The following is a 113,289-nucleotide window of genomic DNA, read 5'->3' as shown; positions in this document are numbered from 1 at the left end:
CTCCCCTTTGAGTTCATCTTCCTGTAACCATGCCAAGCCAGATGAGGTCCTGTTGGGGCTGGTCCTCCATGGCTTGTGTGCAATGTATTTGCTGTACCCTGTGCTGGGCTTGGCCTTCTCACAGCTGGGTCCTGCTGGGGACCTGCAGCTCACCTGCAGGCAAGGCTCCTGCTTCCTGGAGAGCCCAGGGTGCATCACTGCTCTCCTGGGATGCCCCTGAGCTCACAAACCAGAACGGGGAGATCCTGCAGCAGGCTGGGCTGAGGCACTAGTTGCTGTAGCCTAGCAACAGTCTCAATCATGGCATAATAAATTTAATCTAGAGCTGGCTCAGTCTGCTACTTAGAGACACAGGACACCAAGGACCAAGAGTAACTTGGAGATTTGCCTCCAAAAGAAGCTTTCAGCACCTGTCTCACGTGTTCCTGGCCCTAGGCTGGCTCCTGGTGAGTATCCAGACTTCCTCTCAACCACTTTGCAGGGAAGCTGCTGAGCAAAGGGATACAATCCCCTGGCACCTTCAGAGATGAAGGTGGTGGCTGAGCCTGGTAGGCTCAGGCAGACTTCGGTCAGGTGAGATATGACACAGGCAGGGCTGAAGCTGGATTCGACACAGAGCAGCCCTGGGGAAAGCCCAGCAGCAGCCCATGTGGAAGCAGGGGGTGGTGTCTGCTTGGAGCTGTGGGGCAGCGCCCAGCCTGTGAGCCCAGCCAGCTCCCAGTTCTGCCCAGCTCGTTGGCAGCCCTGCTAGCAGACAGCACAGAGGCCAAGCAGTGGGTGTCTCTGCCCCTGCCCTGAGCAGGGTGCAGTGACTCCCGGTGGCAGGAGACTCCTGATAGATGCCAGTCTCTCCTACATGCCTCTCCCTGCTCCAGGGTAGCTGTGTTGGCATGAGGGAGCTGTGCCCGCCGCCGCGGGTTGGCCTCGGCAGCCGCAGAGGGAGGCTGTGCTGGTGCCTGCAGCCTGGCTGCGGGAAGGAGCCAGCAGGATGGGAAAGGAACAGGCGTTCCCCTGGAGCTGGCAGGAGAAACTCCCTCCTGTGCCACCAGCAGGAAACGGCTGCGCAGAGGGCTGCGAGGTGCTGGGTACCCGCCCTGGCCTCATTGCCCAGCGCTGGAGGCATCGGCTCGGCGAGGAGGTCGCTTTGAGCATCGCTGCGGGGCGCTGGGGGCTTCAGGGGTCTCTAAGGGACGGATGCTGGTGTATGGCTGGAGAGATGCTGGGCAGCCCTGCCAGGGGCTGCTGCCCCTCATTCTGCCCAGGCTGCTGGGGCACAGCTCCCATTGCACACCAGGGCTGCATCCTGCTGCAAGGACAGCACCGAGATCCCTCCCCACAGTCACTGGGGGGGGTGAGGGCACCCCCAAGCAGGTAGCCTTCATACCTCCAGCACTGCTGTGGGGCAGCAGCTGCCTGGCCTGTGTGTAAGCTCAAGATTCATTGTCTGCTGGCCTTGGGGGGTCAGCCCAGCGTTCCCCGGGAGGGGTTACTCCCCTTTTACAGGCAGGAACCTCAAAGCCAGCAGCTCTTCATGGCCTTCATGCTCACCTTCTACCACAAGAGCTGCTGAGGGTGCAAGTCAAGCTCCAGCTCTCTCATCAGCCCCTGGAAAAGGCAACAGGACCTGGCTTCCCCCTGTTCCCATGCTGGGAGAAGGGAGATGATGTGAGGGAGAGAGCAGGGGAGTGGCTGTAAGGAGGGGAGAGCCTCCTTCCACCAGCCCAGCTGCCTGCTGAGGGACAAGGAGCATCACCCCCAGACAGGAGCTGCAGGGTACCTGGCAGGCAGGGCAGCAGCAAACATCCCATCCCATCCCACCCCACACCAACCCATTCCATGCCATCCCACCCCACCCCATCCCAATCCACTCCCAGCTGTTGGATCCCCTCGTTGCCTTGGAAACAGAGGGTTTCTCAGCAGCCTGCAGCAGCGCTGCCTGCAGCGGGATGGTGGGGGAGGGGATTTCTCCCTGTCATTGCCCTGTCCCCCCAGGCCTGCCCATGCTGCTCCCCACCTCGGCCCCTGCTGTGGGCAGGGGAGGGGCCCTGACAGTTGCCAGTCTGCAGTTCTGGCCACCCCAAAGCCATTGCACTGGCCCCGTCGGGGGAGCTCCGTTCCCCAGCAGGCTGTGGTGCAGCACCGGCACAACGAGGGCGGCAGCTGGGAAACGCCGAGCCCGGAGGAAAGGGAAGGTATCAAATATTGATCCCTGCTGTAAAATGAGCAGTGTGAGAGGGAGCTGGGCACTGACAGCACCGCCAGCAGCTTCCCGGTGCCATCCATATGGTACATGGGTCCCCAGATCGGCTCTGGGAGCGTGGCAAGGTGCTGGGTGCCCATCACCCCCATCCCCGTTTCGGGGTATCCCACAGCATTCCCCAGCGCTGGAGCCCTCACCTTGCTGAGCACTGCTTTGGTGGCTGCGGCGCCCATGGGGGTGACAGCCCCGCACTGAACCCAGGGCTGGCAGCCAGCCCCTGCCCACCCGGCCTGGCCAGCCCCTGCTGCCTCCCCTTCCTGCAGCAGTACAGGGCACGGATGGCATGGCATGGCATGGCACGGCACGGCATGGCACAGCACAGCATATCCTGGCACAGCCTGGCACAGCACGGCACAGCACGGCACGGCACAGCACTCGTTCTGCGTCACTGCTGCTGCTGCTTTGGGAAGCCAAGGGAGACGCAGAAGTCTTCTCCTCACCTTCCTCCCTCGTGCTGCCCAAGCTCCCGCCCCGGCCCCTGCGGAGCTGTCACCCGCAGCCGCAATTGCCCTGAGGGTGGCCCTGGGACCGGCCGGCACTGCCCGTCCAGAGCTGTCGCTTCCCACCGCAGCCCCGCGCTGAGCTGCAGCCGTGCTGGGGCTGCTCACCTCCACCTCCCCTCCTTTACTGAGGTCCTCTCAGCCCTTTGACAGCAAAACTAAGGCCCCTCGAGCCCTTGAGCACCCACGGGCTTGCCAGGGCACCCTGTGGGAAGACAGCTTGGTCCCTGTGTCCCCAGGCTGGGCATTTTCAGGACCTGCTAGCTGCTTGGCATCTGCCAGCCTGGCACATCTGACTGAGCTGGTCCCAGAACATGGCCAGCACTCGCCTGGCTGCCTGCTCCCCTGGGCTCAGACAGTGAGTTTGCAGCTCCAGCACAGGGCACCCCTCTGGGTAAGGAGGGACCATGCCACCTGTGCCAGAGCCGGCAGGGTTTCCTTCTGCCTGACCTCCCTCAAATGATTTTTCCCTAGTTTCTTTCTGAGCCTCTTTGAGGGATCAGCTCTTTTCAATCACTTGGAGGGGGCTATGCTGGGTTCCCTTGAAGCTACCACACCAGTGCCACAGTCTCACCATGAGACTGGTGCTGGGGGAGTCATGGCAAAGCCTCTTTATTAGAGGCCTTCCCTTGCTGCCCATCTCCTCCTGCCTCTGCCTGCTTTGGCCCTCTTGGCAGTCACACAGCATTTTGCAAATGCTCAGAAATGTCTTTGCAGCTTCAAAACTGCCCTGTGCTAGCACAGTCAGAGCTGTCCTCCTCTGGCCATGTCTGTATGGTCCCCACCAGCTTCCCCTGTCCCTTGCCACCCCACTCTGGCTCCATGAGTTCCCATTCGAGCATGAAGTGAGGGCTGGGGCCAGGACAGCTTGGCCCAGCAGGCACAGGGCCTGCCCTCTGCAGATGTGCCCAGCCCCACCTGCATCAGCATCCCTGGGTGGGATCCACGTGTGGGAGGACCCTGCTTTGGATGGTCCCTTCCTGCTCTGAGCTGCACTAAGTGGCATGGGGCACCGGTTCTCAGAAGATTCAGTATCCTGAGCCAAGCGGGCATTGAATCTCACCCATGGGGCAGGATGGCATCAGTGACAATGTGTGAGAGAGCCAGGGGCTCTTGGTGACAGCCCTGGCACTAGGGCTGGCAGAATGGCAGTAAGCAGGCACCCAGTCCCACTGCAGCCATGGCAGGACAGGTGGCCTGCAAGGACAAGGGCAGTGAGTAGCCCATGGGCACCATCCACATCATCCTTCAGCCCTGTGTTCCCAGCTCTCTGCATGGCCCCAGGTGCTCTGGTCCTTGGGTCCCTCCAGCCTTGCAGGCTGTATAGAAGAGGTGTGAGCCCCACGTGCCCCAGGCTGAGCTCTGTCTTGCTTTGGGGCTGACCCAGTGCCCAGAATCACCACGGACTGCCAGTGAGCCCTGTGCGCACATTGTTCCTCTGAGCCTCAGTTTCCTCAGGCAGGGCACGGCAGGACTGGTCCTGTCCCACAGAGACACAGCAAGCAGGGCTGCATTGTGTGGTGACAGGGAGGTGACAAACCAAGTCCTCAGCCCCAGCCTGTGCTGCCCAGCCTGGCCTCAGCCAAGCCAGGATGTGCCACTGCAATGTGTGCCAGCAGCCAGTGAACAAGTGTAGGCAGCTCCAGCAGGGCACGGGGGGGGCCTCTCACCAGCCACCAGCAGCAGAGGCTGTGGCAGGAGCTGGAGGGGAAACTGCATCATGGGGCTGCAGTACATGTCCTGTGTCTGCTTCCTGCTGGGCTTGGGGAAGAACTCAGCACCGAGCAGGCAAACACCCTGGAGGGTTGCCCCCCCTGCTCTGCCCAGCCCAGCCTGGCTGTTCCTTGCTCCAACGACAAGCCACAGCCTGGCAGCTGGGCCTGCACTTGGGGGCAGAAGCTGCTCCTGGCTGAGGTCTGGTCTCTCCTTTTCATTGCCGGGAATGAGCCCTGCTCGTGTTGTCCCTCTGTCCGTCTGCGTCCCCCACCAGCAGCAGAGGGGCCCCCAGTAGCTCAGCCAGGGACAAGCCCAGACCTGCACAGCCATGGCGAGGACCCAACACTGCTGTCCTCTGCACCAGGGTAGGGGACAGCCTGTCCATCCCCACCAAGCCCTGCAGTTCGTGTGGTGCTGCTGCCAGGAACTGTGCCAAGGAGGTCCTCTCCATCTGAGGGGCTGCCACCCCTGTGGGCAGTGGGCACGTCAAGGGACAGCCCCTCACCCCTGCCCAAGGGCTACTCTGGGGCTTCTCAGTGCCTGTGGGGCTGAGCCAAGGGCTACCTCCTCCCGAAGTGCCCCGGTCTGGGTGTCCCAGTCTGGGTGCCCCAGGGTGTCACAGCCCAAAGCAGCAGCATGCCCCAGTGTTTGGGGGAATGTGCCAGCTGCTGCCAGAGCTCCTCTGGCCATCTCCCAGCAAGCCCTGACCAGCCAGCATGGCCACAATCTTCAGCTCCATCATCCTCCTGTGGGATCTTCCCTTCTCCTCTTCCCAAGGCTGTCTCTGGCTCGAGGAGGAGGAAGAGGAAAGTATGTCCAGATTCCCAGTGACCTCCAGATGTGCCTTGGCAATGCCATCTCCAGTGACATGGAGGTGTGCCCTCAGTGCTTTCCAGCCTAAAATAGCAACTGCACAGGGGGAGCCAGTGGTGCCCACCACCTCTCTCCACGGGGCTCAGGGGGCACAGTTCAGATCACTCATCCCCTGCCTTCAGGCAGCCAGGGCCCTGCGGCAGAGCACTAGACAGGTGTCACCCAGGGCCACAACTGGAGGGACAGAGGGTGGCACTATGGGATGCCCTCAGGATAGGCAACCCTGTGCCCACCTGGCAGCACATTCTCCATGCCAGGAGTCCTGCATCATTTTGGCTGACCAGGTCCACGGGGGACACTGAGCTCTGGCACCCCCTGGGCTGGTCTGGGCAGTGCCTCCGCACGCATCAGCAGCCACGTTGTGAGCCATGCCAGTGCTCAGCCCAGCACGGGGCTGGCACAGGCAGGGAGCAGATGGAGCACCGCGGAGGGGGCCGCGGGGGCAGGAAGCTGAGGGCAGCGGGAGCAGCCAAACCGGCAGCCGAGCGCTGGATCCTGCAGGGAGGAAAATGGAAGTGCTGCGGGGTGGAGGGATGGGGCCCGATTGAGAGTAGCCTCGGAGGCTGCCCGGTCTGTGCGGCAGGGATGAGATGTCCCTGCAGTCCCTCTGCCGTCCCTGCAGTCCCTCTGCCCCTGCTGCCCAGAAGCTGTCCCTGCGCTGTGGCACCTCCTCATCTGCAAAATGAGTTCCTGGGGCTCAGCCTGGTGCCAGGCAGGAGCGTGCTGCTGGGCCTGGGGGGCATCCCTGAGATCATAGGAGGCATTTTGGGGCACAGTCCATCAGCTGGGACTGTATTCCTGAAGCAGTCACAGCCAAGACGGTGTCCTGCAGCCCTTGGGCTCACCTCAGCACTCCTCTGGCCACTGTGGGTACAGGAGACCAGGGAAGGATGCTCCCAGTGCCAAGGGCAGAGTCTTGGCTATGGAGGGTTTGAGATCGGGCAAACCCTGGTACTCAGCTGCTGGGCAGGGACGTGCAGCAGGCACAGACCTCCGTTCTGGACTCAGAGCCACCTGAGCTCCTGGAAGGTCCCCAGTGTCAAGGCTCCTTGCTGGGGCACCCAGAGGTACTGAGACATTCAACTGCCCCAGGCACCTTTGGGGCTGTGGGCAGCAGAGGCTGGCTCAGGGAGGTGGGAGCTAGGGAAACTGAGGCAGAGCTTGGGCTCTGGGGCCATTGTGTGCCAAGTTGCTGCCCTTGCCGGTCTTGGGCACGTTGCCAGGCACATTGCTGCGCATCCCCCGGTGGGGCTCTGACTGCCGCAGGCAGAGACGGCCCCAGGGCCTCTGGGAAAAGCAGGGCACTCCCCAGGCAGCTTATCAGGGGATTGCGCTGCCCGGTTGGCCACAGCTGGCAGGGCCACGATGATGTACCAAGGTCAGGCCAAGGCATGGGGCCTCGTTGGCTTGCGGCATCGGAGGGCTACTGGCATCAGGGAGCTGCTGGCATGAGGACAGGCACCCGTAAGGGCACAGCAGGTACAGTGGGCACATCGTGCAAGACCCAGAGCTGAGACCCCGGCACGTCTCCGGGAGATGCCGGTGCCTTGTCGGGGGTACCGGGAGTCCTGCGGTTGCAGGGGGACCTCCCCAAAGGATGGCTCCGGAGAGGGGCAGGGGGCGCGGGGGTCCTCCAGACCCTGCCCGCTGCTTCCCGCAGTGGGTAGGGGATGCTGCGTGGGGTGGGAATGGGGACCGGGGCCGAGCGGAGCCGGACGGGGGTTCAGGGAGCGGTGATGGGGACGGGGGCCGGGGGCGGCGCCGGTGGGTGGCTCCCGGTGCGGCCCCGGCCGGTAACTCCGCCTGCCGTATTTATGGGAAAACAAGCGGCGGCGGAGCCGGGCGGCCGCGGCGGAGCGTCGGGACGAGCCGAGCCGAGCGGAGCCGAGCCGGGCCGAGTGGAACTGGGCCGAGCCGGGCCATGACCACCGGGGCGGTGGCAGCCTGAGCCTAGCGCGGCGGCGGGGATGCGGCGTGGGGGCCGCCCCGGGCGCAGAGCAGGTAATAGGATCACCGGGCAAGGGGGCTGGGGCCTGTCATACTCCCGGGGACTCTGACCGGGTGATCCACCCGCGACCCCCCCGGAACATCACATCTCACCCCCCTCACTCCCCAATTTCATCTCCCCCTTATTCCACATCTCCGTCCCACCACCCCACCGCGAGACCCTCCCGAGCCCTCCTAAACCTCCCCAGGTTCCTATGCCCCCATACCTCCCCAGTTCCCCGCCCATCCCACCCCGCCATGCCCCACATTCCCAACCCCATCCTATCCCCTCGTTGCCCTCCCCATCCCATCCCTCCAGGCCCCCTAGGGCCGCCCCCATCCTGTTCCCCGGGCCCGAGTCATCCCAACCCACTGAGCCCTGTCCCCCCGCGTTCCCTATCCCCATCCTCATCTGCATCCCCATCCTCGTCTTCAGCCTCACTCCCATCCCATCCCTATCCCCACCCTATCCCCATCCTCTTCTTTCCCATCCCGCCGCAGTGCCCGATCCGGGCCATCTCTCCCCCGGTTCCTGACGATGCCGGAGGCCGAGCTCACCAGAGGGCCCGGAGCCGCCCGGTGCCGCTGCGCAGCGAGGAGGATCCGTGGGGCTCGGCCGCGGCAGCGCCCAGGGTAGTCCCGCAGTCTCCCCAAGCCGCCCACCCCGGGCCTCGTCCATTTGCGGGTTCCCCTCCAGAGCGGGGGATACTGGGGGGCAAGGGGAATTGGCTGGGGACGGGGCATCCCTTCCTGCCCCTGGGGTGCTGCCCACCCCTCACATGGATGCCAGCACGGGAGGTACCCGCCTGGGAGGGGGATGCTGCTCCCCCCAGCAGGATGAGCCCCTTCAGGGGTGCGGGCAGAACAGGAGGTGCTGAGGCACCCAGCGGGGCTGTGCCATGTGTGCAGAAATCCTGGATGGCTGAGCACAAGGGCAGGGGGGAATTGTGGGGGGTGCCAGGGGCACACAGGCTGGGAGGGGCAGGGCTGGGGGGACACAGGGGGTGTTGGAGGGGCAATGTGATGCAGGCACAGGGCACTGTGTGTGTTGAGGGGGTACCCAGAGCAGAAGTCTCTCTGCCACATATCCAGGGCAGGGGCCAGGGGGACAGTGGATTTGGTAGCAGCAGGCAATGCCATGTGCCAGCTCCCTGTGTAGGCAGTGCCCACGTAGTGTCAACCATGAATGCCCTCCCAGCATGCAGAGTCCCCAGGCCTGTGTGAGGTGGGGCTGTGGGCTGGCAGTGCCCATGGCACACCACATGCAGGCACTGCACAGACAGCACTGTGCCTCCAGCACCACCTGCACCAGCACAGCACTCACAACGCACAGGTGATGCTGCCCTGGCAGACGTGGGCACTGCCAGGGAGCTCGGGGCAGTGCAGGTGCTGGCAGTGTGCTGGCAGTGCCCGTGGGGCCACGCACAGGCTGTGAGCTCAGTGCAGCATGGCATGCACTGGCAGTGTGCTGGGGCTGGCAGCAGCATGCTCAGTGCACTGCATGTGTAGGCAGTGTGTTGGCAGCATGCCTGCTGCAGCGTGCCCAGGCAGTGTGTGGGCAGGCACTCCCCATCTGCTCCGTGGGAGGGGAGCAGGCGGCGTGCAGCCAGGGCATACAGTAGTGCCCAGGCAGCATGCACAGGGCAGTGCACTGGCAGTGTGCTTGCTGCACTGTGGGCACACAGCACTGTTGCTGTGTGCATGGGGCAGCAGCAAGCTTGCAGCACCCTGGCAGCGCTCAGTGCAGTGTGGGCAGTGTGCAATCAGTGGGGCAGGCTGGGGAGTGCTGCCCTGGCAGTGCTTAGTGCAGTGTGGACAGTGCCCTGGCAGTGCTGAGTGCGGTGTGTGTAATGCAGTGTATTGGCAATGCTCAGTGCAGCATGGGCAGTGTGTGGGCAGTACCCTGGCAGAGCTCAGCACAGAGTAAGCAGGCAGTGCCCTTCCCATGGGCCTGGGGCAGGCAGCAGGGCGGGCAGTGCACGGTCAGGGTGCTGCAGTGCCTGGACAGAGCAGAATGCAGTGGGAGGGCACTGCATAGCATCACTGCACAGCCCACATGCCACATGCTGGCAGTGACCTAGTTCTGCACAACCTTCACAGCCCCCCTCCAGCAGCTCTGAGATCACTCCTGGCCCCAGTATCCTCATGTTGAGTTGCCAGGGACTGGGTGCTCACACATGGCACAGCAGGAGCAGCGTGCCAGACAGTGTGGGGTGCCAGGCTGGGAGCAAAGTCAGCTCTGGCTGCAGGCAGGACCCCATGAGCAGTGGCAAGAGCAGGGCTGGATGCTGAGTTGGGCAGAATTGTGTGGGTAGCACCAGGCTCTGCAGTGCTACCAGGCTGAGTTGAGGGGTGGTCCTGTGGGCTGGCACAGGGGATGGCAACCTGCTGGGTGCTCCTCAGCAGCACCCTTGGTGTGCTGGAAGGGAACTGCTGTGTCAGGGGCAAACTGGGCAGAAGTGTCTGTGTGTCCTGCCCAACAGTGGGGGGTGGGGGGGATGTTCTACAACAACCACCTGGGCTCTCCCTGTGGTGGGCATGTGGCCAGGGGATGGCTTCCAGGCAGGGAGTTCAGTGAGCACCGGCAGCCCTGAAAGCGCTGCCAGGCAGTGTCAGCATGCCCGGGGTGACACAGCACAGATACCTTGGGCAGGGAGATAGAGCCTGCCCACAGTGGGCAGGGCGAGGGGTGAAGTGGGGTGGGCACCCAGTGCCCACCATCCAGGAGGTGGGAGAGCAAAGGGGATGAGAAATCCTCTCCCTGCAGAGGGGGCTTGGTGCTGGGGACAGATGCAGTGTGGGAATATGGTGGCACTGGGCACTGGCAGTGGCAGGGGGCTAGCCGGCACTGCTCCCATGACGGGCAGAGGGTGCCTGTTGCTTTGTGGGTGCTCTCCCTGTCGTGCTGCAAAGCCCTGGCTCCTGCGGCCCCCCGCAGCCTCCCCACGCACCCCCCACGCTGTCCTCACAGAGGAGGAATAATTTGGAGAAACCATGGCAACCCCGGGTGGTGCCAGCACCGCGCTGTCCCCGGGTCCCCCCGCAGCCACCGCATTCTTGGGGTGGGTGGGGGGGATGTGCCAGTGGGATGCACTGCCTGTGTGGTGCAGGGTTCGTGTCATGCAGTGCCAGTGGGGTGCCATCCCCGTGCGATGCTGTGCCCACGGCCCCAGGGCACAGGGCCATGCACGGTGGCCTCGCTGGGCCACAGTTCAGTTTGGCTCAGCAGGGCTGTTGTTACAGGGGTCTCTTGGGCGTTCTTGGTGTCTCCCTCAACGTACCCATGGTCCTCGCAGCTGCCCCTCTGTTGTGGCCAGGAGGTTCCCGGGCCCCTCATGTGGCTCTTTTATTTGCAGCTCTGGGATGGAGCCGCCGCGGGGCCCTCAGTCAGCTCAGCCCTCCCACCCCCTCCCTGCTGCCACCGAACCAGGTAGGACCCTGAGCTGCGGGTCCCTGCCCAGCAGCCCCATGACGCCATGGGGGTGGGCTTCCCAACGCTGCTGGTGGCATTCAGGGTGCTGCTGTTGGCACTCAGGGTGCTGCCATCCTGACTCCAGTCCAGCTCCCATTGTAACACTGAGCTGAGCCACTGCCATGGGGGCAAACCAGCTCCAGCAGCCCCAGAGGTGCTGGGATCCCCAGTCTCCTCCTGGCATCAAGCTCTTCTCTGCCCACCCCAGGGACAGACAGCCCAACCCCGCTGGTTTCATCTCAGCCCTGGCATCTGCACCCCCAGTTCTGGGCTTTATCTGGGTAGCAAGGGGGGGCCCCAAGTCCCCCTCCTCATCTCTGCCTGATTCATTCTGCTTCTTGCCAATAAAGTCCTTTCCTTCCAGAAGCACCTCCCCTGTCGTCCTCTGCTGCTCTTTAAAGCCAAATGGCTTTTGCTGACCCTTGCCATGCACCTTCAGTGTTTGGTGAAGCAGCGGTACCCACCTACATGGCAGGGGCCCCTGGCCAGGTGGCCAAAACAACCAAATACCCTTAGAGCATGATGAGCTTTAAAGCTGCCCAGGTGTCTCCAGCGTGGACAAAGCCAGTTGGGTGTCCACTGATGGCAGCCTGCAGCTGGCTCTCTAAGGGCTGTTGGTGAAGATCAGTGCCACAGCCCAGCAGATCTGAAGGGCAAAGCACCTCATCTGCTCCCCTGGACACTCTGGGGGCTGGTGTTGTTCTCCCTTGTCACATAGCTGTGTCACACTGCCCACCACGGCCACCCATGCAGCAGATGTTGTGCATAGTACTGGTGCACAGTGGGTACCAGGCCCCATGTCCCACAAAAGCTGGAGCCACCACCCCACTTTCTCTGCAGCCCAGCAGGTATGTCAGGACACTTGCAGGCACTGAGCCAGCACAGCCCCTCTGGTGTGAGTTTACTGTGGAGGGACCCTGGCCCTCCTGCTTGGAGCTGTGGGAAGTGATGGAGGAGCTGCTGGTGATATGCAGGGTTGGGGCACCTGCTGCAGCACCCCTCTGCCAGCCCCCAGTGCCACCTGTGCCAGTCCAGAGGAGCCCCAGGAGGCAATGAAGCTGCAAGCAGCTGGGACTTTCGGCACCCTGCAGGGATGTGTGTTGGCCATGGTGGTGCAGCCACCACGGAGAGGAGTTACAGCTCCTGCCCCCCAGGAGCCCCAGAGCTGTGGCAGATTTCCCAGACACCATGGTGGAAGCTCTTGCACCTATCCCTGTGTGATGCTCCTTTCTGCACTGCCTGCAGTGCTGGTGCTGGGCACAGCATGAATTGGCACATGGGCACACGGTCCCAGGAGCCCCCGCAGACCCTTGCACACTCACATCAGGGGGCTGGGTACACGTTCCCTGCCTGCTACGGAAACCCCTGGAGCTGAGCTCCACCCAGCCCTGTTCATAGATGCCATTCCAGCTGGTGATGCAAGAGTGTCCCTATGTCCTGCACTCCTGCTGCAGGGGCATAATGGGCAGTGGCCTCTTCCTGCAGGGAGCTGGCACCCCTCCCCTGCTATCCTCTGGCACTCCAGATCTGGAACAATTTCTCCAACTCCTTCCCCAAGTCAGGAAGCAACTAGAGAGAGCAGAAGCAGAGGCTGGGACGCCCCTGAACCCCCGTTTTGGAAGAGGTGACCAAGCCCCCCTGAGCCAGGAGCTGTGGGGATGTATCCTGCACTGCCACAGCTCCCCGAGGTCCCGGCCGGGATTCAGGGGCTCATCTCTTCTCTTGCAGGGCTGGCTGCCTTCTTCTGAGGCCATCTGAAGGGAAGCTGGCAGAGAAGAGTTGCTTTTAAGATGACACGAACGGACCCACCTGACATCCTGGTGTCTACGGTGTACCAAGACATAAAGGTGGCCACCGCAGCCCCCGGGGATTCTATCGTCTGCCAGCCTGTGGCACGATGTGATGCCTCCATGTCCTCGCCCATGCCCCGCGAGCCGCAGCCCTTCAACAAGCGCCATTGCAGGAGCTTTGACTTCATTGAGTCGCTGGACGAGCAGCTGGGCACCCCCCCGGCCATGGAGCGCTCCTGCCCACGCCCCAGCACCCCTGAGCCCACGCCGGGGCTGCCGGGCAGGAGGGCACCGCCAAAGCCGGACCCTCAGGCCGGCAAAGCGCCCCCGCCCCGTAGCGAGCCGAAGCGCCGTGCCCGCTCCAAGAGCGCGCCGCGAGTGAAGTCCACCTTCACCGCGGTGCCCATCGCCGTCTCGGCGTCGCCGCCGGCCCGGCGCGGGCGGGAGGCGCTGCGGGTGGCACGGGAGCCCTCCCGCGCCGAGCGCTCGCCGCGCCGGGAGAATCAAGCGCCGCTGCGGGCGCTGGCTAACGAGGTGCACCCCATCAAGCTGCAGCCGCAGCGCAGCAGCGGCAGCCGCATCTCCCCGCTCTGTGTGGGCAGCAACTGCTTCGAGGAGGGGCCGGGGGTCAAGGTGGGCGCCAGCCCCCACGTCAAGTGCCGGGTGGACATCAAGCCGGACGAGGCGGTGCTGGTGCATGCGGCGCGCAGCATGCGGGCGGCCCAGGCCCGGCAGGAAGCGCCACGCGTCCTCCGTGCCCCCGGGACTGCCCGCAGCCTGACCGTGCCCGGGAGCAGGCAGGCCTCCATGTCCCGCACGCCCACCCCCAGCGACTCCTACAGCGGGGAGCCCTCGCTCCTGCCTTACCCTGGTGAGTACTACGAGGCGGACCCCCGGGCACTGGCGTACCAGACGGTGCCGGTGCCAGCCTCACGGGAATTCAGAGAGTACCCGGAGAGGGGCTGCATGACCTTCTCAGCCCCTGGCGTCCCTGCCAAGTTCTACTACGCAGAGGAGCCGGGACGCTGCCCCAGCCCTGCTATGCCCCTCCGCAGCCCTGGCTATGCCAGCTACCCCTACCCCATCCGCCACAGCGTCCCCCAACACTATTACGCCGAGGACCCAGCCAAAGCTGCCATCCACACAATGCCACCACGGACACTGTACGTGGAGGAGACCCGCAGCTACCCGGTACAGGAGGCACCTGCCCGCGCCTTCTACGGGGAGGAGCCCCGCTTTTACCACCCCCGCAGTACCCCTGTCAAAACCCTCTACGCCGAGGATGCCCGGACGTACCCGGCCCTCGGTTCCTCTGCCAGGGTCTTCTACGGCGAGGACTATGGGAAGTACCGGGAGCGGGAGGTGCTGTCGCGGACGTGCCCCCCGCCCCGCAACACGCAGCCCTTGCACTTCAGCGACTGGTACTGCCCCGAGCGGAGCACGCTGCCCTACCAGAGCCTGCAAGTGTCACGCATGGCCCCGCAGCCGGCCGCACGTGAGGCCATGTTCTCCTCCTGGCACACCAGCTACGGCGTGACCCCGCCACGGCTGGCCCGGGAGAGCCAGCACTACTCCAAATCCTGGGATAATATCCTGGCGCCAGCAGCACGCAGGGAGGAGGTCCTGCAGCGCGGGCGCAGCTACGAGAACCTACTGGCCCAGGAGCAGCACCGTGCCTTATCCCCCGAGGAGCGGCGGCAGCCGGTGGTGATCAACCTGTCAAGCTCCCCCAAGCGCTACGCTGCCCTGTCCCTCTCAGAGAGCTCCATCCTCGAGAGGGTGCACGCCGACGGTGGCCGCGGTTCCCTGGGCCGCTCCTGGTACGTCACGCCGGAGATCACCATCACCGACAACGACATCCGCGCCGACGGGCTGGGCAGGAGCGAGAGGCGGTCGGCCAGCTGGGACATGCTGGACACGGGGCGGGAGCGCGGTCCCTACACCGTGCCCTGCGCCCCGCAGCCCGTGCTCAGGGAGAGCGGCTCAGGGCGCCAGCGCAGCCTGGAGCAGCTGGATGAGCTCATCACCGACCTCGTCATTGACTACAAGCCGGCGCCAGGCCACCGCGCCGGGGACAGGGACAGCCTTGCTGAGCAGCTCAAGCAGCTCCTGAGCAGCAACACCTCAGGACCGCCCCGGCAGGGCGAGGGCAGGAGGGTGCCGCTCAGAGTGCACGAAGGATCCCGGCCCACGAAGGAGCAGCCAGCTCCCAGCTCTCGTGCCACCACCCCGCGCTCCGTGCCCGCCCCGCTCTCCGTCAGCCCCTTCGAGAAGTCTCCGGAGAACTGCTCGCCCGAGCTGAGCGCGGAGGAGGACGACATGATGATGTGCTCCAACGCCAAGTGCCGGCGCACAGAGACCATGTTCAATGCCTGCCTCTACTTCAAGTCGTGCCACAGCTGCTACACCTACTACTGCTCGCGGCACTGCCGCCGCGAGGACTGGGACACGCACAAGGCAAGCTGTGTCTATGGGCGTGTGGGCAGCGTCTGCCGCCACGTGCTGCAGTTCTGCCGTGAGGACGCCGAGGTGCACAAGGCCTTCTCGCGCATCGCCAAGGTCGGATACCTCTCCCGTGGTCGCGGCGTCCTCTTCCTGGGCTTCCCCAATGCCGGCTCGGCTGAAAACTTCCTCCAGTTCGGGCTGGAGAGCCTGCTGATGTCCCCCACTTACCTGTCCCTGCGGGAGCTGGAGAGCTACTCAGACAACCTGGGGGACTATGCCCGTGAGCTGCGGGAGACAGGCAACCAGTATGACCCCAACGAATGTTTCCTCCTGAATGTAACTGTGGCCGTCACCCAGAAAGTGCCGGACAGGCCCTCGCCGAAGATGCAGGTGCCGACGGTCAGGAAATATGCCAAGGTGGCCTTAGCCTCCTCCAGCCCTGAGAAGAAGATCCTGAAGAAGGAGCGGGACATGGAGACGCTGATCCTGACGCCGCCGCCCGGCACAGCAGACATTGACAAGGAGGGGGAGGAGGGCCGCAAGGCGCGGGAGGTCTGCTTCATCAACATCCAGCGGGAGCTGCGCACCCGCGGCGTCTTCCTGCGGCATGAGTTCCCTGCCGTCTACGAGCAGCTCTGTGACTTCGTGGAAAGCAACAAGCGCTTCACCCCCACCACCATCTACCCCATTGACAAGAGGACCGGCAAGCAGTTCATGTGCATGATCATGGCAGCCTCCGAGCCCCGCACCCTCGACTGGGTGGCCAGCCCCAACCTCCTGGACGACATCATGTGAACATTGTGTGGGGACCTCCCTGGCACCCCTGGGTCACCCCCTCTTTGTAGACAGGTGTTACCCTGTCGGCATGGTGGGACAGAGACCCCCTCTCAGATGTGGCACCCCAGCGAGGAGGCCACAATGGGCTGTGGGCAGCCAGCATCAGCTGGGGGGCCACAGCCACAGCCAGAGCAGTGAGGACTGGGCTGGGGAATGCCATGGGGTGGTATGAGCACAAGATGAAGTTTGCTGTGGGGTGCAGGTCCCAGCCAGGGTCCTGGAAAGACCCTCCAGAGCCCTCTCAAGCCAAGCAGTGCATGGCCAGAGGAGGGACACCTGAGTCACTTCCCCCAGCCTGTGCACTCACTACCCCTGTAGGGGAGTCACACATTCTGCCTGTGCCCGGAGCCCTGCACAGCTCTCTTGGGCCATGTCCTCAACTCCTGGGCTCCCGTGGGGCACTGTAGCACCACTGAGGCTGTACCAAGCCTGTAGGCACTGCTCGCAGCTCTTCAGGGTCTGCAGCAGTGGCCCTGTACAGTCCACGATGGGAGCTGGGTTGCACAAGGTCTGTGTTCCTATAGTGTCTGTGTCCTGAGCATGTTACTGAGTGGTCTGTAAGTGCAGTGGGGATCCGGGAAGGGTGGCTGCAAGGTGCTCTTGGGCATCCCCAGAACCTCACAGGGCCCCTGGGTACAGGGGATGATTCCTGCGTGCAGAGCAGGGGCTTGGCGGGAGGGTGTCCCTGGGTGTTGATCCGCGTGCAGGGCTGCACCCAGCACTGGGTGCCAAGCCCAGGGAAGGGTATGGGGCAGCCACAGTGCCACCACGTAGCCGGGCTGCTTCCGTGGGCTGGGAGTGAAGGATCTGCACAGGGCTGGCACGGTGTGGCAGGGGGCAGGAAAGGGAAGGTTTCAATGGGGCAGTGAGGGGACCCGCGGAGCCAGGGGCAAGGGCTGCTTCATGCCCAGGGCCTTACGGTGGCTCCGGGGCTGCCCGACGGGGTGCTGGTCAAGGGCAAAGGCTGTCACCACGCCGGCTCTCCGCCATCCCCTGCTCACTGGGGCTGTCACAGAGCCCTGCCTAGTCCGGGCTCACGCAGCACTGCTCGCCCCGCCTGCTGCCCGCCCGCCTGCAGGCAGGTGCCGCTGCACGGCTCCACAGCCGAGTTCCCCCCTCCCTGCCGCCGATTCCGCCATTGGCAGACCGCAATCCCCTCAGAGGGCCAGCACCGTCCCCGGGCGCTGCTGAGGCGACACTCCCGGCTGTGCGCGGGCCGCGATCGCCGGGGCCAGGTACTGGTCGGCGGCGGCGCCGAAAGGGGTGGGACCAGGCGCCGGTAGGCAGTGGCGCCTGAAGGGGCGGGACCGGGCGCTGGTTGGCGGCAGCGCCGGAAGGGGCGGGCCCAGGGGCGGGCCTGGGCACTCGTTGGCGGTTTGGACGGCTGCTCCAGGAAGGTGCGGGCGCGATGGCGGAGGCCGAGGCTGGGGTTTTGTCGCGGGTGTCGGACGTTGAGATCGACGGCGACGGCGTCTTCAAGTACGTGCTGGTGCGCGTACGCGCGGCCGGCGGCCCTGGGAAGGATGTCGTGCGCGGCCACGGTTGGGCCGACTACCACGGTGAGGGGCGCGGGGCACCGGCACCGCCGGCCGGGCTGGGGGCGGCCCGGGAGCGACTGTGAGGGGAAGTTCGGAATTCCCGGTGCGGCAGCTCAAGGGTGCCTGTCTCGCCCTCTCGTTGGTCCCGCTGTTACCGAGGGGGGCGAGGGGTAGCCCCGGGGGAACCCGTCCGCGGGGTGCTGGCTGGGGGCTCAGGCGGAATCCCCCGGTGTCCCCTCCCGTGCCCCCACCCCACGGCTGCCTCCCCCCGCAGCCGACATTTACGAGCGGACGGCGCAGGAACTGGCGCAGCAGGGCCTGGACTGTGAGTGCCTGGGGGGAGGCCGCCTCTCCCACCGCCCCGATGAAAAGAAGATCCACGTCTACGGGTACTCGGTGGTAAGCAAAGACGGCAGTGGCGGGGACCCAGTGGGGGACGCTGCTTCACCTTGCCTCATCACAGCTGCCCGGTCCCGCAGCTCAGGGCCGGCCCCGCGTCCCCCCGGGAGCAGAAGGGCCGAGGTGGGCGGCAGCAGTGCCACCTAGGGGTGCCTGCGACCCCGCGAAAGTCCTATGGGTGATACTGGTGCTGGTTTTCCCAGCTCCAGGGTAGCACCATCCCCCTGCCTGGGTGCCAGGCTGAGCTGCCTGCGGTCTGAGCCGTTGCCACAGAGGAGTTGGAGCACGTCAGTCCTCTGCAAGTACAGTCTCAGTGATGTCTTGTGGCTGCTGCTGCAGTGAGCTGCCCTGAGGGTCTGCTGAGTTCTTCCTGGGGAGGTGACCACACCAGCTCTACTTTGAGACCTTCTCTCCTCTGCCAGGGCTTCGGGCGAGCAGACCACTCTGTGACTACGGAGAAGCTGAAAGCCAAGTACCCAGACTACGAGGTCACATGGGCGGATGAAGGCTACTGACTCGCTCTGGCCAGGCAGTGGCCTTGGCACCAGCCTGGAGCTGATGCAGCTGAATCTGGCATCAGGGTGGTGACAGCAGGCTCCCAGCACTTGGCAGCGCACTGGGCTCCTCTGGTTCCCCTTCCTGTTGAGCTCACCTGTTCTGCACTGTTGCCGGAATTCTGCACTCCACAGGCACTTCCCACTTCCCTGGCATGGCACAGCCTCAGTGAAGCTGGCAGGTGCCCTCCCCAGCCTTGCTGCTGGCAGGGGCTTTGTCCCCCAGGTGTATGTGAGAATTAAACATGTTGGGAAGCACAGTTGCTCACAGCTCCGGGGCTGGCCTCTATCCCCTTGCAGCAGGAGTGACCTCTGAGGTTTCCAGCCATGCATGGAGGGCCTGACGCCAGAGCTGGCAGGGGCTAGGGTGGGGACAGCAGAAGGGGTGTCAGGGTTAGCCTTGAGAATGACTGAGGCAGAGGAAGAGACAGTGATGTGTCCTCATGCCTGAGGGTGGGGCGGGAGAGGACACCTCCATCACCTGCTGGGAGGGAGCATGGTTTGGAAGAGCATGCCTGGTCATGCCTGGGGGTGGAGCCTCCTCCTTGACCTCAGCCCTCTGGACAGCCAGGGCTGGCTCCTGTCCCTCAGTACTTCTCAGGGAGATTTTACTTGTATTTCCAGTGAGGAGCACAGTGGGAATGCTGGGAAAAGCTTGCTGGAGCCTTCAGTGCAGGACAGCTTGAGGTGCATGTCCAGGTAGATCTCTCAAACACTGTCACAGACAAGCTGGGGTTGGTGAACCTCACTCGCCTAGTCCCAGCCCTGTTCCACATGGGGTGTGCCTGTTGCTGCCTCCCTGCCTTCCCCTCACCATCAGAGATGTGAGCAGCCTGGACCAGAGAGAGTCCTTTGTACCTAGAGCTGCACAGGTTTTGCAGCACCTGCTGAAGCTCAGCCCCTGTGCCCAGTGTTACAGAACCACAGAGTGCATCAGACTGGAAGGACCCTCTGAGGGCATCATGTCCAGCCCCCTGCAGTCAGCTGGGACATCTCCAACTAGAGCAGGTTGCTCAGTTGCATCAAGTGTGACCTTGAATGTCTCCAGGGATGGAGCCTCCACCGCCTTCCTGGGCAGCCTGTTCCAGTCTCTCCCCACCCTCACTGTGCAGAACTCCTTCCTGATGTCCAACCTAACTGCCCTTGCTCCAGCCTCAAACCATTGCTCCCCAACCTGTCACTCCAAGCCCTTCTGAACAGTCCCTCCCCAGCATTCCTGCAGGTCGCCTTCAGATACTGAAATGCAGCTCTAAGGTCTCCCTGGAACCTTCTCCAGACTGAACATGTCTGACTCATTCAGTCTGTCTTTGTAGAAGAGCTGCTCCAGCCCTCTGATTGTCTTTGTGGCTGCCTCGAGACCTGCTCCCTCAGGTCCATGTCCTTGTGTTGGGGGCTCCAGACCTGTACACAGCCCTGCAGGTGAGGTCTCCCCAGAGCAGAGCAGAGGGGCAGGATCCTCTCACTCCAGCTCTGGCCACACTGCTTTGGATGCAGCCCAGGCTGCCCTTGGCCTTCTGTGCTGCCAGTGCCCATTGCTGGCTCCTGTCCAGCTTCTCCTCTACCAGCACCCCCAAGTCCTTCTCTGCAGGGTTGCTCTCAATCTCTTCATCCTCTAGCCTGGATCAATATCAATGATTTCCCTGACCCAGCTGCAGGACCTGGCACTTCACCTCATGAGGTTCTCCTTAACCCATTCTCTAGCCTGTCTAGGTTCCTCTGGACCTAGTGTCCTCCATGACCCAGGTAGATCAGGATGGATGGGGATGAGCTTCATGGGCCAGACTGGGGTGCAGAGCCTGCTAGATGGCTGGTGGCTTGGGGCTGGAGCTGTGTCTGCTGTGGAGGATGGTGCCCACCAGCCTTGCAAGCTAGTGGGGGGGGCAAGAAAGCTGGAGGTGCCCAGGACATGGAACAGGTTACACTGAGCCCACTCTGGAGAAATAGCTCCTGCAATGTGCTGCTCATCTCCCCCACCTTGGGGTGATTGTCACCCAGCAGTCAGTTTGTGTACTGTATGCTGGTGGGGCTGAGTGCCTTGCAGCAGTCACACAGAGCACAGCTTCCCTTCCAGTCACCTCTGGAGATGCCCAGCATATTCCCCTCCCCCAGCAGGGCCAACTCCAACAGGTTGCTCAGGGCTGTGGCCAAGTGGGTTTAGGGCATCTCCATAGATGCAAACCCCTAGGAACTCACTGATGACTTTCATGGGAAGCAAAAAATTCTTAAGCCTGTGATATTTTGCTGCCCTGCTTTGTTCTCATTTCTCAGCCCTTCCTGGGCCACTCGGTGCTCAGCAGAGGCTGGCTCCTCTTTGCTCCCTCCTGCCAGCTCTCTGTACACCTTGGTGACATCTTCCTGCACCTTCTCCATGCTGTACAGCTCCAGCTCTCAGCCTCCTGGGTGTTTCAGTCCATCATCATAACAGTCCCGGGCTAGAGAGCTCCAGTATGCCCCCATCTTCCATACCAGGGGCCCAGTGTTGCCCTGTGTCTCCTTTGAGCACAGGGCAGGGCTGAGACCTGCCATGGGTACCCAGGAGGCTGCTTGGGGCCTGCCAGGTTTGTGGGCAGCAGGGGAGGGGCAGGGCTCCTGCTGCAGGCACTGCCAGCCCCAAGGTGCCTGGGCTGGGAGGGCATGGGGCTGCCTGCCCAGGCCCTCGCTGGGGAAGGAGCTGTGCCATGCAGTTTACTGCACCTGATGCAATTGAGCTGCAATCCACCAAGGGCAGCTGTTAGGAGGGGAGAAAACTCCACACCCAGCCTGTGGCAATGGGGACCAGTGTCCATGCACAGGGACTGCCAGCAGCAGAGGCTCCTCCTGGGCAGTGCCAACACTGGCAGCAGCTTTCCCTTCCAGGTGGAAGTGGTTGCCATCAGCAGGCAGCTCTGGTGGTGCCACGCAGGGGTCTCACTGCCAAGTCACATTGCTTCCAGTCTGAACAGCCCTTCCTGGGGCTCTGCCCAAGCTGCTCTGCTGCAGGAGTGACCTGGTTGTGGCCCTAGAGCTGTGTCCCTTCACCCTGTGGAAATCCTGAACTGGGTGCTGGTGGCACCTCTGGGCCCTCAGGAGCTGGGGAAGAGGGCAAGGGCTGGAGAGAGCCTGCAGAGAGCCTGGGGAAGGAGCACTGCAGGCAGCTTGCCAGGCTCTATGCAGGCCCTGGGTACCCTCCCGAAGTGGCTGCTGCACAGACCACATGTGGCAGTGGGAGGGCAGAAGGCTGCCAGCTTGCTCTGCCCACACTGGGCAGACGAGAGCCCCTTCTGCCTGCCCCTGTTGTGTGTCCGGGGCTGGGATGCACTGGAGCCCCAGTTTTTGGCAAGGCCAGCAATGCTGGGACAGGCTGCTCCTCCTGCACATCCTTGCCTGTCCCTGACTCCTCTCCCAGCCTGTCCCAAGGCTCCAGACTGTTTAGGTTTTGTTCTGAATTCAAAGCCCAAGCAGTCCTAAGCACCCTGCCTGCTGCAGCTCACCACTGCCTGGGGCCATCATGACCCCACTATGCCTTTCCTGCCTTGGGGTCGATCCTTGAACCCTGTTCCCACTGCTGCCCCACACAGCTACGCTCCCTGGCCAGGGCACTCCCCACTGCCAGCCCCTGCCCTGCACCCGAAGGCTCTCCCTCCTTGTGCTCTGAAGCTATTCCTCCCTGTGGTTAGACATGATGCAGCCCGGGCAGCTGACATGGCACAGCCCTCACACCCCTGGCAGAAGTGCCAGCTTCCTCCCAGGGCTGGCAGCACAGCTGGCTCAGCTGGAAGAACCAGCCTGGTCCCTCCTCGAGTTGGTGTGTGCCACACGGCTGTGCCAGCTGGCCCCAGCCTGGTCGGAACAGCACCCAGCACCTTGTCCTGGCTGGAAAAGGGTGGGTGAAGGAGAGGGCTGATGAAGAAAAGCTGCCAAAGGTGTCCTGGGGATGCAGAGCTGCCAGATCGCTGCGTGTGATGCTGGCAGTGGTGCCAGGCAGCAGGACCGAGGGTGACCTGTGCCGACATAGCAAACCTCCTCCCCACAACCTATCTGCTGGGCTGGGAAGCAGATAACGGCGGGGCTGAAGTCCAACCCGGAGCAGGTCCCGGGGGGCAGATTCCAGCGCTGGGCTCACGGGGTGGCTTCTCCCATCTCCCTTTTACTGCTCCAGTGCCCGAGGCTGAGATGGCCGTGCAGGAGGTGCTGCTGGCCGCGCTGCTGCTGGGTGAGCTCTGCCGGCTCGGGGGTCGTGCTGCGGGGAGGGAGGGAGCCGGCTTCTCCCCTCCGGCCTTCCCTGGCCTCGGCTCCCATGGGGATCGCTGCTTCTCCCAGCTCTGGGGGGAGCTGCATTGCTCGGCGGAGGGCAGAGGCAGCTCCAAACCCCTCCTCTGGGCTCCGCTGGCAAAGGTCAGTCCGGGAGGTACAGGGGTGAGTGGGCACAGGAGCCACCAGTGCTGGGCTGGGAATCACTGATGGCTTTGCCTGGAGTGGGGAGGAAACTGCCCAAATTTTCTTGTTTCCCCCAAAACTGCTGGACTCTGGCACCCAAAGGGCACGGGGGCTGCTGGTGGGACAAGGCAGATGTAGAGATTCGGGGTGCCAGGGCAGTGGTGGGGGGTGCCCTGTCCAAGGGATGGTGCCACAGAGAGGGCAGGGCTCGTCCCACCAGGGTGCCAGGCTAGGGAGCCCAGACACGTGTGCCTTCTGCCACCTGCCACGGGGACCGTGCCCAGACCCACGTGGCACTCTCAGCCCTGTTGTCTGTCCCACAGCTGGGACTGTCCTCCCGGGCAGGGCCATGGTCGTCAACAGCTGCAGCAGTGCAACCGAGCAGCTCTGCAACTTCATCTGCGACTGCAGCGACTGCTCCGACGAGAACCAGTGCGGTGAGTCCCAGGGCAAATCGGCCCCGGTCCTCCTCCCAGGCTCTGCTCCGGGGGTGAGACCAGGCGGTGGAGCTGGGGGCATTGTGGGTGCAAGGCCCTGGAGTGGGTGCAGGACCCCAGGGTTAGTGCAGGACTCCAGGGTGGGTGCAGGACCTCAGGGTGGAGGTAGGACCCCAAGGTGGAGGCAGGACCCCAGGGTGGATGCAGGTCCTCCAGGTGGGTGCAAGTCCTGAGGTTGAGCATAAGTCCCTGGAGTGAATGCAGGTCCCTTGGGATGAGTGCAGGACCCCTAGATCAAGGGTCCTGGGGTGGGTGCAGGTCCCCAGGGTGATTGTAGGTCCCTGAGTGGGTGCAGGTTCCTGGGGTGGGTGCAGGTCCACAGGGTGATTGTAGGTCCCTGAGTGGGTGCAGGTCAACAAGGGTGATTGTAGGTCCCTGAAGGGGGTCTCAGGTCCCCAGGGTGGGTACAGGTCCTTGGGGTGGACCCAGCTCAGCCCTGCCCTACCACCCTGCCCTCCCACCCTCAGGGTACCTGCGGGGCTCAGCAGTGCTGGGCACCCCCTTCACCTGTGATTTTGAGGAAGGTGACTGTGGCTGGAAGGATGTGAGCACCTCAACTTACAGATGGGTGTGGGGCCAGGCCAACCTGGCTGCATGGGGCACAGGGCCCCACTCAGACCACTCCGTGGGCACCAACCTGGGTAAGTGGGAGATGCTCTGCTAGTGTGCAGGCTCCAGGCACCCACAGCAGAACACCTCTGGGCCATGGGTACCCTGAAACTGGGGTGCCAGGACACCTAACCTTGCAGGTTGCAGGGGACGGAGCAGACCCATGGTGGGGCTGGAGCAGTGCCATCCACACCTCTGGTGCCATCTCATGGGCCTGCAGCCCCTGCTCTGCTCTCTGCTCCCCAGGATGGTTCATGGTGACCACGTCCCCGCCGGCAAAGACCACGGCCACAGCCTGGCTCAGGTCACCTGTGTTACAGGAAGCAGCTGCCACATGCGAGATCAGGGCCTGGTACCACCTCTCAGGAAGTGGTGAGGGTGCCCATGGTGGCATGGATGGGCACAGGGAAGCAATGTTGGGGGGCAGTGAGGAGGCAAGACTACATCTGCCCCCATGGCAGAGGCAGAGCCATCAGTAGCTCATCATGGGTCCTTATCATCCTGCTTGCCTCTTCCATTTTCTGCAAGCAGAGTTGGCAAGGCCCAGGGGTCCCAGCTCCATGCCCCAGAGCTAGTAGGGCTCAGTTCATGCCCTTGGGTACCCCAGGTTGCCCAGTGCAAAGGGTCACATTCTGGGGCTCCCTTCAGGGCTCAACCAGACAGAGTGTCCGGTGCTGCAGCTGGCCATGGCACACAGGGATGAGGTGGTGGGGCTGTGGCAGAGCCCTGAGCATGAAGGAGAGGGTTGGCACCAGCTGGTTGCCTACCCAGGCCGGGTGACAGAGCAGTTCCAGGTGAGACAAGACACCAAAGGTACGAGGGCACCATCCCCACAAGCTGGGGCCAGGTGATGCACAGGAGAGAAGAATGCCCAGGAAGATGCCCAGCTCATGCCATCCCCATTCTCTCATCAACAGCTCATCTTCTCCCTGACACAACCACCCATGTGCAAGGCAGAGCTGGCACTCGATGACATCATCTTCAGGAACTGCGGCTTGCAGGGTAAGTCCTGCACCCTCTGGCATGAGAGTGCTCCCAGGTGCCCGGTTGGCTGGTTTGGGCTTTGCATCCCACTGCCTGCTGAGTCTTGGGGACACCTTGCCCTGGCCAGAGCATGGGGTGAGCAGGGAAAGTGTCCCTTGATCAGCCCCAAGGAAGGAGGTGGGGGGAACCCCGGTGCGCTGGGGTCCCTGTTGCGCTGGCCCCTCGGTGACTCTGTGTCCCTGCCGCAGGGCACGGGCGGCAGGAGTGCCGGGAGGAGGAGGGACGCTGCGGGCAGGGTTCCTGCCTGGCACTGCATCGCTTCTGCGACGGCACCGACGACTGTGGGGACGGCTCGGATGAGGATGCAGAGCAGTGCAGTAAGCATTCCTAGCCCCGGCTGCACAGCGGGGCTGAGGGTCTGCCCTGCTGGGACACAGCCAGGCCGTGGGCAGGGCTCACCCCAGGTCTGCTTCATGGCTGTGCAGACAGAGAGGCAAACTTACCCTGAGGGTTTTGTGGAGAGGTGGCAGCAGCCCAGCCCATCGCAGAGGTCTTGCTGTTGGGAGGAGGGCTGGGACCCTGCCCCTGGATCACTCTGCTCTCCCTCCCTCCCCAGAGTCCTTCACTCTCTGCTCCTTTGAGAAAGATTTCTGCAGCTGGAAGGCAGAGGCTGAGCAGCCAGCTTGGGAGAGGAACAGGAGCCTGAACCTGGGCTGTGGGTATGGCATCCCCACCCGGGACCACAGCAGTAACAGCAGGGCAGGTAGGTGGCTGGGCACTAGCACCTCAGGGGAGCCCCAGCGCAGGTCCCTGTGGTGTCACTGGCCCCAGAGCAGATGTGCCCTCTGCCCCTGGGGTGACACACACCTGTGCTTGGCCTAAGGCTGTGCCAGGAAAAGAGCATCCTGCACCTGCACACCTGGCCTGGCACCACTCAGCCCCTGCCTGGTTTCTCCTGCAGGTTTTTTCCTCCGTGTGGGCAGCACCTTGGGCAAAGGGTCAGGAGGCACAGCCAAGCTCAGCAGTCCAACTTTCCAGGCCAATAATTCCTGCTCTGTGAGTCACAGCCAGGACCCCACATCAGAGCCCATGTGGGCATGGTGGTGGTGGATGGGGTCTCCATCTCCAGCTGTGGTGATGCCCACTTTGGTGTGAAGCTGCAGGTGACCTTTTTCTGCAGGGGTTGGGGGCAGGTCTGGTGGCATCTCTGGTGTCCATTGGGAGCTCTGACCTCCTCCAGCCCCACCCTTTGGGAGCACCTCATGGGGTGGCAGCCATGCTGTGGGTTGCAGGGGGCTGTATAACACCTTTGGGGCTCACTTATCCCACTCCCCATGCCCAGCTCGTGCTGTACTGCCACCTCCACGGCTCAGCCTCAAGCAGCCTCAGCATCTCCTACAGGACCAAGACCACCACACACCTGGTGAGAGAGAGGAGAGGGGACCTAGGCAACTGCTGGGTCCGGGAGAGAGTGGACTTCAAAGTGACAGAGAGCTTTGAGGTGAGCTGGTGCCATGCTGGGGCAAGCTGGGCAGTCTGCAGGGTGAGGGGCACAGGGTCACCCACAAGGTACATGCCCATGGAATCAGCATTGAACTGGGAACCAAACACCAAAGCAGAGCTGTGCTTCTGGTGCTGGCATATGCCACCCTCATCTTTTTGTGCCACCCTCACGTTCTTGTGCCCACACCTCCACAGCCATCCACGCTGGAAGGTTGGTGAAGGGGGAGGGGTGGGTTTGTGTCTTCATCCATCCGGTGTCACCTCATGTCTTCCCATATCATCTCATGCCTTCCTCTGTCACCTGTGATGCCCTCCCACCACCCCATCTGCTGTCCTTCAGGGCCACCCACACCACCCCGCCCTCTCCAAGCTGATCCTGGAGCTCATCCCAGGGACACCTCAGTGGCATCCTGAGGTTACCCCAGCAGCAGCCCTGGGCAGCCACAGGCCATGTCTGTGTGCAGGGGCAGCACCATCACCCCAAGCCCACCATGGCCCTGCCAGCCCACAGCATTTCCCCTGTTGCCACTGAGCCCCTTCCCAGGAGAAGCCTGTGGCAGCCAGTGACAGGAGCTGGCTTGCCCCTACCCCACAGCTCCCTGGTGTCCCTGCCATGCCCAGTGCCATCACTCAGCCCCTCCAGCCTGTGCAAGCCCCCATGCTGATGCTGGTGGCCTGGTGCTTCACTACAGGTGCTGATTGAGGGGGTGGCTGGCAGTGGAGGGGCTGTGGCCATTGATGACCTGATCCTGTCTGCAGGCTGCATGAGAGAGGAGGGTGAGCTGGAAGGTGGCTATCCCCCACCACTGCTCTGGCACAAGCAGTGGTCTGCTGAAGTCTTTGCCCATGGCACCATCCCTAAAGGACCCAGGGCAGGGCCTGCCCATCCCTCTGCTCATCAGTGACTATCCTGGGTGCAACAGGGCAGCACTTGTGCCAGGACCTGCAGCCCAGTTTCCCCGTTGTCCTCATCCTGCAGCTGTGACCCTCCATCCCCTCCTGCCTGAGCCGTGTCACACAGGCTGGTGGCAGCAGGCAGGGCAGGACAGGACTGGGGACATGCTCATGGGCAGGGGACTGTGGCTGGAAGGGATGACAGCGCTGAAGCTCCTCTCAGCGCTGCTCTCGATTCCAAAGGTGTTCCATTTCCAATCCTGCTGCCAAGCCAGGCAGCCGCCGGCCCCTGCGCGGCTGGGGAGGTGGCTTGTGAGGGCGGAGGCTGCGTCGGGGCAGAGCTGGTCTGCAACTTCGCTGCAAGCTGTGCTGGTGGCTCCGACGAGAAGAGATGCGGTGAGAACCACCGGCGGACAGCGGGGACCCAGGCACCCCTTGCCTGGCACAGCCAGGGAATGTGGGTGCCAGTGAGGCTGAGCCTGGGCTTTTGCAGGAGCAACCACCTTTGAGGCAGGGCCCGGGGGCTGGCACGATGTCAGCGTGGGGAGGCTGCGCTGGGCTGTGCAGAAGGCCACGGAGCACAGCAGCACCACCCTCACAGGTGAGGCTGTTCCCAGCGCAGAGATGATGCTCATGGTCCCAGCACTGCAGCAGAGCCCGGGGTGCATGGCCCCCCTGCTCCTACCCTACAAGGGGTGATGTCTGGGCAGGGTGCTGTGCTGGGGGTGCTGCCAGGGATGCAGGGCACCTGTCCCAGCCTCTCAGAGTGTTTCCGTGCCCAGGGGATTTCCTGACCCTCCAGGCAGGAGAAGGACAGATGGTGGATGCCGCGAAGGCTCGCACCCCTCTGCTCGGCCCCTCTGGCCCTGCCTGCACCATGAAGCTGAGCTACCACATCCACAGTGGCTCCCAGGGTAAGCCCCTGCCCGACCCCAGGCTGCCCTGCCTGCTCCAGTCCCCCCCAGCTCAGCTCCCTGTCCCAACCCGGACACAGGGCAGATCCCTGCCCTCCCTGCCCTCCCTTGCTGCCTTTCCCAGCCCCACTCTGCCTCATCCTGGAGGTGGGGTGTCCCTGCTCCCTGTGACCATGGGCTGGGGGGGCGCTGGGGCCATAATGGGTCCCAGAGGGTGGCGAGGGGCTGCCAGTGCCCGCAGGCCCCACACTACCTCTTGTGCCAGGCTTCCTCGCTATCAGGGTTTGGGATCACACCACTGGCACCACCCAGCTGGCCTGGCACACACAGGGGCATGGCAACACAACCCAGGGACATGTCAGTGTCCCACTGGGAGAGAGGAGACGACCCTTCCAGGTACAGTTTGGGGCAGAGGGACAGGCCTGTCGGTTGCCAGGAGGGCAGTGCCAATGCTGCCAGGCAGGCTGGGTTCACTGCAACCTCCTCACCTCCGCAGGTTGAGCTGCTGGGGTTGGTGGATCTGCAGGACTCAGGGAGTGCTGCCATCGACAACGTGGAGTTTGTGCAGTGCCTTAGCAGTGCAGGGCCACCAGGGCACACAGGTACAGCCTGAGGCATGTGGGTATAACCCTGGGCATGTGGGTACAGCATGGGGCACACATAGGTACAGCCTGGGGCATGTGGGTACAGCCCTGGGCGTGTGGGTACAGCCTGGGGCACATGGGGCAAGGAGGGTGGCCATGAGCAGGAGGGGACCCTGGTCCCCCACCCACAGAGATGAATGATGCTCCCACAGGGGCTGTGTGGTGACTGTCACCCTGTCCCCAGCCCAGGGACAGGACCACGGTGATGAAGCCCTGGGGCCAGGGCCAAGCACACATCCTGCTGTGGGACACCTGCATGGTGTGAACCTGGGGAGTGGGGTGGGGGAGCAGAAGGAGGGGGACATCTATGGGACCTGTTTGCTTTTGGGTTCCTTATCCCCATTCCCTCACCACCATCACCTCTCTCTCTGGACAGAGCTTTCCTGCAACTTCGAGAGGGGTATGTGTGGCTGGTACCAGGATCAGTCCAGTGACTTCAAATGGGTCCACAGCGTGGGGCAAGGGCAGGGCTCTGACCACACAACCGGCTCGGGTAAGGAGCTGGCTCCTCTCCCAGGGACACAGGGCAGCCCAGGTCCCCCTGCAGCCTCCTGCCCCAGGGCTGAGGTGTGCCCTGTGCATGGGGCAAGTTTGGCTGGGGCAGCCTGGGGGGCTTGGAGCACTCATTCCTCTGTCCCCAACACTCAGGATACTTCTTGGCTGCAGACCCCTCTGCCCCATGGAGCCGTGGGCAGCGGGCACAGCTCATCACCTACTACCAGGAGCCCACAGCTACCCAGCGCTGCCTCTCCTTCTGGTACTGCCTGGCTGGGCCTCAGATCGGTATGAGCCTCAGAGCACCCTCCTGGGGATGCCCCAGCAGGGCCCCACTCCCTGCGGGACAGCAGGGCCCCCAGCAGAGCAGGACAGCTGCCCAGTGCTCCCCTTTGCCCAGGCACCCTGAACCTCAAGCTGCAGCTGGAGGGAGGAGAGGAGACAGTGCTGTGGACCCAGCAAGGGACCCAGGGCAGCATCTGGCACCAGGGCCAGGCAACGCTGCCTACCACGAGCCCACAGCGGTACCGGGTGAGGGGGGAAGCTCTCCCCACCCTGTGCCACCAAGTGCTGCTGGGGAACAGGGCCACGTGACACTGCTGTCCTGTTGGCAGGTGGCCTTCGAGGCCCTGAGGGACAGGTTCCTGGGGGACATGGCGCTGGATGACCTGGTGCTGACAGAGGGACCCTGCCGGGCCAAGCTCTCCTGCTCCTTCGAGGTGGACGCCTGCGGGCTGGTCGCCAGCGGGCAGCACACGTGGCTGAGGCAAAGCAACAGCACCGGCAGCACTGCTGGCCCCGCGGCCGACCACGGCACCGGCACGGCCACAGGTACTGCGGCCACTGCGCACTGGGGAGCCCTGCTGCCTGCTCTGCCTGCCCCAAGCATCCTGCCTGCTGTCCCTGCCCTCCCTCCCTGTGCTGATCATCCCTGTCCCTCCTTGCCTGCCCTGCCTGCTCCACCTGCCCTGTGTCCTGCCTTCCTCCCTGCTCTGCCTATTTGCCCTGAGTGTCCTGTCTGCCTGCACTGAGCACCCTGCCTGCCCTTGCCTGAGTGCCCTTCCTGTCCTCCATACCAGCCCTGTCTGCTCCTATTCTGCCCTCCCTGCCTGCACCCTGCCTGCCTGCTCTGCCCAGGATGTGCAGAGGGCACTCCTGTATGGAGCTCCCCAACAGTGAAACTTCCCAAACCAAGAATTTCCCAGTCCAGAAGGGATCCCCAGCCAGAGGGGGATCCCCAGCCCAGTGGTTGTCTGGTGCCCCTTGATCAGAGCCAGGCAGGGGTTGCAGTATGAGGGCTTCTCCCCTCCAGGTCATTACATGGTAGTGAGCACGGGCAGGGCCTCCCTGCCTGCAGGGCATGTGGTTGCCCTCAAGTCTCAGCTCTACCAGCCCTCTGCACCCATCCAGTGCCTGACCTTCTGGCACCAGCTGAGCACTGAGACCCCAGGTGAGCACTGTGACCCCTGGAGTGGGCACCTCTGAATGGGTGGGGTCCTGCATGGCATACCCTCCTCCATGGTGGGTACCCTGGACAGGCTCCCTTGGGGTCTTCGTGGAGCAGAGTGGGGAGAGGAGGAAGGTGATGACTGTGAGCACCATGAAGGGCAGCACCTGGCACCGCAGCCACATCACCATCCAGCTTGATGGGGACTGGCAGGTGAGATGGGGCAGGGTGCCAGGGACTTTGTGACTAGGAGGGGACAGGCTGGAGGTGATGACAGGTGCATGGTGCCTGCCAGCCTCAGCATGCCACCATTCCCACCCCCCTGGCAGGTGACGTTCGAGGCAATGGGAGCTGGGGGTGCCCACGGGTACATCGCACTGGATGACCTGCACGTGTCAGATGGAGCCTGCCCCGAGCCAGGTGAAAGCCCCCACTGCAGGGCACCGTGCACTGGGCAGGGGGCATGTGCCCCCCAAGGGGGAATGGGGTACCCATGGGGGCATGCAGCCATGGGGATGAGGACAGCCCATCCCATCCATCACGGCTCTGCCATGGCCACTGAACACTGGCAGTGGTGGGGAGGGGGCTGGGGGTGTCTGCAGCACTGGGTGCATCACAGCCCCCCCTTTCCTCCCAGCATCCTGTGACTTCGAGCAGGACATGTGTGGCTGGAGCAGCCCCTTGGACCCCCAGATGCACAGCTTCGCCTGGGACTGGAAGAGTGCAGTGCCCCTTGCCAAGTACTCTGGCCCCGAGCAGGATCACACCCTGGGCACAAAGAATGGTAGGAAGCATCCATCCCTCCCAGGGCACCCTGGAATGGCTGGAGTGAGGATGAGGAGCAGGGGATGAATGGGGTCATCCATGAATGTGCCCCTCAGTATGTCCCAGAGGGACCTGGTTCCACAGCATCCCAGTCCCTCCTTCTGAGAAGGACATCTCAGTTCCAAAGGCGAAGAAGCAGGGCTGGGGGCTGTGTGCAGTCCTCTGGACATCACTCTGAGCATTTTGGCGGGAAACAGGATGCGTAAGGTGGGCTGCAGACCTGGGGAACACCCTGTGCTCTGTCCCTGCCCACCCAGGTCATTATGTGCACTTCCATACCTCTGTGCTGGGCCCAGGGGGCACCACTGCCCGGCTGGAGAGCCAGCACCTGTCCGCAGCTGCCGACTCCTGCCTGCGGTTCTGGTACCACATGGACATCCCAGAGCACCTCTGTAAGTGCTGCAGGGCAGGGAGGAGGGTGGCAGGAGCCATGATGGGAGCAGGGGGCTTGCTCAGGGGCTGCAAACCTCCTTCCCATCTGTGGGCCCCTGGAAGCTCTGGTTCATCTCCATCTGTGCAGTGGGGGTGGCCCATTCTTGCTGGGCACTGCCATCCCAGCAAAGGGTGGCACAACCAGAAGGACCTGGTGGCTATAGGGGGTGCAGGTGGCCTTTGCTATCAGGCTGCCTGTCCCCTGCCATGCTGCAGCCTACGGGGAGCTGCGGGTGATGCTGCGCAGCACGGCAGGGCAGCGCATGGTGTGGACTGTGGCTGGGCACCAGAGCCAGGGCTGGCAGAGCAGTGTGGTGCCTGTGCAGAGTCCCAGCGAGTTCCAGGTGAGCAGGGCCACCCTGGGGTGCAGGGTGCCCTTTGGGGGTGCCAGTTGCCCTCCCCATGCATCACCTCCCAGATCCCCTCTTCCTCCCGCAGATCATCTTCGAGATGACCACATGGAGGTGGCCGATGGAGGGGACAGTGGCACTGGATGACATCATGTACAGTGCTAGAGAGGGCTGCCAATCCAGCCAGGATGTGCCAGTGGAAGGTGCAGGGCTGGCTGTGGCTATGGAGGGCGCTGGGGTGCCCTGAATGGTGGATCAAGTCTAGCAGGAACGGTGGATCAAGTCTATTCTCCCTGCAGACACATTTCCTGGCACCCCTGTGGCACAGGTGGTGCTCAGTCTTCTCCTGGCCATCATTGTCCTGGCTCTGGTGTCTGCTGCAGGGTGGTACTGCCTGAAGCAGCGAGGGGCAGCCAGGAGGACACCGGCAGAGACCAACACTCCCCAGGGCTTTGACAACATCACCTTCCGAGATGTAAGGGCAGGGTTGAAGGGCTCTGCTGCCTGCCCCCAGCTGCTCCAAAACAGCCTTTTCCTGACAGCTCAGCAAATTCCTGAGGGCTCCCCCTGAGCCCACAGTTGGCCAACTCATCAGGGAGGTGCAAAGGGCTCTGCCTCTTATCTGGTTGCTGTAAAACAAGTGACCACGAGCTGTAGGATTGCCCTAGAAATGATGCTTCTGCCATCAGGCAGCTGCTCCAGAAAGAGCTGAGGCTGCAATCCTCCTCCCCAGAGTCCTGCACAGAGTGGATCATGCAAACATTGCTTAACCTCTTCAAGCCAGCAATTCAAAACCATGAGAAGCAGCTTAAGCTACAGTTTGCTTTAAAGGGTTTGGTCCCACCTAGCCTCCTGCAGAGCCACCAGTCCCAAAGGGAGCCAGAAAGCTCCTGGGGCATGCTGGAGGCTTGGTTCCTCTCCTGGGGTGCTAGCAGGCCTGCATGCAGCTTCTCCCCTCTGCGGCCTGGAAGAAGCCCCTGAATTTCAAACGAGACAAAGCCCCCGCCGCCGGTAACCGGCCCGTGCTCACCTCCCTTCGCAGGACCAGGTCAATATCTCCGCAGAGCCAAAGGAGGGCAATTAAGTCTGAAGTCAGCAGCCGCGGTTGCCCACTCACGCCGCCGAGGAGGACGCAGGGCAGAGCATCGCCCTGGCCAGACCTCACCTCACACTCCAGCAGCCGCCTCCTGTTGTCGGCGACACCGCGGAGCTGCCGCGGTGCAGTCCGCGGGCGCTGTCCCCGGGCGCGGGCCTGCAGAGGGCTGTGCCGCTGCCGCCGCGCGAGAAAAGCTTTTTTTATCTTTTGTAACACGAACTTTCTGCTTCCATAGCTGCTGTCAGCAGGCATTTCCTACAACAACCACCCTCAGCCGAGCAGGGTCCTGCCTGGTTTGGGCTCCCCACAGCTGGGCAGAACCACAGATGCTGCACCAGGCACAAGCCACACTACAATTTAGGCCCAAGAGCTCTCAGGGCACAGAGCCACCCAGGGAGAGAGCCCAGTTGCTCTGGGCAACCTGATGTAGTTGAGGATGCCCCTGCTGACCGCAGAGGGGGTTGAACTGGATGACCTTTGGAGTCCCTTTCCAACCCATTCTGCACTTCTATCTGTTTTGGACAGGGGTGTGGGGAGGGTGCACAGGTGGCCTGGAAAGTAGGGAGAAGAGAGAGGACACCACACAGCACAGCCAAAGGCAGAGAGCAGCCCTGATGACGGTGCCCACCTGCCTGCTTGAGCTGAGGTCTGAACACAATTTGCATCTAAATGCCACTGGGAAAGGCAATGTCTGAGCACAGTCTGGGCTCAGGGAATGGGCACCCACACCCAGGCCCCCTCAGCCTAGGTCCTCTTCCCCCAGAGCTTTCAAAACTTCATTGAACACTGCATGGCTCCTGAGCAGCCCCTGGCCAAGCCTGCACCCAGAGCCAACAGCCCCTGTTGGGGGCTGTGAGCATGCAGGATCCCACCCTCCTCAGCCCCTGAGCTTGTGCAGAAGGATCAGGACATCCTGCTTTGCCAGTCTGTGACCAGAGCCTGCTCTCCCTCTCACTCTGCTGCAGTTGCCGGCTCTGCCCCATTCAGGTTGCACCACTTTCTCACAACCCTCCCCACAGCTACACCATGCAGGACCCAGCCTTCAGCAAAGCTGTTCTTGTGGGGGCTGGGTAAGGGCAGAGGCAAGAGAGAGGGCTCAGGCTTCACCCAAACACCAAACTCACCATCTCACTCTGCAGAGCTCCAATGGCTCCATTCACCTCCAGCCAGGATACAAGCACAGCAATGACTTCATCCCTGGGCTGCAGGCCAAAGCTGCAGTGCTCCCCAAGGGCAGCAGAGCAGAGCAGCTGGGGGGGGGGGCTATGACAGCACTCCCCCCTACCTCAGACACTCCAGGGAACCCCATTCACACCTCCAGAAGGAAGAGGCTGCTGCAGCTCCAATCACACCCACCACAGCATTTACCAGCAGCTGGTAAACAGGCAGCAGCTACCCTGAGCGACTGGAGGATATCAAACTTTATTAGAGATCTCTTCAAAACAGGCTGGAGGGAACAGACAGATACCACTGTGAGCAGGTGAGCGACTCATGGCTTCAGATGCAGACACTGATCAGGCCCCAGCTCTCCCAAGTTATTTCTATATAACGTATCCCACCCACATTGTTCCAATTCAGTGACAGAGCACCCCCAGTGCCTCAAGAAGAGCTGTTTCTAAACACCAAGACATTTTCTGGCAAATCAGGTATGGTATTTTGGGGTTTAGTTCCTCAATCTCTGGAAAGGAGGAAGAAAAAACAACAAACATCAGGAAAATCGCTTCTTTAAGGTTGCCTTTTTACAGCAGGTACAGATTCAGCAGATTTCCCCCCCAAAGCAAGTCTGAAACCCTCTTGTTCAGCTTGGCAATACAAAGAGAGCCTCTGGTGGTTGAGGAGAACCAGCCCGGCGAGATCAGTCTGAGCAAACTGATTTCGAGGCTTTGTTGTCATTTCCCTTTGGGGCCTGTTTCCAGTGGTTTTCCAATGTCCTTCCCACGCAGCTTAAGGCCTGGAATAAAACAAAGGAGATGACCACCATCAGCTGCCAGCAGCACTCCAGCATTCACCCAGGAACTTTATTTCCTCTAATTTTTGCTCTGAGGAAGAGAACACACAAACAAAAGTTTCCCAGAGGTAGAAGATGTCCCATCCCTGGAACCATTCCAAGCCAGATTGCTTGGGACTCTGAGCAACCTGCTGTAGTTGGGGGTGTCTACAGGGGGGGTTGGGCTGGGTGAACTTTAAAGGGCCTTTCTAACCCAAACCAGTCTGGCATTCTAGGATAACAAGCAGACAGACCCACAGTCAGGATCTAAACTAAACTACTTTAGCTTCTAGGACTAGTTTCAGTCCAAGTTCCAGCTCTCACTTGCACACCAAACACCTTCCTAGAAGATGGAATCTGAGCCAACTTAGGACAGTAACATCACACTAGCTACTGCAAGAGACTTTCCCAGGTACAACCAGGCCTTCACAGGGCTCAGCATCTTGCATCTCACTGATTTTGGGGGACAGCATACAGGGCTGGTGCCCAGGGCATGGACTCATGCGTGAAGATGAAGCACAAAGGGGAACAAAGGGCTCTGCCTTCAGTCAGCAGATCCATGTTTTATCAGAGCACATCTTAATGACACTGAACCCACAATAAGCTACAGCCAGCAACTGTTCCTGACCTGGAAAGAAGAACCCACAGAAAAACCCTGAACCCCTCCCAGGCTCTGAAATATTGTCCCCATTTCTGACACCTCCTTTCTTAACTCACCAATGGCTCTTTCAATCTTGCCCATAACCTGGTTGTTGGGGATTGCTCTTCCTGACTCGTAGTCAGCAATGACCTGTGGTTTCTCATTGATTTTCTGAAAAGGGAGGAGGAGTCTCAAACACCAGTTCCAGACAGCGGCAGACAGGCAGCACCAGCCCCCAGGACTCAGACAAGTAACAGCCTCTAATTAAGCCAGGATCAGAAGACAAAGTGCTGCTTTCAGGCTTATGCCACCATCAGCACCACCTCCCTCTGCTATCTGAGTGTCACAGCAATGGTGGCACCCATCCTGGACAGCCTTGCTCCCCTCAGCCTCCCAGGAGGAGCAGTCACACTACACAGTGCTGTTCCTTAGGACAGGAGCAAGCTTCTGAATGCTGCATCAGGCTCAGACAGTACAAAAACCTCCCATCGGTTCCAAGCTGATGGAAGGAGGAAAGAAAAGCCTCCTAGCAGCTCACCAGCCACAGCAAGCACATGCTGAAGGGCTGCACATATAAAGCCCTCAAACCCTTCCTACATAACTAAAGTCACCTGGAGAACAAGTCCCAGACGTGTTCACCCAGCTTCCAGCTCACAGTACATCCTACTGCACCTGCCCTCAAGGGGACTGGAAGTGTTCACCTTCACCTCCAGGTGCCCCAACCTGCCTGAGGAGAGCAGCAACCAGCAGGCCATGAGCCATACTCACAGTGGCCAAGTCCTTCTGCGTCATGCCCTTGCTCTGCCGGCCTTGCTGGATCACTTTGCCCACCTCCAGGGGGACTCTGTCATGGTGCAGCTCCTCTGTTTCTCGGTCGAGCTTGGCCGTGTTCTTTGTAATGAAGTGTTGTTTGTTTTGGCCTGCTGCCCCTGCCATTCACACAACAACAAAGAGAACCAAGGACAAACACAACAAGGTTCCGAGCCCTGCCAAAGAAACAGCAAAGTGCTTTTCCTAAGCACCCAGGAAGCTTTCAAGATGTCAACCTGCCAGCACCAGCACTGATCTCAGACAAACTTTGCCCATCACAGAAGGTGATCTTAGTCCTGTTAATGTCGACATCCAAACACAGCCACGCAGAGCCCTCCCCTTTCTCCACTTCACAGCTGAACTCCAAGATTTCACTACTGCTCAGGAATTTAATGTTCACACTTGGCTCCATGATTGTGCTGCAGTGTGGCAGGGTTAATATTTTAACTTGAACCATGTTTGCTCAGGTATAGGGCAGGGTGAGTAAGTGGCTTTTAATCAATTTTCTGATGCCTTCTGTAAATAAACTTTAACCAGACCCAGCCTTACTGAAAGCCTAAAGTTCAAAACCATGTAATTTGTTTTGTCTCATTTTAGTCAGTCTTTAAGTCATAGTTTGGATCCTTTCTATCATGTTAGTCTCTAACCTTCAGCCTTTTGGTAACGCTGACTAAGCCTCATTTAAGGATCTATTTTTCCACCCATCATAGTTTTACCCTACAGCAAAAGAACCTGAGAATGTGCATCAGAGAGGAAACAGGGAATTCTGAAAGCACAATGCTACAGAAGATAAGCAGCCACTGAAATCCTTAAACATATACCACCACCAAGAGCTGGTAACACTAGGAGTTTAAGTTTTGTGATCAGGAAAGCTCTTCCAAAAGCTTTGCAGTCACAGGGCAGAACTCAACTCTGGGCAACCACAAACTTGGAGCCAGCTACAGGGAAGTGCTCCCTGCATCCCCACGCCCCTGGCGGCTCTCAGGTCTAGGCGGTCCCAGTTAGGAAGACCTTTGGCGTGTCTAGGGGCTGCTGCCTCCTGCATTCCCTCCTCCAGAGACCGCCTTCAGAGCAGCTCCGGAGGGCAGGCCGGGCGGGCCTCACACCGCACCGCTACCAGGGAACGGCGCCCGCCGGGACGGGCTCCCCGGGCCTCGCCACCCCCGCGTCCGCAGTGCAAGTCACAGGATACCCACACTTCTTGGAAGTCTCCACGTCCTCTCCGCGCCGCTGGGCCGCCAAGATCGCCTGGGGAGAGAAAAGGTGCCGCAGTGAACGCTCCACCACCCGAGCTGTGCCCTCAGCAACAGCCGGGCCTCAGCCTCAGAGCTCGCCCAGGCCTCAGCTCCAAAACCCGGACCCAAGCCGCTCCCCCGCTCCCTGACGCGAGTCACCCGTTAACCTGCTTGGACTTGGCCTGGGCCGCGCTGGGGCCCTTCTTGCGCAGCACCGTGACCGTGTCCCAGTCGCTCTCCGCCATGGCACCAGCTCCTACCCCGCCCGCGGCTCCCGTCACCGCCCAATGCCTGCCCCCAGAGCGGCGGCCTCTCATTAGCGGCGCGGCCTCAGCGGGAGGGGCAGTCCGGGTGTGACGAAATTGCTCGTAATAGGCAAAGGAGCCTAGCAATCAGCGTGCTCGCCATTCGACTGGCTACTGCATACCCAAGGCTAGAGGAGGGCTGGCACAGGCCTGAGCACTCTGAGAGGCTGCTGCCACTGCCAATAAGCCTGTATCTATGAGGGATTGGCTTAGGCTGCGGCGCTGTCAGAAGCTCTGGCCAATAGCCGCGCTCAGCTGGATGAAGCAGTGGCGGTTCATGGCGGGGCAGGCTGTGGGGGGCAGTTTGTTGTTCCGCCGAGCCCCAGTGTACGACCGCCCCCGAGAGGCTGGGACGGGATGCTGAGGACCCGCCCTGCTGGCAGCCGGGCGTGGGGTCTTCCCGAAGCCTGCCCTGTGCATCAGCGGGGCGGGGGCCGTCCACTTCCCGTCGGGCCCGGGGATGCCCTTCGGGCCTCTCGCAAAGCGCAGCAGAAGTCTCGCTCCCCGGGCAGTCACGACTCTCACCGCGGGCACGGCGCTTGGCAGAAAGATTGAGCAGTTTGTCTCCGTTCGGTAGCAAAGTTGCGCAAGGTGGCGTGTCAGGGTAAAGCTCTGCCTCTGGAAGGCGGGCGGGAGACAGTAAAATGCCTCAGTTGTGCCGCCGCTTCGCCCCAGTGCTCTGCAGTAAAGACAGAAGAGCCCTGACTGCCTTATCGTCGTGTCTGAAACGGGAGGCGATGGAACTGCAAAGCCTTGGCGGTGGTTTTGCAGACCCTCCTCACGGCAACAGGGTGCGGGAGGAGCGGCTGGTGCCCGAGTCGCGGGTGAGCCGGGCACTGCTCAGCCCTCGGGAGAGCTCGGGGGCTTCTCCTCCAGTGCCGCCCTGTGGCTCCTGACACCTCGGCGCGCTTGGCCGTGGCTGCCCAGGCAGCTTGGGAGAGAGCAGCGGAAACCTGGGCTGTGAAAGCGGAACATTGCGAAGGTGCCTTGCTCTGTGTTGCAAGACTCGCTCCTCGGCCCGGGCTGTTCCAACAGCAGGTTCAGTCGGAGCAGCCCCGGCGGTCGCCGTCCTGGGCGCTGCAGGTAGGACATGGCTGATGGTTTTCTGCCTCTTTGGGAACAGGTCAGCCTGCCCCCGGCACTGCTGGAAGGGTCACGATCAGAAAATGGAGAGGCGTTTTTCTTGGCTGAATTACACCAACCTTGGGCAATGTAGAGGATTTCATGCTGGCTGTTCAGAGCGGTGCAACTGTGCCAGGAAAAAGCATTGCAGCAGAGGGAGCGAAGCAGTGCCAGCACTGACACACAGCAGTGCCCATCCCAGGGCAGCTGCATCGTGCTAAGGCTGGTGCCGATGTGCACAAGGATGAGCCTCATCCCCAGCACACAACCCCCCAGAATGGCTTGTCCACGCCCTGTGTGAAGCATCTCAGCTTGGTGGGTGCCTGGGCAGGACGTGGTCCTGCATAAATGGCTCCGTGCCCTCCCAAGCTCACCCAATGGCCAGCTCAGCCCATGGTACTGTATCCGTCCAGGGCGAGCTTGCTCTGACCTGCTCTGCATTCCACCAGCTCCACTCCCATGCTGCCCTCACCGCTGAGTTACTGGGAGAGATGGGGGTAGCAGCAGGCTCATCGTGCTTCTTGCCATCATCATTCTTGCCAGGGAGGATTTCCCCGTTGCCAGGTGAATTCCCCGTGTGGTGAGACTGACACCATCCCTGCCCTGCTAGTGTGGGAGGCGGTGAAGCCCCGAAGCCCTGTTGCTTGCCTCCTCCCAAGCACAGAGAAGGCTCCATTAGCCTCCAGCCCATGAGCTGAGCCAGGGAGACTCACAGGTTGGGGACTCCAGACAAAAAAAAAAACCTGTTGTGACCTTTCACAGAGCAAGTTCCCCTGCAAAAAGCACCTCGTGCTGACCTCACCACCACGTGGTGGGAGCCTGTGCTTCCCCTCACATCATTTATTCTTTTGATTAAACTGAAACTGCCATGGTCCTGCTTGTCCCTTCCTGAGCCTTCGGTGTCCACTTGCCCTCCGAGCAGGTGCTGTGGAATGTGCGATGGCCATGGCGCTCTGCATGCAGGTGAGTGACTGCCTGATACCACCTGAAATGGCCAAAGGGCTCACCCCGAGGGACTGGAGGCTTCTGGCCTCGCCAGACTCTGGTGGTGCAGGGGGTGGCAGTGTGGGTGGCTGACTGCACAAAGTGGGACCCCGGGGTGGGGGCCCAAGGTGATCCCAGGCCAAGCACTGCTGTCTCTCCAGGTCCCTCATCAGCAGGCACAAGGGGTGGGTGAAAGGGTCCCAAAGGGGTGGCATGGGGCAGGAATATGGCAGGGGTCGGTGGAGACAGGCACAGGGCAGGGGACAGTGGAGGAGCGATGCTGGAGGAGAGATGACAGAGGACAGGAGTAATGGGGGTGGCTGTGCGAAGGGGTGGCATGGAGGCGGTGCTGCCTCCATGTCGGGGGCACTGGGGTGTGCTGAGGGCAGCTGATGGCGTGGGGGGTCAGGGGGTGGAGAGGTGATGCTGGGGGTTGTGCGCTGAGGGGGTGCTTGGGGCACTAGCCGGGCGTGTGACGGGGCGGGGAGGTGCCCGGGGCTTGATGCCTGGCGCGAGGCGGGTCCGTTGCTGGGCGTGGCCCGGCGTGAGCGGGCGGGGCGGGGCGCACGTGTCCGTTAGGCGGGGCCTGGCGGCGCTTCCGGTGCGGGTGGCGGACGGAGGCGGGTGGTGAGTGTGGTGCTGACCCCCCTCCCCTCCCCCCCCCTTTGGGGCGAGGGGTGGCAGGGCGGAGGGACCGCGGCAGGCCGATGAGGAGAGCCCGGCCCCGTGCGGCGGCGCCCAGGAGCCTCGCTTCGCCTTACACCCGGCCCGATCCGGCCCCTGGTGGCGAGCAGGCCGGGGCGCACCGCGGGGGGAGCGAGCGGGACGGGCGGGCTCGGATCCCCGCGCAGCGCGGGCAGCCCCGGCTTCGCCCGCGGTGGTGCAGGGAGGCTCCGCCACCGGAGCCGTGCCTCCCTGTGGGAACGGTGCCTGTAGCCGAGGAGGGCAGCGGTGGGGTCCCCGCTCTTGGGGCCGATCCGAGCCCCGGGAGTACCGGGCCATCCTCTCCTGGGCCTGAGCGGGGGTAGGCAGTACCGGGCCTCCCGCCGGCCTCACGGTGTCCCGTGGAATCCCCGGGCATCCCGGAGTTCGTGTGGCTGGGACTATACAAAGGGCTGGACAGGGAACCGGGAAACTGAACTTGTGTTGAAGATTCAGTTGAATATACGGAGCACAGAAATCTGACCCCCGGTCCGGTCACACGAGCCCGTAAGGCTGTCCTGGCCCCGTGCGCTGTCCTCCTTGGCCCTGTGCTGGCGTCGCTTTGACAGCTCTAACCCCGCTGGTGCTGGCAGGAGTCACTTGTCACCCGAAACTTGGCCTGTGCGGGAGCCTCGTTGGGCTGCCTGGGACCCGCCTGGCTGTGTCACCTCACGTTATCGAGTGGCAGTACGATGTAGTGGAAGGTGGGAAATCCACCTTTAGATCATCAAACCGAACATATTGACCTCTTTTCCCTCTTTTTGCTTTGCCGGTGCCACTCACACATTTGTTTTCCAGCCCTCTGGCTAGCCCTGGGCACTGCCAGCAAATCTGGGCTCACTCTGTGCTTGGTGTCTCCCTGGGACCCCCTGGGAGCAGCTGGCCCTGGGCTGAATTCCCACCCACAGATGTGAAAGCAAGCAGTGGTGCACTACGGTCATCTCACCCAGTGCCAGCAGCTTTGGGGTGGACTGATCAGCTTCAGGATGGTTTTGCTCACCTGCTTTGGGGCTAGAAGCCATGATTTTACTGTATTTCAGTAAACATGAACAAGGAGTTTAGTGAGATCTGTCTACTCTTTCAAAGATTTTTGTATTTTTTTAGTTTTTAATTTAATTTTAATTAAATTCTGAGGTTTCTGTGTCTTTGTCTTGGTGGAGGCAGGTGTGTGGTTCCCATTTCTGTGTGGTTAGCTTTTGGGTGCAAGTGTACTGTGAGCAATGCAGTTAAAGTGAGAAATTGCCACCATCTAGTTATAATCAACCAGGGAAAAAAAATCTTTTTCTTTCCAGGCTTTGGAGAAACAGCCAGAATTTTTTGTTCACATGGCAGCAGCAAACTCCACTCCACCTGGCTCTTTGGACCTGAACCAGCCTGGGTTTGCAAAGGAGATCCTGGGAACTACACTGCATGTCAAATACCTCTGCTCTGATTGCAAGAATATTCTGAGGAGGCCGTTTCAAGCTCAGTGTGGACATCGCTACTGTTCCTATTGCCTAAAGAAAATCATAAGGTAACTTTTGCACCTTCATTCTGGAGGCAGAATGCTTGGAAAGGCATTTTCAAGCCTAAAGGGAGAGAAAAGTCTCATTCTCAGTGAGGGAATCACAGAATGTTAGGGGTTGGAAGGGACTTCAAAAAGTGCTCCAGAGCAAGATCACCTAGAGCAGATCACACAGGAGCTGTGTTTGATCATTGAGGTTCAGAGTCAGCTGCTTTTTCAGGGAATGTGATCTTCAGCTTGCTTTTAGTGCTTCAGGATTTGCTTCAAAGTTCCCTTTTTCAGAATCTCCTGGGTTGTTTTGCCATTCTGGTGGCAATCCAGGTGGATCATCCATCTCCTTCCGTCTTCAGCAAGGCCCCTGAGGAAACTTGCTCCTAAAAGTTTGCCTATAGCTGACATGCCAAAATTTGAGGAATTTAAGCACAAGCTGGTCCTTGTGTTCTGTCTCACTCTTGCCTTTAGGTGAGGGGACTTGAATAGAGCAGAAAATCAGGAAAAGAAAAGAAACTGGGATCAGAAAGGAACATCAAGAGGACACATGAGCAAAGGCTCAATATGGTGTTTTAAAAACAAGAAGATGCTTTAATTCTCTAAAGCCACCAGAAAGTGCTTTATTGTGAAATGCTAACTCTTTCTCTCTTTGTGGTGCCTGCTGATGATTTCCCCATGGGGTAGTGTTGGACCTCAGAAGTGTGCCAGCTGCATTCAGGAAGGAATATACGAAGAGGGAATCTCTATTTTGGAGGCAAACACGGTAAGCAAAACTGCAGTTGAGCACATACAGAAGCTGACTGGTGTCATTAATACCACTTCCAGTTGTTGTTTACAGCACAACTTCTGAGGCTCCCTCATTCCTAGGAAACACTTTCTTCACTAGTGAGAGTTATGATGAGTGTGGTGGACTCCCCAGCCTCAAAATTCCAGGTCACATTAGCATGGTGGTGGCCTATTTAAAGGTGGAATAACAAGTTCCTTGCCATTGGCACACCTCTGAGGACGTGATGTGGCAACTGGCTTGGGAGGAGACTTCATAAAGTCTTAATAAATAATTAAGAGACTGGACCAAAACTGCAGCTTCCCACCCATTTCTGTGGTTTGGTTCCTTTTTCCCTGCTAGGCTTTCCCTGACAACGCAGCTCGTCGGGAGGTGGAGAGTCTGCCTGCTGTCTGCATTAACAGTGGCTGCAGCTGGAAGGGGACCATTAAAGAGTATGAGGTAAGGGTGGAAGCAAGGCTCTCCAGCTCTCTATGTCTGCCTCCTGTTCCTTTGTGCTTGGAGAAGGCTCTGGTGGGTTTCCTTGTCTGCTGACAGCTGTAATGGAAGCTGTCAGCTCCCTGGACTTGACAGATGGATTGGCTGAGTGTGGTTCATATGACCTGCTGGGGCTGAAGGAAATAATTTCAGATTTGCTTCTTATGGCAGGCACCAAGTTGTTGCTTCTGTGGTGGGCACTACCTGCTCTATCTCCAGCTCCTCTCTGCTCTCAAAGACAAGCCAACAGTCAAGAAACTGCTGTGCCATGAGACTGTTGTGAAGTTCTCTGTGTTATGTGAACCTAGACCACCTCATGGCTCCAGACCCCTGTGCTTGGGGCGAGCAGCCCGGCCACCATCCTGTTTCCAGCCATGGATACCACAGCAGTGGGATTGGGTGCTGGGGCTGACTGGCCACCCATGACTCAAAGCTGTTCTGGACAGGATGTCTTTCCAGCCCTGTTCCCCTTGCAGAGCCTTTTTGTGACCCTGGCCATTTGTTCCTTAGCATCTATGCAGCTAGCATGGCCCATGAGAAGTTCCTGGTGAGGACAGCAATGGACCCTGTGCTTTCCAGCAAGTCACCCCTGCTCTGTCAGTCTGCATCATTACAGAGCCTTGGCAGTCAGTGGTGGATGGATGTGAAGTGTTGGTTCTCCTGAAGGACAGTGTTTGAGGACCAGTTCCTCTTGGAATGGAAGAACCATGTGGAGGGCCTGAGATAAGAGGAATCAATTTCATTTCCCTCTAGTGCTCACTGTAGGTGAAGATTGTAGCCACGTGGTTGGTGGTGGAGCTTTGGTCAGCAACTGAGGTGTGTAGGGAAGAGCCGGAGCCTCGCTCTGTCTAGGCTAGCAGTTGGATTCTCTTTGCAATGCCACTGAAGGTGGCAGGAGGAAACAACAGCTGTGGGCTGTGCCTGGCTTGGTGAGCCCATTAGAGAGATGCTCCTGTGCCTCTGCTTCCCTCTCCTGCTGTTCAGTACCTGCCACTTCTTTACACTAGAAGCTGTGCCAAGAGATGAGGGCATGCAGGGTGCTGGATGGCTCTGCTGCCGTGAAACCCTGGCTCACAGATCTGCAGGTGGCTCATGGGGTGCATGTGTGACTGCATAAATATTGCTCAGAGCTTAGCACTGGTGCAGCAGAGGAAGCTTGGGACTTGCATTTGAGGGCACAGTGTGTTACTGAGGCTTCAGGCTCAGGCTGTGGTGTTGGTGCCTGTGTATTGACTCATGCTTTCATTTCTGCTGGTGCCCAGTGACTGGGAGTCACTGCCCAATGGTGACTGTAGTCAGTGAGCTCATCTCCGTTAGACTAAACCAAATCACACTGGTCAGCAGCTTCCAATGCTATTGATTTTGCTGGGACCTTCCTGGGTTTAAAAAGTCTGCAGAGCTCAGCAAAAATTATCACTTACCAAAAGTTCTCCCTGTGTGCTCTTGGCAGCGGTTGATCACAGGCTGAGTCCAGCCAGAACTTGCAGTAGAAGTCCAGAAGGACCCCAAGCTGGTCTGGGCTAAATGTCACCTGGCTGCAGGCATGAGGGATGCTCTGGGATGTGCAGCACTGCTGAGGAGCGTGGCGATGGACAAGGCTGTGCCTGTTCTGTACTCCCCACCCAGCCTTCCAAAGGTCCAAAGCAGCTAACATTTCACAGAGCTGCAGAGTGCTTGGGCTGGAGTCTGTGGGGGGCGGCCTGCTGTGCTGGGAGGGGATCAGGCAGCTGGGGCCATGCTCCAGTTCAGGATGGAGCTTGCCTCTCCTGCCTGCCCTGCAGCATTCCATCAAACAGGCAGGGTGAGCTGAGCCTGTGCCCTCCCAGGAAAGGCTGCTTCTTTCCTGGGAGCTGGTGGGACAGGCGAGGTCTGGCTCCTGTTATCTCTGCTGCAGCTGCCTGCAGCTGTGGCAGATCATCAGGCCCAGCTGTCCCCAGCGGTCAGAGCTCAGGAGGTGGCATGTGGCTGAGGAGGCCTGATGAAAGGAGGCATCCAAAGGCTGCCTGACCCCCGAGTCTCTCGGTGCCATGGACTGAGGTGAACCCTGCCCTGGGGATGGGCTCGGCGCAGGGGGGCAGGAGCGGTGGCAGCAGCTGCAGCCCAGCAGCGTGGGGAAGGTCCCACAGCAGCTCCACCATGGAAAGTCCCTGCTGCAGCTATTTCCGACGGGACACGGAAAGTCCCTCAGAGCAGATTCATTGTTTGCTAATTTCAGTCTTGTGTTCCTGCCCAGAGCCTGCCAGCCTCTGCCCACTCACGGCCCGGGAGCTGCCGGTGCTTTGCTTTGCTAATCTCATCAGGGCACTGAGGAGGGAGCAGAGGTTCTGCAGCTGGAAAGCTCTAGCTCCTCAACCTGTGAATTTCAGCAGACTGATTTCAGTTTTGCTTTCTCTTCAGGCAGCCAGTTCAGGGCTCAAAGTGACATAAAAAACTGAAAGTGTGCAAGCAGCATGGACGTGAGTTGCACTTCTGCTTAGAGCTGTGTGCAGCCTCTGAGGTATTTCAGGGTTTACAAAGGCATTTTCCTGACTTTGTAAATATTTGGAGGCATTTGGGTAAAGCAGTTTGTGGTGGGGCTGGAGGGGATTTCCTTCTCGTCAGGAACCTCCTTCCATGTGTAGGTTTCCTGGTGAGTCTGCCTGAATGTACTTACAGAAGAGCAGACTGTGGGCAGGAGCCCTTGGGTTCATGTGGAAGGGCTGAGGAGGGCTGCAGGAACTCCACCTGGCCCTTAGAGCAGAAGAAAGGACTAAGAACACTCTGTGACACCCAGGTGGAGGGGGGCTGTGGTTCCTCAGCACTGGAGCATGGCTTTGCTTGCCTTGCAGTGCCTCCAACACCCACATCTCCCCTCTGCTTCAGCAACATGCTTCCAGTTCTCCTCTCTTTTATTTGTGCCTCCCATCCTGCCAGCTCCCTTTCCTCACCATCCATCAGGACTGGGGTTCATGGAGTCACAGATTGCATTGGGTGGGAAGGGACCCTCAAAGCTCATTTTGTCCAACCCCTCTGCAGGCAGCAGGGACACCTCCAGCTAGAGCAGTCTGCCCAGGCCTACATTGAGTCTGATCTTGAATGTCTCCAGGGACAGAGCCTCAACCATCTCCCTGGCAACCTGTTCCAGTCTCTCCCCAGCCTCACAGTGCAGAACTTCCTCCTGATGTCCAACCTAACCCTGCCCTGCTCCATTTTCAAACCATTGTCCCTTGTCCTATCCCCACAGGCCCTTTGAACAGTCTCTCCCCAACCTGCCTGGAGGTGCCCTTGATGGGAGGAGGGGGCTGCAGGGGGTTGTTGATGTGCTCAGCTGTGTCTGGTTCATCTCAGGAGAGAGAGAATGATTTGAAACATAAGGAAATGGAAGTGTCTGCTTTATGGAAGGGGAACCAAGTTTTCAGTTGGATCTTGACAGGGATGTTTAAGTTGAAGTTAAGGGAGGATGTTTCTGTGAAAGGAGATGAGCTCTGCTGCTGAGGTTGGCTGACTGCCATCTGTGCTGAGAACTATCTCAGGGCAAGTGGGAGGGGCAGTGTTTCCCTTGCAGCCAGTTATCACCACGGCTTTGAAGAGTTCATTTTAGTTGAAGCCTGGAAGACCATGGAAGATGCAAAACCTCAGAGCTGCCTTCCAGTACCTGAAGGGATCCTACAGGAAGGCTGCAGAGGGACTTTTCATGAGGGTGTCTAGAGACAGGCCAAGGGGGAATGGTTTGAAGCTGAAGGAGAGCAGGGTTAGACTGAGGAAGAAGCTCTTCAGTATGAGGGTGGTGAGACTCTGGAATAGGCTGCCCAGGGAGGTTGTGGCTGCCTCCTACCTGGAGGTGTTCAAGGCCAGGTTGGGTGAGGCCTTGAGCAGTAGTTGAGAGGTGTCCCAGGGGAGGGGGCTTGGGGTAGATGATCTCTGAGGGTCCCTTCTAACCTGAGCCATTCTGTGATTCTCTGATCTTGTCTGCAGTGCTGTGGCCCCACAGCTGGTGATCCTGTGGCAGAGCAAGCAGTCCTGCTTCTGAAACCAGTGCAGCATTCCCTGGCTCTGTCTGAGGGCTTTGGCTGCAAGTGAGGTGCAGTTTGCAGCCACCTGCAGCTGTCTCAGCAGTTTGCCCCAGGATCAGATCACTTTCTTGTGGGAGGATTCCTGGCTGGCACATGCAGGTAACCAGAAAGACCTGCTGCTGTGAAAGAAGGGCTCTGACACACCTTTGCTTTCCACAGCTGGGACTGAGGTCCCTAAACAAAACCTGGTCTTGCTTAGTCTCCTCCAAGCAGAGCTGTAGCAGGCTGCCCAGACATGAGGTGGTTTCCTGTCCAAGCCTGTGGTGGGAGGTGAGCCCTGGGCAGTGCCTGAGATCCTGCACAGGAGGGGAGTGGAAAGCCCCAGCTGTAGAGGGTCTGCTCTTAGCTCCTGTGAACGTCTCAACCTTCTTGTGGTGGCCCAGCCAAGTAACATTGCTGGCCTCTGCCTCTTGGAGAGCAAACAACTGTCAGCTGTGAGCTCTGGTGGGTGCTGTTTTGTCCCTTCTGTGTCAGTGTGAACGCAGCTTTGGGGATTGTGGGGCAGCTCTTCACACCCCAGAGATGTTCCTGAGGCTCCATGTGCCTGGCAGGGGTCGAAGTCACAACCACACACACATGGACACTTCCAGTTCTTGAGACAGAGCAGAGAAATCAGGTTTGAGATGAAGCCACTCACCACAAGCTGACATGTGACAGACACCCATCCCAGGTGTAATGTTTGTCTCACCTCCCCTTTCCCCAGTGGAGTTCTCAGCCTCAGGCTGGAATAGCCCTTCTGAGCATATCACCAGCTCCATGCTGCATGTGAGGCAAAGGAGACAGCCTTGGCCCTGCAGCTCAAAGAGCATGGCAGGTGGCAATCCCACCCTTCCAAATGGGAAGGTTATGCAGGCAGTGGAGACTTCACCTTGAGACTGTCCCCTTTGGGCAGTGCAGGTGAAGCTTTGTGTGCAGGTGGAAGGACTGCTGGGAGGGAGGGAGGGAGGTCTCTGCAGGGGTTGGCATGAGCAGTGCTTCAGGGGTCTTATGATGCAGCCAGCAGTACTGCAGCCAAGGACAGCAGGTGGCCATCGGAAGTAACCATCAGAGGTGAATTCAGAATCACAGCTTTCTGCACAGCCATGTGGGAAGGTTTATGAGTCCCCATGGGTGCCTTCCACTGAGCTCTGAGAACATTTCATGGCAGTGTTCCGCTAGTCACCATGTGGCTTCCAGCCAGCTTAGCCTCCCTCTGATTTGCTCTCCATCTTTGAAAGGAAAGCTAAGTTAGCTGAGCTGGAGGCAACAGAGCCTTCAGAAGAGGCTGAGGTGATTGGGGCTGAGCCTGGAGAGGAGAAAGTCCAAAGAGACTTTAATGTGGCCTTTCAGTACATGCAGGGAGTCTGCAAGAAAGATGGGGAAGGACTATTGATGAGGGCTGTGGTGACAGGACAAGGGGTGATGATTTCAGATGGAAATAGAGTAGGTTTAGATTAGGTATTGGGAAGGAATTCTGTACTGGTGAAACACTGGCACAGGTTGTCCAGAGGAGTAGTAGATGGCCTGGGCCTGGAAACATTCTAGGTTAGGTTGTTTGGGGCTCTGAGCACCCTGATCTGGATGTCCCTGCTGCCTGCAGTGCCAGAGCTTTCCATTTGCAAACAGATTTAGTCTTCCTGGATACAGCCCAGGTGGGGCACTGGCCATGGGGCAAGTCAGGTTCAAACTCATGCTAACCTAAAGTGCTCTGGGAGTCCAGCCTGGCTCCATTTCAGACTAGACTCTCCCCAGGAGAATAATTTGCCTGGTGTGATGGAGGGATTTGGACAAAGCATGCTGGTGGTATGCCACCTTCTTGTGGTTGTGGAGCTCAAAGCAACCAGAGAAAGGCAGAGCCAGTTTCAGGAAGTGGTAGAATCCCTGCTGCTGCTGCTCTCAAATGCTTCTTGGGCCTTCATGCTTCTTCACACCCTGCTCTTGCTCTCTTCAGTGCATGATGCCCCTCTACCAGTAACCCCCCAAGCAAATGTCTGCTGCTCAGTCCCAGAAGCTGACCAGCAGAAGTTTCTGTACTGGTTCTGAAAAGAGGCACTATGAGGCCCTGGGCACCCTGACATCCTTCCTGCTGGTTTCTGTCCTCAACTCAGACACCAGTGTCAGGCAGCAGAGCCAGGCTGCTGTTGGTCTCCTGTGCCATCACCATGAGACATGTGCCCAGCTAAGGCAGGAGCAGTTACTGAGGGGAACTTAATCTTTGGGTTTGACACTTTAAGGTTTAATTATTTAAACCTTTGATTATGAACCTCATGAGGCTCACTAAGACTGCACCTGGATCGAAACTATCAATCCAGGCTGGGGGAGGATGTGATAGAAAGCAGCCCTGAGGAAAAGGAGTTGAGGGTGCTGGTAGGGGAGAAGCTGGACAGGACTCAGCAGTGGGCACTGGCAGCACAGAAGGCCAAGGACAGCCTGAGCTGCATCCAAAGCAGTGTGGGCAGAGCTGGAGAGAGAGGATCCTGCCCCTCTGCTCTGCTCTGGGGAGAAATCACCTGCAGGGCTGTGTACAGGTCTGGAGCCCTCAGCACAGGGAGGACATGGAGCTGATGGAGAGGGTCCAAAGGAGGCTGCAAAGATGATCAGGGGGCTGGAGCAGCTCTGCTGTGAGGACAGGCTGAGGGAGCTGGAGTTGTTCAGCCTGGAGAAGAGAAGGCTCCAGAGAGACCTTAGAGCAGCCTTCCAGTACCTGAAGGGGCTACAAGAAGGCTGTAGAGAGATTGTTCCCAAAGGCCTGCAGGGACAGGCTGAGGGCAATGGTTTGAAATGGGAGCAGAGCAGATTGAGATTGGGTGTGAGGAAAAAGTTCTTTGTGATGGGGGTGGCTGGGCACTGGAGTGTGCTGCCCAGGGGTGGGGGTGATTTGGGCTCAATCCCTGGAGATGTTTGGAGTGAGGCTGGACAGGGCTCTGGGCGACCTGGGTTGGTTGGGGATGTCCCTGCTCAATGCAGGGTGGTAGTGCTGGATGGGCTTTGGAGGTCCCTTCCAGCCTGGGTGATTCTCTGCCTGATTCTGTTTGTGAGGTCAAGTGAACTTACTGGGGTGTCTGTCAGCATCCTGTCCCAGCAGGGTGAGCAGTTTGCCTGCAGACAGCTGCTGTGGTGTTCTCAGGCAGCCCCTGCTCACGGCTGGCTCTGTGGATTCCTGCCTGGGTTCCTGCACTGCAGCTCTGTGTTGCTAGGCTCTGTGCAGTGGTGCAGGGACTGTGTGCACAGCAGGCAGCCTACTGCTGTGGGGAAGGGGCCGAGCAGGCCTGGCCTTACACCAGCCTTAGGCCTGCCCTGACGTGGAGGAGATGCACCAGAGCAGGGCATCCCAGGGGGCCTGTGTTGGGTAGCATCTTCCCATCTCAGGAGCTCCAGAGCACCTGGGGTTGTGACAGAGGGGCAGGAAGTGACTCCTGCTTCTTGGCACAAGGGAATTAGATTCCCTCAAAACCTACCCAGTCTCTTTCACATTGGGAACCTGTTTGTACTCTTTCCTGTACAATTCTGTGAGCCCACCCTTTTTCCTGTGACCAGGCTAAGATGCCAAGGGAGCCCTGTGCTGGATACTGCCAGAGCCCTGCCAGTGCTGTGCCATGCCCTGTGCCACTGCTGCTGGCTTTCCTCTACTGTCCTGTTAATTCTCCTTCTTTCTTGTTTCTCCCCTCTTGATGCCAAGCCCTTCAGCTTTGTCCATGCTTGTGGCTGCTGTTGCCATGCTCAGAGATGAGCAGCATTTGAAGATCAGCCTGGAGGAGCCTGTTGGGAGCAGAGCTGCGGAGCACAGCCAGCCCCAAGCCTGCTCCACTGCACCTGTGCCAGCCCTGCCCTCTGTGGGCACCTTCCTGGGGGTTGGTGGCAGAGGCCTGATGCAGCAGCTGTGTCCAAGGCTGCTCTGCTCAGCCCCCTCCAGGTCTCTCAGCTGGAGGGGGAGCACTGTGGCACACAGATGGACTTTGTTCCGCCACTGCAGGACCTCTGTAAAAGCAGAATTGTGTGCATGGGGCAGGCTGAGGGCAGGGCACTGGGGAGTAGGGCGCACCTCCAGCTCTGCACCTCCACACAGGGATGATGATTCTCAGCACCAGCCTCTTCCATAGCTCAGGTGAAGGTCAGTAAAGCAGCAGCTGGGTTAGGCTGCAGTTTCCCCTTCTGTCCTGTGCAGGCACAAGGGAGCAGCTGATCCTGGCATTCCTTAGGGAGCTCTCAGGGATCAGCTGCTGTTGGTAAATCCGGTGCCACTTCTTCTCTTTGTGTGCCAGGGCTTTCTTGCAGGGCTTCACTGAACTGTGCCCACCTTGCTGTCACAGAGCTGCCAGGAAGGGACTTGCAGGTTCTGCTGATTGAGTGCTGATCTCAGGAATGCCCTGACAGGAACCTCAGCTGCAAATCCTGCAAATGTTCTGCAGGAGTCCTGGCTCCTGCACAGGCAGCTCCAATTGCTGGCAGGCCTGAGGGGGAGAGGCCTCAGCACCTCCAGCACGGTCAGGGAAAGGCAGGAGTGGCCATCACAATGCAGACTTGTGCCCTGAGGCAGTGCCCAAAGCTGCCCTGGTCCTTCCACAGGTGGCGGTGGCTGCTTTTCCAGTCCCTCAGTGGCTCCCAGGGGCTCCCCTGTTCCGAGGCAGTGTGTGGTGTGCAGGCTGCTGCTGGTGTGTCTCAGCCTTTATTTTTAGGGAATGCAGTGGATGTGTGGAGCTGTGTCCATGGCTTTGGGCTTCACTGAGTGGGAGGCTACTAACTCTGCCCAGTTGGATTTTCCTGCTCCTGCTGCTGGGTCCTGCAGGCTGCTCTGTGCCTTTGTTTATAGCTGGTGGGTGGGAACTCAATGCTGAGGTAACCAGAGAGCAGCCCTGGAGCTCTGAGCCACACCATTGTCTGCCAGCTCCTCTTTAATTCTTCTGTTGCTGTCCCTTCTCCAACCACCATCAGACTTCCATGGCAGGTTCACTCTGGGAGCATGACCTTGCTCTCACCTAGCCCCCTTCAGGTGATGGCTTTCCAGAGCTGCCTAAGTGTTCACAGCAAGTGCCTGGGTGTCAGAGATGTCCCTGCTGCAGCAGCTCTGAGTGTCAGAGATGTTCCTGCTGCAGAGGCTGATGGATGTGGGTTTGGGCCACGTGTAAACAGGAGGATTGCTCCATTGCTGGGGATCTGGAGCAGGGCAGCTCAGGCTTGCAAGCCAGCCCCTGGTGCTTGGCTGCTGGCTGGGGTGGGTTTCTTGCAGGGCGGTGGAACCATCACTGCGTAGAGGCCTGTGTAGAGGGGGAAGGGGCAGAGGATTCCAGGAGAGCCCCAAAGTGTTTGTGCAGAGGAGTTTGTGCTTGTGCAGAGGTGCTGTCTGGGAGTCTGGATCTGTGCTGGTGGAAGCTGATGCTCCTGGGTGTCTGTTTGCACAGGGACCAGCTGTACCTTCAGGCTGGCTCCCTGCTGGTGCTGCAGGCTGGGCACGCTTGGCAGGGCTGCCTGTGCTGTGGGTGCTGTGGTGGCAGAGTGTGGAGTCAGGATGCAGGAGAGGTGCTGGCAGTGGGGGGTAGGGGGGTGGTAGTTTCACACCTAGCACACTGGCATGGTTTGAAATAGTCCCTCTGTAAATAGCTGTCTCCACAGTGAAGTTCCCTTCATCCCATCTGTTCTCATGCCAGCATTATCTGGGTCGTGGGGAAGATGCTCTCTGGAGTTTCTAGAACTAGAGAGCGGTGGATGGGTAGCAGAAAAGGTTCAGCTCTTCCTCCTCCTCCTCCTCCTCCTGTGCATGCGGTGGGGTCCGTGCAGGCAGCACTGCCCAGCTGGCCCAACACTGCTTCAGGGACAGGGCAGTGAGGTTCACTGGGAGGATAAAGAGGAGGGAGAGTAAGGAAGGAGCCAAAGCTGAGCCACTGAGGGGTTTCACTTTCCACTTTGGGAGCAGGATTGAGTTTGTGCTTGTCCCCCCCAGACAGTAACTTGGTTTAATATGATGGAGTGTTCACATAATAGATAACAGATAATAGATAGAGAGGATAATAGATATGATGGAGTGTTCACAGTGTCTGGGTTCACATTACTGCTTCCTAAATGGTTCTCTTGGTTTGTTGTCTTCCTGTTCCCACCATGGCAGGATCCTTCACTTCTCTTGTAAGCTGATTTTTGAAATGCATCTTGATGGCATTTGCAGCCTTGTTCCAGCTGGCTGGTGGGGAGGAGAGGGCATCAGCAGTGTGGGACTGACACAAGGGAGAGGCAGGTTCTAGTACTCCTCTTTAGCCAGCGTCCCACAGCCCTGACCATTTGTCCAGCTCAATGAACTGTGTTTGCTTTTGCTGCAGGGCTGGGGGCCAGGCTGCAGGGGCTGGTAAATGAAGCAGGAATCAAATATTTTTCTTTCTGGCTGAAAAACAGTTTTCTGATTTGAATGTGAAGATAGCATCAGACAGCTCAGCCCAGGGTGTGTTGAGCTGGCTGGGGGCTCATATTCCAGCTGGCTGATCACCATTACAGGTTCTCTTGCTGAGGCAGTGGCTTCAGTCAGCCTGCCTGATCCTGTATCTTCCTGGCAGAACCACAAATAGAGCTTCCTGCTGCCTTTCTTATCCATCAAAGCAATCATTTGGTTTAAAAAACTTCATCATTATAGCAGCTTTCGAAGCAAGGCTGAAGCTCCTTAGTCACCCAACCTTCTGGCAGGCTGGAGGTGGCCCAGTGAGTCAGCAGGGAGAGCTGCCAGGGGGGCAGGCTGGTGGAGCACAGCACAGTACAGCACAAGGCTCTCCTGTCATGAAGCAGGAAGGGGACCCTTGTGGGGCTGTGCTCACCATAACCTCGCTGGAGCTTTCCTTCAGAGAACCAAATGTTCTCCTCTCCATTCTTTCACAGGCTCATGATGAAGTCTGCCCTGAATTTCCACTGACTTGTGAAGGCTGTGGGAAGAAGATTCCAAGGGAGAAGGTATTCATGGGGCTATGGTGGATGGTGGTGTTCAGCATCAGGCTGGCACCGATATCCTGAGAGCAGAGACTGTGACAAAGTGGGTGGGGATCAGCTCAGTGGCAGCTCTTGGCACAGATGGGAACTGTCCATAAGGCTCAAAGTGCTGCTGTGGCATGAGTGAACCTGGCTCACCAGCACTTGGAGCTTTGCACTCATGGAATCCTAGAGTGATAGAGGTTGGAAGTGACCTCTGGAGATATCCAGTCCAACCCTGCTGCCAGAGCAGGGTCACTCAGGGCAGGTCACATAGGAACACATCCAGGTGGGTTTGGAATGTCTCCAGAGGAGGAGACTCCAAAGCCTCTCTGGGCAGCCTGCTTCAGGGCTCCAACACCCTCATACCAAAGAAGTTTTTCCTCCCCCCAGGACACCATTGAAAAGAGCCTGGCCCCTTCATCTTGCCCCCCAACCTGCAGACATTTGTAAACATTGATCAGATCCCCTCTTGGTCTTCTCCAGGCTAACCAGCCCCAGGGCTCTCAGCCTTTCCTCACAGAGATGTTCCCATCCCTTCATCATCCTCATAGCCTCTGTTGGACTCTCTTCAGTTCCCTGTCTCTCTTGAACTGGGGACCCTAGAACTGGGTACAATACTCCAGCTCTGGCCTCACCAGGGCAGAGTAGAGGGACAAGAAAACCTCCCTTGACCTACTGGCCACACTCTTAATGTACCCCAGGATGCCATTGGCCTTCTTGGCCACAAGGCCACATTGCTGGCTCATGGGTAACTTACTGTCCTCCAGGACTCCAAAGTCCTTCTTCATGGAGCTGCATTCCAGCAGGTCACTCCCTGGCCTGTGCTGGTGCCTGATGTTGTTCCTCCCCTGGGGCAGGACTCTGCACTTGATCATTTAGGCTTCCCTTTGTGGCTCTCCAGCCTGTCCAGATCTCAGTGAATGGCAGCACAGCCTGATGGTCTGTCAGCCAGTCCTGAATCCAGTTTGGTACCATCAGCAAACTCGCTGAGGGTCTATTCATCCATGTCCTTGATGAAGATGTCCAGTAAAGGAGGTGGCAACAATGTTCTTACTCCTGATGGTCAGCAAGAAAGGTTCTGCTGTCAGAGCTGCCTTGGTGAACACAAGCAGCTGGCAGCAAAAGGGACAGGATAGGCTTCCAAGGAGTTAAAACCAGGCATGCCCAGAAGTCATGGAAAGATCTGAAGAAGAAAGGTTGAATGCTGTCTCTCAAGGAAATAAAAAGGCATGAGATGAACTCTGCCCTGGAAACATCCCCACACAAGCAGTGTGACATGCACTGCACCTGGCATGGTGTGGGATCTGGAGAGGTCCAGTGCTGAACCTGCAGGGAGCTGGTCACAGACACTGCTCTCTTAGATGTTGCTACACTCATCTATTCATGAAATGGTTGGCTTGGAAGAGACCTTCAAGCTCATCCAGTTCCAACCCCCTGCCATGGGCAGGGACACCTCCCACCAGCCCAGCTTGCTCAAGGCCTCATCCAGCCTGGCCTTCAACACCTCCAGGGAGGAGACAGCCACAGCCTCCCTGGGCAACCTGTGCCAGTGTCTCCCCAGCCTCACTTTCAACAATTTCTTCCTCATCTCCCCTCCCAGCTCAAAGCCATTGTCCCTCATCCTGGCACTCCCAGCCCTTGTCAAAGTCCCTCCCCACCTCTCCTGGAGAGGTGCTGGAAGGCTGCTCTGAGTTAGTGCAGTCTTTTGAACAAGCCCTGTTGAGAGCTGGACTAGATGACATTTAAAGGTCCCTTCCAAGCTAAAGCATTCTGTGATTCTGTGGACCCAGTACTGACCCCTGGGGAACACCACCAGTTACAGGTCTCCAGCAGGACTCTGTGGCATTGATCACAGCCCTCTGGGCTGTCTTGCTCAGCCAGTTCTCCATCCATCTCTGCATGCACCCTCCTAACCCACACTCCCCCACGAGGATGTTATGGGAGACAGTGTCAAAAGCCTTGCTGAAGTCCAGATGGGCATCATCCACTGCTCTCCCTGTACCCACTTCTGCAGTCACCATTGCTGCCCACACCACCTGTCCTGGAGTGGTGTTAGGGTACCTGGGAAGAGGACACTGGTGGCTCTGAGGGGCACTCATGTCCTGTGTAAGGCCACCACTGCTCCAGTTAGGGACAGGGACCTCATTTCCAGCTAAGTTATTTCTAATTAATCTTGTAATGGAATCTGTGACTATAGGGTCTTGGACTTCATGATCTTAAAGGTCTTTTCCAAGCTAAACAGTTCTGTGATTCTCTGCTGCTGGCTCCTGAGTTTGAACCTTGGTTCAAAAGTAAGAAAATCGAAGTTTTGGGAAGCAGCTTCCAAAAGTCAATTCCTGAAGCCACCCTGCCTCTGCTGGCAGTTTTGTGCCTTTGTAGCACAGAACAGGGAGAGCAGAGGCATCAAAAAGATGAGCAAAGAATTGTTCTAAATGGGCAGGTCTTGGGATGCAGATCTGCTTGCCTGCAGGCTGAGGCAGTTCCCATAGGTGGTGTAGCCTGTGGCTGATCAGACAGCTTTGGCTGGAGCTCAGCAACAAGAGGAGAGTTGACAACCTTTGGAGAGGGGACAGCCCCTCAGGAGGGCCATAAAGATGTGGAGAGACTCTGTAGGGAGAAAATGAGAAGGGCCCAAGCCCAGCTTGAACTTAATCTGGCTCCTGCTGTGAAGAATGATAAAAAAATGTTCCTATAAAGACAGCAACAGCAGCAGGAGAGCTCAGGAGGCATGGGAGGAAGCAGTGGGGAAGGCTGAGGGACTCAGGGCTGTTTTTGCCTCAGTCTTTAGTAGCAAGAGGAGCTCTCCTCTGGGTCCCCAGCACCCTGAGCTGGAAGACAGGGAAAGGGAAAGGATCAAAGCCCTCACACTCCAAAGAGAAATGGAGAGCAACCTGCTACAGCATTTAGACACAAACCTGTGGGAGCACATGGGATCCACCCAAGGGTGCCAGAGGAGTTGGCAGGAGGGAGCTGGGATTGTTCAGCCTGGAGAAGAGAAGGCTCCAGGGAGACCTTAGAGCAGCCTTCCAGTACCTGAAGAGGCTACAAGAAGGCTGCACAGAGACTATTTGCCAGGGCCTGCAGGGACAGGACCCGGGGCAATGGTTTGAAATGAGAACAGAGCAGATCAGGATTGGATGTGAGGAACAAGTTCTGCACTATGAGGAAGGTTGAGCACTGAACAGGTGCCCAGGGAGGTGGTTGAGGCTGGAGATATTCAAGGTGAGGCTGGACAGGGCTCAGGGCAACCTGATCTGGTGGAGGATGTCCCTGCTGAGTGCAGGGGGTTGGACTGGATGAGCTCTGGAGGTCCCTTCCAACCCAAACCATTCTATGATTCTATCTTGAGAGCCATCATGCATCACACACAGGACACCAAACTGATTTGGCACAGTCAACCCACCACACACAGGGCAGTGTCCTTAGACATCCCAGTGAGGGGCTGTTGAGGCCAGCAGAGCATCTTCCCTGGCACAGCTGCAGCTGCAGGAGCTGCTCTGAACTCTCAGCAGGACCAGCAGGAAGCTTTCTGTTCTCTGACAGTGCTGAGCTGGAGATAAAGCTGCCTACCTGTGGCACACCCCCAGCAGGGCCATGTCAAGCACCCAAGGTGAAGTGGCCCTTTGATAGGGTTGCTGCTGACACCTTCCCTCCCTCTGCCCTCAGAAGCTGGTTGTTCAGCATCCATAACATCTGCCTGTGCTGGCTGCATACTCAGGTGAGCAGTGAGACCTCCTGGCTGGCAGGAAGAGCTGAGACCTCCTCAGCTCCCAGTGCTGCCTTTTTGTCACAGTGGCAGGCAGTGCCCAGGTTTAACCAGAGAGTTTGGCAGCTGCTGATTAGCAGGCTTGGGCGTTCCTGGGGTCCTCTGTAATTTCTGGGGCATCAGTGAGATGGAAGGGGAGCTGCTGGGGACGTGCAGGGCTGACATTGCCTTCCTTCCTCTCTAGTTTCGGAACCACGTGAAGACTTGCGGCAGACCCAAGGTGCCCTGCAGGTTTGAGGCAGTCGGATGTGCTGAGGTGGTAAGGGCTGCTCTGCTGATCCCTATCTCTGCTCCTAAGGGCTGCTCTCTTGATCTTTATCTCTCTTCCAGAGTTAACCCCCAAGCTGCTGCCACCAGACTGGTAGAGGTGTTTGTGTTCAGACCCTGGAGCAAAGTGGTTTCAAACCCTTTGCTTAGCATCATCTGCTCTCCAGAGCTTGGGTGTCCAGGGAATGAACTTCATGGGGAAGAGATTTTTGACACTGAGGGTGGTGAGAGGCTGGCCCAGGCTGTCCAGAGAGGTGGGAGCTGCTCCATCCCTGGAACCATTCCAGGTCAGGTTGTTTGGAGCTGTGAGCAACCTGCTCTAGTTGGGGATGTTCCTGCTGACTGCAGGGGGGTTGGACTGGTTGAGCTTTAAAGGTCCCTTCCAACCCACACCCCTCTGATCCTAGGAAACCTCCTCCTCAATGGAAACCTGAGTGCTTTGAGGCTCTGGTGGTGATGCTGCTTTCAGCTGTAAGCACAGAACTGGGGCCAGGCCATATTTCTTCATGTGGCTGCTGTTGGTGATGTTCTTGTGGCTCCCTGCTTGGGGTGGGTACAGTTGAGGCTTTGCTGTTGCATCCATCTGACAGAGCCCTTGGAGGAGCGGTGGAGAAAGGCAGAGCAGACCAGTGTGGGGAAATGTGAAGCATCCCTCCTGGGCTGTGATTTGCAGCATTTCTAAAGGAGAGCAGAACACCTCCCCCCTCCCCCCTGCCCCCATAGCAAGGTTTGACTTCTTTGGGGTTTTCCCCCTCATAGTTTGAAGCTGAGTTTATGACCTCACAAGAAGGAAATTGTTCAGTGGATGGTGACAGCACAGATGGAGCTTGCTGAATGGGGGCTGTATTTCTCTTCATTTAGGTGGAAAATGATAAGCTGCTAGAGCATGAGAGCAAGTGTTTGCCAGAGCACCTTTACATGCTGCTGAGCTTCGTGCTCAGCCTCAAGGCTGGATCTGGAGACCTGAAGCCCCTTCCTGCCCTTCCCTCATCACAAAACAGCTCCCCACTACTGGCAGAAAACTCCCTGTGCTCAGAGTCAGAGCTTTCCAGGTCCCTGGAGCTCCTGGGAAGGTGTGAGGCTCTGGAGAGGAAGACAATGACCTTTGAGAACATTGTCTGCGTGCTCAACAGGGAGGTGGAGAGAGTGTCCCTGACCGCTGAGGCCTACAGCCGCCAGCACCGCCTGGACCAGGAGAAGATCGAAACGCTGAGCACCAAGGTGTGTGGCCCAGCAGAGGCTTTCTCAGTGTCCTTTCCACCCTGTTAGCTGGCACTGCCTCCCTGCCTGGCCCTGGAGCTCCACACAGCTGGAGACAGAGCTAAGATACCTTTGTGCCTGTGCCAGCCCTCGAGCGTGAGCTCAGTGGCAGCTAACCTGCCCCACACGGTGCCAGAGTTCTGCAGACACTGAGCTCTGGCTGCTTGCTGCAGTGTTCCAGTGAGACAGAGCCCTCAGCATCTCACTGCATCCCTCTGTAGCCATAGGGCTGCCCTCCTTCCGCACCCTTCTGCAGGAGGGTAATCATTGATGCTGTGCTGAGCATTGTGCTGAGCTTGGTCTGGAGGTGTGGTGGAGCTGTCCCCGCCAAGATGCTCCAGCACAGCCCCTGCTGAGCACTGCCTGGTGTCCTGGCAGCTGAGAACTGTGCAGTTTGCACCATAGCTGAGCTCTGTCAGCAAGAGAGCTGCCAAAACTGGTGTGAAACTCTGTTAGCCAGCACTGAGTACCCTCTGGAGGCCTGGGCTGGGTGCAGATTCTTCTCTTTCTCAGTCTAGTTTTGTTACAATGCTGAGTGAGGTTTCCCCCCTCCTCAGTTCCTGTGCTGCTACACAGAGATGCTCCTGGGGGGATTTTCCCACTTGCTGTGGGGAAGTTTCCAGCTGAAGCAGTGAGCTGTATGGAAGCAGAATGGCAGGGTTCAGAAGGAAGCTTCAGCAGACTGCCTTGGGCTGCTGAACTCCTCCCTGCTGTGCCCCCTGTCTGCTCTGGGGATGGCTTCTCCCTGAGCAGCTGTGCTGGAGGGGCTGCTGGTGCCTGCTGGCTTGCCTGGCTCTCACAGCAGCCTGTTTCTAACCAGGCTGCTCCGTGTGTCCCACTGAGCAGGTCCGGCAGCTGGAGAGGAGCATTGGGCTCAAGGACCTGGCCCTGGCTGAGATGGAGGAGAAAATCCGAGGCATGGAAGCCTCCACCTATGATGGAGTTTTCATCTGGAAGATCACAGAGTTTGCCAGGAAGCGCCAGGAGGCCATCACAGGTCGCTCTCCTGCCATCTTCTCTCCAGGTGATTGTCCACCAGTTTGCCAAACTGCTGAGTGTGATCTGTAACAGTGTCCTGAGTGTGCTGGGCATGCAGGTGGGCTTCTGTTCCGTTCCCCCTGGAGCCTGAACCACTTTGTTTTAGCACTGGGCCAAATGGAAGTGCTGCTGAAAGAGGTGGTCCTTGATTGCATGAGGCCTTTGTGATTCTCCTGATGGATAAAGTCACTCTGATAGCTCCAGAATAGCCCTGCATAACCCTTCAGTTGGAATCAAAACACTCAGAGACTATAATCCCAGAGTCCCAGCATGGTAGGAGTCGGAAAGGACCTCTGGAGCTCATCCAGTCCAAGCCCCCTGCTCAAGCAGGGCACCCACAGCAGCTTACCCAGGAGCACAATGCCCAGGGTGGGTTGGAAGCTCTCCACAGAAGGAGACTCCACAACCTCTCTGGGTAGCCTGCTCCAGGCCTCCAGCACCCTCACACCAAAGAAATTTCTCCCTCTGTTTAGATGGAATCTCCTGGGTTCCAGTTTGTGCCCAGTGCCCCTTGGCCTGTCCCTGGGTACCACTGAGCAGAGTCTGGCCCCAGCCTTTTGCCCCCCACTCTTTAGATCTTTCTGAGCATTGCTCAAATCCCCTCTGGGACTGCTCTTCTCCAGGCTCAGCATCTCCAGGGCTCTCAGCTTTTGTTCTTCACAGAGCTGTTCCAGGCCCCTCAGGCTTTGGAGCCTTCACTGGGCTCTCTCCAGTATTTCCTTCTGTTTTGATGTGGGGAGTCCAGAACTGGATCCAGTACTCCAGATTCAACCACCTTAGGGCAGAGTAGAGGGGGAGGAGAACCTCCCCTGAGCTGCTGGCCACACTTCTGAATGCACCCCTGGAGGCCATTGGTCCTCTTGGCCCTGAAGGCACATTGGTAACTCATAGGTCTCTTGTCCACCAGGACTCCCAGGTCCATCTCCACAGAGCTACTTTCCAGCAGGTCAGTCTCTCAAACCAGCAGTGAAGTGGTTAAGGCAGGCAGGACACATTAGAGCCCCAGAAATATATTCTACTGCCCAAGGCAGCCAGGAGACTGTGGCTGAGCAAAGGCCAAGCCACACCTGGGGAAGTGCTTGCACACCTGCCAGGGGAAGAGGCTCCCCTGGCCCCACTGCCCGAGCCCAGTGCTGTTCTCCTCACCAAGGAGGATGTTGCACAGAGATCAGGAGGTGCTGATCTGGCTGCTCTGCTTCTGAAAGTGCTTCCCAGGCTGCTGGCTCTGAGCTGAAAGCCTTTTCACACCATTCCAGTGCTGCTGGGGAGCTCACCTCACAGCAGGGTGGCTGAGGAGGTGAGGTGGTGTCTGCCTTAGCAGGGGCTGCTGAGGTCCCAGCATGCTCAAGAGCTTTGGGAGGATGCCCAGAGCTGTGTGCAGGCCCAGAGCCCCTTCCTGGTGCTGTGACAAGGCAGAGTGTGGCTGGGCCACAAGAGAAGTCCACTTCAAAATCTCTTTTCTGGATGTGGGCTGCTCAAGGTCCTTTTTCTCTTGAAAAGTGGAAAGAAAAAAGGATTCTCCTTCTTGAGGGCACCTAAGGTGATGCTGAGACTCTGCACATGCAGTCAGCTTCTCCTTTCCATGGCAGCAGGAGCTGTGGGGAGTCCCTGTCCTGCTCCCCTCGGGGGAGGGCAGCACTTCCTTCTCCCAAAGCCAGCAAAGCTGCTTCAGGGCTTGCACCCTGTCCATCTGCACCATGCTCAAGGGCAGCTTGAGCTGAGCATCTTCAGAGGCTGTGGTCTGGAGGGAGATACTGAGCAGAGCTGACTCCTGTCCTCTGGCCTTAGGTGTCCCAGCAAACTGTGTCCCACCTTGCTGCTTCTGAGGCCCCTCCCTGGGCTGATGCCACCTGGGGTCCTTGCAGAGGGTGGGATTTGTTTTTCTGGGTTGGAGAATCAGCTGGTGGAAGGAGGGAGGGAAAGGGCTCAAATGTGAGAGGCTTTGTCTGTCCAGGCATCTGTCTGGCCATGCTGCTGCTCCCAGTGCCACTGGTGCCTCCTGCTCCTGGGCGCCATCCTGAGCCTGGCAGCAGTGGCAGGGCAGCAGTGGCAGGGCTCAGGGCTTTTCTGAACTTTCTCCCTCAAAGTAAAGGCACTTGGTGTGTCCCCAACCCTGATGTGCTGCTGGTTGCTCCCCACAGGCTGCTGCTGGCAAAGGCAGCACTTGAGGTCTTTAGTTTGCCTCCAGGAGCAGGTGGTGCCCTGTAAAGAAGAGATCCTGGCTCCTGGTGCTGCTTTGGCTGAGGAGGAAATGTCCCTGGTGGAGGTGGTGCTGTCACCTTGGGAAAGGAAGCAAGCAGACCAGGGCTGTTTGGGCTGGGAAGGAAAGGGCTGGAAAGAGAGAGGTCAAGGGTGCAGATGGCATGAGAAGGAAAATTGGTGCAATGCTTTGGTTCACACTGAAATGTGAAGGAGAGGAAACGCTGAATGAAACCAGTGTGAAAGCAAGGAGGAGACAGCAGCATTGCCCCTGGTGCTGTAGGCACACAGCCACTGGCACAGGAGCTGCAGAATCCTGGGTTCCAAAAGGCAAATCCTGCCAGGAAAGCTTCAGCAGGGACAGGAACCCAGGCAGTGCAGAGAAGCTGCTGCTGGCTGGCAGAGGCTGGGGGGTGACTTGCTGGGCCTTTGTCAGGCAGGTGGGCAGCTGGGTGCCCAGCTCACTGCTCATGCTGGCAGGGCACGAGCTGGTCAGCACTCTGCCTGGCCACTGTCTCCTCTGGCTACCCCTGCTGCCCTGCCCAGCTGTTCTTTCAGTGCCCTGTCCAGTTGCACACTCACAGGGTTACAGGAGTGCTGAGAAGCCCCATATGGGCACTGAGGATGTGCTGCTTGGACTGGTAGTGGGTGGCATCTGCTCTGAAAGCCAGCAGGTGAAGAGGAAGGATTAGAGGGAAGTGGGTTGGGGACTGCCAGGAGGGAACTGGGTGACAGAGCCCTGGTCTGGCTGTTCAGGGAAGAGCACCAAGTCCTACGGTAAAACACCAGCTCCTGGCTCCAGCCCTGGACCTGAGGCACAGCTCTGTGCCACTGGCAGAGGGCAATTAGCCACAAGTCCCCTTCTGAGACCTGTTCCTGTGGCCCTGCACAGGTCTGATCACTTCATGGTCCCAGAGCAAGGGAGTTTGAGGTGCCAGAGCCTGTGGCCAGCTGTGCAGGGTGGTTGGGGTCCCAATGGGAGAGTGCAGCTCACCTGCCTCAGCTTTGTGCCCATGGGGCTGGGTGGGGAGAGCCCAAGGTGCCAGCTGGTGCCCTGCTCTGTGCTGCAGTGCTCTGCATCTGAGCTTGTGACTGCCTGGCCTCAGGCTGTCCCCAGGCCAGCCTGGGGGGACAACAGCTGCCTGGTGGCTGTGCCTGGTGGCTTTCCAGAGCTCTTCCTGGATCTGAAGTGCAGTGCTCAGAGCTCAGCAGCAGCTGCTGGTGCCAGGCCCTGCTGGGGTTGCTGCTCACCATGTCTGTGCTGCACCTCTCTGACAGCTTTCTACACCAGCAAGTATGGCTACAAGATGTGCCTGCGAGTCTACCTGAACGGGGATGGCACCGGGCGTGGCACACACCTGTCCCTCTTCTTTGTGGTGATGAAGGGACCCAACGATGCCCTGCTGCGCTGGCCCTTCAACCAGAAGGTAGGCTTGGGACAGAGCCCTCCTGCCCAGAAATCTGCCTCTTGAGCACCCACTGGAGCTTCTAGATGCCATTGGTGTGGCCTCCTTAGCAAGCAGGAGAAGGACTCTGCTGTGTCAGTGCCCCTGGGGTTTCCCCAGCCTTGCTGAGGGCAGGGCAGGGGCATGGACTGGCAGTGCCTCTGGGATGTGAGCAAAGCTGCTGTGTGCTCAGGGTGAGGGAAGGGTGGCCTGGCCGGGGTGCTCAGGGTGCAGCTGGTGCTTACTGGTGCAGAAGCTCTGATTGCTGTTCCTGCAGGATTGTGGCTGAGTGGGCAAGGTGCTGATGCAGAGAGGGCCACCTCTCACCAGGGCACACCAACTGCATCTGAGTGCCACCTGCCTGGTGTGCTGGCATGGGGAGTCCTGGGCAGCTGCAGGTTTTCAGAGGCAGTCTGACAGGCCTGTGCTGCCACGGGGGTCTGCAGTAATAGGGGAGGATGTGGGAAGGTTTCTGCAGTGCCCCTGAGGTGCAGTTCTCCACTGCCCTCGCAGGCGTTGCCCAGCCCTGCTGTGTGAGCAGGTTCGGGTGCTGGGTTTCCACAGGCCCTTTGCTCAGGCTCTCTGGTGCCTTCCCAACGTTACCCTGCAGGTGACGCTGATGCTGCTGGATCAGAACAACCGGGAGCACATCATCGATGCCTTCCGTCCCGATGTCAGCTCCTCCTCCTTCCAGCGTCCTGTCACCGAGATGAACATCGCCAGCGGCTGCCCCCTCTTCTGCCCTGTGTCCCTGATGGAGGCCAAGAGCTCCTACGTGCGGGACGATGCTATCTTCATCAAAGCTATCGTGGACCTCACAGGCCTCTAACCCTCCTCACCTCCTGGAGCAGTGAACGCAGAGCCAGCCCCGAGCAGGGCCTTCCCCTCTGGTGCTGCCCTCCAGGCAGGTCTCAGAGCCAGGAGGGGGCAGAAAGTGGAATGAGAAAAGCATTCCCGGGACGGGACCTTCAGTGGGAGTGGAGAGGAGGTGTCTGGTGGGAGCCCTCTGCCCTGGTGCCAGAGAGACCTCCCCCAAGAAGAGGCTTGGGTGGACGTTTGCAGTCTGCAGGGGAGAAGATCTGCAGGGCCTTGGGTGTCGGAACTGCTGTGGGCTCCCAGCGCAGCCCTCGCTGCAGCCTGGTGCACAGCCACAGGGCTCAGTGGTAAAGCAAGGGCTGCCCAGGTAACCACCCACGTGGGTGTCTGGCTCAGCCATCTGGGAGTTCCTTCAGAGATCTCCAGGCTCCTGGAAGTTCTGAGTGCTGCTTGCTCTGTAAGGGAAAGGAGTGTGGCAGACTGGGTGCCAGCCAGATGAGAGAGGTGGGACTGGTTGGCTTGGCTGCTGTGTCCATGCCATCAGGGTTTGCAGAAAGGGATGCTGAGCCAGGCTGTGTGCCCTGTGGGCAGTGGTACCCTGAGTCTGCCCCTCACTGTGGGTTTGATGGGGTTGGTGCTGTGAGCAGTGTGCTGCGAGCACAGGACAAGACAAGCAGTGCCTGCCTGGCAGTGAGTGTGGGGCAGCACTGGAGATGGCCATGGTGAAAGAGAAGTGAACTTCCCCTGGGGGCACCTCGCCTTCCAGCAGAGGAGGGTGACAAGGGCTGGGCGCAGGAGGGCAGCACCCTGACCCTGGGAGCCCCAGGTGGGTTTTCAGCCAGAGGTGCCATTCCCTGCCTGCCAGCAGATGAGCAGCAGAGGGCAGGGTGAGGGTGGCAGCACTGGAAGCTCTCCTTGCTCCTAAGCTGGCATTCAGCCCCATCATGGGGCAGTGTCAGCATAGCAGCCCTACCAGAGCCCTCAGCTGCTAACCACATATGGCTGCAGCCACCATCCCTCTGTGTGGGCACAGTCATGCCCACGGCTGTGGCACTGATCTGGCTGCACTGGCGGCTGCTGGCCAGCCCCTGCCCTCCCCCAGCACCTGCTGTGCCCACCAGCAGCAACTGGCACTGGGAGCACTGAGCCTGCTGGTTCCTGTCACTTGCTCAGCCCCTGGCTGGGCCTGCAGCTGCCTGGGCTGGCGAAGTCCCCAAGTGAAGCTCTGTCACAGGGCTCCTGGCAGTGCTCCGTGTTGGGCAGCAAGTGGTCAGCAGCCCAGAGGAGCCCTGGCTGTGGAGAGGACACCACCAGGCCCAGCTGATGCCTCTGGAGCTGCTTTGTTGTGGCCAGAGGAGCTGGGTGGGCAGCTGGCCAGGCTGGACTCTGGAGGCTTTGCTTCCTTCTCTCCCCTGTGCCCTCACAGCCACATCTGCATCCAAGCACAGCCCAGAAGTTTTGCTCCTTACAGGAGCTGACTGCTGCCCCCACCCTGCTGTCCAGGACCCTGCTCAGCTCCCCCAGTAGTGAGGCAGGAGGGTGGTCACCCTGTGGGTCACTGCTGGCAGGCCCAGGGGATGTCAGGCTGCAGGTGGAAGAAGGCCCCCAAAGCCCTTTTCTGCCAGCAGGAACCTGCCTGGCTGCCAGCCCCAGCCTGATGGCTTCAGAGGCTACCCAGCTCGTGGACTGCTTTCATCTCTGCTGCAACACAGCCACCCCAGCAGGGCCCAGGATGCTGTGCCCCAGCCACGGCTGGCTGGCCCCACACTGCCTGCACAATGGCACTGCCTTGGCTGTCTGCTCCTGGGCTGCTTTGGGATGGGGAGCTCAGGGGGTGCCTGGTGTCCTTCTCCAGGCTGCTGTGTATCCCAGCTGGAGCCTGACCCATTCTGAGCCAACTGCACCCAAGGATGCTGTGCTGGCCCAGCCCCCTGTGCCCTGCTCCTGCACAGCTGGGCTGGGCCTGGGGTGCTGGTCAGGGTGGCTGCAGCAGTGTGGGCTGGGAAAGCTGCATGGCTGCTGTGGCTGCCAGGGCCAGGCCAGACACTGCCCGTGTCCTCCTAAGGGCACACAGCCCATGGGTGCCTGTGCCCCTGGAGCTGCCTTCAAGAGTAGCAGGGGGCTGAGCACTGCCTGCACCCTGCTCCCCACTGGGCCCTCAGCTCTTCTTGGGGTTGAGAGGGGCACCAGGGACCCTTCCCTTGTGCAAGCCTTGTTCCAGCCTGCCCCGTGGGATGGCTCAAGCCCAGCAGTACCACTCTCACCCTGTTGCCTTACAAGTTAAAAAGCCAGCCTGGCAAATCCTGAGCCCTTCTCCCATCCAGTGCCAGGCCCAAAGCAGGCTCCCACCCCTGCAGAGGCCTGGAAGAGCCTGGAGAGGGGAAGGAAATCATCTCTGCTCCTTGAGCTGTTGGGAACTGTATGGAGTGACCTTGGTCTGAGTTGCTGGGAATGGCTTTGCTGCAGGGGTGCTGGACACCCTCTGCCTGCAGCAGGACCAGGGGGGTCACACCAGAGGTGTCCACAGCAATACTGACTTAGCTGGGGGGTTTGAGCTGCCTCAGGGAGTGGGTGCTGGTCCTCCTGCCCCAGCAGGGTAGTTGTCTTGAGTCCAGGCTGTGAGCAAAGAGCAGGTGCAGCCCTTCCAGCCTGCAGCAGGGGCACCAGGGCTGTGCTGCTGCTGGCAAGCCCCTGCAGCAATGTTACCTGTCCATCACTGCGTGGCTGGCACAAGGGACACTTGGCACAGGCCACTGCTGCAATTTTTTGGTGCGTTTTTCACTTTTTTCCCTTTTCAGCACAGCTCTCAGAGAACCCATCTCAGCCTGGCACTGTGCAATTGTTTTTCCCTTGAGGATGGTCACAACCACCAATAAAAGCTGTTGGAGGAGCAGCGCTGGCACCAGTCCCCGAACACAGCTTCCAGCTCTGCAGGGGCAGCTCAGGGCTGGGGGAGCTCTAGCTGGGAGCATTCCCCAGCTGCAGCACTGCAGCCCCAAAAGGAGGGATGCAGAGCAGGGAAGTGGCTCTTGGAGACCACCCAGCCCAGCAGCTGGAGCTTCAACATCTGGGGTGCAGAGCTGTGCTGGTGGCAGGCACAGCAGGGCTCAGCCCAGCTTCACCAGCATTAGAACAACTGGAGAGGCAAACCCAAGCCCTCACACTGCTGCACCTGGGGGCTGGATAAGAGCTGCTGAGCTCTAGCACAGGCTGGGTTTAGCTGTTCTTAGGTGCACTCACAGAGCCTGCAAGACTCTGTCCTACCCCTGCAGAACTGCAGCACTGAAGAGACTGCACTGGTGCTGGGGAGCCAGCAGCACAGCTGCCTCTACGGAGCAGCCAGACCCACACCACAGAGGTGCAGCTGCTGCATGATGCACCAGGGAAGTGGCAGGAAACCTCCAGGGGACATTGGCATTGTAGCCCCCTGCTGTGGCACAGGATTTCCTGCCAGGGGCACAGAGCTTGCTCCCCACTTCCCTGCTTAGTGATGTTAGTGCTTGGGAGACCAGAAGCCAGGGAGAGTCTTGGAGAAGCCAAGGATGCTCCAGCCCCTGGACTGTCCTGGAGCCTGCAGCACTCAGCCTTGGCTGGGAAGAGCACTGCTGAGGCTGCCCCATCCTCCTCCCTGGGGGAAAGATTTGTGCAATGCTCTGCCTCTGTCCTGCCTGCACTGCCCTGCCCAGAGCAGGTAAGGAGTTTTTTGGGTGCTTCTGCAGTGCCCCAGCAGCTGCACGCTGAGCACTGTGCCTCCACTGTTGGCCTCAGTTCTGCACTCAGGAAAACAAACTGGCATTGCAGAGATGCCTTAGCAGAGTATTTATTCAATGCCATAGTGAAGAGCAAAACTCAGTACAAACATCAACCCTCAGTGCCTTGCTCACTGCTACCCCGAGCCAAGGGAGAAGAGATTTCACAATCTTAGGGAGGGGGGAGGAAGGCCAAGGCCATTCTGTATGACTGGACAGAGCTGGATGTGGATCCTGTGCACACACTTGAAGGTTCTCCTTGCTTCTGGAAGTCACTCTGATGACAAGAAACCTGAATACAGGGGTCTGGGGTAAAGCCCTGGGCACCTGTGGGGCACAGCAGGAGGAGGGTTCAAGCCACCTGCCAAGGGCCACAGGGGCTGCTAAAGCCTCAGTGCAGAGCCAGTGGCTGCTGCCCCAGGCCATGAATGACACAGGCAGCTGCCACCCCTGCTCCCAGGGGAGTCCTCAAACACTTCCCCCAGCCCCCACCTGGCTCCTTTCCAGACACAGCCCAGAGCTACGCTCCCAGGAAGGACTCCAGCAGCTCCTGGGGTCACTGCTGGCTGCAGCCATCCAGACCAAGCCAAGCTCAGGAGCTCAGTTTCAGACTTGCACATTGAGTACCAACTGCAAGGGGAAAGGCTCCGTCCAGGGCAGAGCAAAGGCCACCAAGGTCATCATCACTTCCAGTGAGCCAGCTCCACCCTCAGAGGGGCCCTGGGAAGGAATCCCCAGGTCGCCCAACCCACAGCAAGGCAGCCCAGGTGGAAGCTTGTTCAGCTGTCAGGGTAGGGACAGCACTCACGCAGGCACCTGTGGGTGAACTCCTGCAGCCATGCTGGGGCTGCCTGCACATAGCCATGGAGAATACACCAAGAGAACCTAAAGTGCTACAACTGGAGCAGCATGGGAGAGAAGTGACCTCAAGCCTCAGCAGCCATCCTCAGAGCTGCCCCTGGGGAGCAGCAGCAGATCCCCTACAATAAATAGGTGCCCAGGCCATAGCTTATTGAAGTGCTGCTCAACAGAGGGGGAGAAGGCAAAGCCAGCACCACCTCCCCACCAGCCCTCCCCACTCTCCCCTTTGGCCACTGGTGGCACCAACGCCCCACTGCTAACAGAGGGTATCAACAGGGCACTGGCTGTGTCCCTGAGGGCTATGTGAGAGGCCAGCCAGACCCCCCAGCCCTGCCCCAGTCCTGCCTCCCTGCCCTCCAGGGCTGTGACGCCTGGTGGGAGGAGGTGCCCAGCATCACCCAGCACCTGGAGAGTTGTCTGTGGAGGTTTGGGACAAAACAAACAGGAATAAAACCACCATTAAAAGAGTCCTGCAGCAAGGCAGCACAGCACTGCGGTGCCTGCCAGGGGCTCTGCAGCCAGCAGCTCACGGTGAGGGCAGCATGGCCCAGGCCTGTGCAGTCCTGACGCCAGGGACATGTCCCAGGCTGTTCTCAGGGACCAAAGCTCACCCAGAGAGCTGTGCCCAAGCAGCAGCATTGGTGAGAAGCTGTGGGGAGCCCAGCCTGCAGTGAGCAGCTCGGGCTGCTGCCAGGCCCCAGCTCAGTGCTGGGCTCTCCTGTCCTGTCTGAAGCAGAGGCTCCCAGTGGGAAGCGGCTCCATGCCCAGGGTCCCTCCTGGCCTGGCAGCTGGGGTCTGTGTGCCCAGAGCTTGTCTCTGTGGTGCAGGGCTCAAGGCTCTGCAAGCTCCAGAGGAGGTGGCTGCAGTGAGGAAGCTGCAGGAGCAGGTGTACTTGGGTTCAGCTTTTCTGGTTCATGAGCCAGGAGAAGAGCAGCTTCCTGGGCCGGGGCTTCCTGGCCTGCTGGCCACGCACGGAGCGTGGGGACCGCCACACCTTGATGGTGGAGTCGTCGCTGGCAGTCAGCAGCAGCTCCTGCTCCACTGGGCTGAAGGCCACCGAATTGACCACATTGTCGTGCTGCAGCTTGGCCAGGCAGATGTTGTAGTGCCGGTCCCAGATGTAGCCATGGCGATCCTCGGCCCCGCTGTGGTGGACCACACACCACTGAGGATCTCGCCACAGCAGCCCCCAGAACCTGCCACCCTCAACCCTCCTCCTCCTGCCCAGATGGAGGCAGAGGGTGCCCCCTTCTGCCCAGAGGCCCCAGCCTCCATCTGCAGCCTCATCACCCATGAGCTTCAACCTGAAGAAGCAGACTTGAGCATCTTAAAAGGCTGAGAGCCCTGGGGCTGATAGCCTGGAGAAGAGCAGCCCCAGAGGGGATCTGAGCAATGCTCAGCAAGAGATAAAGGCTGGGGGGCAAGAGGCTGCGGCCAAACTCTTCTCAGTGGTGCCCAGTGGCAGAACAAGGGGCACTGAGCACAAACTGGAACCCAGGAGATTCCATCTGAGCAGCAGGAGAAAATTCTTTGTGAGGGTGCTGGAGGCCTGGAGCAGGCTGCCCAGAGAGGTTGTGGAGTCTCCTTCTCTGGAGAGCTTCCAACCTCTCCTGGCCATTGTGCTCCTGGGCAAGCTGCTGTGGGTGCCCTCCTTTAGCAGGAGGTTGGATTAGATGTTTTCTGGAGGTCCCTTCTAACCCTCACCATGCAGAAATTCAGCTCCCTCTGGGATCCAGAGACTGTTTGCAGTGCCCCTTCAGCCTGCCCCAAAGCACCTGCTGCCTGCAGACCTCAAGGAGATCATTGCCTCCTGCTGCCAAACATGCCACAGCCTAACATTTCTCCTTTCCTCACTGATATCACAAAAGGACCAGAGCAGACAGCACCCCCTGGTTCAGTCCCTCTGCTCTTTACAGCCCTCCTGTTCCCTGCCCTGCTCCCGGCACAGGAGCTTGCAGCAGCACCAGCCCCAAGCCTCTGCCAGGCACAGCGCAGGATGCTGCCTGCACCACGGCCACTCACCTGGCCACAAAGTCCCTGCTGACGTCCAGGAAGATGAAGAAGCACTCCTCGTTGGGGGTGTATGCCCGGTGTGCCCGCAGGGCTCTCTTCACCTCCTTCATGGTCTTCAGGTCGAAGACATGGAGGTCGATCTCCTCGGCGATGGGCGGCGGCTGCATGGGGTCGGAGATGATGCAGTCGCGGGGCCAGGCGCGGCTGTTCACGTACAGGTACCTGGGCAGGCACAGCTCAGCTGCACCACGCTGAGCCAGCACAGCTGCTCCCCTGCTCCTTACCCAGCCTGCAGCTGGGCTCACTGGAATGCAGGCTGCACCGTGGGGACACCCTGCTGAAGCCTTCTTGCCACCTTCAGAAACCAGAGGGCCACCACAGTGGCAAAGATGGCCCCCAGAGGCCAGGGGAAGCCTCTTGAATCCCATTTAAGCCAAGTCTAAGGGTGGTGGTACATTGTGGCCAGCAGGTTGGAGGGGGTGGATTCTGCTCCTCTGCTTCACTATGCTGAGACCCACCCTGCCATGCTGAGGCCAGCTCTGGAGTCTCCAGCACAGCAGAGACCTGTTGCGAGCAGGGCCAGAGGAGGCCATAGCTATGCTGGAAGGGCTGCAAGCCCTCTGCTGTGAGGCCAGGCTGAGAGAGTTGGGGCTGTAGAGCCTGGAGAAGAGAAGGCTCCAGGGAGACCTGGTAGCCTTTCAGTGCCTAAAGGGGGCTACAGGACAGATGGGAAAGGACTTTTTACCATGGAGCATAGTGATAGGACAAGGGACAAAGATTTTCCAAGTGGAAGAAGGGAGATTTAGATTGAACATAAAGATGGAGTTGTTTACAGTGAGGCTGGTGAGACACTGGAACAAGCTACCCAGGGAGGCTGTAGATGCCACATCCCTGGAAGTGTTCAAGGCCAGGCTGGATGGGGCTCTGAACAACCTGGGCTAGTGGGAGGCATCCCTGCTCATGGCTAGGGGTTGGAACTGGATGACCTTTAAGCCTCATTCACTGCAAACCATTCTCTGACTGATCTGCCTCAAGAACAGGACTCGCTGCATGAGCAGCTCCTTTGCCCCTCTCCTGAGCTGGGCTCAGCAGCACAGCAAAGAGCTCAGCACCAGAACAGGACATGAAGGAGCAGAGCCCCATGCAGGCCCCCCAGCTCCATGCCCCAGCCAGTTCTGCTGCTCACCCCACAAAGCCCCAGGCAGCTGCCCCCAGCAGGCTGACCTGTGGTCAGGGGACAGCCCCATGCCGATGATGTGCCCATGGATGTCGATGACGTGATCCAGGGAGTCGAAGAACTCATCCGAGCGCCGCTCCTCCCCCAGCACCGGCCCTGCCGTCGTCATCTGGTGGGGCAGGATCCTTTTAATCCCTTGGGGACAGAAAGCACAATCAAGTGGCTCTGCAGGCTGCCAGTGGGGCTGGTGGCAGCCCCAGGCTCCAAGGGGCTTCCCTTAGTGCTGCTGAGGAAGCAGAACTGGCTCACCTACAGCCGAGCACTGGGGTTGGGCTGTTGTCCCTGCCAGGCTCCTTCAAGCTCTCAGGTGGTGCTTTTGGCCAGGACACTGCCCTTAAGTGACACACTGGCACAGCCAAGCCCAGCCAGGGAGATGCCCAGTGCCCAGCTGCCAGCCTGGCTTGCACAGCCCACCTCAGCCCACCCCACACTGCAGCACCAAGCAGCTGCACTCGCCCAGGGGACAGGCTGGCTGCAGGAAAGTTTATCTCCTTGGGCTGGGCCCACCTGCAGCAGTACCCAGCCTGGCAGAGGCACTGGCTGTGGCTGGGCCTTCCCCTGCCACGTGTAGCTGGGGGTCAGCCCCAGAGAGCTCCAAAAACAGGGAGTCAGTCCCAAACTGGGCTCAAGTGCTCTATATATCTTCTCAGTTTCCTAAGGGACACACAGGTCAAGCCCTGTCCCCTTCCAGCTCCAGACAGAGATCTCAGATACAAACCATCCACAACAGCTTCCTGGAGGGCTCCTGTGAGCCTCAGCAGCTCTCAGGCATGTATGAACTTAACCCTCAGCAGGTCCAAGAGCAGCTGGGAGATGGCACATCTCCTCAGCCCTCTGAGGGAACCACTGCTGGGTGCCTGATTTCAGCCCTCTCCCACAGCCAGGGCACCTCAACTCCAGGGCACCTCAACTTCACAGCACCTGAGCCTGGGCAGCCCAGGACCTTCGCTCCTCCATCCAACTGCTCAGCACTGTCTGCCTCATCCCTGCAGTGCTGGGCTCTTAGCTAGGTGTCCAGCACACACAAAGCTACCTCCGCCCATGACTCAAGCCTACCAAGGGTGAGCACACAGCCAGCAGCCCCCCGGGGACAGGCAGCAGAGGCCCAGGGGCAGTGTGACACAAAGCAGTGAGTAAACACAACCCTGTGCAGTGACTCAGGGCTGGGAGAGCTGAGCCAGGGCTGCTCCCTCCCAGCAGCCAGCCTGTGCCACTGGCCAGGGGCCAGGGAGTGCCTGCAGCTCAAAGGTACTGAAGCCCAGGGAAGCTGCCCCAGCCCTCACTGGAGTCCAGAGGCAGGAGCTGCCCCTGCCCTGTGCTCTGCCTTCACCTGCTGCCTGCCCCAGCCCAGATGGAGCTGCTGGCAGGGCTGAGCACAGGCCCTGCCACCCCCCACAAGCAGGCTAAGGCCCACCTCTGTCTGCAGACCCAGATGTGCATGGGCGCATGGCACAGAGCTGAAATCAGTCCAGGTCTCCTGGGTGACTACAGCTCTGGAAGATGCCTCTCCCCCCCTTTACTGGGCTGTACTGGTGGCTGTAATAGGAGGGTCAGAAGAACCTGCAGCAGGAGAACAAGGCTGCAGGTGTGCAAGCAGCAAAAGCAACTGACCCTGCCTGGCAGCAGCTCTTCTGCCCTCCCCACCGGCTACAGGACAGAGGGTGACTGCAGTGGGCACAGGGGCAGCAGGGTTTCATCTCCCAGAGCTGAAGGACGCTGTGCAAACAAGGTGCACATCAAGCCCAAGCTGCTCAAACTAGCCTTGCTCTCATGCCCTCTGCACCCCTACAGGAGAGGATGACCAAGGCCCTTCCACACACCTCTGTCAGGGCAATCCCCACCCTTCAAATCCACCCACTGGTGCCCAGCTCATGGCTGATGTCCTTAACTCAGAAGTTCCTTCTCGATCTTCTGCTCAACCCTTACCAGGGCTTTTGTCTGGCCACGTGTCAAGCCTGGTAGCAACAAAACAACTCTCAGACAAGTGCTTGTGGGGTGGAACCCCCTTCAGTGACTGGGGGCATCTCAACAGCCTCAGCAAAACTGCAACTGGCTCAGCACAAACAGGCACCAGACATAGCAGAGCTGTTCCAGACCCAACCCAGAGCTGGGCTGCAGCACACCCCTGGGAGCAGGAGAGCCCTGGGCTCAGCCCCCAGCTCACCTATCTGGTGTGGGGAGTAAGTGAGGCATCCTGTGGTGAAGATCAAGTACTTTGCCTTGCTGTTGCTGTCGGCGGGGAGCAGGTTGGGCTCAGGAGGTTTAGTTCTGCTGCGCACGAACAGCTCAGCCACCTTTGTCTCCAGCTCTGTCTCGGTCAGGGTTGGCCTCACGCCCTCCAGGATATCATCAAAGAGCTGCTGCAGCCCAGCCTCTGCCGCCACGTCCCTGGCACCCGGCACCTCCGGCACCGCTGGCTCCAGGGTCTGCTTGGCCTTGGCCTCCTCTTCCTCGCTGTCACTTCCAAGATCAAAGATGGGGCAGGGGCAGGCGGAGGAGGCTGCCAGCTGCTCCTCGTAGTCCAGCAGCAGGTCAGGGCAGTCGTAGCGGCTGCAGTCGGCCACCATGACGGTGCGGATGGTGCTGGCGTTCAGGTTCTGGATCTTGAAGAGCCTCTTCACCACGTTCACATTCTCAGACTCGATGCCCTGCAAGCAGAGGGACAGTGCAACCACTGCACTGGAGGGTCACTCCCAGAGCTCCAACCAAGGGCTGCCTGCCCTTGGACAGCAGCCACACCCTGAGCTCTCTTTGCACTGCTGTGGAGCAGTGACCATGAGAAGTGGCTCCAGAAGCTGGCCAGCAATCCCACTCCTCCCATCCTGGGACAAGGGGCTCCTGCTGGCCTGCAGGAGTGGGCAGACTCCAGCAGAGATGGGAGCACAGAGGCTGGGCAGCCTTGCTGCCACCACCTGCCCCAGAGCAGGAGCTTAGTGCTGCTCAGTGATTTACAGGAATTGCAGGGGCAGGCCTCTGCCACACACAGCTGCAGCAAGAGCCTTCTCCCAGCAGCAGAGGAAGGGGAAGACATTTTTACACTGAAGTGGTGAGACACTGGCCCTGGTTGCCCAGAGAAGTGGCAGAAGCTCCACCCCTTGTCAAGTTGGACAGGGCTTGTGAGCTACCTGCTCTAGCTGAAGATGTCCCGGCTCACTGCAGAGGGGTTGGACAAGATGAACTCCAAAGGTCCTTTCCAACCCAGAACACTCTATGACCTCCATGCTCCTGTGCCCCTCAGCAGGACCAGCCTGGTCACCTGCCCCCAGCCACAGGCAGCAGTCCTCTTCTCACCCAACTGCTCTGGCAGTCTGTGGATGCACTTCTACCCTTCCCATTAAAGCAGGCAAGATCCTCCCTCACCTCTGGGAGATGGAAGAGTTAACACTGCAGTGTCAGCATCACAGAACTGTGGCTATGGGAAGGGTCATGCAGGGACCAGCATCAGTTCACCAGGACATGACACTGAGACACAGAGCCAGCACCTGGCAGAGGAACACGGCTGAGCAGCACGAGCCCCAGGGAACCACCAAGCAGCAAGCAAGCAGAGTAGGACCAGCACACACTGACCTCCAGGCCTCACCACAGCATCAGAGACAGCCCCTGGCCCACAGGAATGGCAACAAGGAAAGGCTGAGCTCAACCTCTCAACTGTCTTCAGCTCCCAGAAGCAAGCAACTGAGCTGCCCAGTGGGAGAGAGCCACTGCTTGGACACAGGCCAGACCGCAGCTGTCCCAAGCCCAGCTTCACACTACCCAGGACCTCAGCAATCCTGCTGTGGTTCAACCACTCTCCTGTTGAGCAACCTGTGCTCCAGGGCACTGCACTTAACCCTCATCCCCATTAACAGGGCAGGAGTTAATGGGATGGGGCAAGAGTTAATGGAATAGGAGGGCAGGGTTGGAACATTGCAATGGGCACCACAACACCAAGCATAGAGAAACCTCACACAAGGGTTGCCTCCAGCTGAAGATCCTGAGAGTGAGTCAGAGGAGACGAACAAGAAGGACAGGTGGATTGTGCCACTCTTCCCCACAGCTCCTTCTCCCCCAGGAGGCAGCAGGAAGCTGCAGTGCCTGTGGAGCTGCAGCAGACTCCTCACCTGGAAAGCATTGTTGAGCCACAGCACAGAGCAGGAGGTGATGCGCCCGATCCGGTGCAGGTTGCCAGATATCAGGTTGGTCTCATTCAGCCAGCAGCCAAACACATCATAGGGCTTGTTCCTCACCCTGGACAGCAGTGTGAAGTTCTCTGGAAGGGAGGGGAAACATGAGCCTGAGCCTGGCAAGGGCCTGGAGAAACCATGGCAGAAGGCATGGCAGGAGGGGTTCAGGGCTCCACAGGACAGGCACTGATGCAGCACCTCCACTGCAGGCTGAGCAGGTGCTGCCTGGCCACTGTTCAGGCTCCAGTCACTGCTGTGAGGACTGTTTGTGTTCCTCAGATGTGTGGGGAGAGCATACGCAAGGGAAACCAAAACAAAAGGGCAGCCAGCCAAAGCCAGACCAGGGAGCAATCCAACCTGCAGCCCTTCTGAGCAGGCACCCCAAGGGCAAGTCCAACACATACAGAGCTCCCTGCTCCTGCTGGCTAGGCTCAGGGCCCTTCCCAGCTGGGCAAAGAGCAGCAGGCCCTGACTGCTGGCAGAGAGGCTGTGGCACAGAGGGGGCCGTGGCACAGAGACCCCAAGAGATGACAGTGGGCATCAGTGAGTCTCACAAAGCTGCAGAGGAGGAGGTGAAGTAGATCCAGATCAATGTGTCTCAAAAGGCCACAGGGGCCCTCAGGGTGGGATGAGCAGCACCTGGGTCAGAAATGGTGGTTTCAAGACAGCAGGCAACATGGACAGCTCCTGCCCTGCCCAGACTTAGAAAAGAAGCTAAGTGCCCATACAGGCCACACTGCCCTTAGGTGCTGGTGTGGTGACCTAAGCAGAGCTAAGGCTACCTGGAAGGTTCACCTGATGGAACTGCAGTTGGGATCCCCTTGCACAGATGGTAGAAGGCTGGACAGGCACAGGTCAAGGCATCACACAGCCAAAGAGGAAGAAGCCAGCACCCACCAGTCCACACCTCCCAGGAGGTGCCAGTGAGGGCAGCACTCACCCATGCTGATGACAGCAATCTCTCCTGAGGAGGAGTTGTGAGGGCCCACAAAGACACCCGACACCAGCAGCAGGGAGTCGTCGGAGTTGAACTGGGAGAACTGGGTGTAGCTCCAGTTGTAGGGCCTCATGTTGGAGCTGTGCTGCAGGGAGATGTCCAGCTCATTGCTCCAGATCTGCAGACAGATGGACAAAGCCAAAAGCTGCTGAGAAGCCTGGGAGTGGTTCACTTATCTCTCCTGCCAGCACTCATTAGGACAATAAAAAAGTCATGCCAGGGACCCTCCTCAAGTGCCTCATCCCAAATTCCCTCTGGGGAGTGGTTGAATGCAGGGCTGCTGCCACCAGCCATGAGGTGTTCAGGCAGTGAACTTGCCAGCAGGTCCAAAGAGATCTTTCCCAAGACAGCCACTCATGGAAGACACTTCTGCAGTGCATCTCCACCTCCACACCCTGTGTTAGAGCCAGGGCACCACAGGGGACTGATCTGCACCTAGAAAGCAGCCAGAGCCAGGCAGAAACCTTGGCCATCTGCACCCAGGCTGGAGCTGGGAACCACAGCCCTCAAGGCTACATCTGCAAAAGTCCTTAGTCCTGTGGCTTTGAGGACAGCTCAGCAGCATTCCATGATTCTAAGGGCAACAAAGCTGGTGATGGGTCTAGAGAACAAGGCCTGTGAGAAGCAGATGAGGGACCTGAGGCTTTTTCAGCCTGGAGAAAAGGGGACCAAGGAGAGAACTCATCACTCTCTACAACTACCTGAAAGAAGGTTGTAGTGAGGTGAGGGTCAGTCTGCTCCCCCAGGCAACAAGTGACAGGGGAAGGGGAAATAGCATCGGATTGCACCAGGAGAGGTTTAAGTTGAATATCAGGAAATAACAATTCTCTTCAGAGAAAGAGCTGTAAAGAACTGGAGCAGGCTGCCAGGTGAAGTGGTTGAGACATTTAGTTGTGACCTGTCTCTTCCAACCAAAAGGATTCTACGATTCTAAGATCTGCAGGAACAGGCCTAAGTGCAGCACACCTGGTCAAACCTCTCCTCTCCATGTTCCTCCTGAAGGATGCTCTCTTGGCATGAGAGCTCCATGAGCTCCAAGCCAGGAGGGCTGTGCCAGGTGGCTGTCACTTTACCTTGACAGTGCAGTCTTTGGAGCATGATGCAAACAAACAGCCAGAGTGGGAGAAGCTGAGGTGCAGAACTTGGTCATTGTGCTCCTTCAGGGCCTGCACTTCCACACAGGGGATGGTGTCGTAGAGCCTCTGGAACTCATCATACCAGGAGACAGCAGCTGCAGTGCAGGAGCAAGGACATAGGACAGGAGCATGAGTGGAAGGAAGCCACAGAGCTGAACATGGCAGCTGCAGAATCAGTCCAGAGCTGTCTTGCCTCCGGCCAGCAACACCGGGAGCTCCGCTGAGGACACCACACCTATGGCTTCCCCTCAGCTAGGAAGCCTTAATACTCTTCTCAGTGGCTTCCCCACTCACACACAAAACCACCTTTTCTTCCAGCCAACACACAGCTCCACACCACCTTCTAAACCAGCAGAGCCACAGCAAGAGAACCCCAGGGCACAGCTGTCAGCTTGCTGCCTTGCTGAGGACAAAGCAGCCTCAGGACTGCACCCAGCTCCAGCACAACACTAACACATCAGCCATGTGAGGAGAAGGACCTGCTCCACAGGGCTCCAGGCTCCACTCTGGATATCTTTATCTTGTCTAACACAGCACTAAGAAGGTTCCAGAAAGACACGAGACCAGGAAAAGCCATCTCCATGAGATAAGAGACCAGAGAAGAGGAGCTGGCTGCAGTGTGCCAGGACTGTGTAGGAGCCTGGAGCATGCTCTCAGAAGTCACAGCAAGGGCCAAGGAGGGTTCTTAACAAAGTGCCTGGTGAGGCAGCTGCAGACTTCGTGTAGCAGCAAATCCCAAGGCAGCAAAGAACATTAGGATGCATATGGATGAGGGCAAATTTCCCCAGTTACATTGAACAAGGGCTGCAGGGTTCCTTCAGAGTTCACTGCAGCCCAGCAGGCTCCTGCAGGCAGGGAGCAGCTTGCACCAGGACATTACAACCCCTCCTCACTACACTGGGTGCTGCATCCTCCTCTGAAGCTCTTGGTCCTGGCCCATCCAGCTGGGAAGCAGCCCGGACAGGTCCCAGCCGGACAGCAACACCAACATCGCTCTGCCAAGACCCACTGGATACCATCCTCCAAAGCTCAGAGCTGCCCAGGGCAGGCAGGCTGGCCAAGCACTTCCCCAGACTTCAGCCCTCTCCTGACCCTGCTGCCTCCTGGAGTGGTCTTACAGCTCCAGAAGCACCAGCTTAGGAGCATCAATTGCTCAGTCCCAGGTGGTGCTAAAGGACAGGGCTGGCAGCTTACTAACTGCAGGAGGCTGGAAGTGAAGGAGCTTGGCCAAAGAGCCTCAGATAAAGGTAATGTCCTCAACCCCACAGAGCTCCAGGGCTTAAGCAAATGAAGTCACACAGCCCAAGCTGTCCCATCCACATATCTCTCTTCCCAGAGCCCTCATGCACTGGGAGATCACTGCAGAGGCTCCAGCTGCTTGATCCTTGGGTGTTTCTTCCTGACCTTCTGTGGCAACAGCAACTCAAGATCAAGAAGCCAACTCCTTCCACCATGGCCACTGGTGAGAGCTCCACACACCCCCATCCTCCACAGAGCACAGAGCTCCTGGAGCTCTGTAGCGTGCTGGGAAGAGGCTTTTTGGTCTCCAAGAGAGACCTTCCTTAGCAAAGAGCTCCTGTCAGCAGCTCCGCAAGGCCTGTCTCAACCAGTGGGACACCACTGGATTACCCTTCCAGACCACAGCAAACTGCTCCCAACACTCAGCAGCAACCTGTGGCCATAGAACTGCTGCCCCTCAAGACTGTCAACAGCTTTGGCCAGGGAAGGCCCAGCCAGGCTCAGACAATACTGACTGTTCCTGGGACCTGCTGCAAGCCAAGGCTGAGATCAGGTCTGACCTGCCCTCACAAAGTGGGTCAGCATTTGCCCACTGTGCAATTAAAGGGCTGCACACCCCCCTCCTTCCCCAGAGCAGCTGCCTTCTGTCACAGCCAGGCTGCAGCTGCTGCTTCCTTCCTATGGAAATGGTCTGATTGCTAATATGCACTCGCAGCTCTTCCTAGTGCAGACGAGAAAGGGACAGCGCCTGAAGCAGGGGCTTGCTGTAAGGTCCTGATCAGGAAGAGCCAGCAGTGATTATCATGGAATCCAACCAGGCTCTGCTGTAGCAGCGTGCAGTGACTCACTGCGTCTCCTCAGGAGCTCCCTCGGCTGCACCCAGACAAGCTGTGCTGTAGCTACCAGAGAGCATCTGTCTCAAGAAGGCTCGAAAACCACCTCGCTGTGAAAGAGCGGGAACCATCTGACAGGTGTGGGCAGTTCCAGAGCCCTTCACAGGCACATCACCGCCTGAGCCTGTAGACTGCTAACTTGATACGGTTTAGAAACTCCATCACTCTCGACACCAGGGGACAGTGGGTTCAGCAGCAGAGGGGAAGACGATTTTCCCTTCTGGGCTCACGACAGGGAAGCTTCGAGTGTCGTCACCCAGGAACAGCCTCCCAGAGCCGCCGGAGGCTCCAGCGCTGAGCAGCCCCCAGCGCGACACGACTGCCCTGCCTGCTCGGCCGGTTCAGTAAGGCCGCCAGCCCCGCGGCAGCCGCGCCAGCCCCGTCCCCCCGCGCCAGCGCACCTGGGTGCCGGGGCACCTCTCGGGAGATGCGATAGTAGCGGTAGAAGAGCTCCTTCCAGAGGAACTCGTCGCGGGCAACGGCGTGCCACTGCTGACACACCAGGCCCACCGAGAGCACGTCTACGTGGTCCAGGTAGAGGAAGATTTCATAGAGGACGCTGTCGGGGAGGAGGGGACCGCCGCCCGCGTCCATCGTGTCATTCTGCCGCCGCGCCTGGAACCAGACATGGGGTCAGGCCCGGTCCGGGCGCCCAATCTCCGCGCCAAATAGCCCGCGCCCGTTCAGGGGCCGCCCTCACGGGCCTGTCCCGGGCCCCCGGCCCCGCGTCCCGCGCCCCCCGCCCCAGACACCCCCCAGGACCCCCGCCCCTCACAGCACCGCGGCGGCTCCGGCGGCTCCGCTGCTCCGCCTCCCTCAGGAGGCGCTTCCGGCCTCCCCGCCCCGCTCTTCCGCTCCGGCTCGGGCAGGCCGCTCTGGCCGCCGCTCTCTGTGGTTTCCTACCCCTTCCAATCACCGCGCTGCTCTCTATCGCAGGCCTGACATCTCGAGCCCAGAGCTCCCCGGGACGCGCTAGTCACCGCTAGCCGAACGTGACACGATCGCTCGCGCAGCGGCCCCAGCGGTAGCTCCGCCCCGCCTAGACACCGCCCCGCCCTACCCTGCTCGACCCTGCCCCCACGAACAGGCCCCGCCTCCGTATGCAGCCCCACCCCCCCGCCCAGGCCCAGGCCCAGGCCCAGGCCCAGGCCCCGCCGCGCGGTGGGCTGGGGTCTCCGCGGCTCCCGGGGGTGCACAGCTTGTGGCGGGCTTCGTCTCCGCCCTCCGGCATCGAGCTCCGGCACGGGCACCGCTGCGCCCCGGCGGCCCTGCCCGGTTCGGGTCGTGCTCGTCCCCACCCCCGGCCTGCTTCGGCCTTGACCCCGACTTGCAGCTGCCCGCGGTCCCGCCTGCCCGGCCTCCTGCCCGGCCGCGGTGACCGCCTGACCCCGCCACTTCCCGGCAGAGCGGCACCATGGCGGCCCTGGACTCCCTCCTGCTCTTCGGTCTGCTCCTCGCGGCCCCGACGGGGCTGGGGCAGGGGCCGCGGCGGCGGCGGCTGCCCACTCCCCAGAGCCCTCTGGAGAAGGTGGCGGCTGAGGCAGAGCTCAGCCTGGCCCAGGTGAGGGCCGTGGCCGCGGCGCAGCACCGCCTCCGCGCAACTGCCCTGCACCAGCCTGTCCCCATGCCATGCTCCTGTGTGTCCTGCTCTGTCCCTGAACAATGGCAATCATGCCCCGGGGGCACACCGATGGACCTGGCTGCGGGCAGAGGTGCTAAGGGAGTGCAGATGCCACGGAGGAAGCGTGTTCGGGCTGGTGGGAGCTCAGGGCAGCGGGGTGGTGGCACTCCGGGCTGCACCTCATAAGGCAGTTCCCGTGTGCCACGCAGCTCGCAGGGAGGTGGTTTTTGGTTGGAGTTGCCTCTCGCTGCAGCTACCTCGCGGAGCACAGCCACCGGCTGGAGGCTACGGCAGTGACGGTGACCGTTCCAGATGGGCAGATCCTGGCCGTCAGCACCTTCAGGAAGCTGTGAGTGATGCCACAGGCAGGGACAGGGGCATTGCGGGCAGGTCAGAACAGGGTCCACGCCTTGGGATGGGGACAGGAGACACTGGACGGGATGGAGATACAGCAAGCAGGCTGGAGCACGGCCAGTGTCCTGGGCTGAGGGACACTGGATAGGGCGGGGACATGGGCTAGGACAGGGGAGCTGCAGGCAGCTCAGAGCAGAACCAGTGCCATGGCTGGAGGCTGCCCCAGAGCAAACTGTAGGTGTGACCTCGGGGGTGTTTTGTGGTAGAAGACCTGGCCACGACAGGCTGACCCTGTGTCATCCACATGGCCGCCAGCCTCGGGTGGGCTTGGGCTGTCCTGGCATGGACTAGCTTGAGGCTAGCGCAGCAGCAGCACAGTTGAAGCGAGGGGTTTTTAGCACACCCATGGGCACTTTCCCCAGCCTGGGGGAGGGCGGGTGGTCTGAGAGGCGGAGTCAGGCTCAGAGCTGTGAGGAGGAGGCAGGGGCCCCTTGGGCTCCTCAGGTTTCGAGGCTCTGCCTCTGTCTTGCGTCTCCACAGGGCTCAGGGACAAAGAGCATTGCAGCATCCCCACTGCAGCATTTCCCTGGGGACAAAGTTCCAAAGGGAGCAGGTCCCATGGGAGCCCTAGCAAGCAGGGTGGGCAGGGTCCAAGGCTGGGTCCCAAGCTCCTTCTCTCCCGTGCAGGGCTGGCATGTGCTGGGAGATCCGGCAGCGGTACCTCCCTGCTGGGGCCCACGGACGTTTCCTCCTGAAGGGTGAGGGAGGCTGGGCTGGGCTGGGGGCTGCAGGGGCTGTGCAGCTGGAGATCCCCACTCCTGCTCTCGCCAAGATTTTGGTACCAGTGTTCGCTTTCCCAGTACCCTCCCAATACCCCACCTCTGGGGTCTCCAAGTGCCACAATGCCCAGATGCCATCACAGGCAGTGCTGTGGGCCAGTGCCTGCTGGTGGGGAACAGCAGCCTATGGGGCTGCACCTGCTGTGCCCGGAATTTCACCCCTTGTACATCCCACTCCTGGTGAAACAATGACCAGGGTCTAACTGGGCTTAACCAGAAATAACTGGGGCTGCCCTCTGCCACCACTGTCTTCCCCAGGCAGTGGTTATGGCAGCAAGGTGGACGTGGTGCTGGGCGAAACAGACCACAGCAGCTATGCCATCCTCTACTACCAGAAGGGTCACAGCATCTCCGTAAAGCTTTACGGTGGGTTAGCACCTGGGAACTTGTGGCAGACAGATGAAGGATGGCAGAGGGGTGGGAAACCTGTGATGTGTTTTGGAGACCCAAACACAGGGATGGGGTCAGGGGGCCCATGGGGCCCAGTCCCCAGAGAGTTTTGTCCCCAGATGCTGCAGGAGGGGAGCCAGCAGCTGGCTTCTCTGAGCTGAAAGCCCCCTGGGCCCTGAGCTTTGCTGTGGGGGGCACAGGGGGCTTTGGGGCAGGGACAGGCAGGGCTGACAGTACTTCCCTGCTGTGCTGCACAGGACGGAGCAGCCACGTCAGCGACGCCATCGTGGAGAAGTTTGAGCAGCACAGCAGGGCTGTGGGGCTGAGCAAGGACCTGACCTACTACTTCCCCACGTACGGTGGGTGGCACAGCCCCTGCAGCAGGGCACACCCACAGGGAGGGCTGCACACAGGAGCACTTCCCAGCACCAGGGGTTGGGGTTTGGCCCTCCAGCACGGGGAGGGGGAGGAACACCACATGGGGGGTTGTGGCTGGAAAGGACCAGGGGGTGTTGAAGGTGAGCCAGCAGTGCCCAGGTGGCAGGAAGTCCAACGGCATCCTGGCCTGGATCAGCAATGGTGTGGTCAGCAGGACTGGGGCAGTGATTGTGCTCCTGCACTGGGCACTGGTGAGGCTGCACCTTCGATCTTCAGGTCGGCTTTGGGCTCCTCGCTCCAAGAAGGACATTGAGGAGCTGGAGCAGGTCAAGAGAAGGGCAACAAAGCTGGGGAAGGGTCTGGAGAACAGGGCTGGGGAGAAGCAGCTGAGGTAGCTGGGAGTGTTCAGCCTGGAGAAGAGGAGGCTGAGGGAGACCTCATTGCTCTCTACAGCTTCCTGAAAGGAACCTGGGGCAAGGTGACAGAATGAGAGGAAATGACCTCAAGCTGCACTAGGACAGGTTTAGGTTGGACATAAGGAACAACTTCTCCAAAAAAGGTTGTCAAGGCCTGGCACAGGCTACCCAGGGCAGTGGTGGAGTCACCATTCCTGGAAGGGTTTAAAACACATAGACATGGTGCTGAGGGGTGTGGGTTAGCAGCAGACTTGGCAGTGTTGGGTTCATGGTTGGACTTAATGTTTTTAAAGGCCCTTTCCAGCCTAAAGGATTCTGTGGTTCCATATTAACACCTTGTGGCCCCATGTTACCCACAGCAGGGCCACACTGGGCTCTGTGACCACCCCATGGACAAAGATGCACAGCCTGGGCTGTGCCCTCCTGTGTCCCTGGGGTGCTGGGCTGGGGGCACTTGGGTGCCCAGGCAGAGTGACCACCTGGACTCTCTCTTACAGGGTTTTGTGACTCTGCAGATGAGTTCCACATCCTTGATGGTGAGTTGTGGTTCCCAGGTGATGCACCAGGTCCCACCTTGTGCCTCTGGGCTGAGCATGCCAGGCTTGACTCACTCTGTACCACAACCATGTTCTCCTGCCCCTGGAATGCAGGGGGCTGGTCTGGCACAGGGGGATCCATGCCAGACGATCCTTCAGGACAAGGTCTCTCCATGCCATTGAGATGCAGTGAGGAGGTGGTAGACTGCCACCCAGGACAGGCATCAGATACACCCTGGCAAAACAAAGCCCCATTCACCCCCACAGGAGTCAGGCTGGGCTTAGTGGGGTCTGTATTGATGTTTCCTGGGGTGAAAGCTGGTCTGAGATGAAGGGTCCCAGGAGAGGGATGCCCCAGGGTGAGTGCTGGGGTCCCTGGGAGCAGACTTCTTGCTGGTGCCTGGGGAGGCAGAGGTGGGTCTCCAGCTGTGCTGGACTCGGAGTCTCTCCAGCCCCTCAGCAGTTCTCCTTCCCTTCCAGAAATGAAGCTGTAGGTGCAGGCATCATCCAGCCACCTGTGGCCATGCAGGACTGAGACAGGCTTTGGCCAGGCCCTGTTGTTCCTCCTCAGCCCTGGAGCCAGCCCCAGGGCTCCCCAGCTCCCCCAGCAGTGCTGGCAGCCCTGCTTGTCCTTGTCCTGCTCCCCTGCAGCTTTGTGTCACCCTTCTGCACTGTGTCCCTGTGCCCAGCAGTGACACCCCAATAAACACCTTGAAAAAGGGGCTGTGTCCAGGCAAGTCCCCCCTCCATCTGCCCCAGCAAGGCCTTTACCCCTGCACCACCAGGGTCCTGGCACCATGTTCCCAGCCTAGGGGATGCCAGAGGGTGCTGGGGGGCCATGCAGCCCCCTCCACACAACTCTAGCATGCTTTCGCCTCACGCCCACCGTAGGACATGGAGGCAGGAGTCATGGCAGTTCTTGCTCTGCTCTCAGTTGCCACAGTACCCATGAGCCTGGCTGGTTGGTGAGCCAAGGGAATGCCCTGAATGCCCAGCATGATGCAGTGAAAAGCTTTGTGCCTGTGCTGTGGGGGGCACTAAGGACCAGCACAGGATTAGCTCTTCCTCTTGGGCAAGCCGGGAGATCCTTCAGGGCCACCTCTACCCTGCAGTGGTTCTGCTTCCCATCCCCAGGGCCTCTGGGCAGTGGAAGACTCCATTGCCCTGCCCCAGCTCTGTGGACCATGTTCCCACAGGGGCTATTGCCAGGGTCAGACCCCTGCCCAAAGGCTGCCAGCTGCCAGCACCTGGCTGCAGAGCCAGGCAGGGGATGTCCCTTGCATGCTCTGAGCATGGGCTGTGGGCACTGCAGGGGCTTGCATTGGGGCTGCAACCAGGGGTGAGAGGCTGCAGCCCGAGTTAACACTGCAGCCCCTTGCAGGACTCCTCCTCTCCCCTGCACATCCAGCCTGGCCGAGGCTGCCCTGCCACACGCTTGGGCCGGGACCCGGGATGCTTTGGGCAAGTGGTGCTATTAGGGTGGTGGGAGGGGACAGGGAGCAACCCCTGGCCGCGGGCTGGTGCAGTGCCCCCCGCGGGGAGCAGCGCTGTGCCCGCAGCAGCGTTGTGCAATGGCAGGAAGCTGCTCACACCACACGTTGTTTATCAGGGCTTTATGTAAGGGCCCCGTGACCCGCCCCCACCCAGTCCCCGCCCCGCTGCCCACGCGTGGGACAGCCGTGTCCGGCCGCGCCCGCAGACCCCCAGCGCGCCCGGTGGCAGGGTCGGGCGCCTGTGGATCCAGCTCCCTTCCTCCCCTGCGGCCACCCACACCCCAGAAATGGCTGCATCTTGGTGGAGCCTCGGCAGGGTGATGGGAGACGAAGGCAGAGTCCTACCTGCCCACCCTACACCAGCCCCCCTGCAGCCCTGCCCAGGTTTATCTGGCATGGACCCATTCCGGGGTGCAAACGTCTGGGCTGTGCCTCAGGGTCTGCTCAGGCACCGTTGGTGATTACAGCCTGGCTGCTTCTGTCCTGCTCGTGCTCCCCAGCCATGGCATCAGGCTCAGCCTGCCCCACACTGCTGCCAGTGCCCCCCTGTGCCCCACACGCATGACCATGCACCCAGCTTTGCCACCCAGCTCCTTGCGCCCCAGCTTTGTCAGCCTCAGGAGAACAGGCACGTCCTGGGCAACCCCTCCTGCCACTGCACAGGGCAGGGAGCAAGAGATGCCTGGGCTGCAGGGGGGGCTTTGTTTCCCTTCTCCAGTGCAGAACCCCAGGGACATCCGCGGGTGCTTCATGCTTCTGATGCCTGATTGACAGAGCTCCTCCTGGCACCCTGCACCCCCAAGGTGGGCTCGGGTGGAGGCTGAGCCTCCAGCCCGGTGTGTGGGGGGCCCCAGCCTGGCTCTCGTGATGCTGGGTCCTGCCCAGCTCAGTGTTTGTTTTGTTTGAACAAATCCACGGAGCTGGGGCCGGCCTGGGGAGCAGGAGCAGGGGCAGGGGCAGGCCAGGCTCAGCTGGGTGTGGGGAGGGGAATGTGCTGGGCAGGGGGGCTGCCAGAGGAGAAAAACAGCTGTTGTGCAAACACTCCTTACATAAAGCCTTGGCAGGGCCCTGCTGCGGGGAGAGCCTGGGCTGCTGCTGTCCCCTGCACAGCCAGCCCTGCCCAAGCTGTGCCAGGCCTGTGGCTGCTCAGGGTGTCCCCCGGCACTCACAGCCGACCCTAAATCAAAGAGGAGGACATCTCCAGGCCCTCTGGCTGCGTGCTGGTCCCCAGGGAGCTGGGCATCAGAGCTGCCCGAGGCAAGAGTCTGGCTCCTTCCCAACACCTCCAGCCCCCAGCTCCCCATGGGGCATGCACCATGATGGGTGTTGGGACCAAGCAAGGATGATTCCTTGCATGATGCAGGGGCTTGGGTCAGGGCAAGGCAGGAGGTCCCACAGGAGCACCCAAAGGTGCCCATGGACTGGATCAGGCCCAGGCAGGCACTTGCTATTCCCTCCAGCTCACTTGGGACCCCTCTCAGAGTTGGAGTGATGGAGCAACGCTGCCCCCCTGCCCTGCAGCGCGGGGGCTGGGACCGGCGCTGGCTGTGGGCTGGGTTCTTGCTGCAGGCAGTTTGGCAAGCCGGACCGAACATGTCCCAGCAACAGGAGAGGAACGTTCGCAGCTTCCCGGCCTGCCCTTTGGCTCTGGCGCTCGCCCCTGCTCTCGCTTGCATAACGGCGCGGGGGGGAGCCGGGGCTGCCCCCTGGGGCCGCTGCTCAGCCTGCCCATAAATAGGGGCTCGCCTGACCCTCCTGCATTGCATCGCTGCGTGGCCCTCTCGCTCAGCTCGGCTCTGCTCTAGGGGAAGATGCACGCCGCACTGCTCGGAGTGCTGGGGCTGGCCCTGCTCGGTGCCCTGCACGCCCAGGACGTTCCCGTGCAGCCTGACTTCCAGCAGGACAAGGTGGCACAGCCTGGCAGCAGCACCTGCGAGGCGCTCAGGGTGTCCTGGGGGGCTGTGTGCAGAGGCCGCTGAGGTGGACCTGGGGCAAGGCTGGGCTCGGCACTGAGGGAAACCGGGTGGCTAGTGGCCAGACCCCCCATCCCCGGGTAGCCACCAGGGCCTGGGTTCAGTGGCTCTGGAGAGGATGCAGGACGAAGGCTGCACTCTGTGGGGCAGCCGCGGGAGGTGTGGGGTTGGGCCGGCTGCGGTGCTGTGGGGGGATGCGGGGGGGATTTTGTAGGGGGACTGCACAAGGCAAGGGCAGTTTGACAAGCAGCAGGGAGACAGGTGATGGACTCCTGCCCTCCCCCGGCACAGACCCCACCCCTGCAGGGGCCACACTGCCTGCTCCTCCAGGGAGCTACCTCAGGGAGGTGATGGTGTGGAGGCACCTCCTGCCAGGCTGGAGGATGGCAAAGTCCTGCCGAGGTGGTCCCAGCGCAGCCCATCTCCAAGGCTCACAGCTGCACTGAGCCCATGGCCCTAGGGATGCAGTTGGGATGAGCCCTGGATGCCCCTGGGTGGATGTAAATGGCATCTCACAGCCAGGTGGCCCTGTCACCCCCTCCTCGGGACTGGGATGAAGAGGAAGGAAACACAAGTGCCAGGCAGCGAAGGGCTCTCCTGGCTGCTGGGTGTTGTGGATGCTGAGAGCTGTAGCAGCTCCCTGTGGGATGGGAACCCCAGGACTGCCCTTCTCTGGAGTGCAGACTGGCAGGGGAGGGAGCTGGCTTGGTCTGGGGCTGGTGGGGGGTGGACAGGATCCGTGCCCAGCTGGTGACTGAGCAGAGGTTGTGTGCAGCTCACAGGGAAGTGGTACACCCTCGGCCTGGCCTCCAACTCCAACTGGTTCAAGGAGAAGAAGCACCTGATGAAAATGTGCACCACAGTCATCTCAGCCACTGCAGATGGGAACCTGGAGGTCGTCACTACCTACCCCAAGTATGAGCGTGGGCCAGGGGTGGGTGAGTGAGCAGGGTGTGCCCTCCCATAGTGCCATGCCTGGGGCTATGTGTGGGCTGGAGCATGCCCCCTCCCCAGCCCCTCTAACGTCCTCATGCTGTGCTCCCCAGAGGTGACCACTGCGAGAAGAGGAACAGCCTCTACACTAAGACAGAGCAGCCAGGGCGCTTCAGCTACAGCAGCCCACGTGAGTGCCCAGCCCCCAGCTCCTGGGGGCCAACTCCTGGTGTGGCACAGCTCCCAGCTCAGCCTCGCTATCACCTGTCCCTGCTTCTGCCCTTGTGGGAGCAGCTTGGGGCTGGCTCAGTGCCAGGGGCTGAGCTGTGCCCTCTGCACCCCCCCAGGATGGGGCAGCAAGCACGACATCCGTGTGGTGGAGACCAACTACGACGAGTATGCCTTGGTAGCCACCCAGATCTCCAAGAGCAGTGGCTCCTCCACCATGGTGCTGCTCTACAGTAAGTCTGCCCTGGCACCACCAGGCTGCCTACCCCACCCCCACCCTGGAAAACCCTGGGATGTCCTGGGTGGGGAAGCTCTCCCACAGGAAGGGGACAGCCGCATCTTCCAAGCTGGGGTGACACATGGGATGGCTGGGCTGGGATCCCCTTCCTGGGGAACCTGTCTCTTGCTGGGCAGCATGACCCCTCCCTGGGAGCTCTGAGGGGGGCTGCCTCTCACCCTGCTCTCACTGCAGGCCGGACCAAGGAGCTCAGTCCTGAGCGCCTGGAGAGGTTCACCCAGTTCTCCAGGGAGCAGGGCCTGTTGGAGGAAGAGATCCTCATCCTGCCCCACACAGGTGAGGAGCTGGGGGTGCAGGAGTGGTGGTTGGGAGCAAGGGTGAGGTACCCCGGGGGCCAGAGAGGGAGGAGATCCTCCTGCCTCCTCCCTGCCTCTCTGTGGGGCCAGCATGGGGCCAGCCATGGGGTGCTGCTGAGCAGAGCCCTGTGCAGGGTCCTTTGGAGGGGCAGTGCTCCCCCAGCCCCTGCAGGAGCTGATCTCTTTTCTTCCTCCTGCAGATAAGTGCATGGCAGATGCTGCCTAGGTGAGTCCTGCCTTCCCCAGTGCTCAGACCAGCCCTGCAGGGCGGGGGTGGGACGACAGGAGGTGCACAGAGCCACTCCACTCTGCAGAGCTCCCAGCCTTCCCAAACTGCTCCCTTCCCTGGGGTTCCCCTTATCCCTGCTGGGATCCTCCAGCCCATCCCCATGGGGTGGCTCTTTTGTTGCCCCAGACCCTGGGTGCTGGATGCTCACCCACTCAGTGTGGGCCTGGCAGGGCTGAGATCCCCCCACATCTTCCACAGCTCCCCCAGCTCAGCTGTGCTCACCCCATCCTCTCTTCCAGGCAGACACACCGTCGACTGCCAGCAGAGCCCTGAGGCCAGCCCGAGCTGGTGGCCACCCAGTCTTGTCCCCAATGCACCCTCAGCACCGCAGCAGCCTTGGCTCCCTGGCTTCACACCCACACCTGTACCCCCTCTCCATTAAAGCCTGTACAAACCAGCCCCCTGCCCTGGTCTGCTGGGTCCTCATGGGGAAGCCCCCATGGAGCGATGAGGAGGGGGAAGCACCCTGGTGGTAATGGGCTGGACTGTGGCTAGCACTTGGAGTTAGGGCTGATCCCAGCTTCTACCCATGGAGCTGTAGGGTGAGACCCCACAGGCACCTGCATCCCCGTGGTGCTGCCTGGTCACCAAACCAGCCTGGTCTAGGGAGAAAGAGTCCTCATGGCTGGGACCTGTTGGGAAGATTCATTCCCATCTAATCCCTTGGGCATCCTGAGCTACCCCCAGCCTCCCTGCCTCAGCTTCCCTGCCAGAGTGCAGGCTGGCAGTGTGGGCATGGGGTGATGGGCAATCACAGGGAGGGTCTCCAAAAATGTGGAGGAGGATGGACATGAAACAGAGTGACTGCTGGGGGCACTGGATGTGGCTGAGCCCCAGCTGCCCACCTGCCCTCCGTGCCATGAGTCCAGACCCTCTCTGGGAGTGGGGTCTGTGCCTGCTGCCAGCAGCCTGGGAAGGCACAGCCCCTTCTGGGAGCACCAAACTGTGGCTCAGCCCCCGGCCAACCCCAGCCAAACACCCAACCTCCTGCCTGAGGCACTGCCAGACCCTGGGGACAGTGGGCAACAGCAAGAAGGGGGGGGGCCTGGGAGTGCCCTGGGCACCAGCCATGGCCCAGTCCCCAGCATGCTCTGGGTGCCACACAAGGCTGCATTCATCTAGGGCTGGACAATTAGAGAGGGAAGGGGCAAGGCTGTCACCCAATACGGGCACAAGAGAGCCCTGTGCTTGTGTAACCTGTTGCATAAAGTGGGGGGCGGGCAGGGGGTGCTGCCAGCAGCGGGGGCTATAAAGGTGGTGCAGCCTGACCTGCCTGCACCCAGCTCTTGCAGCAAGCATGGTGGTGATGCTGCCCAGCCTGGCTCTGGCCCTGCTCTGCCTGCTGCAGGCAGGGGCTGATGTCTCTGTGCAGCCAGACTTCAATGCCAAGAAGGTAACAGCACTGAGTGCCCACTCAGCCAGTCCTGCCCGGGCTGGAGGGGCTGGCTGGGGCGGGGAACCCATGTGGCACCCCTAGGCATGGCTGGGAACCCCTAGGCACCCCTTGGTCCTGGCCCTGAGCTGACACTAGGGAAGCTTCTGGGAGAGTTTGACCTGTGCAAGGTATCCATGGGGTTGGTTCTGGCCAGCTGGTTCCCCACTGCAGGCTGGCAGTTGCCACCCATGGGTGGCAGGTCCCCATGGCTGTGCCAAAGCCTTCCAATGATGCCCTGCTGCAGTTTGCAGGTTCATGGCATCTTGTCGCTGCCGTTTCCAACTGCTCCGTGTTCCTGAAGATGAAGAACGAGATGAAGTCAGCCATCATCTCCATCAGCCTCCTGCCAGAGGGGGACCTGGCCGTGAAGTTTCTCTGGCCCCTGTGAGTGCCCATCGTGCTCACTGTGTCTTGATGGGGCCAGGGGGCTCCTCTCTGCACCCAGGCAGCTGGGCAAGGACATGCCATGGTGCCCATCCCTGCCCATGCATGTCCTCAGGCAGGCTGAGCCTCACCTGCTCTGCCACCCTGCTGCCCACCCACGTGGCATCTACCACTGTCTCGATTTTCCCTTTCCAGGATGGACAAATGCCAAAAGTTTGAGCTGCTCTTCCAGCGAAGTGGGCAGGCAGGGCACTACCTGGGTATGTGTGGGCACGGGGGGTCATAAATGGAGGGTGGGCATCCATGGCCCCGTGCCCGGGGAGCAGCAGGAGGCAGGTCTGGCCCCTCTCCCTCCATCACTTGGGTGGGCACCTGGCTCTGCTGGATCACAGAGGGATTCTTTATGCCCACTGTGGGTGAAACTGGGGCTCTGGGCCTGAGCCATGAGCCCTGGTGGGGGCCACAGAGGGGCCTGGGCTGTGCTGCACTGCCCATCAGGAACCTTCTGGAGTCCTTTAGCAGCAGAAGAGAATAAGGAGTTGCGTGTGCTGGACACCGACTACAGCCACTATGCCATCCTGCACGAGGCCCAGCGGAGTGGGCAGAGGCCCAAGACCATGCTGCAGCTCTTCAGTGGGTGTCAGGGGGGCTGGTGGGCACTCGTGCCTCCTGGGGAGGGGCTGGGGGCACGGGCTGGGGGCACGGGCTGGGGGCATGGGCTGGGCTCCCCACCACTGCTGCAGCTCACCATGCTGGCACCCAGCGTGCTGCCCTCCAGCCTCCAGGGCACACCCAGGGAATTCCCTCTGGGGCAAATGAAACCTTGCACCAGAAATATCAGTGGTTGGTCGGGGGTGGAACTGCAGCCCCTCTGCAGCATGTCTGTCCTGCTCCAGAACCTCAGCCCCACCAGCTGTCCTTGTGTCCCTTTGCTGCTGCTACCAGCCCAGGGCACTCTTGGGGTGCCCAATGTCCACCCTCCACCTCCCATGGCTTTGCTTTACCCTTCCCTGGGATCCTATGGCTGCCCTACTGGAAGCAGACCCCCCAGCATGGGGCATGCTGCCAGGTCCCCCCACACTCACCAGCCCCCATGTTGGGTGTCTGGCTGCAGCGAGAGAGCAGGACCCAAGCCCCCAGCTCCTGCAGACCTTCAGAGAGCTCATCCCCACTGTGGGCCTGACCGAGGACATGCTGGCAGTCCTGCCCGCCTCCGGTGAGTGCCAGGAGGGTGCAGGTGGCACTTGTGGCCCTTCTGAATCAGGAGGCTGCATGGGGGCTCAGGGCACTGCCCATGCCATGCTAACCCCTCTCTGCTTCCCAACAGATCAGTGCACCGAGGCCACCAGGTGAGCATGGCTGGAGGGAGCCGGGTCACCCTCCCGGCACAGCCTGAGCTGAGTATGGACTCACAGCCCCCTGGGAGCCTGCCTTGGGCTCTGCTTTGCTTTGGCTTTCCCCTGACCTAACTCCTGTTGTCTGTCTGTCCTGCCTCCCTGCAGCTGAAGAGGCCAACGTCAGGGCCATGAGTGCCCCAGACCTGGTGGAAACGAGGTTCTGCTGCCTCTCTGTGGTGCCCCTCATCATCCTCCCCACCTGGGCTGTGCCAGCCTCACTGTCCCACAGCAGGACCACACCTGACCCCTCTGAATAAATAGGTGCAGAAGCTGCCTCAGGACTTGGTGGTGTCTTTGGCAGGAGCAGGGGTGCTGCCAGGCTCTCCTGGCACCCTGAGCCCAGCGTTCCTGTTCCTGGGCCCCACCCTTCTTCTCAGCAACCCAGGTGCATCCAGGGGCTCCTTTGCTGTGTTGTTCACTGCACCCAGCATGGGCAGGGTTTAAAGCAGAGGATGGCGAAGCTGCAGTGGGGCAGGTGCTAAGGATGTGAGCAGGGGAGAATCAAGCTGGATTGAGCAGGGCTTTGTGTGGCTGGGCAGGCAAGTTTGAGTGGTCAGGCTGCCCAGCCCTGCCTGCATGGGCTCTGGCTGCTGGCAGGGAGCTTGCCCCACTCCCGGCTCATTCCCCCACAGCAGGACTGGGACCCCCATGCCTATCTCATTTGGACCTCTCATCTGCCATGAGCCATAAGGGCAGCATCCATTCCCTATACCTCCTGCAGAGCAGGGGCAGTCCCCTACTACCCTTGCCCCACCTGCCCTGGAACAGGAGTCCCTCAGTGCCCAGTGAGGTGCAGGGCTGAGAGGGAGCAGCATGGAGCTTGCCAGAGTCAGGGCACTGGAGACATCATACCCAAGGAGGGGGCACCCTGCTACAGTGCCATGAGCCCCTTTCTCTGGTTCCCTGCTCCAGGTGCACCCTGCTTGGAAGACCCTGGGTGCCTCAGGGCAGGTGGGTGAACCTGCCCTGGTATCATGGGGTCAGGTCATGCCAGCAGCATATAGCTCCCTGGGTTTGGGCATGATCCCAGCAGCAGCCTTGGGGCAGATGCCAGCCTGGGCAGAGGGGCAGGTGATTGATCCCCTTTGTGCCAGGTCACTGGGTGCTGGTGCTGCGTGGCCCATGCTGGGAAGGGCCTTCCTGCTCCTCCCAGCAGCCCTGTGGCAGCCAGCCAGGAAACAAAAGCTTTCTTTGTTCTTTCACAAGAGACTAAAGAAACAGGGCAGGGAAAATCCCACATTTCAGCACTGCTGCAGCAGTTCCTGGAACACAGCTCCTGGGGCCGCAGGCACTTCCCTTATTCCGCAAGACTGGAGCCTGTTTGCCCCAGGCTGACTTCAGCCCCTCCAAGCCACCACCTTGCCCAAGCCACCACCGTGCAGCTGGGCACGCAGCAGCCTCAGGACAGGGGTGAGGGGAGCGCGTGGCACTATAAAGCCAGCAGCCCTGGCACTGCTCTGCATGCTGCTGGCAAAGCTGGAGAAAGCTGTGGCAAGATGAGGACCATGGTGCTGTGCCTGGGGCTGGCCCTGCTCTGCTTGCTGCCTGTGGAGGCTGAGGATCTTGGGGCGGCAGGGCTGGACAAGAGCAAGGTGATCTACAGCACCCTGGGAAAAAAAGAGTAGGAGAGTGGCCTCTGGCCACCAGGGTGGGGTCTGGGGAGGTGTTTTGGTACTGGGAACAGCTGGGGCACCACAGCCACTGCAGGCTCTGCTGCCACGCTCAGCGGAGGGCAGCCACCAGCCTGGGTGCCCCAGCAGAGGTTTTGGTGTTGGAGGGGATGCAGGTGTCCCATAGCCTGAGTGTGTCCTGGCTCAGTCTGAGCTGGGGACAGCCCCTGCTCCTCCTCTGGCCTCACAGCCTTCCTTGCTGCCAGGTTGCAGGCAGATGGTACATCCCTGCTATGGCCTCCAGCTCCCTAGGCTTCCTGCAAAGAAAGGATGAGCTGAAGATGGCAATGGCCAACATCACAGTCCTGGGAGAGGGCAACCTGAAGATCTCTTTTGCAATTCCCTAGTAAGTACCAAGTGCTTTTCTCTGTGAGCTTCACTGACCAGCCTCCCTTCTGGACCTTCACTGGTGGGTCTCCACCTGGGCACCTCCATTCACCATCCAGGAAGGACTTGGGCAGGGAGTGAGGCAGGACATCCAGCCCTTTGGTTAGAGAGTTTCATCGTGGAAACTCCTTCAGGGCAGCAGCAGCCAGCCAGCAGTGGTCCCATCCTGAAGGCTGAGACACTCTGCTGCTCCCAGCAGGGCCACAGCAGAGTGGTAACTGACCACTGATTAAAGCTTTCCCAGCTGGACCAGCTTCATCCCAGCAGCTCAGAGCATGAGCAAGGGAAGCACTGTGTGACCCCATGGGATGGTTCCAGGTGCCAGCACTGTGCCCTGTCAGCCCAGGAACTCATTGCTCCAAGGCTGGCACCTGAACCCCTCCTTGCCCTGGCCACACCATCCCACTCCTGAACAGCAAGTCCTGTGTTTGGGGCAGTGGCCTCTGGGCCAGTGTCCCTGAGGTCTCGAGGGCAAAGGGTCACTGCACCCCAGCCAGAGCTTCCTGTTGCTGTTTTACAGCCCGGCAGGGTGTAAGAGGTCAGAAGGGATCTACAGGCCCACAGGCAGCCCTGGGGAATTCCACAGCGCTGGTGAGTGGGGGCAGCCCTGCCCCGGGGCTGAGGTGGAGGTACTGCCCAGCATCCTCGCCTGGAGCAGCTGCCTGTCCCTGGTAACATGGCCCTCAGGGGTGCCCACGGCTCTCAGGGGTGCCCACCTGCCTCTCCTGAGGTCCTGGGTGGGATATACCTCTGTGGCAGCCTGGCATATACCAAGGCTGGTGTCCCACCAGTGTGGCAGGTCCCTCTGCTCCCTCCCTCTGGGAAGCTGCTCTGGCTTCATGCATGTTCAGACCGGGGATAAACCCTGGGGGAAAGCAGGTTCATTCTGCACGGGGTGGTAGATGAATGTTCCCAAGAGATGAGTGGTTTCCCATCATCCCCAGTGCCAGTCTGACACTGGCCAGGCTGCTCCACTGTCAGCAGTGACCCTGCCCCAGGTCCTCCAGTGCTCACCTGTGATCTGTGTGTGGGCTCCCTCTGGGCTCTTAGAGGAGCAAGAGGGAAAAAACAGGACAGGAAGACATGGAAGGAAGGTGTGCTGGGTGGCCTGGCCCCTGGCCTCTTACAGTGTGGGAGTCCTCAGGAGGAGGTCATTCACCTTCCCTTCCCTCCACGTCCCTTTGCAGAGAGAGGCAACAAGACCGTGCAGGTGCTGGACACAGACGGGCAGAGCTATGCTGTCATCCTGGCCTCCAGGGTGAAGGATGGGAGGACTCTGCACATGCTGAGGCTCTACAGTGCGTACCAGGGCTGGGCTGGCCAGGCTGTTGCTGTGTCCTGAGGGTCCAGGGGGTCTGAAGGACAGGCCCCCTTCACCCCTGCCCTCCTGCCCTGGGAGGGAGCAGGAGCGGGGCTGGGGCTGCTGTGTGTTCCCTGCAGAGCAGGGGAAGGGGCAGCGATTTGGGGGCTGGCAGGGGAGGCTGGCCACAGCCCTTGGCTCCATGTTGGGAGCACATGGCCTTGGGTACTTACCCTTAACCTTGGCAAAACAGGTTGAAGAGTGGGGGTCCTGTATAAGAGGGGGCAGAAATGGTGGGCATGGGAACCATGAGAGGAGGCACTGTGCTGATGTTTTGTCACTTGGGAGGGGTATCTCATGTGCCTGGCCACCACCAGCTGCCCAGGAGCTGCAGGGAGAGGCCACAGCCTGCAGCTGATTTATGACTTTACCTTTAGGCAGAACCCAGGAGGTGAGCCCCAGAATTGTGGAGCTGTTCAAGAACCTGTCAAGGAAGAAGGGCTTCAGCAGCGAGATGATCAGGATGCTGCCCAGGCAGGGTGAGCACTGCCCAGCACCATGTCAGGCTGGCTCAGCTGGTATGGGAAGCCAGGACACACTGGCAGGGACCAGCTCCGCCCAGCACTGCCCACACTTTGTGGTCTGAGCTGGCAGGAGAAAGTGCTGGCAGCAAGAGGTGCTCTGGCTTGGCACCTGGTGGCTTTCACCCTGCTCAAGTTCATTCCTGGGTTGTCTGTTTTGGGTGCCAAGTGGGAGCAGGCAGAGCACAGCCCTGGACTCAGGGATTCTCTTTGTTTTCACAGAGGAATGCAGCCTCGAGGCAGTGTAGCTGAGCTGCTGCAGTGCCACAGGGTGAGTGCAGTGTCCTCTGCTGGAAGCTGTTCCCCTTGGTGCCCCTGCAAGGGCCACCAAGAACTTTTTTAATTACTCTGGGGGCCAAGGTGGTTGAAGCTGTGCAGGAGCTCATGCCCAGGTAGGACCATTCCCTATGGAGCTATGATCAGGGGCACTTGAATCAAAACCCCCAGTTCAGTGGAGAAGCAGCTGCAGAGCTCACCCAGCAGCCAGGGCCAGGTCATCAGCTCCTGCCAAGGGCACCTTGGGGTTGTGGGCTGGCAAAGGTGGACAGAGCTGAGCTGGTGTCTCACCATGCAGAACATGTTTGTGGTTGGCCTACCCTGACATGTGCTCTCCCACCCACACTGATGTACCTTCAGATGCAGGGCTTAGCTAGAAACTCCCTGCTGGAGATGGCTCCTTACAGAGTGGAAGAACTGGAAGAGTGCACTGACCCCCATGGGGCTCTAGAGCCCTCCTTGGCCCTCACCTCAGAGGCTCAAGCTGCCTCTTCTGGCTGTTTTTAGGAGATCTGGGCTAGCTGGTGGATGCTCCTGCTAAGTGATGCAACACCCACACCATGAAGCTCCAGGCTGCTGCTCTGCCCTCCCTCTGCTGAGCTCAGTGCTCAAGACTCTGGCAGGTCTCCTGCTCCCCCCGAGCACAGTCCCTTCTTTTGGCCAAATAAACAGAAACTCACCCCAGAGCTTGGTGTGGCTGTCTGTGGAGAGCCTGGGGTGCTCAGGCCTGTGCTCCCTTCTGTTGTCCTCCCAGGGTCTGTGGATGGGAAAGAGCTGGGGGCATGCTGGGCTGAGCTCGCCTAAGCAAGGACATTTTTGGAGCCCACCAGGACTTTCCCTCCTGGGTGCCTCCCATGGGACAGGACCACGGTGAGGCAGAGGTGCAGGCAAGGGGTGCAGTGAGGCTGGAAATCCTCAAGGGGCTGGGAACTGGGTGCAGAAACTAAGGCTGCAACCACTGCCATCATCCAACTCATCTTCCCTCTGCTCTCCCTGCTGCCACTGCAGCCCTTCTCTCCCCTGGAGACCTGTTTGAGCACCAGCTCAGGCTGGGCCAAGGCAGCACAAGACTCAGCTCATGGTGCTGGAGGGCTGGTGGAAGGTAAGTATCTGAATCTCTGGACCCAAAGCCAGAGAGCTGGTGCCAGGCTGCATGAGATCTCTGCTAGCGGGTACCATGCAGACAAAGCCCCCACTGGAGTCGGGTTCCCTGGCAGTGATGGACACCTGCCTCCAGAGATTGTCTTCCTTTGGATTTGTATTCCTGAACCCCCACTCCTTGCTTCCCTTCCTGCTCTGGCCAGCTCCTCAGTTCACTGCTTGCTCATTGCACCTTGTCCCCAGTGAAGCCCTGCACCTGATGCATGCTCACCTCCAGTGCTCACAAGCACTGAAGTCTGGCAGGATATGAAGCAGCTTCTGCCTCTCCTGGACAAAGAAGCTCCTCCAAAATCCTCTCTGCTGGCCTGCGCAGCCTGAGCAGTCACCTGGGTGCCTGCTTCAGCCCAGGAGCTGCCTTGCAGCAGTGTAACAGCAGCAGTACCCCAGGAAAGTGTCACCCTAGCAGCTGAGCTCCTTGGGACATTCCCAGGTGCTCCTTCTTCATCCCACAGACTGGGAAGATACTCTGGGAAACTGCTTCTCCTGATCCTGAGGATGATGAGAGCTGGGCATGCCCCAGCAGAAGCAGGGCAAGGGACCTCACTGGGACTTCCCAGCCCAGCATCATCTCCACCCTCTTTGGAAGGTGCCCAGTGTTCCCAGCAGGAATTCTGCCTAGCAGTTTGGACTGGCAGGGTTCAGCATTTGCTGTGCTGCCCAGAACCAGCCTGCAGGCAGCTCTGGCTGGAGGCTGGGTTTCCATAGGTGTTGGTGCAGATGAAACCAGCCCCTGCCAGCAGTGCCCTCTGCCCAGGGCTCTGTGTGACCACACCATGCTCCAGCCACATATTTCCCTCCTGTCGTGTGCAGACATCACCCTGCCAGGCAGTGCTGAGATAGTTTCTCTGTGCCAACAGCGTTTTCCACTCCTCCTTTTGTCCCCCTGCCTTCTCCATGCCCTGCAGCAGGATGCAGCCTAGCTGCAGTTCCAGCTCCTTGCTCGGCTGAAGCCCCCATCCATGGGGAGGCCCCCCACAGATCCCCATGATCCCTCTGATCCCTCAGCCCTCCCACAAAGCTGTCCTGGTACCAGTTGTGCCTTCAGCCTCATCACACCGTGCAGCTCCTCTCCCAGCACCCTGCCTTCACAGTATCACAGTACATCAGAGGCTGGAAGGGACCTCCAGAGATCATGGGGTCCAACCCCCCTGCCAGAGCAGGGTCACCCAGGGTAGTCCACCCAGGAATGCAACAGCAGCGAGGGACACACAGGGACAGGGTTGTTCCTGCCTCTCTGTACCCCAGCAAACCTGCCCAGGTGTCATTGTGTATTTGATGACTTCTCTTCCCTGAACATTTCTAAGGGCTTCTGGGGTGAGGCAGCTCCTCAGCACTGGGGGCACCCTCCAGCAAGGGCCTTCAGCATTCATCTTAGCTGTCACAGAATCAATAAGTTTGGAAAAGACCTCAAGGATCATCAAAGTCCAACCTGTCACCCAAGAACTCATGACTACTAAACCATGTCAGTGGCTTCACCTGCAGCTCCTTGGCCAGGCACTGTGGCAGCACACTGTTGGGATGGGCTGGCAAGGATTGGGTTGGTGCAGTGGAGCTCAGCCCAGGCAGCTGGATCCCAGCCAGCTGCTGGAGAGAGCAGAGGGCTGTTAGGGCAAAGAGTCCCAAGGTGTGGGAAAGGTGTTGGAGCTGCTGGATCAGCCTTTGATGTGTGAGGAGCAGTTTGGGGACTCAGAGCTGGTGGCTGTGGTGCTTGCTGGTGATTCATCCTCCCCATGCCATTCCAGACCCTAAATCTTTAACAAGGCTCCTTCCTGCCCCACCTGTGCCTCAGCCTTCTCTGCTTAGTCTATGTCCCTGCTGGGGCTGGGTGATCAGACCTGGACCTCCATCTGTCTGAGAAAGTGTGGGTACTGCTGAGATGTGCATACTGCCTTGGCCTGTTCCCCAGCCCTCTCCTAACTTCTGCTCATGCTCCATCTGCCACCTTTGGCACTTGCTGCATGTGGATGAGATGTTTTACAAGCTGTCTATTGGCACAGTGATTTCCCTGGGTGATCCTCCTCCCTTTTTCTCTCTCTCAGCCACTCATTTATCCAAGGGAGGATCTTCCTCCCTAGTCTATGGCAGCATATCCTCTGCAAGCTTTGGTAAAGATCCTTCTCAGCTGACCAGGAGATGCCCAACATCCATATCTTGTTGCCTCCTCTAGACACTGTGATTCTGAGGTGTGATTCACATCCACTGATGCACACACCAACGGCTGTGCCAATTTGTGCAGTGTTAGTGAGCACCTGCCCAGCACAGCAGACCCACCTGGCTGTCCTCTCTTGATCTTCAACACCCTCTTTCCAACCAGACTGTTTGCTGCTCCTAGGCTTCTGATGGAAGCACGATGCACCAAAGGTGAGCCTGGACAGCAGATGACATGCTGCTGTGAAAGGTTTGAGTCATAGCTGCTGTGAAAGGTTTGAGTCATAGCTGCTTTGCTTTGGGCATGTCATCTCTGGTTCACTGCTCACTTGCACTTCTCTCTTGGTAGGACATTTTTCAGGTGTTTCAAGAGGTTTTCTGGCCTGGGGATCCACCAAATCTTCTGAGTGAGGTTAATTTCTTCTCTTTTCTACCAGCTTATTTTCTGGGAATACTGCCTCTGAACTGGCTATCAGGCAAACAGTTTCCAGTGCTCTTGGTGCCTATGAAGAGGGAAGTGTAGGTGAGCACAGAGGTCATTCCTCAGAGCAGAAGAATAAGGGGCAAAATTCTGATGTCATAGCATCATAGAATGGTCTGGGTTGGGAGGGACCTCCAAAGCTCATCCAGTCCAACCCCCTGCACTCAGCAGGGACATCCTCCACTAGAACAACCTTGTTCAGAGCCTTGTCCAGCCTCACCTTGAATAGCTCCAGGGATGGGGTCTCAGCTCCCTCAGCCTGTCCTCACAGGACAGCTGCTCCAGCCCCCTGATTATCCTCATGGCCTCCTCTGGACCTGCTCCACCAGGCCCGTATGTCTCATGTTGAGGGCTCCAGAGCTGGACACAGCCCTGTAGGTGAGGTCTCCCCAGAGTAGAGGGGCAGGATCCCCTCCCGCCAGCTCTGGCCACACTGCTTTAGATGCAGTCCAGGCTGCCCTTGGCCTTCTGTGCTGCCAGTGCCCACTGATGACTCCTGTCCGGCTTCTCCCCCACCAGCACCCACAAGTCCTTCTCTGCAGGGCTGCCTTCCATCACCTCCTTCCCCAGCCTGGATTGACAGTGAGGATTGTTCTGACCCAGGTGCAGAACACCGCACTTGCTCTTGTTGAACCTCACGAGGTTCACCTGGCTCCACCTCTCCAGCCTGTCCAGGTCCCTCTGGATGCCATCCTGTCCCTCTAGCATATCTTTATTTTTTGTCTTACTCTGCTGCCAGTTAACTCACTGGGGTCATTCTTCTGTCTTCACGTGGGTGCAGCTTGGGCAAGCTTAAGAATATTTCTCCTTGCTGAGCACCTGCTCTGATTGAGTCGTGCTGGTTCCATCTGGGCTGTCCCTTCCCTAGGTAGCTTGGGGTTTGTGTTTGCCAACAGCAGCTTAAGCGCCCCAAGGGAGGCTCAGCTGGGCTGCCCTGGCAATCCCTCTGCCCTGCCTCATTTTTAATCCTCTTGACTTTCCATTTTTTCTCCTTTTATAAATAAAATGCAACTGTGCCAGCTCACCCCTGGTTCTAGGCATAGTGCTGGCTGCTATGAGAATAGTGTTTTGATTTCAGCCCCAAGGCCAGGTCCCACAAATTCACAGACTGATTGCATCAGATTGGAAGGGACCCTCCAAGGGAATCTTATCCAACCCCCTGCAGGCAGCAGGGACACCTCCAGCTAGAGCAGGCTGCCCAGGGACACATCAAGTTTGACCTTGAATGTCTCCAGGGACAGGGCCTCAACCACCTCCCTAGGCAACCTGTTCCACTCTCTCCCCAGCCTCACTGTGCAGAACTTCCTCCTGATGTCCAACCTAACCCTGCCCTGCTCCCCTTTCAAACCATTGTCCCTTGTCCTATCCCCACAGCCCTTCTGAACAGTCCATCCCCAGCCTGCCTGGAGGTCCCCTGCAAATACTTTAATGCAGCTCTAAGGTCTCCCTGGAGCCTTCTCTTCTGCAGGCTGCACAGCCCCAACTCTCTCAGCCTGTACCCATAGCAGAGCTGCTCCGGCTCTCTGATCATCTTTGTGGCCTCCTCTGGACCTGCTCTATCAGATCCATGTCTCTTGTGTTGAGGCTCCAGAGCTGGACACAGCCCTGCAGGTGAGGTCTCCCCAGAGCAGAGCAGAGGGGCAGGATCCTCTCTCTCCAGCTCTGCCCACACTGCTTTGGATGCAGCCCAGGCTGCCCTTGGCCTCCTGTGCTGCCAGTGCCCAGTGCTGGCTCCTGTCCAGCTTCTCCCTCACCAGCACCCCCAAGACCTTCTCTGCAGGGCTGCTCTATCTCATCATCCATTTTTCTGCTTAGGACCTGTGGGCTCTCAGCCATCACAAATATCTGAGCCCACAGGTGCCCATCCATGCTGGAGCAGTGTGTCAGTGTGAGCTGAAATTCCCCCCCCACCAACAATAACCAGGCTAGCTCAGTCTGGAAGCAAATTAAAGCTGTATTTACAAGCAGATCTACAATCTATGATGAAATGCAATGAATATGTACAAATATACAAAATTCACAACATTTACAAGTATATATAATCAACAGAAAAGCACAACCAAGCCCCCTTTGCTTCCCCCCAAAGGGGACCTTTCCCAAGGGGGCCTCTCACAGGGGCCTCCCCCCCAGACCTCCCTGGCAGAAAGCAGTTAGTTAAAGCAGAAAGTTGTTAACTTAGCTCACCAAGGTCAGTGTGTTATCTTCAGCCAGAAGAGAAGAAGAAAACAGCAGCCAGACACCCCAGCAAGCTGCCCCGACTGCAGAATGCAGAGTGCCCCACTTTGTTTTGAGTAATAGTTCTTAAACATTTCTATCTATCCAATGGAAGTGTTTAGAACAATCATCATTTTGCTTTCTTACACACAATAGTGACTTATTTACACTCTTTCGCTCTCTCTGCTTGAACTTTGCAAAGAAAAATTAAAGATACAGTTTCAAACCATCACAAGCAGCCAAGTGATAGAGCCTCCTGGATGTCCCTTTGCACATGATGGGTGCCCGCACCACCATCACCAGATGGCAGTATGGGCACCACAGCAGGAGTCCTTCCAATGGTATGGAGCCATTGGGGCTTGTCCATCCATCTTGGATGGTGCAGAGTGAGGCCATGGGGTCCTCAGGTGACACTGGACATGGAATCAGCTGGGGAAGGACTCACCCTCCACCCTTGAGGACAGTTCAAAGGTGAAGCAAAGTGATGGAGAGTTCCCAGGCTTCCAGGGTCAACATTTCCTGAAATATGTGAAGATGCAGCAGGCCCAGCAGTGCCCAATGGCAGTGTGCAAGCTTTGGGGACAGGTTACTGTACTGGAGGTGCCATGTAGACAACAGTCCTGAGACAAAGGACTTGGGAGGTGCTGGCTGATGAGAAGCTCAGCAGTGAGCCAGCATCGTGCACTTGTAGCCCAGACACCAACCAAATCCTGAGCTTCATCAAAAGAAGTGTGGGCAGCAGGTCAAGGGAGGTGACTGCCCCCCTCTGCTCTGGTCTCATGAGACCCCACTTGGAGTAATGTGTCCACCTCTGGAACTCCCAACACAAGAAGGACAAGAGGAGGCCACAAAAGTGATCAGAGGCTGGAGCATCTCTTTGATGAAGACAAGCTGAGAGAGTTGGGGCTGTTCAGCCTGGAAAAGGCTCCAGGGAGACCTTAGAGCAGCCTTCCATTATTTGAAGGTGACTACAGGAGAGCTGGGGAGGGGCTTTTTGACAAAGCTGTGTAGTGACAGGATGGGAGGTGATGGCTTCAGACTGGATGAAGATCAATTTAGATGAGACACAAGAAAAAAATTCTTCCCCATGAGGGTGGGGAGGCACTGGAACAGGTTGCCTAGAGAAGTTGCAGAGACACCAGCCCTGGAGGTGTTCAAAGCCATGTTGGATGTGGCCTTGAGCAACCTGGGGTGGTGGGAGGTGTCCCTGCCCAAGGCTGGGGCTTGGAACTGGATGAGCTTTAAGGTTCCTTTCAGCCCAAACGACTCTCTGATTTAAAGAGGCCACAGCACCCCCCAGAATGCAGTAGCACAAACCTCCTGTTGTTCATCCAAGATGCAGAGCACAAAGGCTGAGCTAATCCTGTGCTGCTGGGCACACTGGGGCTGCAGGGAGCAGGCAGCACTGCAGGGAAAACTCTGCATATCCAGGGCTGGACAGCAGTCAGCAAAGTGGCTTTGCAGCAAAGTTGGCCAGGGACATCCTGGTCTGGGCCAGTGAAGAGCAGCAGTCAGCTTGAAGGACCACCATGAGACTGAACTGGGAAAGCTGAGCCCAGTTTAGGGCTCCCCAGGGCAGGCAAGGTCCTGCAAACTGCAGAGCCCAGTGGAGGCCCTGAAGCTTGCTGGGCTTTGGAGCACAGCATACAGCAGGACAGACTGAGATGGGCCAGGGAAGCCTTCAGAAGAGAAGGAAAACGGAGACATCTGGCTTCTGCCTCCAGCAGCCCCAGGGCAGGGTCTGCAGAAGGTGCAGCCAGGCTCCTCCCAGAGCTCCCTGGCAGGATGAAGGGCAACAGGCATGAGCTACAACATGGCAAATGCCAGCAGGACAAAAGCAGAAAGCTCTTCACCATGAAGGTGTTCTTGCACTGCAGCACATGGTTGAGTCCCTCCTCATCACTGGAGGATGGACAAGTCCCTGAACAACCTCACCTGGCTCCAAAGTTGGCCCTGCTGTGGACAGGGGCAGGAGCAAGAGACCCTGAGACTCTCTGGGCCTTGGAGATATGGAAATGGGCCTGACAGTGAGCAGGGTTCCTCATGCCAGCATGCTCCTCATATTCAGGTGAGCACAAAATGTTCAAAGATTATTTATCCATTACTGACCACCTGTACATTAATTACTCCTGTGGTCAGTGCCAGGGAAGATGTCTACTCCTAGCACATGAGCTCTTGGTGTGCTCTCAGCCCTTCCTCCCCAGGAAGCCCTGTGGCCCCGCCCTGTAGTCCTGCCCTGTGCTACCAGCTGCTGCCAGGTACATTTTACCCTGTGGGCAGAGCAGGGAAGGGCAGAGACTGCTGTAGTGAAGTAGAAGGAGGGAGACTTCAGGCTCCAACATACACTTGTGTGCTAGAAGGGGGATGAGGAGGTGAGCTGGAGGGCAGGGAGGGCTGCTTGTGTTTCTGGTCAGCATCCAAATCACTCTGCCACCCCCTCAAAGATGTGGATGCTCTCAGGCCCCACCCTGACCTTTGCAGATTGGTGCACCTGGGGGGCAGCTTCCCATCCAGATCCCCAAATTTCTCAGAGGTGGAAGGTCTCCAAGCAGCAGTTCAGAGAATTAGTGTAGCTTATGCTTTCTAGAGCCCCTGAGTCATTTGATATCTAGATGAGCCTATCTAGAAGAAACCAAGGCTGTCCAGCAAAGCCAGGAGGTTCATCCTCATTTACAGAAGTGGGGAAAGCAAGCTGGAAAAGGCTAAAGAATCCAACTCTGACATGTTTGTGGCCTCAGGCTCTTGCTTAAAGGTGTCTCTGTACCACTTTGGCTGCAGAGCCCACTGTGGGCTCCACTGCAGGACCACGCCTCTGGGTGTCTCTAGCTGCCAAGAATTTCAAATATGGATTCAGAACTGCTCCCAAGTCCTGATCTTTGAAGGTTTGGGGCCCTCTTTGTGGGGATCCTGCTGGAGCACATCTCAGGGGGGTGTCCATGGCTGGGCACTGAGCACGGGACTCAGCACACTCTGTTCCCTTGCTGTGTCCTTCCCTGCTCCCCCAGAATCCCAAAACACCATGGCCAAGGGGCTGTGCTGGAACAGGGATCTTTGCCCAGGTGCCTGCCAGAAGTACGTTGAAACTGTCCTTGTGTCCCAAACCTCCAGTTCTGCCAGGCACTCCTGGTGCAAAGAGAGTATTTTCTCAAGGCAGGCTATGCTCACACAGCATCTCTGCCAGGTGAGTGCTCGAGGGCAGGGTAGCTCTAGGACTGAAGAGGAAAGGACTTGGCCCCATGCTGGAGCCCTGCAAGGCCAGCTCTGCCCTGCTCAGCTCTGTGCCCCTCTGCCATGACCAGCAGGTGTGGGGGTCGTTGATGTCCTTGTCCCGGCCCAGCAGCCAGATGAGTGCTTGATGCACGTCTCAAAGTCCACGGCAGGCAGCTCGGCTGCTCCAGCAGGCCAGGAGCCCTTCCCCCACTGCAAACAGGGCTCTGCCCAGCTGCAGACCTGTTTCCTGTTCCCCCGGGCCTGCTCCCGGCAGTGTTCCCAGCCTGCCTGGGTTGCAGCTGTGGGCTGTGCTTCATGCAGAGCACCACCCATCAGCTGTTCCCAAGACTACCTCCAGCTCCCTTGTCTCAGCTTTGATTGCCAATCAAATGCAATTTAATTAGCAGAAAGGCAAACAGACCCTTCAGGGAGCTGGGCACCCAGATGATGGCTGTCAGATGGAACTGCCAACCCCAGAGTGCAAAACAAAATGAAGATGCCACTAGCATCCTGGCTGCACAGCACCCCTGACATGTCTTCCTTCCCTGGCTCATGGGCTGGAGGGCACTGTGGGGGGCTACACACACTCTGCCTCAACCTTCTTGTGCCCTCCACCTCCCAGTGACACAACTGGTACAAGAGAAGCCAAGCTGGTTTTCTGGTAGCCCAGAACATGGCAGTGCCTGGGACACACCAGGTCCTTGGTATGCCCCTGGTCCTGGGAAGGCCACAGGGCACAGGGAAGGAGCTGTATGCCATCTTCCAGGTGAACCAGGCTTGTAGTCTGCCACTTCTGCTTCCTAACCCAATGCAGAGGCTCCATGGACGCCTGCTTAGACTTAGAACAGCTTTATTTTGAGTAAAGGGAAAACTTTGCAGTGGTGAAAAAGACATTTTGGAATCAAAAGCCCTCCTGTCGGGAGCAGTTTGGACCTCCAGCTTCCTGAGGAGGTACCAAGTGAGACCTTGGCTGCCTGTTCAAACTCTGGTGCATTAGATCCAAGGAGGTGATTCCTGGGTTTAAGGTGCCAGCTCTCATAGGCTTGCCCATGCCAGGATTACCCTGCTGCATTTGGTGAGAGAGGAACCCCCTTGTGTTCTGGCCAGTCCTCAGAGGTGCCAGGGCCTCGGGGCAGCTGGTAATTTTCCATCTCTGCATAGCTCTGCCAGCTGTGGGCATCATCGTCCCGACCCAGATCCCACCAGCCTGTCTCTGGGGGCTGCAGTGGGGGCAGGAGCAGGGCAGCTCCTTCCCAAGGCAGCACACACGGGGGCTGTGCAGCGCCGGCGGCAAACGTCTGCAGCTCAGCTCCAGAGCTCCCTGCTGCCCCCGCAGCCACTCGCTCAGCCTCCCAGGGCAGCGCTTGGGCAGCTGAGGGAACAGCTCTGACCCCAAGGTGTCCCTCCTGGGGGCGAGAGGGGCAAACCCCTCCATCTGCCCCGACCCTCTGAACCCAGCTCTCGATCCCCTGCCAGCAAGAGATGCAATGGGGGCAACGTTGGCACCTGGTTATCTCCACTGAGTGGGGTGCAGGCTGGCACTGTGGGCAGGGCAGTGCTGCTGGTGCTCAGCCCAGGGCTCCGGCAGCAGTGCACAGAACATTCAGAGAGGACTGTGGGGGGGACTCCTCTGGCCAGCAGTGCTGCAGGTGATCGGTGGAAAGACAGAACATGGGGGCACTGCCTTACCCCCTCCATGCCCCTTGGTGCCATGGCAACGCTGACCACCAGGCCTCCACCTAGCCCTTCTGCCATCTCTGGTCACCACGTGTCCATCAGCAGCCTTGGCCTTGGTAATTTTCCATCGTTTCATGCTTCCAGCATCTCCACAGCAATGTGCTTGAGTGAAGGGCTCTGCTCCCAGCTGCCACAGATCTCTCCCTGCTTGGCTTTGCTTCTCCAGGCTCCACCACACCCTGTCCTCCCTGACAGACTCCCCTGGCAGCCTGGATCTGTTGCCTCCTCTTTGAGTAAACTCCTTCGTTCCTGTGTACCGCCCAGGAAGGTCTCACTAACATACCACAGCATTGGTACTTATCCACATGGAGCTTTCTGTCTTCCCCATGGCCAGTCTGGTATCCTGTGCCTGTCACACCAGCCATTGCTCTGACCTCTGGGGTCATCTGCTGCCACGGTTGGCTCCATGAAGGAGTTTGAGTTCCTCCACACGAGCTTCGCATGAGGCCACAATCCTTTGTGTTATTTCCTATGGACCATCTGTTCTTCCTCAGCCAGAGGAGACTCAGTCCTTTCCGCCTGGTACCATTCTCCCAGTGCTCTTGCCTCTGTTCTGGCTGCCCACACACTGCCTTTGAAGGGATGGTGCCCTGGGTGAGCTTCATCTCCTATCATTTATCTACACCAGGGCTTTGTCAGGCACCCTGTGGACAGCTTCTATTGCCAAGCAGAGCCCCTTGCAAGGTGAAACACTGTGCAAAGTGTGGCAGCAGCTCCTGGTAAGTGCTGGATAGCCCTGTCTGGGCTGGACTCCAGATGCTGCAGAGCCAGATGTCTTTCCCCTAGTGGAATAAAAGATGTTTGAGTTGGAAAACCATGGCTGAGGATTGCCCTGTGTAGCTTCAGGAGTCAAAGCCAATCCTGAAAATGGAGAGCTGCTGCCACGTGCAGAATGGTGGGATAAGGCAGGAGTGTAGAGGAGAGAGACTGACTTGGTCCATGCTGTGCCTTCAGGAAGGGCTCAGGGGCTCTCAGCAGCACACACAGCTGGGGAGGTGTCACCTGGTGGATGTCAGTAAAGGCTGTGAGAGGATAGTGTGAGCACTGCTCAGTGTGTGCAAGAGGAGCTGCCCACAGGCACAGCAAAGCACCTCCTCAGACCCTAGCCCAAACGCTGGGCTGAAATTTCTTTCTGTAAGGCTCCCACTCAGCAGAAAGGATGGGGATGGGTTTCCCATGATGGAAAGCACCCCTGTCTCTCATGGAGCCAAGGATTTTCCAGTAGGAACCCAATATCCCTTATCCCACTCAGGTGAAGGTGCAACACGTCCTGCCAGAGCACATGCACAGGGCAGGGCCTTACCCGTAGAGAGCAGGAGTGACATTAGGGATAAAGAAACACACAGCCCTCAGCAGCCTACCTGTCTGGGCAGAGCCTTGCTTCCTCCAGAGCAGTGCTGGCCACAGTGGGGTGCAAGAAGGAAGTATTTCAGTACCGTTCATAAGTAAAATAACATTTTTAAAGTACTGCTGATCTTACCTTGTCCTTTGAAAATGTTTATTGTGGCTATAATTTGTTAACAGCTATGCATACACTGGAGGTGCACAGGCACAAGCTCTCTGCTGTTCAGTGTGTGCAGGGCATGGCTCTGCACCACCACACCTGAGCTGAGAAGAGGCTAGGGGTGAGGATTTACTCACAGCAAAAAAGGACTTAGGGATCAAATGGGCATCTGTTACACAGACAGGATATATCCAGCCACTTGGACCAGGCAGGATTCACCCCATTTGGGGCTCTCCTTCACTCTGGAGCATCTTGCTCTGACCCCATGGAAATTGTCAGTAGGGCTGAAGCTGGCAGAAAATTTCTTGCCCCCTTCTCCTTGTCTTGTCTGAGAGGTTCTGTGTGGGACTGGTCTGTCTCAGACCATGGTAGGAACACACTGTTTGGCTTAGCCAGCAATGCTATCTCCACACTGGGCATCACACAGATGGGGTGTGAGGGAGGGTTTTCTGCCCCTGAGGACCTGTGTGCAGGGGCAGGAGCTCAGAGGTGCCTGCAGAGCTTGTCTCTTGCAGGTGTACTGGAGATGAAGCCCAAATTTTCCTCCTGGAGTTGATTCTTCTGTTGATGCTTCAAGCCCAGCCAAAAATACTTTTGAAACAGTATTGTGATGAAGGAAAGGTAATGCCACTGGAGGGAGCTTTCCCATGGTAGAAGACAGAGAAGGTTCTTTGCTTGGACATGGTCTCCCCAAGAGAGCAGAGGTGAGACAAAGCTCACCTGTCTGCTTTTCACAAGGACCCCAGTTCCTGCTAGAAGCCAAAGTCCCACAGGCTCCCTGGCTTTCAACAGCAGGGTGATGTTTGGGTGCTTGAGCACCGTGGTGGGGCAGTCAGTAGGCTGCTGAGGGTCACAGAGTACCTGAGCTTGGCCAAGCAGATCTTGCATTGGGTCAGCTCTTTGTGGCAGATCGCTGCTGCGCACAGCAGAGGGGATGCTTGGCCACCTTGCCAGCGGCATGGGCAGAGGAGGGAGCTGAGGGTTCCTGCTCTGTCTCTGGATCTCTCATTGCTCTCTGATGCTCACTAGCTTGCTGGGAAGTGTCACTTCATCACCATCATTTCCGTCTCCAGCTGGCTCAAAGACCTCAAGAGAAATGGGTAGATGCCCATGAGCTCTGCATTTCACTGTGATGGTGAAATAACACCCAGAACTGTGATTCCTGGGTGTCAGTGCAGATCTTCTCCTTTGCTATGGCTTTCACCCAGAGCTCTTCTCATTCTTGCTGTTCACTGACTCTGTCTGCAGTGTCCTGGTGCTGCTCCCCTTGATGGAGAGACTCAAGTGT

The 113,289-nt window shown here is 59.3% G+C and overlaps 10 protein-coding genes across 14 annotated transcripts; 8 read left to right on the top strand and 2 right to left on the bottom strand.

Annotated features, from left to right (window-relative positions):
* Nucleotides 1-12,597: 12,597 nt before the first annotated feature.
* On the top strand, nt 12,598-15,837 carry AJM1 (apical junction component 1 homolog). The gene has a single exon (XM_054393600.1). The coding sequence runs from the start codon at nt 12,598-12,600 to the stop codon at nt 15,835-15,837; it is 3,240 nt and encodes a 1,079-aa protein (XP_054249575.1).
* A 1,450-nt stretch (nt 15,838-17,287) lies between these two features.
* Nucleotides 17,288-18,394, top strand: PHPT1 (phosphohistidine phosphatase 1). 2 transcript variants are annotated; one of them, XM_054393506.1, is made up of 3 exons: nt 17,288-17,438; nt 17,692-17,816; nt 18,239-18,394. In XM_054393506.1, exons 1-3 carry the CDS (start codon nt 17,288-17,290, stop codon nt 18,329-18,331), a joined length of 369 nt encoding a protein of 122 aa, XP_054249481.1. In that variant the 3' UTR covers nt 18,332-18,394. The 2 variants fall into 2 exon arrangements, with proteins under 2 accessions (XP_054249481.1, XP_054249480.1); XM_054393505.1 differs by having other exon boundaries at nt 17,288-17,442; nt 17,690-17,816.
* A 4,128-nt stretch (nt 18,395-22,522) lies between these two features.
* LOC128976092 (apical endosomal glycoprotein-like) lies at nt 22,523-32,951 on the top strand. Its single transcript, XM_054393210.1, has 28 exons — nt 22,523-22,757; nt 23,071-23,223; nt 23,751-23,924; nt 24,139-24,279; nt 24,541-24,686; nt 24,810-24,894; nt 25,125-25,253; nt 25,493-25,639; nt 25,838-25,932; nt 26,219-26,377; nt 27,072-27,156; nt 27,517-27,669; nt 27,767-27,874; nt 28,056-28,187; nt 28,453-28,583; nt 28,684-28,789; nt 29,208-29,324; nt 29,480-29,614; nt 29,727-29,857; nt 29,941-30,157; nt 30,639-30,776; nt 30,865-30,986; nt 31,103-31,193; nt 31,411-31,557; nt 31,856-31,990; nt 32,247-32,374; nt 32,469-32,583; nt 32,680-32,951. The coding sequence occupies exons 1-28, from the start codon at nt 22,523-22,525 to the stop codon at nt 32,949-32,951; spliced, it is 3,927 nt and encodes a 1,308-aa protein (XP_054249185.1).
* Nucleotides 32,952-34,889: 1,938 nt separating this feature from the next.
* Nucleotides 34,890-38,402, bottom strand: EDF1 (endothelial differentiation related factor 1). Of its 3 annotated transcripts, none has more exons than XM_054393295.1 (5): nt 38,316-38,402; nt 38,110-38,161; nt 36,872-37,032; nt 36,181-36,274; nt 34,890-35,427 (listed from the first exon to the last, which is right to left on the bottom strand). In XM_054393295.1, the coding sequence occupies exons 1-5, from the start codon at nt 38,391-38,393 to the stop codon at nt 35,366-35,368; spliced, it is 447 nt and encodes a 148-aa protein (XP_054249270.1). In that variant the 5' UTR covers nt 38,394-38,402; the 3' UTR covers nt 34,890-35,365. The 3 variants fall into 3 exon arrangements, with proteins under 3 accessions (XP_054249270.1, XP_054249272.1, XP_054249273.1); XM_054393297.1 differs by having other exon boundaries at nt 36,926-37,032; XM_054393298.1 differs by having other exon boundaries at nt 36,935-37,032.
* A 4,184-nt stretch (nt 38,403-42,586) lies between these two features.
* On the top strand, nt 42,587-65,797 carry TRAF2 (TNF receptor associated factor 2). Its single transcript, XM_054393209.1, has 10 exons — nt 42,587-42,774; nt 43,441-43,519; nt 43,883-43,981; nt 52,409-52,465; nt 54,904-54,975; nt 58,944-59,018; nt 59,888-60,247; nt 61,133-61,310; nt 64,802-64,950; nt 65,579-65,797. The coding sequence occupies exons 1-10, from the start codon at nt 42,587-42,589 to the stop codon at nt 65,795-65,797; spliced, it is 1,476 nt and encodes a 491-aa protein (XP_054249184.1).
* A 5,461-nt stretch (nt 65,798-71,258) lies between these two features.
* FBXW5 (F-box and WD repeat domain containing 5) lies at nt 71,259-82,666 on the bottom strand. Its single transcript, XM_054393473.1, has 8 exons — nt 82,474-82,666; nt 79,878-80,035; nt 78,748-78,922; nt 77,745-77,893; nt 75,809-76,292; nt 73,632-73,779; nt 72,417-72,629; nt 71,259-71,539 (listed from the first exon to the last, which is right to left on the bottom strand). Exons 1-8 carry the CDS (start codon nt 82,664-82,666, stop codon nt 71,293-71,295), a joined length of 1,767 nt encoding a protein of 588 aa, XP_054249448.1. The 3' UTR covers nt 71,259-71,292.
* Nucleotides 82,667-83,486: 820 nt separating this feature from the next.
* Nucleotides 83,487-87,304, top strand: C8G (complement C8 gamma chain). The gene is made up of 7 exons (XM_054393348.1): nt 83,487-83,633; nt 83,903-84,042; nt 84,735-84,805; nt 85,145-85,252; nt 85,534-85,635; nt 86,568-86,606; nt 87,087-87,304. Exons 1-7 carry the CDS (start codon nt 83,487-83,489, stop codon nt 87,098-87,100), a joined length of 621 nt encoding a protein of 206 aa, XP_054249323.1. The 3' UTR covers nt 87,101-87,304.
* A 2,579-nt stretch (nt 87,305-89,883) lies between these two features.
* LOC128976202 (lipocalin-like) lies at nt 89,884-92,533 on the top strand. 2 transcript variants are annotated; one of them, XM_054393350.1, is made up of 7 exons: nt 89,884-90,006; nt 90,848-90,987; nt 91,119-91,195; nt 91,353-91,466; nt 91,706-91,807; nt 92,028-92,053; nt 92,360-92,533. In XM_054393350.1, the coding sequence occupies exons 1-6, from the start codon at nt 89,911-89,913 to the stop codon at nt 92,051-92,053; spliced, it is 555 nt and encodes a 184-aa protein (XP_054249325.1). In that variant the 5' UTR covers nt 89,884-89,910; the 3' UTR covers nt 92,360-92,533. The 2 variants fall into 2 exon arrangements, with proteins under 2 accessions (XP_054249325.1, XP_054249324.1); XM_054393349.1 differs by having other exon boundaries at nt 92,356-92,533.
* An 880-nt stretch (nt 92,534-93,413) lies between these two features.
* LOC128976090 (lipocalin-15-like) lies at nt 93,414-95,475 on the top strand. Its single transcript, XM_054393208.1, has 7 exons — nt 93,414-93,509; nt 93,796-93,935; nt 94,131-94,201; nt 94,455-94,568; nt 95,050-95,151; nt 95,263-95,284; nt 95,438-95,475. The coding sequence occupies exons 1-7, from the start codon at nt 93,414-93,416 to the stop codon at nt 95,439-95,441; spliced, it is 549 nt and encodes a 182-aa protein (XP_054249183.1). The 3' UTR covers nt 95,442-95,475.
* A 1,353-nt stretch (nt 95,476-96,828) lies between these two features.
* LCNL1 (lipocalin like 1) lies at nt 96,829-100,080 on the top strand. The gene is made up of 7 exons (XM_054393530.1): nt 96,829-96,924; nt 97,209-97,348; nt 97,910-97,980; nt 98,577-98,687; nt 99,127-99,228; nt 99,493-99,541; nt 100,054-100,080. Exons 1-6 carry the CDS (start codon nt 96,829-96,831, stop codon nt 99,516-99,518), a joined length of 546 nt encoding a protein of 181 aa, XP_054249505.1. The 3' UTR covers nt 99,519-99,541; nt 100,054-100,080.
* Nucleotides 100,081-113,289: the final 13,209 nt, after the last annotated feature.

The sequence above is a fragment of the Indicator indicator genome, chromosome 28 (assembly GCF_027791375.1).
Source record: "Indicator indicator isolate 239-I01 chromosome 28, UM_Iind_1.1, whole genome shotgun sequence".
Classification (NCBI taxonomy): Eukaryota; Metazoa; Chordata; class Aves; order Piciformes; family Indicatoridae; genus Indicator; species Indicator indicator.
This window is presented reverse-complemented; position numbering and strand designations above follow the sequence as displayed.

Bases quoted from the DNA above. Each gene is read 5' to 3' on its own strand.
- AJM1 (XM_054393600.1), top strand. From the start codon at position 12,598: ATGACACGAACGGACCCACCTGACATCCTGGTGTCTACGGTGTACCAA.
- PHPT1 (XM_054393505.1), top strand. From the start codon at position 17,288: ATGGCGGAGGCCGAGGCTGGGGTTTTGTCGCGGGTGTCGGACGTTGAG. The intron at 17,443-17,689 runs GGGGCGCGGGGC...GCCTCCCCCCGC, and splicing joins TGGGCCGACTACCACGGTGA to AGCCGACATTTACGAGCGGA. The intron at 17,817-18,238 runs GTAAGCAAAGAC...CTCCTCTGCCAG, and splicing joins ACGTCTACGGGTACTCGGTG to GGCTTCGGGCGAGCAGACCA.
- LOC128976092 (XM_054393210.1), top strand. From the start codon at position 22,523: ATGGCCGTGCAGGAGGTGCTGCTGGCCGCGCTGCTGCTGGGTGAGCTC. The intron at 25,933-26,218 runs GTGAGTCACAGC...CCCCATGCCCAG, and splicing joins AGGCCAATAATTCCTGCTCT to CTCGTGCTGTACTGCCACCT. The intron at 32,375-32,468 runs GTGAGCAGGGCC...TTCCTCCCGCAG, and splicing joins AGAGTCCCAGCGAGTTCCAG to ATCATCTTCGAGATGACCAC.
- EDF1 (XM_054393295.1), bottom strand. From the start codon at position 38,393: ATGGCGGAGAGCGACTGGGACACGGTCACGGTGCTGCGCAAGAAGGGC. The intron at 38,162-38,315 runs GTTAACGGGTGA...TTCTCTCCCCAG, and splicing joins CCCAGGCCAAGTCCAAGCAG to GCGATCTTGGCGGCCCAGCG. The intron at 36,275-36,871 runs GTGAGTATGGCT...CTCCCTTTTCAG, and splicing joins CGCAGAAGGACTTGGCCACT to AAAATCAATGAGAAACCACA.
- TRAF2 (XM_054393209.1), top strand. From the start codon at position 42,587: ATGGCAGCAGCAAACTCCACTCCACCTGGCTCTTTGGACCTGAACCAG. The intron at 43,520-43,882 runs GTAAGCAAAACT...TTTCCCTGCTAG, and splicing joins CTATTTTGGAGGCAAACACG to GCTTTCCCTGACAACGCAGC. The intron at 61,311-64,801 runs GTGATTGTCCAC...CCTCTCTGACAG, and splicing joins TCCTGCCATCTTCTCTCCAG to CTTTCTACACCAGCAAGTAT.
- FBXW5 (XM_054393473.1), bottom strand. From the start codon at position 82,666: ATGGACGCGGGCGGCGGTCCCCTCCTCCCCGACAGCGTCCTCTATGAA. The intron at 80,036-82,473 runs GTGCGCTGGCGC...CCTGCACTGCAG, and splicing joins AGAGGTGCCCCGGCACCCAG to CTGCTGTCTCCTGGTATGAT. The intron at 71,540-72,416 runs GTGAGTGGCCGT...GGTCCACCACAG, and splicing joins AGCAGGGACTTTGTGGCCAG to CGGGGCCGAGGATCGCCATG.
- C8G (XM_054393348.1), top strand. From the start codon at position 83,487: ATGGCGGCCCTGGACTCCCTCCTGCTCTTCGGTCTGCTCCTCGCGGCC. The intron at 84,043-84,734 runs GTGAGTGATGCC...TCTCCCGTGCAG, and splicing joins GTCAGCACCTTCAGGAAGCT to GGCTGGCATGTGCTGGGAGA. The intron at 85,636-86,567 runs GTGGGTGGCACA...TCTCTCTTACAG, and splicing joins CTACTACTTCCCCACGTACG to GGTTTTGTGACTCTGCAGAT.
- LOC128976202 (XM_054393350.1), top strand. From the start codon at position 89,911: ATGCACGCCGCACTGCTCGGAGTGCTGGGGCTGGCCCTGCTCGGTGCC. The intron at 90,007-90,847 runs GTGGCACAGCCT...GGTTGTGTGCAG, and splicing joins CTGACTTCCAGCAGGACAAG to CTCACAGGGAAGTGGTACAC. The intron at 91,467-91,705 runs GTAAGTCTGCCC...CTCTCACTGCAG, and splicing joins CACCATGGTGCTGCTCTACA to GCCGGACCAAGGAGCTCAGT.
- LOC128976090 (XM_054393208.1), top strand. From the start codon at position 93,414: ATGGTGGTGATGCTGCCCAGCCTGGCTCTGGCCCTGCTCTGCCTGCTG. The intron at 93,936-94,130 runs GTGAGTGCCCAT...TTCCCTTTCCAG, and splicing joins GTGAAGTTTCTCTGGCCCCT to GATGGACAAATGCCAAAAGT. The intron at 94,569-95,049 runs GTGGGTGTCAGG...GTCTGGCTGCAG, and splicing joins GACCATGCTGCAGCTCTTCA to CGAGAGAGCAGGACCCAAGC.
- LCNL1 (XM_054393530.1), top strand. From the start codon at position 96,829: ATGAGGACCATGGTGCTGTGCCTGGGGCTGGCCCTGCTCTGCTTGCTG. The intron at 96,925-97,208 runs GTGATCTACAGC...CCTTGCTGCCAG, and splicing joins CAGGGCTGGACAAGAGCAAG to GTTGCAGGCAGATGGTACAT. The intron at 97,981-98,576 runs GTGAGTGGGGGC...GTCCCTTTGCAG, and splicing joins TGGGGAATTCCACAGCGCTG to AGAGAGGCAACAAGACCGTG.